This window comes from Scyliorhinus torazame, chromosome 19 (assembly GCF_047496885.1).
Source record: "Scyliorhinus torazame isolate Kashiwa2021f chromosome 19, sScyTor2.1, whole genome shotgun sequence".
Classification (NCBI taxonomy): Eukaryota; Metazoa; Chordata; class Chondrichthyes; order Carcharhiniformes; family Scyliorhinidae; genus Scyliorhinus; species Scyliorhinus torazame.
In genome coordinates, this window is record NC_092725.1 from 142,659,186 (window position 1) to 142,791,557 (window position 132,372).

Genomic DNA, 132,372 nt, shown 5'->3' on the forward strand with positions numbered 1-132,372 from the left:
CCCACACACACACACGCACCCACACCCCTCTCCCACACACACCCGCACACGCACACACCCATACACACACACCCCACACCCCTCACCCACACACACACACACCCACACACACACAGACCCAACACACACACCCACACCCCACACCCACACCCACACTCCCCACACTCACACACCCCACACCCACACACCCCCGCACACGCGCACACACCCCACATCCCACACCCCTCACCCACACACGCGCACACACCCCACACCCTACACCCGCCACACACACACACCCACCCACCCATACACACACCCCACACCCACCCACACACCCCCCCCACCCCCACCCATACACACACCCACACACCCGCCACACCCTACACCCACCCACACACACACACACCCCACACCCACACACTCCCACACCCACCCACCCACACACACCCACACCCACCCACACACCCACTCCCATACACCCACTCCCACACCCCACAACCACACCCCACAACCACACCCCACAACCACACCCCACACACCCACCCACACCCACACCCCACACCCTCCCCCACACACACACCCACACACCCACCCACCCACACACACCCCTACACCCACACCCCACAACCACACCCCACACACACCCACCCACACCCACACCCCACACCCCTCACCCACACACACACACCCCACACCCACTCACACACCCACACACCCACACCCACCTTCACACACACCCACATCCACACGCACCCTCACACACACACCCTCACACACACACCCTCACACACACCCTCGCCCATACACACACACTCACATCCACACGCACCCTCACACACACACCCTCACACACACACCCTCACACACACACCCTCACACACACCCTCGCCCATACACACACACTCACACACACACTCACCCTCACACACACACACCCAGACACACCCTCACACACACAGCCACACACTCACACACACACCCACGCACACACACCCACACACACACGCACCCACACACACACACCCTACACCCACACCCACACCCCACACACACACCCTACACCCACACCCACACCCCACACACACACCCCACACCCACTCACACACCCACACCCCACACCCACACACACCCGCACACGCACACACCCATACACACACACCCACACACCCACCCACACACACCCCACACCCACCCACACACACCCCACACCCACCCACACACTCCCACACCCTACACCCACCCACCCACACACACACAAAAACCCACCGACACACCCACGCCCCCCACACATACACACCCCACACACCCACCCACACACCCACCCACACAACCACCCACACCCCACACCCCCACACCCCCACCCACACACACCACACCCCACTACCCACACACCCACACCCCACACACACCCACACACACACCCACACACACACCCCACACCAACACCCACACACTCCCACACCCTACACCCACCCACCCACACACCCACCCCCCACACATACACACCCCACACACACACACACCCCCCACACACACACACCCACACCCCACCCACGCACACGCACCCCACACCAACACCCACACCCCCACACACACCCACACACGCACCACACATGCACCCACACGCACCCACCCACACACACCCTCACGCACACCCACACGCACCCTCACACGCACCCTCACACACACCCACACACACACCCACACACACCCTCACACACACCCACACACCCACCACACCCACACGCACCCACACACACACCCATACGCACCCTATCACACACACACACACACACACCCACACCCACCCACACATACTCGCACATACACCCACCCACACACCCACACACAAACACCCTCACACACACACACACACACCCACGCACACACCCACTCACACACCAAACACACACCCTCTCACACACCAAACACACACTCTCCCTCTCACACACACTCAGATACATCCTCACATTAAAATTTTTTTTTTTTTAAGAGTACCCCTTAATTGGAATTTTTTTTCCAATTAAGGGGCAATTTAGCGTGGCCAATCCACCTACCCTGCACATCTTTGGGTTGTGGGGGCGAAACCCACGTAAACACGGGGAGAATGTGTACACTCCACACGGACAGTGACCCAGAGCCGGGATCGAACCTGGGACCTCGGCGCCGTGAGGCAGCAGTGCTAACCACTGTGCCACCGTGCTGCCCCGGCCCCATCTTCTCAACCTTGCCCCTCGCCTGAGATGTGGTCAAATCAGATTAAATCACCACCCTGTCACCTTTGCCTGTCAAAGGGCGGCCTTGTGGTTAGCACTGCTGCCCCACAGCGCTGAGGACCCGGGTTCGAATCCCAGCCCTGGTAAATGTCCGTGTGGAGATTGCACATTCTCCCCATGTCTGCGTGGATTTCACACCTGTGGTGGTATGTATTAGGGGTATTACGGTACAATGTGATGCCGAGAACCTATTGGTAGATAGACCCTGGGTCCCGATTGAATCAGCCGCCTACTGGCTCCACCCAGTAAGGCGGAGCATAAGAGCCCGGGTTCTCCCAGCAGCCGCATTCTGTAACTGTGCTGCTGGGGAACAAGTCTGCGTAATAAAGCCATCGATTGACTCCATCTCTTCTCGTCCCGTGAGTGATTGATTGTGCTACAATTTATTACGCAGACTTAAAGAACATGGAGCTCCGAATCACTCTGGAGTGTCTGCGAATCAGCCCCCAAGCGGCAAACTCAGCGGCCACTTTTAAACACTGGCTAGCATGTTTCGAAGGATACCTCCGAACGGCCACCTGCGTGACTACAGAAGACCAGAAAATGCAGGTCCTGCATTCCAGGGTGAGCCCGGAAATCTACACTCTCATAGAGGACGCGGAGGATTTCCAGTCGGCTCTCGCCATGCTGATGGGAATCTATGTTCGGCCCGTCAACCAGGTCTACGCAAGCCACCAGCTCGCGATGGGACGGCAAATCCCCGGGGAATCGCTGGACGAATGGCGCTGTTAATACTGGGGAGAAACTGCAACTGCCCATCGGTTTCGGCTAATGAACATACGGAACTACTAGTTCGGGATGCCTTCGTAGCAGGTATGCTCCCGTCCCAAATTCGCCAGAGATTGCTGGAGAGAGACACACTAGGCCTCAAGGAGGCACGGGCCCTCGCTGCCTCGCTCGATGTGGCGTCATAGAACGTCCGCGCCTACGCCCCCGACCGCACGGCTGCCCCTTGGGCACCGTGGACCCCTGCCACGACCGACCCCCCGGCACCCCCCATCCCCCCGCAGGCCTGTGCTGCCAGAGCGCCAGCCCACCCGGGGGGGCCCCGCTCAGCACTCTGCAAAGGGTGCGGCAAAAAAGGGCACTTTGTAGCGGTGTGCCAGGCCCGGGGGGTCGCCGCAATCTACTGGGGAGAACCAGGACCCCAACCTCAACCCCCCCAACAATCTATGTGCGGCCAACGGGTGCCGCCATTTTGGGACCCGGACTGACGGCTAAGGACCCCGGAATGGACGACTTCACGGGGTCTGAAGAAAACGCCCCGATGCAGCAACAGCGACTGGCTTCGGTGACCCTGGACCAGTCGCGGCCCCGAACGCTCCAAACGGCAACAACGACGGTACTCGTCAACGGGTACGGACGCCCTGCCTGATCGACTCTGGGAGCACGGAGAATTTTATACACCCCGATACGGTAAGACGCTGTTCTCTTCCGATCCACCCGAGTAATCAAAAAAAATGTCCTGGCAGCAGGATCCCATTCGGTAGAGATCAAAGGGTTCTGCATCGCGAACCTCACGGTGCAGGGGAGGGAGTTCAAGAACTACCGGCTTTACGTCCTCCCCCACCTCTGCGCTGCCACACTCCTGGGGTTGGATTTTCAGTGTAACCTCCAGAGTTTAACGTTCCAATTCGGCGGCCCTATACCCCCACTCACTGTCTGCGGCCTCGCGACCCTCAAGGTCGACCCGCCTTCCCTGTTTGCGAACCTCACCCCGGATTGCAAACCCGTCGCCACTAGGAGCAGACGGTACAGCGCCCAGGACCGAAGCTTTACCCGGTCGGAAGTCCAGCGGCTGCTGAGGGAAGGCATAATCCAGGCCAGTAATAGTCCCTGGAGAGCTCAGGTGGTAGTTGTAAAGACCGGGGAGAAGCAGAGGATGGTCATTGACTATAGTCAAACCATCAATAGGTACACACAGCTAGATGCGTACCCTCTCCCCCGCATATCCGACATGGTCAATCGGATTGCACAGTACAAGGTCTTTTCCACGGTGGACCTTAAGTCCGCATATCACCGGCTCTCCATCCGCCCCGGTGACCGCAAATACACTGCTTTTGAAGCAGATGGGCGGCTCTACCACTTTTCAAGGGTTCCATTCGGCGTCACTAACGGAGTCTCGGTCTTCCAACGGGAGATGGACCGAATGGTTGACCAGTACGGTTTGCGGGCTACGCTCCCGTACCTCGATAACGCCACCATCTGCGGCCACGATCAGCAGGACCACGACGGCAACCTCCGAAAATTCCTCCAGACCGCAAACGCCCTGAATCACACCTACAACAGGGAAAAGTGCGTGTTTAGCACCGACTGTCTAGCCATCCTTGGCTACGTAGTACGTAATGGAGTGATAGGCCCCGACCCTGAACGCCTGCGCCCCCTCATGGAGTTCCCCCTCCCTCACTGTTCCAAAGCCCTGAAACGCTGTCTGGGCTTTTTCTCTTCTTACGCCCAGTGGATCCCCCACTACGCGGACAAGGCCCATCCGCTAATCCAGTCCACGGTCTTTCCCCTGTCGACAGAGGCCCACCAGGCCTTCAGCTGCATCAAAGCGGACATCGCAAAGGCCACGATGCACGCGATCGACGAATCCCTCCCGTTCCAAGTCGAGAGCGACGCATCCAACGTAGCTCTGGCAGCCACCCTCAACCAAGCGGGCAGACCCATGGCCTTTTTTTCATGCACCCTCCACGCTTCAGAAATCCGCCATTCCTCAGTGGAAAAGGAGGCCCAGGCCATAGTGGATGCTGTGCGGCATTGGAGGCATTACCTGGCTGGTAGGAGATTCACTCTCCTCACTGACCAACGGTCGGTAGCCTTCATGTTCGATAATTGTGGTAATACCAGGTATTGCGGTACCAGAGAGAGGAATAACCATTGGCTAGACCGCGGGGTCTACCATTGGGCAATGTACATAGCCCCGCCCTGAGAGGCGGGGTATAAGAACCAGTGCCGCCCCCAGCAGCCTTCACTTCTGTAACTTCGCCAGACTCCTAAACGACCCTCTTATAGACTGACCTCATTAACACTACACCCTGTATGCTTCATCCGATGCCGGTGTTATGTAGTTACATTGTATACCTTGTGTTGCCCTATTATGTATTTTCTTTTATTCCCTTTTCTTCTCATGTACTTAATGATCTGTTGAGCTGCTCGCAGAAAAATACTTTTCACTGTACCTCGGTACACGTGACAATAAACAAATCCAATCCAATAGACAAAGGGATTGGGTGAAGCATACACGAGTGTAGTACTACTCAGTAGAGAAGATGTGCAAAGAGATCAGTCCATAAGTCTATCAGTCCCCAAGTGGGTCGTTTAGGAGTCTGGCGACAGTGGGGAAGAAGCTGTTTTTGAGTCTGTTCATGCGTGTTCTCAGACTTCTGTATCTCCTGCCCGATGGAAGAAGTTGGAAGAGTGAGTAAGCCGGGTGGGAGGGGTCTTTGATTATGCTGCCCGCTTTCCCCAGGCAGCGGGAGGTGTAGACAGAGTCAATGGATGGGAGGCAGGTTCGTGTGATGGACTGGGTGGTGTTCATGACTCTCTGAAGTTTCTTGCGGTCTTGGGCCGAGCAGTTGCCGTACCAGGCTGTGATGCAGCCCGATAGGATGCTTTCTATGGTGCATCTGTAAAAGTTGGTAAGAGTTAATGTGGACATGCCGAATTGCCTTAGTTTCCTGAGAAAATCTCGGCGCTGTTGTGCTTTCCTGGTCGTAGTGTCGATGTGGGTGGACCAGGACAGATTTTTGGTGATGTGTTCCCCTAGGAATTTGAAGGTGCTAATGATCTCCACCTCGGCCCCGTTGATGCTGGGGTGTGTACAGTACTTTGCTTCCTGAAGCCAATGACCAGCTCTTTAGTTTTGCTGGCATTGAGGGAGAGATTGTTGTCGATACACCACTCCACTAGGTTCTCTATCTCCCTCCTGTATTCGGACTCATCGTTATTCGAGATCCGACCCACTGTGGTCATGTCATCAGCAAACTTGTAGATGGAGTTGGACATTATATTGTGCTCTGTCTGAACAACAATGACCTCTTCTAAGTTACCTTATCTATAATTGTTTTATTTTAATATTTCCACCTTTGCTTCAGTAATAAAATATAACCTTTGAATTGTGACATTGTTGAGATTAAAATATAAGGACACAATCATTCTTAAACTTTACAGTAGAAAAATTGTCCAAGTTCTTTATCAGTTTGTTCATTCACTAACATTTCTACATTTAATTTCATTAATTCATTCATGTTTGCTCCATTCAAAGACAGACCCAAGCCTCACTGACGGCTGAAGCATCAATCTGAGCTATTTTCTTCAGTGTGATTTCCTGTTGTCTTCCGCTCCCTCAGAGGCTGGGCAAGGAGGGTCCCAGGGTACTTCAGCCAGAGCGGGAGTCAAACGCTTGCTGATAACATTATTCTGAGGAAACAAGTCTTCTCGCCAACTGAGCAAAATGGTCCTCTATTTCTACAGAAAGTGCTGAGCATTTAGTAAGAACATTGATTACAAGTAGCGTCAATAAATTCTCAAAAAGGCATAATATACCTTATAAAGAAGGGGTGAGATGGGTTATAACCTAATTTCTCCCTTGACTAATTAATGTTAATACTGAGCAGCATCAATTTTTCAGTAAGGTGAAAGGATGATACAATTCCAAGCTCGGTTCCTCGCAATAGAAGCAGCTGCTATATGATTGGTCAATAAAAAGATCAGTGCCGTGTCTACTTGTTCAGTGTATTTTTTAGAAATGAACAATTCTGGGATTTCTCAATTAATTATGCTCCAATATTTTCTAATTTATAGAGTTTTGATTTCATCCAGACTCCGCTGAATTCCGAATAGAAGATTTTTTTTTCTTCTAAAATTTAGAGTGCCCAATTCATTTCTTTCCAATTAAGGGACAATTTAGCGTGGCCAATTCACCTACCCTGCACATCTTTTGGGTTGTGGGGGCGAGATCCACACAGACACGGGGAGAATGTGCAAACTCCACACGGACAGTGACCCAGAGCCGGGATCGAACCTGGGACCTTGGCGCCGTGAGGCAGCAGTGCTAACTACTGCGCCACCGTGCTGCCCCTAATAGAAGATCATGATTTCACAACACAGATGCAAGTCAACAAGAATAGAACTTCTGGTTGGAAGCAACAAAACAAAAATATGGGGCTGGATAAACAGGATGCCAGAGTTCTCCACCAGCAACCCTGCTCCAGAACCATTTAACCATTGACCTTTAACAGACTGGAGACCGGATGTCCACTCCTCAGGACAGCAAGTCCCACCTCAGAGTGCTGCTGGCCAACCAGAGGCTGCATGCTCTCCAGTACTGGTGGCAGCAACAAGGGTGGTGGCCTCTGCTGATATTACACTGGGGTCTTCACCAGGGATCATTGCTGGATCCCTGGTGATAAGAAAGTATGATGGGGTAGGAGAGAGGACTGTGCTGGCAAGTGGGTGAAGGGGGAGGAGTGGAGCCGAAAGACTACGGGACGGGGTTTAGATGTTGGAGATGGCCTCCAATGTGCCCAGGTGACTCATTGAGGAGGAAACCAGTTGCCTGCCACAGGCCTGTGCAGGGAAGCCTGGGGGGCTAGCCTCTTGCCACAGGCTTACCCTGCATCGGTTAAAGTAAGTGGGAATTATTTGTCACTGAAGGGCCTCAACTTACCCATTGATGGACAGGCTGTCCAGCACCCCTCCCCTCCCCTGGCGTAATTGAGGGTGGGGAGGGGGGCAGTTTAATGTGTGTAGGTTGCCTGCTGGATTAAACATCTCCCCCCCCCCCATTAAATCCAGTCCATGAACTATTTAAGTTGCTTCTTAAATGATGTGCATATGTAGTTTCTGCTTTATTCCCCACACCCAATGAAAAGAGGCAGGAAAGAGAACAAACCACATTTACATATCATTGTAGAAAGTGTTACAAACGCTTTGTTATATTGGGCCTTTCCTTAAAATCCAAGTTAGTTCAGAATGGAACAAGTCAATTTCTCTCGCAAACGTTACTTCATGCATCGACATACATTCCATTTATGAGGTAATCTATTTTGGTATAGTGCCTTCTATTATACGACTCTGTTATTCGTTTACTTATCACAAACACAACTATAATCAGAAATAATAACCCAAATAATAAAGCAGCGATTAATCCACTCTGAACCTCCACTTTAGAATCTTCTGTTTTTCCTGCTGAATCGACATGACTTCCCAGGGCTCCGTTTCTTCCTTTACTCGATACTACAGTTACAATCCCATTCAGTGGCGTTTTAGCAACTGGAATCTTTGATGGAGTAGATTGTTGCGTCATCTTTGGTGCCAACTTTGTTGTTGGGGCAGTAGTGGTTGTTAAATGGATGGTGGTGGTCAGGAGGGTGGTTGTTGTTGTCTGAGTGGTGGGCACGGGGACCGTGGTGGGGACTGTAATGGTGGTGGGCAAGGGGACGGTGGTGGTGATTGGCACTGTCTGAGTGGTGGGGACTGGGACGGTGGTGGGCACGGGGATGGTGGTGGTGATTGGCGCTGTCTGAGTGGTGGGGACTGTAATGGTGGTGGGCACGGGGACGGTGGTGATGATTGGCGCTGTCTGAGTGGTGGGGACTGGGACGGTGGTGGGCAAGGGGACGGTGGTGGTGATTGGCACTGTCTGAGTGGTGGGGGCTGGGACGGTGGTGGGCAAGGGGATGGTGGTGGTGATTGGCGCTGTCTGAGTGGTGGGGACTGGGACGGTGGTGGGCAAGGGGACGGTGGTGGTGATTGGCGCTGTCTGAGTGGTGGGGACTGGGACGGTGGTGGGTAAGGGGACGGTGGTGGTGATTGGCGCTGTCTGAGTGGTGGGGACCGGGACGGTGGTGGGCAAGGGGACGGTGGTGGTGATTGCCGCTGTCTGAGTGGTGGGGACTGGGACGGTGGTGGGCAAGGTGACGGTGGTGGTGATTGCCGCTGTCTGAGTGGTGGGGACAGGGATGGTGGTGGGGACTCGGAGTCTGACTGAGAAGGTGGTGGTTGTCGTTGGTTGCATGGTGGCATTTGAGAGAGCAGTCTGGTGATTGATTCTTGTTCGCTGGGTAGTAGTCATTGACAGATTGGTTAGGGAGGCAGAGGTTGCTGTTGACTGGGTAGTCGGGTGAATGGTCATTGTCTTTGGTTTGTCAGTAGTCAATGAGAGAGTGGTTAGGAGCGGGGTGGCTGCCATTAACCTCTTAATGGTCACTGGGAAAGAGTAAACTTTTGTATGGATGGAAGATGTTTTTGGCTGGACTGTGGTTGCTTGAAGAGTGGGGACTGTTGGTGACTGATGGCTCGTTATTTGGGTAGGATTAAATGTAAGCTTATTGAGCAGATCTGGAGCAATTCCATCATCTGATGATTCTTCCCCTCGGTGAAAATATGTTTCTTCTGTCGATTCATCCCTTATATTTTTTAGCTCTGTGTGCGAAAAGAATAGAAACATTTGTGTATTTCTGAAATAGAAGATACTGAAATATGGTAACTCTGCAAATTGGAGATTTTCAGATAGAAACACCCCCACATTGTATTTTACTGACGCCGATGTGCGGGTTAACATATTGCTCTGGGGTCTCTGTACAAATCCAGGGGGGGGGGGGGAATAACATTTTTTACATTTTTCTGCTGTGCTTAAGAGTGCCGTGCGTAATAGAGCTTCAAGATTTCTGTGTAATCATTAAGGAAAGCTGACAATGTTTTGCCCCATTATTTGCCCACTTAAGTACTGAATAGTGCAACCTCGCATCCCCCGTCTTTGGTGGGAACCCTGCGGAAAGTTTGAGATTGGCCAAAACGGCCAAGTTATTTAATCTCAGAAATATCTGAGTGAGTGACTGGTACAGATTTGGTAAGGAGGTAACCTGTGCTGTCGATCTAAGATCTCATTACTTACCCGTCAGGAACATCAAATTCCCAGTCTCTGCCCAGGTTTCTACACCACACATCGCAAGGGCTCAGGCAACATGTCTAATCCCAGAATGGTACCTGATCCAAAGTCAGAAGGACGCTGTCCAGTACACTATTGATATTTGTGGTCTAAAGGTACTGAGTTTAATTCATGGTCCATGTCACATTCGCTCACAACTTGCTGAACTACGGACAGCAGTGCAGTCAACTAAAGTTCCTGCTCTTGAATATGATCCAGACTTGGTTTGAATAACCCAGCAACATGTCCAGATTCGACCTATCTGTGCAAGGAATCGGAAGCTGGGCAGTGCACATAGAACTGGATCTCTACCAGAGTTAAGAGGGTTGGGAAATCTGAGACAGTGGCTGAGGAGAGGCTCTGCAATGAGCGACAACAGAATGGAGTTTGTAGTGGGGACTGAAGGCAACAACTTCTTAACGATTACTGGGAGGAAACTGCAGCTCACAGAGATGTCAAACAGGCTGACGGCGATGAGGAAATGCAGGGTTCAAGAGCAGCATACCAGTGCAATCGAGCATCATGACCGTGTTGATTTCGCCAAGGAGACAAGGGAGATGAGAGACACAAGGTAAAAGAACAGATCCATAAGTTCCCCAGAAGGAGATTCTCTGACTATGATTGGATAGATAAAAGTAGAACTGAAGGCAGTTTGAGTTGATGGCACAGTGGAGGAGAGTGGGGGACAACACAGTCAACAATTTCAAAGGACAGATTGAGAATCATAAAATGGTCACAGCACAGAAGTGAAGGATGCCACTCGGCCCATCGAGTGCATGCTGGGTTTCTGCAAGTGCAACTCAGCTGGTCCCACTCCCTAGCACCTGCCCTTGTCGCTCAGCAAAGGTTAAATTCCTTCAGATAATTACCCAATTCTCTTTTGGAAGCTAAGATTGAGTCTGCCTCCACTACACTCTCAGGCTGTGCATTCCAGACTCCTGCCTGTCTAAGCCCTCTTGGAGACTTTGTCATCTGTAAATTTGAAATTGTACCTTGGAAACCCAAGTCTAGGTCATTAATATATAACAAGAAAAACCGGGGCCCTCACACCAACCCCTGGGGAGTCTCAGTCCAAAAAACAACTGGCCGCCACTACGCCCTGGTTCCTGCCACTCAGGCAATTTCATACCAATGCTGCGATTGGCTCTTGCTGTAACTGCTGACACGCATGCTGTGTGGCACTTTATCAAATGCCACTTTGAAGTCCATGCACACTGCATTCCCCACATTCCTCCCCCCCAAGATTTAACGTACCCAATTATTTTTTTTTCCAATTAAAGGACAATTTAACGTGGCCAATTCACCTACCCTGCACACCTTTGGGTTGTGGGGGTGAGACCCATGCAGACACGGGGAGAACATGCAAACTCCACACAAACAGTGCGGGATTGAACCCGGGTCCTCGGAGCCGTGAGGCAGCAGTGATAACCACTGTGCCACCCCCACACTCCCCTCATTAACTCGCCCTGTTACTAGTTCAAAAAACCCAAGTAAGTTAGTTTAATAGGAGTTGCTCTTAACAAATTAGTACCGGCTCTCTTTACTTAATCTACTTTTTCCCAAGAGACTCTTAATTGCATACCGAGTTATCATTTAAAACTTCCCGACCACCGAGGTTAAACGGACAGGCCTGTTGTTGCTGGGCTTACCCTTACACACGACTTTGAACAACAGCATAACATTTGGATTGCTCCAGTCCTCTGGCACCACCCCTTTTTCCAAGGAGGATTGAAAAATGATGGCCAGTCCCCCCACCCGTATTTCCCTCTGAGCCTTGGATGCATCTCATCTGGTCCTGGTGACTTATCAACTTCTAAGTACAACCAGCCTATCCAATAACTCCTCTTCATCAATATTTAGCCCGTCCAGTTTCATAATTACCTCCCCTTTCGTTATAACTTTGACAGCATCTTCTCCCTAGGTAAAGACAGATGCAAAGTACTCATTTGGTACCTCAGTCCTCTCACTGCCTCCATGTGTCAATCACCTTTCCGTCCCTAATCAGCCCCAGAAAAATTTTGAACACCCTTTTAGGTTCGATGCCTGTCTCTTCGCACTCTCGCTCATCTTAAAAAAAGTTTAGAGTATCCAATTCATTTTTTCCAATTAAGGGGCAATTTAGCGTGGCCAATCCACCTGCCCTGCACATCTTTGGGTTGTGGGTGTGAGACCCACACAAACACGGGGAGAATGTGCAAACTCCACACGGACAGTGACCCAGAGCCGGGATCGAACCTGGGGCCTCGGCGGCGTCAGGCAGCAGTGCTAACCACTGCGCCACCGTGCTGCCCCTCTCGTTTTGTTTTAAACTTCCCCCTCCGCACCTTCTATATTAAGCCTAGTTCGCAATTGTGCTATCCACCTGACATCTGTCATATGCACCCGTCTTATACTTCATTGCACTCACTCTCTACCTCTTCTGTCAGTCTGGGAGCTCTGGTTTGTTAGTCCTATCTTCCCCCCTTCAATAGAACGTTCCTTGAGTAAAGCCAGTCCGTTGTTCCATTAATAATAATAATAATAATAAGAAGAAGAATAATCGCTTATTGTCACAAGTAGGCTTCAATGAATTTACTGTGAAAAGCCCCTAGTCGCCACATTCTGGCACCTGTTCGGGGAGGCCGGTACGGGAATTGAACCCACGCTGCTGGTCTTGTCCTGCATTACAAGCCAGCCGTTTAGCCCACTGTGCTAAACCAGCCCCACAGCTTTGTCTGCCAATCATTAATTCCAATTGATCTGGGCCGGATGTGCTCTCACCCTATTGCAGTTAGCTGAACCTAAATTAATTATTTTTACTCTGGCTTGCAGTCAGACATATAATATTCAGATATAATAAACAAATGTACTTGAAATGTAGTTTAAATGGTAAAGTTACCTCGATGTATAAAGTGGCTTATATATCCTTTAGATTCCATCAATGGACAAGCATCCTTGTCTGGACAGTAGAAAAGGTAGCAATTCTGATATGAAGACTTTTTTCTTGGGTTAAATGTTATAAAATTGCACAGGTGTTCTCCTACCAAACAAAAGGCAGAAAGAGGAACGGTTAGTTTACCAACCATCCACATTATTACGAAAATCTACAGCACTGCTTTATTAATGTAAGCATTAATGAATGAAGAAATGAAGCTTGTGGTCGAATATCAAACCAACCGAGTTTGTAGAGAAGTTAACATTTTCTGAAGTTAAATTTTCTAACAGATATTACACCAAAGCAATATCTACCATCGCCTTTTAGCGTAACTTCACCCACTCTTTTCCCCCTTTGGGAGCAAGTGGTGGGACGATTCCCGAGCTGATTATCAGCCCTTTGAACCACAGAATCAACGCTCTCTCCTTGGCCAAGAAGTCCTGTCGTTGGACATGAACCTGGAGGCAGGAGCACTACCCACTGGCCCACATGGCTTCCCGATACCTGCCGTGTGAAGCAGCAGAGACGACAATTGGGATGACAGTTCCCATTAGGGCGTTGGAATTATCAAGACAAAGAAACGTACGCATAAAATAGAAGCAGGAAGACACCCTTAGTGTTGGGTGGAGTTGACCTTGGGTGCTCTTTCCAAGAGCCGGTGCAGACTCGATGGGCAGAATGGCCTCCTTCTGCATTGCAAATTCAGTGATAATCTATGATTAATCTAGGACAAAGGTTCGGCACAACATCGTGGGCCGAAGGGCCTGTTCTGTGCTGTATTTTTCTATGTTCTATGTTCTATTCGGCCCTTCGAGCCTGCTCCGCCATTCATTATGATCATGGCTGATCAGCAAGTTCAATACCCTGATTCCACCTCCCCCCCATATCCCTTGATCCCTTTAGCCCCAAGGGCTATATCTTTTTAAAAATAAATTTAGAGTACCCAATTCATTTCTTTCCAATTAAGGGGCAATTTAGCGTGACCAATCCACCTAGCCTGCACATCTTTGTGTTGTGGGGGCGAAACCCACGCAAACACGGGGAGAATGTGCAAACTCCACACGGACAGTGACCCAGAGCCGGGATCGAACCTGGGACCTCTGCACTGTGAGGCGGCAGGGCTAACCCACTGCGCCAGCGTGCTGCCCTCCAAGAGCTATGTCTAATTCCTTCTTGAAATTACACAATATTTTGGCCTCAACTACTTTCCGTGTCGCTAATTGCACAGATTCATCGCTCTCTGGGTGAAGAAATGTCTCCTCACCTCAGTCCTAAAAGGTTTACCCCATATCCTCAAACTATGATCCCTAGTTCTGGACTCCCCCACCATTGGGAACATTCTTTCTGAATCTACGCTGACTAATCCTGTTAGAATTTTAGAAGTTTCTATGAGATCCGCTCTCACTCTTCTAAACTCCAGTGAATATAATCCTAACCGACTTAGTCTCTCCTCATATGACAGTCCCGCCATCCCAGGAATCAGTCTGGTAAACCTTCGCTGCTCTCCCTCCACAGCAAGAACATCCTTCCTCAGATAAGGACCCAAAACTGCCCACAATACTCCAGGTGTGGCCTCACTAATGCCCTGTGCAATTGCAGTAAAACATCCCTATTCCTGTACTCCAATCCTCTCGCTGTAAAGCCAACATACCATTTGCCTTCTTTCCTGCCTGCTGTACCTGCGCGCTTACTTTCAGCGACTGATGCACGAGGACACCAAGGTCTCGCTGAGTATCCGCCTCTCTCAATATACACCCATTCGAATAATAATCTGCCTTCCTATTTTTGCTACCAAAGCAGATAATCTCACATTTATCCACATTATGCTGCATGTGCCAAAGGCTCCCCCCACAACCCAAAGATGTGCAGGGTAGGTGGATTGGCCATGCTAAATTGCTCCTTAATTGGAAAAAAAGAATTAGGTACTCTAAATTTATAAAAATAAAATAAATACCGCATGTGCCATGCATGTGCCCACTCACTCAGCCTGTCCAAATTCTGCAGAAGCATCTCTGCATCCTCCTCACAACTTACCCTCCCACCCAACTAGATAATACATTTAGTTTCCTTGTCCAAACCATTAATATATAATGTGAACAGTTGGGGTCCGAGCACAGATCCCTGCGGTACCCCATGGGTCACTGCCTGCCAATCAGAAAAAGACCCATTATTCCAATTTTTGGGTCTTCGGCCAATGAGGTCACTGGAAGGGGTCACAATACCCAATGAAATTGGTGATGGCCGCTTTGTGGGACACCAGGTACCGGTCCCTCGATGTCCATCTCCGGTTGTGTTGTCCGCATGTAACCTTTATGCCATACAAGGTAATAGTGAGAACTCTGGGTGCCAAAAAGTCTGGCTCGATCTGGGCTACCCAAAGCAAATCGGTCCATATGAATGGGGGCAATTATCTCCTGATGTGTGATTGACAAGGCAAGTCCATAAAACGTCCTGGCGGTTTGTCTGTGCTTGTGTTTGGTCAAGTTCGAATTCCCATCAGCCTGCCTGGAGTTGAATGTCCAATTCTTAATTTAATGTGTCCAATTTTATCGGGCCTAAAATCCAGGCCGTTCCATATTTGCACAAGAACAGATACAGTGGGGTGGGGTTTCCACTTTGGTTGCAAATTGCGTCTGCTTTGAACAGTTATTTTGCACTGAGTTTGAGGAAACTCATTTGCTTATCAACCACAAAATCTGTTGTAAACCAGCTCGATCGGGCAACGTTTCAAAACTTTTTAATTAATAATTTACTTTGCTATTTTTTTCAGGATGGCATCTAGCTGCTGTTCAATTAATTGGGCTGAAAATGGGGGCAGCACGGTGGCGCAGTGGGTTAGCACTGCTGCCTCACGGTGCCAAGGACCCGGGTTCGATCCCGGCCCCGGGTCACTGTCCGTGTGGAGTTTGCACATTTTCCCCGTGCCTGCGTGGGTCTCAGCCCCACAACCCAAAGATGTGGAGGGTAGGTGGATTGGCTACGCTAAATTGCCCCTTTATTGGAAAAAAAGAATTGGGGACTCTAATTAATTTTTTTTTTAAATTGGGCTGAAAATGGGTTTAATCGTAAAAAATAAGCATTTTGAATCACAGTGATGTCAACCCAACACCTGTCAGTAATCTGATTCTAAATGTCTAAAAATGAAATTTGTAAAAGTACAGAATCATTGGAGTAGAGCAGTCAGTTCTGTCGCACATTAATTTGAGTTTGAGTGCCTTCTCAATGGCCCACAAATAAGTACAATGTGTAGCCCAATGGTGGTTAACCCATCCCAGTGGCGTGACCTGGCTTCGAGCACAGTGATTTTTAAACTAATCATAGAATTTATAGTGCAGAAGGAGGCCATTCAGCCCATCGATTCTACACCGGCCCTTGGAAAGAGCACCCCACTTAAGCCCATTCCCCCACCCTATCCCCGTAACCCAGTAACCCCACCTAACCTTTTGGACACTAAGGGGTAATTTATCATGGCCAATCCACCTAACCCGCACATCTTTGGACTGTGGGAGGAAACCGGAGCACCCGGAGGAAACCCACGCAGACACGGGAAGAACGTGCAAACTCCGCACAGACAGTGACCCAGGGCCGGAATCGAACCCGGTTCCCTGGAGCTGTGAGGCAGCAGTGCTAACCACTGTGCCACGAAAAATACTCTACTGACTACAATTGGTGCTTAAAATTCCACAATCCTTTGCAACAATTTTGACCAAATTACACCCCCCCCCCCCCCCCACTCCTAAAAGCAAGCAAGCACTAATTGCAGGAGGGCATGTTTACATTTTCAGAACTACTTTTCGCAGCTAAATGTATCAGTTTCCAAAATGGGACACTCCTGAGTAACTAGATTGGGCCCACGCCCAGGAATCGGTTTGCCCAGCCTTCCACGTCCCTCAGGATAGTTTGAATGTCTGAATGATTGAAATGTTGTGTTCGTCGCCTCTGGCCTGGTGCCATGTGCTGCTGCCTCCGGGTCCAGTTGGGGTTTGAGTGTGTATGATTTTTGTACAATAGGAATATTGTTGAGCCACTTGAGATTGCAGCAACAGAGCCAGGCCCGGTTTCTGGTCATTCTACTTGTCCTCCAGTCTGATGCTTAGTACAGGCCGATCTATCTTTTTAAGAGCTATTGCTAGAATCGTGGAACATAAGGAGGCCATTTGACCCATTGAGTTTGTGCTGACTCTCTACAGAGCAATTCTGTCAGTGCTGTTCTGCCGCTTTATCTTTGTACTCGGGATGGGAGTTACTTGTAGCTTGGTGCTTTACATCAGTGCCATTGACAATTGATGTGCAAATGATTACTAACTCCCTCTAAAGGCCACCAGTGCATAAAACACTAACTTTTAAAAAGTGAAACAACTGCAATCATGAAGGAAATTCCAGGCTGATGCTGATCCAGTCCGGCTCGCAGTCTGCCACATTTCCTGCACTGGAAGCTACATATATTCAGACATTAATACACAGGGCCCTGTTGCTTCAGACAAAAAGAACACGTACACACATTGTGCCTGCTTCAGCCTTTCGCTGACTCATTCCTCAGGGAAATACCTTTACCAATCAGGGTCAAGCTGCCTGGTTTAAATTGCAAACAATGTTTGGCAGTTAACTATTAGTTACCTGGTACATTCTCCATGGCAATACCTCTACCAAACAGAATCTACTGCCAACAAATCAGCACTTCCTTCTCGTACAGTATAAATTGCTGTTTTCCCTTTTATACCAGTATTCTTGTGAAGTGTCTCGATGAGACACAGCCATGGACATAGAATTCACAGTGCAGAAGGAGGCCATTTGGCCCATCGAGTCTGCACCGACCCTTGGAAAGAACACCCCACGCCTCCAACCTATCCCCGTAACCCAGTAACCCCACCTAACCTTTCTTTTTGACACTAAGGGCAATTTATCATGGCCAATCCACCTAACCTGCACATCTTTGGACTGTGGGAGGAAACTGGAGCACCCGGAGGAAACCCACGCACACACGGGGAGGACGTGCAGACTCCGCACAGACAGTGACCCAAGCTGGGAATCGAACTTGGCACCCTGGCGCTGTGAAGCAACTGTGCTACCTACTGTGCTACGATGCTGCCCACAAGTGACATGAGTGCAAGACAAAAAACTTCACCGTGTCTCTTTTTTATAGGGCGGCCCAGTAGCACAGTGGTTAGCACAGTGGTTAGCAGCGCCAGGGTCCCAGGTCCGATTCCCGGCTTGGGTCACTGTCTGTGCAGAGACATGTTCGCCCCGTGTCTGCGTGGGTTTCCTCCGGGTGCTCCGGTTTCCTCCCACAAGTCCCGAAAGACTTTTGTTAGGTAAATTGGACATTCTGAATTCTCCACTCATGTACCCGAACAGGCGCTGGAATGTGGCGACTAGGGGTTTTTCCACAGTAACTTCATTGCAGTGTTAATGTAAGCCTACTTGTCACAATAATAAAGATTATTATTATTCACCAATTCCAAAGTCCTTCGCAGCTAATTCATTATTTATAAAGTGTATTGTTGAGTAGGCAAACTCACACCCAGGAAGGTTACGCAAACAACAAATTATGACACAATTTATTCTTTGTGGTTTTTGGTGAGGGAGTAATGTTGAGCAAGAAGCTGTACTTCACAATATGTTACTCTGTTTAATGTCCCAGCAAATAGTGCAGTATTCCCTCAATCCTGCTAAACGGCAGGATATTGAAACGGAACCAAATAGATAGAAGTCATGCCCCAGTTTGAACCGCTGGTCTGTGCTAAGTTAATGGATATCTGACCTTTTTGGGCCATCTCATAACATCAGCAGTGTTGAATATTAAATATCAGAGCTGAATATAATTCAAAATGCATAATTATTTTAGTTTGTTTTTTAAAAACTCTTACATCTACAATTAACAACAGCTGAATGTGTTATTCCAGTTAAAGTGATAGTGCGACCTAGAATCCCAAGGGCAAAAGAAAAAGCAGAATTATTAAGAGGTTATTTCCACATCTGTATTTATGAAGAAGGAAAACCTCCAAAGTCAAATATCAAAGAAGCAAACTGGGAAACAAGGAAGGAGTGGAATCGTGCTTTTCCCAGGATAGAGATTCAGACGTTATGTGCTGGATAAATCTGAATCTATCAGAACACTTTTGTTTTCCAGTGACTTTGTGAAGAGCAATGTGCAAGCTCCTGAATTTTCAACCAAGCATCCTATCAGCAGTTTGCCATTACTGGGCCTTTATCACAGAAAGGTTCCTAGATCATTGTAAAAAGACCAGTAATGCCAAACTAAGCAGATAGAGTACTCTGAAACAAGGGTCCATGAGCTTTCAGGGGGTGCCCCAAAAAGTAAACAAAATGTGATAGCAGACCAATTGGAATTGGGACAAGGGTTAGGCCTGTGGTAGATCGTTGCAGACATTGCACAAAAGCCCAAACTTTTGGGAAAGTATTTATATGCCTTTGGGGTCAATGCATGTGCAATTTGGATGGAGAAAAACACCATCAAGAGATTTAAAGCTTGTTGCATTTAAATTAGATTAAACTAAATCATTAGTGCAGGTTATTATTAGTAAGATATATCAACATTTTGTAATTCCGAGAATAAATTTACAAGTGGGAAAGTTGCAATTGAGTTGCTACCTGGAGTATCATTAGGAATTACCACCTTTGCACAATATATGCGTTTTATTTTCAATATTAGACTTGCTTAAAATACAAGGAACCTGCAAATTGGAGGGATAGCTTTTTTGAGATGTTCCTGGTCAGTGAGGGTGTGAAAAAGAGAAAAGCTGGGCCCAAGAAGAGGCAAGACTGGAGACAAGCAGTCAAATTGTAATTAAAATAAAAACAATAGATGCATTTTTCATTGTGTAACTAATCTTTCTACAGATAATGTACATGTGGGTGCAGGAGGGAGGATTTTCCGTACCCCCCATTCGGTATTTTTCCGTGGCCTGCTGTTCGCCACGGAGCGATCTTCTGCTCTCCAATTTGCAGGTTCCTTGTATTTTAAGCAAGTGTAATATTGAAAATAAAACGCATATATTGTGTAAAGGTGGTAATTCCCAATGATACTCCAGGTAGCAACTCAATTGCAATTTTCCTACTTGTAAATTAACTCGTGGAATTACAAAATGTTGATATACCTTACTAATAATACCCTGCACTAATGATTCAGTTTAATTTAGTCAATGGGATTTCCCATTGAATCCACCCCCCACCCCCGTGCCCCCAATCACCGGGAGGCACACAGCGGGGCTTTGCTGTTGGTGGGACTGAAAGGGCTTGCTGGGAGGAATAGGTGGAAAATCCCCCCCCCCCACCTTGCGTTGTGGTACAGGCGGTCTGGGGAAGTTCTGAAACACGAGAGGGGCAAAGGCAAAAGAGTCCGAGAAACCCCACTCGAAAGAAAGCACCCACAAAAAATTCTCCCTCCGTGTACCCGAACCGGCGCCGGAGTGTGGGGACTAGGGGCTTTTCACAGTAACTTCATTGCAGCGTTAATGTAAGCCTAGTTGTGACAATAAAGATTATAGATTATTAACCACCGTGCTGCCCCACATGTAAAATTTGTATATGAAATGAATGAAAATCGCTTATTGTCACAAGTAGGCTTCAAATGAAGTTACTGTGAAAAGCCCCTAGTCGCCACATTCCGGCACCTGTTCGGGGAGGCTGTTACGGGAATCGAACCGTGCTGCTGGCCTGCCTCGGTCTGCTTTCAAAGCCAGCGATTTAGCCCTGTGCTAAACAGCCCCTGATATATTACACAATGATAGCAATTACAATCATTGCTTACCTGTTACAGGTAGGTCACTGCAGCACTCATCATGGCACTCCTCAACAGTGTCTGTGTGGAAAGGAGCCAAGCTCACCATTCCTTTAGTTAGGGCAACCTTTACATCAATTATGGCATCCATAATGCCAGTATCTGAGCCAGTGCAGTCGGACTCTTGCAATAGACTCTTGTGGTTTGTGAGTATTGTCAAGAGCAACAACAAAAAGGATTCACTGTGATGCCAAATCATAGTGACTCACAAATTCTTCGGCATGTAATTGACAAAGACGGTGCACACATCAGCTGTGGGAAAACAAAAATCTTCGATGGTTCAGAGAATCCGGTGACTTTAATGACCAGGCAGTGCGAACCGAGTCCTGTCAATTCACAAATAAAAAGAGATTGAAGATGGATTAATTTAACCTTTAAATTATACATGATACAAATAATCTAAAAGTTGCAGTATAATCTAGAAAGTTTTAAGTCAAACTCTTCACTGCACATTGCTGATTGAAATACTGAAATATTTTATAAAAAAGATAAACGACTGACACCCAAGGACAATTAAGGAAGCGCCCACGGAGCCCCCTTCATCGGCACACCCCCTTGTTATGGGCCAGGGTTTAGAGAAACCCAAAGTGTATCGTGGAGTTCACCTGACCACAACTTTAATAGATTGTGGTATGGGGAGCACACGGCCCACTCTACAGGTGTGGTACAGCAGAAATGGAAAAGTATTTTTTAAAAGCAAAACAATGTTTATTCTATGAACTCAAGTTAACCTTTTTAAAACAAACAGTGAACATCTCAGCAACCATCAATTCAAATACACCCCCCAAAGAATACAACACTAAGTAATCCTTAAGCTTTCCTTTTAACATCCATAAGACTTAAAGAAAAACTTTTAACAGAAGCACACTCCCTCTGAATTCACCAAATGATCAAGAGATAGGGCGGGATTCTCCGACTCCCTGCCGGGTCGGAGAATTGCCGGGGGTGGTGTGAATTCCGCCCCGCTGCTCCGACGCCGGCTGCCGAATTCTCTGGCGGCGTTTTTTTACCGGGGGCGGGGATTGCGCTGCGCCGGTCGGGGGCTGTTGGCAGTGGGCCCCCCCAGCGAATCTCCGGTCCCCGATGGGCCGAGCGGCCGCCTATTTTCGGCCGGTCCCGACGGCGTGAATTACACAAGTTCTGTACCGGCGGGACCTGGCTCTGCAGGCGGCCTGCGTAGTCCTCGGGGGGGGGGGGGGGCGGGGGGGGGGGGGGTCTGGCCCCGGGGGGGCGCACGATGGCCTGGCCCACAATCGGGGCCCACCGATCTGCGGGCGGGCCTATGCCGAGGGGGTACTCGTTCCCTCCGCGCAGGCCTGTCTAAAGCTCCGCCATGGCCGGCGCGGAGAAGAATCCCCCTGCGCATGCGCAGGAATCATGCCAGCGGTTCTGGGAACATGCTGGCGCTCCTGCGCATGCGCCAACTCACGCCGGCCGTCGGAGGCCCTTCGGCGCCGGTTGGCGCGGCGCCACTCACTCCAGCGCCAGCCTAGCCCCCGAAGGTGCGGAGGATTCTGCACCTCCTGGGCGGCCCGATGCCGGAGTGGTTCACGCCGCTCTTGGGCGCTGGAACGGCCCACCCGCCGGATACCGGAGAATCCCGGCCATAGTCTTTACATGGCAGAGAGAATGACATTGCACCTCCTGCGGCTGACTGCCGCTCCAACACTGAAACAAAACCAAAAAACACAGACGCGCACAAGCTTTTTCTCAAAGTGAAACTCAAAATCAGAGCCAGAGCTCAGCTCCCACCCACACTCTGCCATCACCGCACTCTGACATCACCGCACTCTGCCATCACCGCACTCTGCCACCACCGCACTCTGCCACCACCGCACTCTGCCACCACCGCACTCTGCCACCACCGCACTCTGCCACCACCGCACTCTGCCATCACCGCACTCTGCCATCACCGCACTCTGCCACCACCGCACTCTGCCACCACCGCACTCTGCCACCACCGCACTCTGCCACCACCGCACTCTGCCACCACCGCACTCTGCCACCACCGCACTCTGCCACCACCGCACTCTGCCATCACCGCACTCTGCCATCACCGCACTCTGCCACCACCGCACTCTGCCACCACCGCACTCTGCCATCACCGCACTCTGCCATCACCGCACTCTGCCATCACCGCACTCTGCCATCACCGCACTCTGCCATCACCGCACTCTGCCACCACCGCACTCTGCCACCACCGCACTCTGCCACCACCGCACTCTGCCACCACCGCACTCTGCCATCACCGCACTCTGCCATCACCGCACTCTGCCACCACCGCACTCTGCCACCACCGCACTCTGCCACCACCGCACTCTGCCATCACCGCACTCTGCCACCACCGCACTCTGCCACCACCGCACTCTGCCATCACCGCACTCTGCCATCACCGCACTCTGCCATCACCGCACTCTGCCACCACCGCACTCTGCCACCACCGCACTCTGCCATCACCGCACTCTGCCATCACCGCACTCTGCCATCACCGCACTCTGCCACCACCGCACTCTGCCACCACCGCACTCTGCCATCACCGCACTCTGCCATCACCGCACTCTGCCATCACCGCACTCTGCCATCACCGCACTCTGCCACCACCGCACTCTGCCACCACCGCACTCTGCCACCACCGCACTCTGCCACCACCGCACTCTGCCATCACCGCACTCTGCCATCACCGCACTCTGCCACCACCGCACTCTGCCACCACCGCACTCTGCCATCACCGCACTCTGCCATCACCGCACTCTGCCATCACCGCACTCTGCCATCACCGCACTCTGCCATCACCGCACTCTGCCACCACCGCACTCTGCCACCACCGCACTCTGACATCACCGCACTCTGCCATCACCGCACTCTGCCATCACCGCACTCTGCCATCACCGCACTCTGCCATCACCGCACTCTGCCATCACCGCACTCTGCCACCACTGCACTCTGCCATCACTGCACTCTGCCATCACTGCACTCTGACATCACCGCACTCTGACATCACCGCACTCTGACATCACTGCACTCTGACATCACTGCACTCTGACATCACTGCAGTAACATGAGCAGACAAACATTTCTTAAAGTGACATTCACATGACACCCTGCAGAGCCCAAAATAAAGATTAAATCCTAATTTTGACTAAGGTTTGCATTGAAGGATGCCCCGAACCAAATAGGCGCTGGGTATTCCCTCAGTAATTCCTTGTGATGTTTTGGGCAGTGGGAAATATACAGTCGAGCAACACTAGAAATGACGGCTGCAAAATGACCACACGTGACTGTCACTTGATCAGACATCTCCTGCAGACCATAATATTCCCTCCCGTCCCAGTGCTTCCTATTTGCCACATATTCTTGCAGACAAAGCAATGATAAAACAGCAAGGCACAAAACGTCACAGAGAATTAACACAACTGCTTCAGCACGTGCATTTTTAAAAGTAATGTAATGTTAGTAAACCACTTGGAAGGTGGTATTGTCAAAACATTTACGATGGAGACAGAAGATCTGGGAGAAGTGGAAGGAAGTTTAGTCAAGGTAGCTGTGGGACTCCGTGGGTATTGAATGAATATTAGTCAATACCATCCCCCCCCCCCACCCACCTTCAGCTGCTTCATCAATAACCTTTCTTCCAACTGATGAGTACACAGTTTTCAATATCATTCCTAAATCTCCAGATAATGAGGACGTCAGTGCACACATCCAACAAAACTTGAACAACATTCCAGCTTGGGCTGATGAATGTGAGACCGATTCCTCACCAGTGCCAGGCAATGACTTCCAACAAAAGAGAAATTAACCCTCTCCCTTTGACGCTCAAGGACTTAACCCTCTCCCTTTGACGCTCAAGGACTTAACCCTCTCCCTTTGATGCTCAAGGACTTAACCCTCTCCCTTTGACGCTCAAGGACTTAACCCTCTGCCTTTGACGCTCAAGGACTTTTATTTAAAATAAATTTAGTGTACCCAATTATTTTTTTCCAATTAAGGGGCAATTTAGCGTGGCCAATCCACCTAGCCTGCACATCTTTTGTGTTGTGGGGGCGAAACCCACGCAAACACGGGGAGAATGTGCAAACTCCACACGGACAGTGACCCAGAGCCGGGATTGAACCTGGGACCTCGACGCCGTGAGGCAGCAGGTCTAACTGTAGTGAACGTATTGCAGTAACCATTCACCATGTATATAACTGTATCACGCTGTTGCCCATGTGGGCTCCACCTATGGACCATTGTAAGGTATTACCTGTAATGTATAGTGTTGGTGCCTTGTGTGCTCTGCCCCTGGCTCCACCCCTTGAGGGGAGGTATAAAGAGCAGTAGCCCTGTAGGCGGCTCTCACTAGCAGACCAGTCGCAGGCAGGCACTGTTGTAGTTGATTAAAGCCACAGTTTACTTCTACTCTTGGTTTCGCATGAATTGATGGTCGCATCACTAACTCACTGCGCCACCGTGCTACCCCTACGCTCGAGGACTTAACTATCAATGAATACCCATCATTCATGTCATAAGGGTGACCATTGACCAGATACTCAATTGGACTAGCCACATAAATACACTGGCAGGTTGGAGACTGGGAATTCGGTGCGAATAACTCACCTCTTGACTCCCCAAAGCCTGTCCACCTTCTACAAGAAGTGCAATGAAGTACTCTTTATTTCAAAAAATATTTTTTATTCTCCTCCTTTTTCACATTTTCTCCCAAATTTACACCCAACAATAAACAGTAATCAGTAACCAATGTAACGTCAATCCCCCTATCAATAACAACGATCCCATCCTCCCCCCACACATTAGCCCGCATGTTACCATAAACAAATGACAAAGAGAAATCAGGAATCACCCACAGTCACCATTAACATACACCGCCCCCCCTCCCCACAACCCTCCCAGCCCCCAACCCCCCTAATGTTCGATGCGATCCAATTCTCAAAAGTGCATAATGAATAACGCCCATGAATTGTAGAACCCCTCCATCCTTCCCCTCAGTTCAAATTTGACCTTTCCAAGCGTCAAGAATTCCAGCAGGTCCCCCCGCCACGCCAGGGCACAGGGTGGAGAGGTTGATCTCCCCCCTAACAGGATCTGCCTTCGGGCGATCAACGAGGCGAAGGCTACAACATCTGCCTCCGCACCCGTTTCCAACCCCGGCTGGTCCGACACCCTGAATATGACCTCTCGAGGGCCCGGGTCCAGTTTCACGTGCAGCACTTTAGAGATTACCCTAAACACCTCCTTCCAGTAATCCTCCAGCTTTGGACAGGGCCAAAACATATGAACGTGGTTAGCGTTCCACCCCCCCCCCCCCCCCCCGCAATTTTCACATACATCTCAGTAATATCCCTCACTGAGCCGGCTCATCCTCACCCTTGTGCTCTATACACCACCTTCAGCTGTATCAGCCCCAACCTCGCACATGAGGTGGAACTTCGCACATGAGGTGGAACCTCGCACATGAGGTGGACGCAATGAAGTACTCTGCACCTTTTTTTTTCATTCACTCATGGGGTTGCGAGCGTCCCTGGCTGGGCCAGCGTTTATTGGCCATTCCTAATTGCCCCTTGAACTGAGTGGCTTGCGAGGCCATTTCAGAGGGCATTTAAGAGTCAACTACATTGCTGCGGGTCTGTAGTCACTGGGGAAGGACGGCAGATTTCCTTCCCTAAAAGGGCATTAGTGAACCAGGTGGGTTTTTCCAGCAATCGGCAATGGTTTCATGGTCATCATTAGACCTTTTAATTCCAGATTTGTACTGAACTCAAATTTCACCATCTGCCCTGGTGAGATTCGAACCCAGGTCCCCAGAGCAATACCCTGGGTCTCTGGATTACGAGTCCAGTGACAATAGCACTCTGTCACTGCCGCCTCATACTTGCTTGGCTAGGTGCAGCTCGAACAACATTCATGAAGCCTGACACCATCCAAGACCATTCGATCAGCACCCCATCCATCACCGTAAACATCCATTCCCTCCACCACCAACGTGCAGGGGCCACAGTGTGTACCATCTACAAGATTCATAGTAGAAACTAATCAAGGCCCCTTGGCAGCATCTTCCCAACCCACAACCTTTGTCATCTTGGCGACCTAGGGAATCAGACCACTGAATGTCTGCAAGTTCCTCTCCACATCCATTTCTGACTTGGAGCTAATATCCCTCACTGTTACTGGGTCCCCACTTGGGCTGCAACATCTCAAGAGGACAACTCATTGCAACCTGTTCAAGGGCAATTCAGGGTGGCCAGTAATTCCTGGCTTTGTCAGCAACGTCAAGCAAAATTCACAGCATTTCTCTTTTGTGTTGCTGAATGCTGGGGATGGTGGCCTTTTTCACAAAGGGGCTGTCATAAGAGTGGGGTGGGGGTGGGGTGGGGTGGAGTTATGATGTGGTTTAAAGCCTTGGTCAGTCCTCATTCCATTCATTGCCACATCGAATATACGTGCCCCAGTCAGCACTGTGCACCACATGGGATGGTGGGACTGTCCCTATGGAGAGAGATTGGGAAAACTGGGCCTGAATTCTCCAGCATTTCAACCAATGAAAGGTGATCCCCTTGAAACCTAGAGAAAAGTTCAGGGTAGATGCGGAGAAGATGTTTCCCATGGGTGAGAAGTCGAGAACCAGGGGGCACAATTTTAAAATGAGGGGGATGCCTCTTCGGACTGAGAGGAAGTGAATTTGTTTTAGTCAGAGGGTCGGGAATTTTTGGAATTCTCCATCCAGAGGGCTGTAGTTTGAAGCAGAGATGGATAGATCGCTAAATACCAATGACACAAAAGGATGTCGGGATAATGTGAGGAAAAGGCACTGACATGATCATAATGAATGGTGCAACAGACTCGATGGACTAAATAGCCTCCTTCTGCTCCTATGTTTCTACATCTTAGAATTAATTGGTTGCCAAGGGACAGTTGTCAGAGGGATAGATATTTTTACGGCAAGGAAATCAATGCAAAGGAAGTAAAGAGGCCGAGGTAAAGATGGCAGATGGAGTTTAACCTGGACAAATGTGAGGTAATGCATTTTGGAAGGGCTAATGCAGGTAGGGAATATACAGTGAATGGTAGAACCCTCAAGAGTATTGAAAGTCAAAGAGATCTAGGAGTACAGGTCCACAGATCACTGAAAGGGGCTACACAGGTGGAGAAGGTAGTCAAGAAGGCATACGGCATGCTTGCCTTCATTGGCCGGGGCATTGAGTATAAGAATTGGCAAGTCATGTTGCAGCTGTATAGAACCTTAGTTAGGCCACACTTGGAGTATAGTGTTCAATTCTGGTCGCCACACTACCAGAAGGATGTGGAGGCTTTAGAGAGGGTGCAGAAGAGATTTACCAGAATGTTGCCTGGTATGGAGGGCATAAGCTATGAGGAGCGATTGAATAAACTCGGTTTGTTCTCACTGGAACGAAGGAGGTTGAGGGGCGACCTGATAGAGGTATACAAAATTATGAGGGGCATAGACAGAGTGGATAGTCAGAGGCTTTTCCCCAGGGTAGAGGGGTCAATTACTAGGGGGCATAGGTTTAAGGTGAGAGGGGCAAAGTTTAGAGTAGATGTACGAGGCAAGTTTTTTACGCAGAGGGTAGTGGGTGCCTGGAACTCACTACCGGAGGAGGTAGTGGAGGCAGGGACGATAGGGACATTTAAGGGGCATCTTGACAAATATATGAATAGGATGGGAATAGAAGGATACGGACCCAGGAAGTGTAGAAGATTGTAGTTTAGTCGGGCAGTATGGTCGGCACGGGCTTGGAGGGCCGAAGGGCCTGTTCCTGTGCTGTACATTTCTTTGTTCTTTGTTCTTTGTAATGATCAGTCATGATCTAATCAAATAACAGCACAGTCTGGAAGGGCTGAATGGTCGGCTGCTGTTCCTATGAGGGGATGGTTGCACAGTGATTATGTTATTGGACTAGCAATCCCAAGGCCTATACTAATGGTCTGCAGACACCAACCCAGACCCCAATCATTGGGGGGGGAATTTAAATTCAACTAATCAATAAACATGGAATAAAAAGCTTCTGCACGGTAGCACAGTGGTTAGCACTGTGGCTTCACAGCGCCAGGGTCCCAGGTTCGATTCCCTGCTGGGTCACTGTCTGTGCGGAGTCTGCACGTTCTCCCAGTGTCTGCGTGGGTTTCCTCCGGGTGCTCCGGTTTCCTCCCACAAGTCCTGAAAGATGTGCGTGTTAGATGAATTGGACATTCTGAATTCTCCCTCTGTGTACCCGAACAGGCGCCGGAGTGTGGCGACTGGGGGATATTTCCACAGTAACCTCATTGCAGTGTTAATGTAAGCCTACAATAAAGATTATTATTATTAGTGATTGCTCAAAGAGCTACCAGATTGTTATTTAAAACATCCATCCAGTTCAATAACCTGACCCAGGCTTGTAGGTGACTCTAATCTAGGCAGAGTGCCATGTTGTTGACATGTCAAGCCGTGTTGTTGACATGTGAAGCCAGTTGTATCAAACACCGACAGGAAGGTCTCACCGTGACACTTTATTGGAAAACAGTTTGAAGGATCCTTTTGTAATTCCTACACAAATAAAATGAAATGAAATGAAATGAAATGAAAATCGCTTATTGTCAATAGTAGGCTTCAAATGAAGTTACTGTGAAAAGCCCCTAGTCGCCACATTCCGGCGCCTGTTTGGGGAGGCTGGTACGGGAATTGAACCGTGCTGCTGGCCTGCCTTGGTCTGTTTTCAAAGCCAGCTATTTAGCCCTGTGCTAAACCAGCCCAAGGGGGAAAGTTTGGGATAGGAATTCCTCAGGAAACTGTGTAGCCTGTTCGGAAAGGGGACGGGAATGATTTTGCTCAAGAGAAAAAATGGGGAAAACTCCCCATTGAGTGCATTATTCCACATGATACCTCGGCAAGTCTCCCACCTTTGATGTTACAAAGAAACTAAACTGTTAACTCTGTGTTAAAGCGACAGCAGATTGGCCAATTTGTTCTACATATCCTGGCTGAATCGGGATTAGAAGATTACCACAAAAGGTTAGGAGAATTCATTCTGTGATGTCCGGGCAATGCTGGACAACCGAGTGTGAGCTGTTAACATCATCCAGATAGCCTGAGACACTGCGCCCAGCCTCCCAATCCCACCCAGCCTCCCGCTCCCGTCCACGCTCCCGCCCAGCCTCCCAATCCCGCCCGGCCTCCCACTCCCGCCCGGCCTCCCACTCCCGCCCGGCCTCCCACTCCCGCCCGGCCTCCCACTCCCGCCCGGCCTCCCACTCCCGTCCGGCCTTCCACTCCCGTCCGGCCTCCCACTCCCGTCCGGCCTCCCACTCCCGTCCACACGCCCACTCCCGCCCAGTGGCCCAATCCCGCCCAGCCTCCCACTCCCGTCCGGCCTCCCAATCCCACCCGGCCTCCCACTCCCGCCCAGCGGCCCAATCCCGCCCGGCCTCCCACTCCCGCCCGGCCTCCCACTCCCGCCCGGCCTCCCACTCCCGCCCGGCCTCCCACTCCCGTCCACACGCCCACTCCCGCACAGTGGCCCAATCCCGCCCAGCCTCCCACTCCCGCCCGGCCTCCCACTCCCGCCCGGCCTCCCACTCCCGTCCGGCCTCCCACTCCCGTCCGGCCTCCCAATCCCGTCCGGCCTCCCACTCCCGTCCGGCCTCCCACTCCCGTCCACACGCCCACTCCCGCCCAGTGGCCCAATCCCGCCCAGCCTCCCACTCCCGTCCGGCCTCCCAATCCCGCCCGGCCTCCCACTCCCGCCCAGCGGCCCAATCCCGTCCGGCCTCCCACTCCCGCCCAGCCTCCCAATCCCGTCCAGCCTCCCAATCCCGTCCGGCCTCCCACTCCCGCCCGGCCTCCCACTCCCGCCCGGCCTCCCACTCCCGTCCACACGCCCACTCCCGCACAGTGGCCCAATCCCGCCCAGCCTCCCACTCCCGTCCGGCCTCCCACTCCCGTCCACACGCCCACTCCCGCCCGGCCTCCCACTCCCGTCCGGCCTCCCACTCCCGTCCACACGCCCACTCCCGCCCAGCCTCCCACTCCCGTCCGGCCTCCCACTCCCGTCCACAGGCCCACTCCCGCCCAGTGGCCCAATCCCGTCCGGCCTCCCACTCCCGCCCAGCCTCCCACTCCCGCCCAGCGGCCCAATCCCGTCCACACTCCCACTCCCGCCCAGCCTCCCACTCCCGTCCAGCCTCCCAATCCCGCCCAGCGGCCCACTCCCGCACGGCCTCCCACTCCCGTCCGGCCTCCCACTCCCGTCCACACGCCCACTCCCGTCCGGCCTCCCAATCCCGCCCAGCGGCCCACTCCCGCCCGGCCTTCCACTCCCGTCCGGCCTCCCACTCCCGCCCGGCCTCCCACTCCCGTCCACACGCCCACTCCCGCCCAGCGGCCCAATCCCGTCCATCCTCCCAATCCCGTCCGGCCTCCCAATCCCGTCCGGCCTCCCAATCCCGTCCGGCCTCCCACTCCCGCCCGGCCTCCCAATCCCGTCCGGCCTCCCAATCCCGTCCGGCCTCCCACTCCCGCCCGGCCTCCCAATCCCGTCCATCCTCCCAATCCCGCCCAGCAGCCCAATCCCGTCCGGCCTCCCACTCCCGCCCGGCCTCCCACTCCTGCCCGGCCTCCCAATCCCATCCAGCCTCCCAATCCCATCCAGCCTCCCACTCCCATCCACCCTCCCAATCCCCTCCAGACCCTCAATCCCCTCCAGACCTCCATCCCCTCAATCCCCCCTAGCCCCTCAATCCCCCCTAGCCCCTCAATCCCCCCTAGCCCCTCAATTCCTGGAGCTCCTCAATCCCGCAGTTTTCCCGACCGGGGGAAGGGGGGGTCACATCCTGAATATTTTCTCAATCCTCTCTCTGCACAAACTGAGTGACATCCTCAATCTGCAGGATCGCAATTTAAAATCCAAACTCAACAAACAACAAACTCCAGACAACAAACTCCGGACAGCAAACTCCAGACAACAAACTCCGGACAGCAAACTCCAGACAACAAACTCCGGACAGCAAACTTCAGACAGCAAATTCCGGACAGCAAACTCCGGACAGCAAACTCCAGACAACAAACTCCGGACAGCAAACTTCAGACAACAAACTCCAGACAACAAACTCCGGACAGCAAACTCCGGACAACAAACTTCGGACAGCAAACTCCAGACAACAAACTCCGGACAGCAAACTCCGGACAACAAACTTCGGACAGCAAACTCCAGACAACAAACTCCGGACAGCAAACTCCAGACAACAAACTCCGGACAGCAAACTCCAGACAACAAACTCCGGACAGCAAACTCCAGACAACAAACTTCGGACAGCAAACTCCGGACAAACCTGAGTCCGGATCCCGGAGACACAAAGTGAAAGTTTGCAGCCGGGAGAAAGTTGGTGCCGGCGGCCGGGAAGCTGCGGCAGTGAATCTGTTCCCGGGAATAACTGCGGAAGAATCAGCCACTCCCACATTCTGCCATCTTGTGGGAAATTCCTCCCTCCACAAAACATCAGAGTCAGACTGAGCTCAGAGACTGCCCAACACCCAGAGCCCGGGGAGGAGTCTCTGTGTGTGAGGGAGGGAGGTGTGTGAGGGGGAGGGAGGGAGTGAAACTGTTGCTGAGGGTTTGGGATGTCAGTTACAGGCAGTTTGACACCGACACTAAACTCCTTCTCATTACAGTGATGTGTCACTTGTCCTCCGCCCCCGGTTGGTAATACCGCAAAATCAATGTAACAGTTTAATGTTCTAAAATAAAAACACTTAGCAATTACAATGTAGTTTCTTTTGCTCAGTGCGATGTATGAATGAGCCCGTGGGAGGTCACAAATATCAATTCAATAGATGTGTCGAGCTGTCACAACATAACTTGACTGCATCCTGTCCAATTGTCCGAGGCAGCAGGAGCAGCATTGCTCAGATTAATATTTTCATTATTTCAGGGGTGCGGCTCTCGCGGGCGGGGCTGGCATTTACTGCCCATCCCGAATTGCCCTTCAACTGAAAGGCTTGTGTTATATCAGAGGGCATTTAATAGTCACCATATCGCTGTGGATCTGGAGTCACAGCTAGCATTTATTTCCAAATTCACATTACCAGATGGGTTTTTAACAACAGTTTATGGTCACCGTTAAACATTGAATTCCAGATTATGACTGAATTCAAATATTCCCGCGGGCGAATTTGTATCCGGGGCCCCAAAGCATTACCCTGGGTCTCTGAGATCCCCAGTGACCAGATCCCAGTCTGTGGATGACCAATCCAGTGACCAGATCCCAGTCTGTGGATGACCAATCCAGTGACCAGATCCCAGGCTGTGGATCACCAATCCAGTGACCAGATTCCAGTCTCTGGACCACCAATCCAGTGACCAGATCCCAGTCTCTAGATCACCAACATAGTAACCAGATCCCAGTCTGTGGATCACCAATCCAGTGACCAGATCCCAGTCTGTGGATCACCAATCCAGTGACCAGATCCCAGTCTGTTGATTACCATTCCAGTGACCAGACCCCAGGCTTTGGATCACCAATCCAGTGACCAGATCCCAGTCTGTGGATCACCAATCAAGTGACCAGATCCCAGGCTGTGGATCACCAATCCAGTGACCAGATCCCAGTCTATGGATCACCAATCCAGTGACCAGATCCCAGGCTGTGGATCACAAATCCAGTGACCAGATCCCAAGCTGTAGATCACCAATCCAGCAACCAGATCCCAGTCTGTGGATCACCAATCCAGTGACCAGATCCCAGTCTGTGAATCACCAATCCTGTGACCTGATCCCAGTTTGTGTATCACCAATCCGGTGACCAGATCCAAGTCTGTGGATGACCAATCCAGTGACCAGATACCAGTCTGTGGATCACCAATCCAGTGACCAGATCCCAGTCTGTGGATCACCAATCAAGTGACCAGATCCCAGGCTGTGGATCACCAATCCAGTGACCAGATCCCAGTCTATGGATCACCAATCCAGTGACCAGATCCCAGGCTGTGGATCACAAATCCAGTGACCAGATCCCAAGCTGTAGATCACCAATCCAGCAACCAGATCCCAGTCTGTGGATCACCAATCCAGTGACCAGATCCCAGTCTGTGAATCACCAATCCTGTGACCTGATCCCAGTTTGTGTATCACCAATCCAGTAACCAGATCCCAGTTTGTGGATCACCAATCCAGTGACCAGATCCCAGGCTGTGGATCACAAATCCAGTGACCAGATCCCAAGCTGTAGATCACCAATCCAGCAACCAGATCCCAGTCTGTGGATCACCAATCCAGCAACCAGATCCCAGTCTGTGGATCACCAATCCAGTGACCAGATCCCAGTCTGTGAATCACCAATCCTGTGACCTGATCCCAGTTTGTGTATCACCAATCCGGTGACCAGATCCCAGTCTGTGGATGACCAATCCTGTGACCAGATCCCAGTCTGTGGATCACCAATCCAGTGACCAGATCCCAGGCTGTGGATCACCAATCCAGTGACCAGATTCCAGTCTCTGGATCACCAATCCAGTGACCAGATCCCAGTCTCTAGTTCACCAACATTTTAACCAGATCCCAGTCTGTGGATCACCAATCCAGTGACCAGATCCCAGTCTGTGGATCACCAATCCAGTGACCAGATCCCAGTCTGTTGATTACCATTCCAGTGACCAGACCCCAGGCTTTGGATCACCAATCCAGTGACCAGATCCCAGTCTCTAGATCACCAACATTTTAACCAGATCCCAGTCTGTGGATCACCAATCCAGTGACCAGATCCCAGTCTGTGGATCACCAATCCAGTGACCAGATCCCAGTCTGTTGATTACCATTCCAGTGACCAGACCCCAGGCTTTGGATCACCAATCCAGTGACCAGATCCCAGTCTGTGGATCACCAATCAAGTGACCAGATCCCAGTCTGTGGATCACCAACCCAGTGACCAGATCCCAGGCTGTGGATCACCAATCCAGTGACCAGATCCCAGTCTATGGATCACCAATCCAGTGACCAGATCCCAGGCTGTGGATCACAAATCCAGTGACCAGATCCCAAGCTGTAGATCACCAATCCAGCAACCAGATCCCAGTCTGTGGATCACCAATCCAGTGACCAGATCCCAGTCTGTGAATCACCAATCCTGTGACCTGATCCCAGTTTGTGTATCACCAATCCAGTAACCAGATCCCAGTTTGTGGATCACCAATCCAGTGGCCAGATCCCAGTCTGTGGATCACCAATCCAGTGACCAGATCCTAGTCTGTGGATCACCAATCCAGTGACCAGATCCCAGTCTATGGATCACCAATCCAGTGACCAGGTCCCAGGCTGTGGATCACAAATCCAGTGACCAGATCCCAAGCTGTAGATCACCAATCCAGCAACCAGATCCCAGTCTGTGGATCACCAATCCAGTGACCAGATCCCAGTCTGTGAATCACCAATCCTGTGACCTGATCCCAGTTTGTGTATCACCAATCCAGTGACCAGATCCCAGTTTGTGGATCACCAATCCAGTGGCCAGATCCCAGTCTGTGGATCACCAATCCAGTGACCAGATCCTAGTCTGTGGATCACCAATCCAGTGACCAGATCCCAGTTTGTGGATCACCAATCCAGTGACCAGATCGCAGATTGTGAGTCACCAATCCAGTGACATGATCCCAGTCTATGGATCACCAATCCAGTGACCAGATCCCAGTTTGTGGATCACCAATCCAGTGACCAGATCCCAGTTTGTGGATCACCAATCCAGTGACCAGGTCACAGTTTGTGGATCACCAATCCAGTGGCCAGATCACAGTCTGTGGATCACCAATCCAGTGACCAGATCTCAAGTATGTGGATCACCAATCCAGTGACCAGATGCCAGTTTGTGGATCACCAATTCAGTGACCAGATCCCAAGATCTGTGGATCACCAATCCAGTGACCAGATGCCAGTTTGTGGATCACCAATTCAGTGACCAGATCCCGAGATCTGTGGATCACCAATCCAGTGGCCAGGTCCCGAGATATGTGGATCACCAATCCAGTGACCAGGTGCCAGTTTGTGGATCACCAATCCAGTGGCCAGATCCCGAGATCTGTGGATCACCAATCCAGTGACCAGATCGCAGTTTGTGGATCACCAATCCAGTGACCAGATCCCAGTTTGTGTATCACCAATCCAGTAACCAGATCACAGTCTGTGGATCACCAGTCCAGTGACCAGATCCCAGTCTGTGGATCACCAATCCAGTGTCCAGATCCCAGTTTGTGTATCACCAATCCAGTAACCAGATCACAGTCTGTGGATCACCAGTCCAGTGACCAGATCCCAGTCTGTGGATCACCATTCCAGTGACCAGATCCCAGTTTGTGTATCACCAATCCAGTAACCAGATCACAGTCTGTGGATCACCAGTCCAGTGACCAGATCCCAGTTTGTGTATCACCAATCCAGTGACCAGATCCCAGTTTGTGTATCACCAATCCAGTAACCAGATCACAGTCTGTGGATCACCAGTCCAGTGACCAGATCCCAGTCTGTGGATCACCAATCCAGTGACCAGGTCCCAGTTTGTGTATCACCAATCCAGTAACCAGATCACAGTCTGTGGATCACCAGTCCAGTGACCAGATCCCAGTTTGTGTATCACCAATCCAATGACCAGATCCCAGTCTGTGGATCACCAATCCAGTGACCAGATCCCAGTTTGTGTATCACCAATCCAGTCACAATACTTGCTCAGCCATCGCTTCCCCGATGAGGTTGGCAGAGTTTTTGGCCTCCTGGGTTGCACATTCTTTTTGTTTACATTTTAGAGTACCCAATTATTATTTTTTCCCAATTAAGGGGCAATTTAGCGTGGCCAATCCACCTAACCTGCACATCTTTGGGATGTTGGTGTGTAACCCACGCAGACACAGGGAGAATGTGCAAACTCCACACGGACAGTGACCCAGGGCCGAGATTCGAACCCGGTCCTCAGCGCCGCAGTCCCAGTGCTAACCACTGCGCTACCTGCTGCCCCTTTGGGCTGCACATTCAACACCTCTGGTTTCGAGAAAACAGTTTCTATTTTAGTAATGCTAGGATGGTGGATAAGTGTTCACATATGAGGCTTTCAACAATGGGGAATTGTTACGCTCAGGAAATGAACCAGCGAACCATGTCCACATGTTCTGGGCATGTTCGAAGCTTAGGGGATTTTGGCAGGGGTTTGCAGATGTCTTGTCCACGGTGTTAAAAACAAGGGTGGTGCTGAGTCCAGAGGTGACGATTTTCGGGGTGTCGGAAGACCCGGGAATCCAGTAGGAGAAAGAGGCAGACGTTCCGGCCTTTGCTTCCCTGGTAGCCCGGATACGGATACTATTGGCATGGAGGGACTCTCAGCCCCCGAAGTCAGAGACCTGACTATCGGACATGGCTAGCTTTCTCTGTTTGGAGAAAATCAAGTTCGCTTTGAGAGGGTCACTGTTAGGGTTTACCCGGAGGTGGCAACTGTTCATCGACTTCTTTGCGGAAAATTAATCGTCAGCAGAAGGGGGGGGGGGGGGTTAGTTTAGCTTAGAGTAGGGGGTTAATAAAGGTGAGATCTGTAAGGGAGGAAGACGGCTTTTGCACTATGTTTATAGTTTCATGTACATTGTTTATTGTGTTGTTACAATACCAAAAATTACCTCAATAAAATGTTTATTTAAAAAAAAGAAAATGCTTCAATGGGTACGGTGGCGCAGTGGGTTAGCCCTGTTGCCTCACGGCGCCGAGGTCCCAGATTTGGTCCCGGCTCTGGGTCACCGTCCGTGTGGAGTTTGCACATCCTCCCCGTGTTTGCGTGGGTTTCACATAATGTGTCACTTACCATTGCTGAGAGCAGACGTGAGTTTGAGATGTGTTGTTGAAGTCTGTGGATCTTTCTCAGTCTTTCTCCTGAGATTGTTTCAAAAAGAATTCTAAACGTTACACCCATTAAGAACCATAGTTATTATAAGTGGGTGTTACTGCCATTGATATTAATGTCTGCTACAAGTATGCAATTCTACAATCTAAAAAAAACAAACAAATTCCAATCTGTCATGGTTACAATCCAGTCACATTGTAGACATTGTATTGTCTCCAATAGCGTCTCCTCCCTTACCCACATGATCACCTCTCATATCCCACAGATCAGTTATCCCCCTTCTCTTCATCATATATATATATCCTTTGGAAATATGTGATCAACTTTCACTAGGGGCTTTTCACAGTAACTTCATTCGAAGCCTACTTGTGACAATAAGCGATTTTCATTTCATTTAATTTCATTGTACATATACGCTGATGACATTCAATTCTACCTTGCTTCCTCCTTAATTCATTCAGAGGTTGTCATCACTCCTCTCTCCAACAGCTTGTCAAACAGATCAATCTGCGTGAGCTGAAAATTCACCCACCAACCGCAGGCTCATCCATAATTACCACAGCTCATGCCCTCATCTCAACGCTGTACCTCAGTTACTCCATCCTCACCCAGCTTCATGGGTTCACTGTGTCATGTGAAAGTACCTTTAAGAAATGGGTGTTTTTTATCGAATAACTAGTGGGTGTACCTTTAAGAAATGGGTGTTTATTACTGCAGTGATGTCAGAGAGTGGGTGGAGCTGGGCTGTCTGTTTGCTTTACTTTCGTTTTTGAGCAGGCTGCTATAGAGTGTTTTTAGCCTCTGTCCGTAAGGTACTGTGTGTGACCGTCTCCACCCCCAAAAACTTCAGAGCCTCTGAAAGAGCCATCGTCCACAACACACTCCCCACTTAAACTGAAATACCACACCTGAAAAGCAACCACAATATGCTCACCCCTCACTGTCTTTAGGTTCACTAAGCCAATCCAATAGATAGACTTTTATCCCGGACAAGCCCCCAATTTGTTATGGGCCAGGGTTTAGAGAAACCCAAAGTGTATCATGGAGTTCACCTGACCCACAACTTTTACTAGATTGTGGTATGGGGAGCACACGGCCCACTCTACAGGTGTGGTACAGCAGAAATGAAAAAGTATTTTTTTTAGTAAAACAATGTTTATTCATAGAATGTTTATTCTATGAACTCAAGTTAACCTTTTTAAAACATACAGTGAACATCTTAGCAACCATTAATTTAAATACAACCCCCAAAGAATACAACGCTAAGTAATCCTTACTAAATTCCCAAACAAAATCCAGAAGACAAAAGACTCTTTTAACACAGAAATCAGGTTTAAATTCTCTAATGAGAGCAGTTATTACTTTGAAATCACCCGAATGAACATTCTTTAGCTTGTAGAGAGATCCATGCACATCTGCTGACTTTCCCTGCAGCTCTTTTCTCTGAAAACAAAACTAAAACCTCACTCTGTAGCAGTCTGCTCAAAAACAAAAGTAAAGCAGACAGACAGCCCAGCTCCACCCACACTCTGACATCACTGCAGTAATAAACACCCATTTCTTAAAGGTACTCTCACATGACAACTGTGCCCAATTAATTGACTTTAAGATTTTTGGCGGCTGTGAATTTCAGATATATGTAAGATTAGTTCAGTAAGGGTTAAAAGCCTGGGTCAGTGCGTAACTGCTGCAGTCGCGTTTTTAAAAGTCCGGATTTGAAAGGGAGCTAGACTTTTTGGAGACAGAGGTGCAATTAAAGTACAGTAAAAGAGGGCAGCACGGTCGCGCAGTGGTTAGCATGGCTGCCTCACAACGCCAAGGTCCCAGGTTCGATCCTGGCTCTGGGTCACTGTCCTTGTGGAAAAAAAAAACATAGAAAATACAGCACAGAACAGGCCCTTCGGCCCACGATGTTGTGCCGAACCTTTGTCCTAGATTAATCATAGATTATCATTGAATTTACAGTGCAGAAGGAGGCCATTCATGTGGAGTTTGCACATTCTCCCCATGTTTGCATGGATTTTGCCCCCACAACCCAAAGATGTGCAAGGTAGGTGGATTGGCCACGCTAAATTGCCCCTTAATTGGAAAAAATGAATTGGGTATTCTAAATTTATTTTTTAAAAGTATCATAAAAGTACGATCATAATTCATTGCAGCCAGGGATATTGTCTGTTGAAGTTGGGCTAATGGAATTTTGTTTTCGAAAGAGGGTTCCCTGGGGAGTAGATAGAGACATTGTGTTTAGTTTTAGTGAGATAATGTAATTAATGGGAGGGGCCAGGGGTTGAAAGTCAGGTGTTGGGTTTTTGAGTGCAGTTTAGATTTGACTTTGGACAGACCAGTAGCTTTTTCTCAAAGTAGTTCAGTTGAAGATTTGACTGTGTACAGAACTGCAGTTTCTGAGAAGGCAGACAGTTTAAACCACAGTTTGAACAGGCAAGAACCTGCAGCTGCTTCCTCAAGGATCTCTCTTTCACTGGGTGGTTTATTCAAGACATTTCTTTACATCAAGTATTTCTTAACTGTATTTAAAAGTGGATTTTGACCTGTGATGGGCTTTGCTTGAGTAGAGATAAAAGATAGCAGTTTGGAGTTAGTGTTTCACTGTATTGTTAAGCTATTGTCTTTATATTAAAGTTAGTAATCCTGTGTTAGCAATAAAGTTTGTTTTAATGTAGCATTTCCCTATTTTTGCATGGAAACACTCCTCACAGTCTTACAAATTCAATTAAATATTGGGGTTTCTGTCCGGTATCGTAGCAACAGTTGGAGTCTGGTCTGAGATTGTAATCTAGCAGCTTCAAATCTCTTTAGGAGCTCCATCCAGTCAACCTTACATGACTGCCTCCAACCATATGTCTTGCATGCACACTTCACGTCTGCAGCACCAGCTTATTCCTTGTTCTCAGTTTCTACTACTCCACTGTCACTAGCCACTTCTTCAGCCATTACGCCTTCACTCTCTGACACTCTCCGTGTCAACTTTGGGCAGCACGGTAGCACAGTGGTTAGCACAGTTGCTTCAAAGGGCAGCACGGTAGCGCAGAGGTAGCACTGCAGTCTCAGGGCGCTGAGGTCCCAGGTTCGATCCCGGCTCTGGGTCGCTGTCCGTGTGGAGTTTGAACATTCTCCCCGTGTTTGCGTGGGTTTCACCCCCACAACCCAAAGATGTGCAAGGTAAGTGGATTGAACACGCTAAGTTGCCCCTTAATTGGAAAAAATGAATTAAACTTATATTTTTAAAAAAGCACAGTTGCTTCACAGCTCCAGGGTCCCAGGTTCGATTCCCGGTTTGGGTCACTGTCTGTGCGGAGTCTGCACGTTCTCCCCGTGTGTGCGTGGGTTTCCTCCGGGTGCTCCGGTTTCCTCCCATAGTCCAAAGATGTGCAGGTTAGGTGGATTGGTCATGATAAATTGCCTTTAGTGTCCAAAAAGGTTAGGTGGGGTTACTGGGTTACGGGGTTGGGGTGGAGGCGTCGGCTTAAGCAGGGTGCTCTTTATAAAAGCTGGTGCAGACTCGATGGGCCGAATGGCCTTCTTCACTGTAAATTCTATGAAAACTCCTTCACGGTCTTCAAAATTTCCCCTCACATTTCTCTCTTCAACATCCTCTGGGACCAACAAATGCAGTGAACCTTGGATATTGAGGGATATACAGCATTGGATGAAGAGTGAAAGGAAGGCTTATGGCAGATATTGAAGGCTCAAAACAGCAGAACCTCAGAAGAGTACAGAATGTGCAAGAAGGAACTTTAAAAGGAAATTAGGAGAGAGAAAATGGGACATAAAAGGATACATGGCAGGTAAAATAAAGGAAAATCCTAAGTTGTTTTCGAAGAACATTAAGGGAAAAGGATAACTAGGGAAAGAGTCGGGCTCATTAAGGACCACAGTGGCCATTAGTGTGTGGAGCCATAGGACATAGAATACTTTGTGTCGTTCACTCGTGAGAGGGACAGAGTGGGTATAGAAATCAGGGAGAAGGACTGTGATGAAATTAAAGAGATTAAGATAGACAGTGAGGAGGTCCTGAGTGGTCTTAAAAGTAGTGGCAGGCTTAAAAGTAGACAAATCTCCAGGGCCAGATGAAATGTATCCCAGGTCATTGAGGGAAGTGGTTGAATCCAGGAACAGACTCCACCTTGAGGCTGCTGGCCGTTTGCCTCTGGGCTGCTGACATCCTGCATGGTCTGACAAAGACAGATGGACTAGAAAGGGTGATATGAATGTGCTCACTGGAGTTTAAACATGGTGCTTGTGTCATGGGAGTGCCCCTTTAAGAAAGGTTTTTGTCTTATCACATGGCTTCAGTGATGTCATTGTGTGGGTGGAGCTGGGCTGTGGCTGTGAGGTTTTTTTGAGTTTCGCTTTCAGTTTTGACTGCTGTGGACTCAGACAGAGAAAATAAGTGTCTTGGCCTGTCTCTCTCTATTTTCATTTCAAAGAGTTGTTGCAGAAAAAACACCATTGATTATAGCTACCCGCTTTGGTAACTTAAAATATATAGTTTGCTTTCCGGAAGGGTTCAAACCTGCTGGTGATACGGGGTCAGAATCTCAGGAGAAGCCAGTCTTATTTAAGTGAGAATACAGAGTGCTGGGTCACATCCTTGAAAAGGGGTATTGGTTTATGGGATTCTGTTTTTGAATTGGAACAGTTAAGGAGGAATTCATTAAGTGTTATACATAGATTAATGTAGCTGTGGGGTGTCTTTATTGTTGTAATTGATAAAAACTATTGCTGCGTGTTTATATATATATGTTAACTAAGTGCTTATAATAAAGCTTATTTTGATTAAAGTGTCTGGGAAGACTGTTGAATCATACCTGAAGGGAATGCCCTTGTGTTCACCCTAGCCAAATTCAACATAAAGGTTGTAGTCAGGTCAACTCCATAATACACTTTGGAGTTTCTAAGACCTGGCCCACAACACTTGGACCTTCAAACCCAGCAGTCTGCAATAAAGAAATTCTCACTCAAATACCTCTGTTTGGGCAAATAGACCCATTTGATATAATGCAGACCCCGAGGAGCGGACACCGGGGCGTGCCTGGATTGGCTAGTGCAGCCAGAGGTTTATAAACATTAAACAAGGGAAAATATCCCTCAGAAGCTAGAGATGTGACTTTGAGTTTGAGGAAAAATGGAACTTAAGTTAAGAGAAAACAAAGAGTTGCTGCAAATTCATTTTTTTAAAAGAGAAAAGTAAGCACAGAGAGCTGTGTTTTGGGTGGAAAGGGGGCAATGCCCCAGGAATCTGGAGATTGGTTTCCAGAGGAAATGAAGAGGCTGAGATTGTAACTCCTGGTCTGAGTGGAGCCTACAGCATGATCCCTGCACTGAGGGACTGCAGGCAACGGACTGCCTGCCTTTCAAAAGGAAGTCCTCAAACTGTTTAGGAGAGAAGTTAAAGAGTTTTCAAAACAGGTCCGTGGAACTCGAGAGGGCGGATCTGGCAGTGAAATAAACAAAAGAAACTGACCCATTGGCCAGGAGGGAAGAAAAGCTGCAGAGATCACCAGAGGGGCTTTCTACCTGTAGAAGTCAAGTTTTAAAAGTTTAAACAAGGGCGAGCTGTCAGGTTTCATCCAAGTCAACAGAAATAAGAGAGATCCAGCACCAGCTGACAGCTGAAAAAACTGACAGTGTTAAAGCAGTCATGTATTTGAAGTGCAGTAAGAAGTCTTCCAACACCAGGTTAAAGTCCAACAGGTTTGTTTCAAACACTAGCTTTCGGAGCGCTGCTCCTTCCTCAGGTGAACCCACAGCAACCTTTCTGCCATTCACCTGAGGAAGGAGCAGCGCTCCGGAAGCTAGTGTTTGAAACAAACCTGTTGGACTTTAACCTGGTGTTGTAAGACTTCTTACTGTGCTCACCCCAGTCCAACGCCAGCGTCTCCACATCGTATTTTAAGTGGGAACACATTTAAAGTGGTAATGCGCTTAAAGCGACATCCACAAGAATTTACAAACAGCAATGGACAGGAAAATTGGACAAGGTCCCAGTCAGAGGGCAACTGGCAAAAAAAGAGTTCCATAAGCAACAAAGACCTCAAAGAAGAGGCAATAGAAGAACCCAGAATGGGGGCACAGAAAGACCCCAAAAGGACAGTTGACCCCAGAAGGAGGGCAACAAAAGACACTAAATGACCAAATGGAGGACAAGGAGAGAATCGCAGAAATGAAACAAGTCAACACTTTGTTAGAGATAAACCCAAACATCAGTGACTCCAAAAAGGGTTTAACTTTAAGACAAGTTGAAATGGAGGTTCCAGTTGTGAAAAGTATACACCCATCAGGTACACAATGGATTTCCCTCGGAATAAACACAGAACTTCAAGACTTCAAATGAAACTCGGAACTAGTAAAAGTGAAGAGGAACCAGCAAAAAGAATGAAAGCTGCAGAGATAACATTAAAACAACAAAATGACTGACATCAAACTTGGGGGAAAAAAAGTTGCAAACGTTTACAAAATGAAGTTAAAGAGGAGGAGAGCTGAATGAGGTAATGTAGAATCGGCTGAACTCCATGAAAAAGCAACCATAATATATGAACCAATCCAGTGAAGAATTGAATCTGGAGAATTAGGGCTTAAAAAAGGGAAGCTTAACATTGAGAAATGAACTGAAGAGGTAAAAACATTGAAATTGATGCAGATTCAGACTGAAAAAGAAACTGACGATTACCTGCCAGAACAAGATTGCTGAAATGGTCACACAAATGGAAAAGCACAAGAACCAATAGCATAAAATAGTTGATGAAAAAGATGCTGAATTGAAATGTTGGAAAGAGAGGAAACAGCGAAGAAACGGGCGGTATATTTCCATGTCAGGATGGTGAATGACTTGGAGGAGAACCTCCAGGTGGCAGTGTACCCAGGTATCTGCTGCCCTTGTCCTTCTAGCTGGCAGTGGACGTGGGTTTGGAAGGTGCTGACTAAGGAGCCTTGGCGAGTTCCTGCAGTGCATCTTGTAGATTGTACATACTGTGCGTCGGTGGTGGAGTAATTGAATGTTTGTAGAAGGAGAAGCAATCAAACGGCTGCTTTGGCAAGCTTCTTGAGTGTTGTTGGAGCTGCACTCATCCAGGCAAGTGGAGAGTATTCCATTACACTCCTGACTTGTGCCTTGTAGATGGTGGACAGGCTTTGGGGGTCAGGGGGTGAGTTACTCGCCGTAGAATTCTTAGTCTTTTTTTTTGATAAACATTTTATTGAGGTGTTTTTTGGTATAACAACAACACAATAAACTATGTACATGGAACTATAAACATAGTGCAAAAGCCGTCTTCCTCCCTTACAGATCTCACCTTTATTAACCCCCCTACTCTAAGCTAAACTAACCCCCCCCCCCCCCTTCTGCTGACGATTAATTTTCCGCGAAGAAGTCGACGAACGGTTGCCACCTCCGGGTGAACCCGAACAGTGACCCTCTCAAGGCGAACTTGATTTTCTCCAAACAGAGAAAGCTAGCCATGTCCGATAGTCAGGTCTCTGACTTCGGGGGCTTTGAGTCCCTCCAAGCTAATAGTATCCGTCTCCGGGCTACCAGGGAAGCAAAGGCCAGAACGTCTGCCTCGTTCTCCTCCTGGATTCCCGGGTCTTCCGACACCCTGAAAATCGTCACCGCTGGACTCAGCGCCACCTTGTGGACATGACATCTGCAAACCCCTGCCAAAATCCCCTGCGATGATGGAGAGTAGACTGATAGCCCGGTATTTGGCTGGGTTGGATTTGTCCTGTTTCTTGTGTACAGGACACACCTGGGTAATTTTCCACATTGCCGGGTAGATGCCAATGTTGTAGCTGTACTGGAACAGCTTGGTTAGGGGTGCGGCAAGTTCTGGAGCACAAGTCTTTCATAGCCTTTGCAATATCCAGTGCCTGTATCTGTTTCTTGGATGTCACGTGGAGTGAATCATATTGACTGAAGACTAACATCTGCTGGGAACCTTCGGAGGAGACCGAGACGGATCATCCACTCAGCACATCTGGCTGAAGATTGTTGCGAATGTCTCAGCCTTGTCTGATGTGCTGGGCTCCTCCATCATTGAGGATGGGGATATTTGTGGAGCCTCCCCCTCCTCCAGTGAGTTGTTCAATTGTCCACCACCATTCACAGCTGGAAGTGGCAGGACTGCAGAGCTTAGATCTGATGCAACGGCTGCCTTCCAGCCGTTATTGCATTTCCTGTTAATGTCGATCCTGTGGAAGCATCTCAGACAAGAGAATTACACTGCTCTACAAGAAACAGAAAAACCCCTCAAAGACTCTATTTCTAATTGTCCAACTCATGTGCATAATATTTATTCAGAATTCAGGACTGAGTAACTTCGTTATTGAAGATTGTGCAAAGGAGTTAAAGGAGGAAGGATGTGGTGATTGTGGTGATGGTCCCTCTAAGTGAAAGAAAGTGCTGGCTACAGTTTTTCTATTTTTAAAATAAATTTACAGTACCCAATTATTTTTCTTCCAATGAAGGGGTAATTTAGCGTGGCCAATCCACCTACTCTGCTCATCTTTATGTTGTAGGGGTAAAACCCACGCAAACACAGGACAATTTTTCTTATTAATAATTAACTTTCGTGTTTCTAAAGAAGTCTGTGACTGTGCATCATTGCATACCCTAAAGAAATATTCCTGCATTCTACTTTTACTTTGTTCTGTACCTTCAGTCGATGATATTGTATAAAGGTTTGTGCTCTCATTTTAAAAAAAAATTAGACCACCCAATCATTTTTGTCCAATTAAGGGGCAATTTAGCGTGGCCAATCCACCTACCCTACATGTCTTTGGGTTGTGGGGTGAGACCCATACAGACACGGGGAGAACTCCACGCGGACAGTGACCCGGGGCCGGGATCAAACCCGGGTCATCAGCACCGTGAGGCAGCAGTGCTAACCACTGCACCACCCGTGAGGCAGCAATGCTAACCACTACGCCACTGTGCAATCTGTGAGGCAGCAGTGCTAACCACTGCACCACCCGTGAGGCAGCAGTGCTAACCACTACGCCACTGTGCTATCTGTGAGGCAGCAGTGCTAGCCACTGTGCCACCCGTGAGGCAGCAGTGCTAACCACTACACCACTGTGCTATCTGTGAGGCAGCAGTGCTAACCACTGCTCCACCCGTGAGGCAGCAGTGCTAACCACTACGCCACTGTGCTATCTGTGAGGCAGCAAAGCTAACCACTGCACCACCCATGAGGCAGCAGTGCTAACCACTACGCCACTGTGCAATCTGTGAGGCAGCAGTGCTAACCACTGCACCACCCGTGAGGCAGCAGTGCTAACCACTACGCCACTGTGCAATTTGTGAGGCAGCAGTGCTAACCACTGCACCACCCGTGAGGCAGCAGTGCTAACCACTACGCCACTGTGCTATCTGTGAGGCAGCAGTGCTAACCACTGCGCCACCCGTGAGGCAGCAGTGCTAACCACTACGCCACTGTGCTATCTGTGAGGCAGCAGTGCTAACCACTGCGCCACCCGTGAGGCAGCAGTGCTAACCACTACGCCACTGTGCTATCTGTGAGGCAGCAAAGCTAACCACTGCACCACCCGTGAGGCAGCAGTGCTAACCACTACGCCACTGTGCTATCTGTGAGGCAGCAGTGCTAACCACTGCGCCACCCGTGAGGCAGCAGTGCTAACCACTACGCCACTGTGCTATCTGTGAGGCAGCAGTGCTAACCACTGCGCCACCGTGCCGCCCCTTGTACTGTCAATTTTTGATTCTTTTGCCTTTATTTCTACACTAATAGGGGAAAGAAAATTAGACACATGCAATGTTTCAGTGGAGCATAGGTCTGCAAATATAGCTTTAGAATGTCAGTAAAATGTATTTTTATACTCTGTGAATATATGACACATCAAGCATTGTTATTACAATCATTGGATCATACAGACCAGGAGGAGCCCATCCAGTCCACCTGCCCATTGGTGCATTTTGAACAAACCTGAAACCCATTTGTTGACAACGACCTATCTATTTCATTCTTGAAATCACGAAGGTTTCTTGTTTCATTATCCATGCCGGTAATCTGCGCCATATATATGGCATGTTTTCTCAGACAATGGGCGAAATTCTCCCCAAACGGCGCGATGTCCGCCGACTGGCGCCCAAAACGGCGCCAATCAGACGGGCATCGCGCCGCCCCAAAGGTGCGGAATGCTTCGCATCTTTGGGGGCCGAGCCCCAACATTGAGGGGCTAGGCCGACGCCGGAGGGATTTCCGCCCCGCCAGCTGGTGGAAACGGCCTTTGTTGCCCCGCCAGCTGGCGCGGAAATGACATCTCCGGGCGGCGCATGCGCGGGAGCATCAGCGGCCGCTGACGGCATTCCCGCGCATGCGCATTGGAGGGAGTCTCTTCCGCCTCCGCCATGGTGGAGACCGTGGCGGAGACGGAAGGGAAAGAGTGCCCCCACGGCACAGGCCCGCCCGCGGATCGGTGGGCCCCGATCGCGGGCCAGGCCACCGTGGGGGCACCCCCCGGGGCCAGATCGCCCCGCGCCCCCCCCCCAGGACCCCGGAGACCGCCCGCGCCACCTTGTCCCGCCGGTAAGGTAGGTGGTTTAATTTACGCCGGCGGGACAGGCAATTTATCGGCGGGACTTTGGCCCATCTGGGCCGGAGAATCCAGCGGGGGGGGGCCCGCCAACCGGCGCGGCCCGATTCCTGCCCCCGCCGAATATCCGTTACCGGAGACTTCGGCAACCGGCGGGGCCGGGATTCACGGCAGCCCCCGGCGATTCGCCAACCCGGCGGGGGGGTCGGAGAATGACGCACAATATTCCTCCTGCACTTTTTTATGTTCTATTGCTGTATATGACAGAAAAACATAAGTCACTCTTTCATCCTTTTAAGCACTTCTATCAAATTGCCTCTCCGTCTTTACTTTTCAAAAGTGGGCAGACCAGGCGAGTCAATCCCTTCTGACATCACTCCCGTATCCCAGAGAAACCCACAGAATCCTTACACTGCTGAGGGAGGCCATTTGGCCACCTGGCCGGCACCAACTTATGTTCCAGGATCAAACACGTGGCCTTTGTCTGTAATCCCTCTAATAAATTTTTTTTTTAATGTTTCCAATTAAGGGGCAATTTAGTGTGGCCAATCCACCTACCCTGCACATCTTTAGGTTGTGGGCGTGAAACCCACACAGACATGGGGAGAATGGGCAAACTCCACACGGACAGTGACCCGGGGCCGGGATCGAACCCGGATCCTCGGCACTGTGAATGCTCTTTTTGAAATAGCAAGGCCAAAATGACCGGTGGCCCTGACATCTATCATTATGAAGTGCTTTGAGACATTAGCCATGGGACACATCAACTCTATCCTTCCAGAACGCCTTAATCTCCTGCAATTCGCATATCGCCACAACTGCTCCACATCAGACGCCATCTCCCTGGCCCTACACTCATCCCTAGAGCATTTCGACAACAAGGACTCCAACATCTTTTTTAGAAAATAAATTTAGAGTACCCAATTCATCTTTTTCCAATTAAGGGGCAATTTAGTGTGGCCAATCTACCTAGCCTGCACATCTTTGGGTTGTGGGGGGGGAAATCACACAAACACGGGGAGAATGTGCAAACTCCACACGGACAGTGACCCAGAGCCGGGATCGAACCTGGGACCTTGCCGCCGTGAGGCAGCTGGGCTAACCCACTGCGCCACCGTGCTGCCCCGAGGACTCCTACATCAGACTCCTATTTATTGACTACAGCTCCGTCTTCAATACAATTATCCCAGACAAGCTCATATCAAAGCTCCAAGATCTAGGACTTGGCTCCTCCCTCTGCAACCGGATCCTTGCCTCCCTATTCCACAGACCACAATCAGTAAGGATAAACAATGACACCTCCTGCAAATAGTCTTTAATACCGGGGTCCTGCAAGGCTGCGCGCCTAGCCCCCTAATCTACTCCCTATACACACATGACTGCGTGGCAAAATTCCGCTCGAACTCCATCTACAAGTTTGCTGATGACACGACCGTAGTGGGTCAGAATACAGGAGGGAGATGGAGAACTTAGTGGCGTGTTACAATGGCAGCAATCTCTCCCTCAATGTCAGCAAAACTAAGGGGCTGGCCATCGACTTCAGGAAGCAAAGTGGTGTCCATGCCCCTGTCTGTATCAATGGGGCCGAGGTGGAGATGGTTGACAGCTTCAAATTCCAAAGTGAAAACATCTCCAACAATCTGTCCTGGTCCACCCACGTCACTGGTACGAGAACGAAAGCACAATAGAGCCTATACTCAAAATCAGCTTCTTCCCCGCTGTTACCAGACCCCTGAATGACTCTCTTATGAACTGATCTGATCTCTTCACACATCTTCACTACTGAGTAGTACTACACTTTGTATGCTCACCCGATGTCTATGTATTTACGTTGTGTATTTATGTATGCCCTATATTTTACATGTATGGCGCGATCTGCCTGACTGTACGCAGAGCAATACTTTTGGAGGGTGGCACGGTGGCACAGCGGTTAGCACTGCTGCCTACAGCGCTGAGGACTCGGGTTCGATCCTGGTCCCGGGTCACTGTCCGTGTGGAGTTTGTACATTATCCCCTTGTCTGCGTGGGTTTCGCCCCCACAACCCAAAGATGGTAGGTGGATTGGCCACGCTAAAGTGCCCCTTAATTGGAAAAGAATAATTGGGTACTCTAAATTTATTTTAAAGGCGAACAATACAGTTCAGTGTATCTCAGTACACATGACAATAAATCTAAATCCAAAATCTAAATCTAAATTGCATTCCAACTGTGGCTAAATACAGTTTTAAAATGGCATCATCAGATTTATATGCTAAACCCTTCACTATGCATTCCAACCTTCTGTATGCCTTTTTAATCATACTGGAAATACTGTTCTGCTAGATTTAGTGACCTGCTCAAGTATCTCAAGGTGTGTCTTCTGCTTCAATATTTGGTACATAACCAACAGTAGCCTTTCTATCAGATTTTATGACTTTATGGTTCCCTGTATTAAATTGCATCTGCCTTTTCTCCGCCCAGTAATCCAGTTTGTCAAGATTATTTGGAATTAATCTACTAGACCTGTCGATCAAACAACCCAGTCAAGCATGGCATCTCACTCTTAAAACCACATTGTCCAGTGTGAATAACACTCATACAGTATCTGTCAACACTTTAAATACTTTCCCAACAGTAGAAGTAAGTCTTTTGCAGGTGTATAATGTAATGGTTCAAACCTTGACCTTTATTTCAAGTTGGAAGTCCCATTTGCTATTTTTCAACACTTTGGAATTTCACCTGAGCCAAATCAATAAAAACAAGGACATGCAATCATTCAAACCAATTCCTTTGCAACTCTGGGGCGAAGTCATCAGAAACAGGAAGAACCTCCTTAAAATGACTTTGGGTGGGGGGGCAGTAGTATTGTCACTGGACCAATAATCCAGCAACCCAGGGTAATGCGATGGGGACCCAGATTTGAATCCCACCATGGATTGGAATACAATTTTTAAAATCTGGAATTAGAGGTCTAATGATGGCCACAAAGCCACTGTCGATTGTTGATATAAAAACCCTCATCTGCTTCACGATTGACGTACATCTGATAGCCCAGATGGAAACATAATTCCTGTGCTAAGCCTCATAACTACTACAATTCTAACTGTTAATATGTGATGGTCTAGGAAAAGTGTGCAGAATGTGCCAGAAATTCCATTGGAGTCACTTCAGGGTCTGAATGAAATTGGGTCTAATTTGTGGTGGTCAGTCATCTAATGGCGTCTGCTGTTTGTTAAACCTTGTATGCTTCAGCATTTTCTGTGCAGCAAGTTGTTGAAAGTGTGAGCTGATAAGAAATCAACAAGAGAATCTAGGCATCTGGATGAACAGGACGAGCATGTCCTTCGACATTCAGATTGAAAAGATTGTGTAATTATCAACACAAAGTCTGAGAAGGAAGTGTAAATTGGAGTGGGTGAATTCTGTACCAGGTTCCACAAGGAACGGCAGCAAGGTAGCGCAGTGATTAGCGCAGAGGGTGGTGGGTGCCTGGAACTCGCTGCCAGAGGAGGTGGTGGAAGCAGGGACGATAGTGACGTTTAAGGGGCGTCTTGACAAATACATGAATAGGATGGGAATGGAGGGATACGGACCCAGGAAGTGTAGAAGATTTTAGTTTGGACGGGCAGCATGGTCGGCATGGGCTTGGAGGGCTGAAGGGCCTGTTCCTGTGCTGTACTTGTCTTTGTTCTTTGTTTGTAAAGTGTCCCTCAGTGTCCAAAAGGTTCGGTGGTGTTACAGGGATAGGGCAGGGGTGTGGGCTGAAGTGGATGCTCCTTTGGAAGCACTGTGCAGATTCGATGGGCCAAATTACCTCCTCCTGCACTGCAGGGATTCTATAATTCTATTCTATGACTCCATTGTGCCATTATTGATCCCACACACAAGTCGGTTACGTCGCATCTCGGCCAGGGATAGGCCAAACTCGCAACATTTGACCATCTTCTTTAACCTAGCCAGGAATTCTGTCAGAGATTTCCCCGGGGTCCTCCCAATCGTGCTGAATCAGTAACGCTGGAGGATTACAGATGGCTTTGCATTGTGACAGTTCTTTCCTAGATCCACAAGCTCGTTGACTGTTTCAGTGTCAGGGGCTGCAGGGTAAATTAAACTCTTAATAATGCTGAACATTGGGGCCCCACTTGCTGTCAAAGGGTTACTTTAAATCACCCTACCGAGGCTCAATTTGAAATGCCCTATCCCCGTAACCCCACCTAACCTTTGGGCACTAAGGGGCAATTTATCATGGCCAATCCACCTAACCTGCACATCTTTGGACTGTGGGGGGAAACTGGAGAACCTGGAGGAAACCCACGCAGACACGGGGAGAACATGCAAACTCCACACAGACTGACACCCGAGGTTGGAATTGACCCGGGTCCCTGGCCGTGCCGCCCCATGTCGTCCACGTCCGCATCGTAAGGCTTGAGCTTCCCAAACAAGGAGATATCCAGGTTTTCTTTTTGCGTTGTTCTTATCGGACGAGTCGTCGGGGAGTTTCGGAAAAGGCTGCTCAGAATCCTGTGCTTGATCCTCGTCGCCAATGTAATAATTCCAGGAGGTGCGGAATTAAAGGACAAACTGATTTATTGTAAAATGAAAGTGAAGCCACTATCGCGACTCACAAAACAACCATCCCAGCCCAGGACTATCGGGAATAGCCGGTCCGGGCCCGGGAGCTACAATTAAAGGTCCCAATAATGACCCCCAGCTGGGTAGGCCTCTGCCTGCTCACAACGAGAAGCCGCATTCTACAAAGCCCAAATATCCATCAGCGATCCCCCATGGTCCTCATGGGAGTTATCGCATTAATCAAGTGGAGCGCTTTGTCCCAGAAGGGATCAAGCTTGGCTGTTGCTGCGCTTCACTCATTCAGGCAAGTAGAAGGTGTTCGTCACACTCCTGGCTTGTGCATGGTGAAGTCAGCTGGTGAATTATTTGTCCCAGAATTCACAGCCTCTGCTCTTGTAGCCACAGTATTCATCTGGCTAATTTAGGTAAGTTGCAGGTCAATGATAAGGATGTTGTTGGTGGAGGTAAGGCCATTGAAAATCAATGGGAGGTGATTAAATTCTCTCTTGTTGGAGATGGTCATTCCCTGGCACTTGTGTGGTGCAAATGTTACCCGCCATTTACCAGCATTTACTAAAGCGTTTTGTTGCCCCTGGACACCGACTGCTTCTATCTGAGGAGTTACGAGTGGTACTGAACTTTGTTCAATCACCAGCGAAAATTCTCACTTTAAAAAAAAAAAAAAATTCATTTTTCCCAATTAAGGGGCAATTTAGCGTGGCCAATCCACCTGCCCTGCACATCTTTGGGTTGTGGGGGCGAAACCCACGCAGACACGGGGAGAATGTGCAAACTCCACACGGACAGAACATCCTCACTTCTGATCTTATGAGGCAGCTGACAATCTTTGAGCCTCCAAGACTGCCCTGAGGAACTCCAGCAGTGATGTTCTGGAACTGAGATGATTGACCTCCAACAACAACCTTCAGGGTGGTTGGACAAATGATCTATTTGAGTCAATTATTGCTTCAATAATTGTGGCATGGTGGCGCAGTGGTTAGCACTGCTGCCTCACGGCACCGAGGACCCAGGTTCGATCCCGGCTCTGGGTCACTGTCCGTGTGGAGTTTGCACATTCTCCCCGTGTTTGCGTGGGTTTCGCCCCCACAACCTAAAGATGTGCAGGGTAGGTGGATTGGCCACGCTAAATTGCCTCTTAATTAGGGCGGGGGTGGGGGTGGGAAGAGACTAAATCCAGCAGCATTAAATATCAGAAAATCATTAATAAATCAAATTGGAAATTAACGAGAAACTTGTATACCTAGGGTGTGGTTACAGGGAAGTTAAAGGGGAACCCTGAATTAAAGAAAAATCTTAAGGAAAAGCAAAATAAACATTTAAGAGAGAAAGGAATAGAAAGTGATAGTGTTGGAGTTCGATGAAGACGGGTGCAGGATGAATGGTCGGTTTCTGCTCTGTGCTGTTCTGGGTCATTCAATGGAATTATTGAACTTGCTTTCTTTCACAAAGGCACAGATGCCATCCAGTGTCCACTGTGTGCAAAGCAGTTTCCAATCAACTATTGGGTGAGGTCCCAGAATAAAATTCAGCTCGACGGATACAGTAGGTTAAATCAGGTGCTCAACATTCCTGTTTTTAATGATGTCATTCATTTTTAGTTTCCAAAACTTTTATCCTTGAATATACAAAAGGTTAAAATTTGTATTTTTAATGATCAGGGGCGAGATTCTCCGACCCCCGCCGGGTCGGAGAATCGCCGGGGGCTGGCGTGAATCCCGCCCCCGCCGGTTGCCGAAGTCTCCGGCACTGGAGATTCCGCGGGGGCGGGTATCGCACCTCGCCGGTTGGCGGGCCCCCCCGCTCGATTCTCCGGCCCAGCTGGGCCGAAGTCCCGCCGCTAAAATGCCTGTCCCGCCGGCGTAAATTAAACCACCTACCTTACCGGCGGGACAAGGTGGCGCGGGCAGGCTCTGGGGTCCTGGGGGGGGCGCGGGGTGATCTGGCCCCGGGGGGTGCCCCCACGGTGGCCTGGCCCGCGATCGGGGCCCACCGATCCGCGGGCGGGCCTGTGCCGTGGGGGCACTCTTTCCCTTCCGCCTCCACCACGGTCTCCACCATGGCGGAGGCGGAAGAGACTCCCTCCACTGCGCATGCGCGGGAATGCCGTCAGCGGCCGCTGACGCTACTGCGCATGCGCCACCCGGAGATGTCATTTCCGTGCCAGCTGGCGGGGCACCAAAGGCCTTTTCCGCCAGCTGGCGGGGCGGAAATTCGTCCGGCGCCGACCTAGCCCCTCAAATGTTGGGGCTCGGCCCCCAAAGATGCCCGCCCCCGCGGAATCTCCAGTGCTGGAGACTTCGGCAACCGGTGGGGGCGGGATTCACGTCAGTCCGCAATGCCCATCTGATTTGCGCCGTTTTGGGCGGCAGTCGGCGGACATCGCGCCGTTTCCGGAGAATTTTGCCCCTGATTTTAATTGTATTTATAAAGCCTCCCAATTCAAATGTGATCAGCTAAATATCCACACAGTTCAACACGGTGTAAAGGTCAAAGTGCAAATGCGTCAGGCAGCTCTCGTCAATGGGTGTAGCTGCAAAGATGTTGTCTGCATTTTACAACTAGTCACAGCTGGAAAGGGGAATGATGAAGGTCACACTTACTGTCATCGGGCAACACATTAGATGTCTGCGCAGGACACTGGGGCGACCACATCTGGAATGCAGAAGGGTATACTTACATTGGAGGCAGTTTTGGTTCCTAGGATGAGGGTCGCCCCACAATGAAAAACTGAGTAAATTGGACCGATATTCTCTGGAATTAAAACCAAAAATGCTGGAAAACCCCAATAAGTCCGGCAGCATCTCTGGATAGAGCAACCGAGTTAGCGTACCATGTTTGTATGACTCCTCTTCAGAGCTTGTTCCTTGTTCGAGTCATAGGGACTCTAAACATTGTGCGCGATCGACTGGGACCCAGGACATGGTGCAGCCTGCATTCCCCTAGAGGGCGCTGAGAGCAGAGTGCCGAGAGAGAGCGGGGTCGTTCACGCCGCTCGACCAATCCCGCCCAGAACGCACTCTATTTTTGCTAAGTTAGATTGTGCCGTTAACGCCTTCGCTCTTCACAGGCGCTGCGTTTTTCCTGCAGCTTCTGGGGGTTTTTTTTTCCAGCATCCACAGTATTTTGCTCTATATCCTCAGGGGTTTAGATGAGAGGCCAGCTCGCGGAAACAAGATTGTAAAGGGGTTTGGCAGGGTGAACGCAGATTGTTTCTGCTGTTGGGGAATCTAAAACACAGGGGGAGCTGAGGGGGGGGGAGGGGGGGGGGGAGCTGGGCAGGGACGCAGTCTCTGGGTTAGGGGCCGATTATTCAGGATTGAGACGGGGAGAAATGGCTTTACTCAGAGGGTTGTGAAACTTCTCTATCCCAGACGCCTGCGAATGCTACATCATTGAAGGATAGTATAGATGGAGTTTTGCTCCATCAGGGAATCAAAAGATATGGAAGCAGGCAAAAGTGGGGCTGAACCCCAAGATCAGATTGAATATTACAACAGGCCCGTCGGGCAGAGTGGCCGACTTCTGTTCTTATTTATTGAAACGGTTGAGCTCGTCCCTCAGTGTTGGAAATAAAATGTGGGGTTAATAAACATGCATTGACAACATTTTAGGTTTGCTGTGGCCACGTGATACACCACCTAGAGGGGTGTTTAGGTTCCCCAGAATAATTATCCAATTGGGGCTTCAGAGAAAATGAAATGAAATGAAAAATGAAATGAAAATCGCTTATTGTCACAAGTAGGCTTCAATGAAGTTACTGTGAAAAGCCCCTAGTCGCCACATTCCGGCACCTGTTCGGGGAGGCTGGTATGGGAATTGAACCGTGCTGCTGGCCGGCCTTGGTCTGCTTTCAAAGCCAGCGATTTAGCCCTGTGCTAAACCAGCCCCTTCTTCAGGTAAGGATGGTTTAAACCCACAACATTCACTGCACAGCCCACTTCTGACCCCGACTGGTCTTTCCTGCAGCCTGGTCAGTGCCTCTCTCCTAATCAACATCTCTCCACTCATTGCCTTCCTCCCTGAATCGTCCGCTCTTCGTTTCCTTCCTCTGTCAGCCTGTTTCAGCCCTTTTCACAGGAAGGATTTAAGGACGGGCGAGTGAGAGTGGGGCAAGCGACAAGTGCAGAGTTATTAAACAATTTCTTTCTTTTTTAAATTTAAGAGTACCCAATTCTCTTTTCTTTCCAATTAAGGGGCAATTTAGCGTGGCCAATCCACCTACCCTGCACATCTTTGGGTTGTGGGGCTGAGCCCCACGCAGTCACGGGGAGAATGTGCAAACTCCACACGGCCAGTGACCCAGGGCCGGGATCGAACCTGGGACCTCGGTGCCGTGAGGCAGCAGTGCTAACCACTGTGCCGCTCATTATTAATCATTAAAAACTGTCTGTTCACATTGTATACACTTAATGTGCTGATCCTTTATTATGTTTTACACACCTTTTCAAATAAATCATAATGAATAACAATTAAATTCTACGTGCAGCCTAATTAAAATGTTCTAATATCTAAATTGACCAGAGAATCTGGACAATGCAGAACGAGGCCATTCGGCCCATCTAGTCTGCACGACCCTCCGAAAGAGCACTACTACCAGGACCACTCCCCCCGCCTAAACCCGTGACCCCACCTCACCTGTACATCTTTTGGACTGAGAGGGGAAACCAGAACATCAGGAGGAAACCCACACAGACACGGGGAGAACTCGCAAACTCCACACAGTCTCACCCAAGGTCAGAATCAAACTCTCACTCGTTTTCTAATCGTCTTTGTAACTCTCACTTTCACTGCCGCAAAACTCCCAAGGTGCTTCACAGGAGCCCAATTTTTATTAAAATGTTGGCACCGATCCAAATGCAGATATTAGTAGGTGAATAAAAGTAGGTGGGGTGGCACGGTGGCACAGTGGTTGGCACTGTTGTTTCACGGCGCCAGGGTTCCAAGTTCGATTCCCAGCTTGGGTCATTGTCTGAGTGGAGTCTGCACGTTCTCCCAGTGACTGCGTGGGTTTCCTCCGGTTTCCTCCCACAAGTCCCGAAAGACGTGCTGTTAGGTAAATTGGACATTCTGAATTCTCCCTCAGTGTACCCAAACAGGTGCTGGAATGTGGCGACTAGGGGATTTTCACAGCAACTTCAGTGCAGTGTTAATGTAAGCCTAGAACATAGTGCAGAAGGAGGCCATTCGGCCCATCGAGTCTGCACCGACCCACTTAAGCCCTCACTTCCTCCCTATCCCCGTAACCCAATAACCCCTCCTAACCTTTTTGGACACTAAGGGCAATTTATCACGGCCAATCCACCTAACCTGCACATCTTTGGACTGTGGGAGGAAACCGGAGCGCCCGGAGGAAACCCACGCACACACGGGGAGAACGTGCAGACTGCGCACAGACAGTGACCCAGCAGGGAATCGAACCTGCGACCCTGGCGCTGAGGAATTAAACAAACAAATGTGATATAAAATAGTTAGTTCAAATATTAATTACAGTAATGTGGATGCAATCAGTCTAATAGTAGTGAGTTCACAGACAAAGGATTTCAGAAAGCATGGCAAGGAAGGGGGGAGGGGTGACTGGTGGAGGATGGGACAAGGATGCTGGGTATCAAGAGGCCCAGGGTTAAGGAATGAGAAGTGAGCCAATCAGGATGTATGGCCAGGTCAGGAGGGGTATAGGATGGCCTATGGGAATCTTGTATGTGAAACTTGATGCCATTTGAATGTATTTGTAGAGATTCCTTTGTCTCCGATAGCACTCGGTTCCTAGGGTTGCAGAAGGCAGCTTGTGTGTTCGGAGGCTCATTATGAAGCGAGTCAGACTTGCAAGTTGGTTAAAAATAAATAATACTAGTGCAGGAGGCAAAAGAGGCCGACGTTGTGGCCTTTGCGTCCCTAGTAGCCCGGCGCAGGATCCTACTCATGTGGAAGGAGGCGAAACCCCCCGGACTGGAGGCCTGGGTAAATGATATGGCGGGGTTCATTAAACTGGAGCAGATAAAGTTTGCCCTGAGAGGATCGGCTCAAGGGTTCACCAGGCGGTGGCAGCCATTTCTCGACTACCTAGGGGAACGTTAGAGGGAAGACAGATGACCAGCAGCAGCAACCCAGGGGGAAGGGGGGGGGGGGGGGAGGGGGGGGGTTTAGTTTAGGTCAAAGATAAAGGGGTTTTGTTACTTGTGCATTGATAAAAATTTCTGTATTGTTATTGTTGCGTTTGCTTTGTAAGAGGGGAAAAATTGTTGTTTGGGAAAAAAATTTCAATAAAACATATTTTTTAAAAAAATAAAAAAATAATACTATGCCTACAAATCCATCTCGAGTTTTACTGACGGGTAAAGAATTCAATATTGTCAGCGCTGTGAAGCCACAGTGCTAACCACTTGTGCTACCGTGCTGCCAACTTGTGACAATAATAAAGATTAATATTAGTAAAGGAGGTAGATTTTTCAAAATAAATTTAGTGTACGCAATTCATTTTTTCCAATTAAGGGGCCTGCACATCTTTTGGGTTGTGGGGGCGAAACCCACGCAAACACGGGGAGAAGGTGCAAACTCCACATGGACAGCGACCCAGAGTCGAGATCGAACCTGGGACCTCGGCGCCGTGAAGCAGCAGTGCTAACCACTGCGCTGCCCTAAAGGAGGTAGATTTTAATTGGAAAAGGGAAGCAGAGGGTTTTAGGGAGAGATTTCTAGAGTTTTGTTTCTAGAAAGCAGAAGTCATAGAGGGAAGTTGGAGATGCAAAAGAGAATTAGAGGAACAAAAAATGGATTCTTAGCGGATTGTCGGGTTGGAGGGAGTTGGTGATAGATATTTATATTTTAAATCAGATTAAATTACATCTATTCTAAATGGATTTTTTACTGCTTCTAAAATTACTTCCTACTGGTGTAGTCCTTAATTAGATAATCACAGGATTCAATTTTATTCTCGATATTCTGCTGTTCTGGATTGTTTATTTATTTTGTCTGCATTTACATTTCACAATTCTCCCCAGACAATTAAACTAAATAATCTCCCATTAATTGTCACAACTAACACCCCTCCCGCCCACAGCATCACCCACAACCCCAGACGCCCACCGGCTGCCAGATCCCACCTCAACACTGTCCACAATCCCCATAGTGGATAATTAGACATACACAGAAAACAAATGCTCCCAAATGTTGGCCTTACAAGCACGGTAAAATAATAGCTTCTGCAGGGGAATGAAGACATGGACAATACAAGTAACAAAATGATAACGAGCTTTATTTAACAAAATTCAAGTGCAGATTAAATACAAATATAACATTTTACAAGCTTTGACCATCAAAGCTTCTGGCAAATAAATCAAGATGATTGGAATGTGAAATTAAGAGGTTCTATTGAACATCCTTCGGACATTTTCCAATGGTTGCCCTAAATTTAGAGTACCCAATTATTTTTTACCGATTATGGGGAAATTTAGCATGGCCAATCCACCGACTCTGCACATCTTTGGGTTGTGGGGGTGAGACCCACGCAAACACGGGGAGAATGTGCAAACTCCACATAGAGTGTGACCCGGGGCTGGGATCGAACCTGGGACCTCGGCGCTGTGTGGCAGCAGTGCTAACCACTGCACCACCGTGCCGCCCAGGATTGTCCTTCATTCCCAGAGGTGTGGAGAATTTTAAGCAGCAGAGATTGTGGCGAAGCTAAAGGTAATGAGAGGTCCAGATGATTTTAATAGTTGGATCTCAATATCTGCCCGATTTCCACAACAGTAAAGACTGGGAAATCAGCAGAAAGAGTCGGGGAACTCAATGTCCAACAAAAGAGAGAAATAAACATACTGGAGAGACCTTTTTTCCCAGGTGGTCAGTCGCACAATGAGCCTGCGTCAGCCTGGTCAGGTGGTGTCATGGCTTCTTCACTCATGCCCATGTGGTTTGGGTACCCGGATATTCTGAAAAACTTTAAATTCTGCCCATGGACTGGGATAATCTCAATGGTGCAGGACTTGGTGCCAGTCCTGGAAGTGGTCAATGTTGCCAGTCATACACAACTGGCACAAGGCCAAGCCAATCAAGTGTTAGCAGTGGGCAGGCTACAGGTGGGTGGTGCCATGTTTGAAAGGCCTCACTGCAGAGTGAATGAAACTGCTGGATCACGGAGCTGCTGAGGGAGTCAGCCTTCACACTTCCTTGGTAGTGTGGCATTAGTGCCGTTGGCACGTGGTCCTTCCTTTATCTGCTCCGCTCACCTCCACTCAGGGGTCCAGGAGGATTGGGGAAACAAGTTCCACGTCTGTTTCAATCCCCTTTACTGGTTGCTGCCCTTGCACTAGATGTCCTTTGGTGGGTTCCCACATCTTGCTGATTCACCTGACCGCCTCTGCTTGCCCCACTGAGAGGCAACTACATCTGAAGGCTGACCTTCAGCTTTGTGACCGTAATGTCCGCCTCGTCCCTTTCGGCAAAATCTCCACTCCAACGGGAGTCAATTTTCCTTTGGAACATGGAGGTCTTGCTTGGATTCCCACACATTTGATCTGATGGTGGTCCCCGAGCACCTCATTTAATTTACAAGGTACCGTTAAATTCCATTTAATTACATACAAATGAGACAAATACCTCGAGTTAGTATAATTGGCTTGCCTCTGCCAGAATCTGCATCACTGCCTCCCTGTCACTGACCTAACGCAGCCCAGAGTTCACGGCAGGGGGCTTCAGAAACTACATCTCTCACACTATTCTTTTTTTAAAAAGAATTTTAGAGTACCCAATTAATTTTTCCAATTAAGGGGCAATTAGATGTGGCTAATTCACCTAAACCTGCGCATCTCTGGGTTGTGGGGGTGAAACCCCGCAAACACGGAGAGAATGTGCAAACTCCACACGGACAGTGACCCAGAGCCGGGATCGAACCTGGGACCTTGGCGCTGTGAGGCAGCAGGGCTAACCCACTGCGCCACCGTGCTGCCCACATCTCACACTATTGTAATGCACCTTCCCCCGTCCCAAATATAAATGATATATAGAATCTTTACAGAACATTGCCTTTGGAACTCTTTTGTTTGCAGAATTAGTCTGTCTCCGTGAGATTCCGGTTAGTTTTCCCGCTGTCTCAGATCCTAAAGGCGATTTGATTCATCTGAACTGTGTGGTCATTCTTCATCACGATGTGAGCGAGTTTGAGAAACACAACTGGTGAAGTACAAGGGCCACGCCATCTCCTTGGAAAATATTTGTATAACATGACAGCCAGGCATCTTACAGTCAGTCAATATGTTCTTCCTCCATTAACTTTGCCTGGCAGGAAGGAAATTGGATGGTCATTTATTGACAGTACAGAAACGTACAAAAACAGCTGCAAAATAATAAACTAATATACAACATAGGACATACAGTGCAGAAGGAGGCCATTCGGCCCATCGAGTCTGCACCGACCCACATTAAGCCCTCACTTCCACCCTATCCCCGTAACCCAATAATCCCTCCTAATCTTTTTGGTCACGAAGGACAATTTATCATGCCCAATCCACCTAACCTGCACGTCTTTGGACTGTGGGAGGAAACCGGAGCACCCGGAGGAAACCCACGCAGACACGGGGAGAACGTGCAGACTCCACACAGACAGTGACCCAGCGGGGAATCGAACCCGGGACCCTTCCGCTGTGAAGCCACAGTGCTAACCACCTGTGCTACCATGCTGCCCTAATTACAATGGAATAACAAAGGGGAAATTAAACTGATGGATTGGTTATGCTATATGCTACATTCCACATGATGCCTCTGCCTGGGAAGCTAGTCTGTTGGTACCATTGAGGAAAAATCTACGGCAATGATCTCTCTCATTAATTAAACTGTACCTTCCATATCCACACATCAGGAATATCTTTAGCAAATCACTATAAGGGCAGCATGGTAGCACAGTGCAGTGGTTAGCACTGTTGCTTCACGGCGCCAGGGTCCCAGGTTCGATTCCCGGCTTGTGTCACTGTCTGTGCAGAGTCTGCACGTTCTCCCCGTGTCTGCGTGGGTTTCCTCCGGGTGCTCCGGTTTCCTCCCACAAGTCCCAAAAGACGTGCTGTTTGGTGAATTGAACATTCTGATTTCTCTCTCAGTGTCCCTGAACAGGCGCCTGAATGTGGCAACTAGGGGCTTTTCACAGCAACTTCATTGCAGTGTTAATGTAGGCCTATTTGTGACACTAATAAAGATTATAATTATTGTTATAATAGCAGGGTGTTTTTAATCTAATTTTCATTACTGGGATTTTTCCGTGCAAGTGTAAAATGAAGGAATTATTGAAAGAACCATTCAAAAGGTGTGTCCATTAACTCTGTAGATTTATGTAATTCCAAGCCATTGTTCCCTCTCCATTAATCACTGCTGTATAAGACCATACCCTTCATGTCTGTTCCGCCATTCAATCATGGCTGATATGTTTCTTCTGTCTTCTCCCCATAACCCCTGATTCCCCTTGTCGTGTTGTTCACCCTGAGGTAACAGGGACTGCAACTGGATGCAGTTGTACTTGAAAGTAGACTCCAAACTTTGATGTAAGTTCAGTATGCTTTATTGAACTTGTTAAGCAGTGCACACAGTTCGCTGTGGGTTGACACTCTACTAATCTAAGCGTGCTAACTATAACTAACTAGACCAGACTAGCTCTGAGCCATGTGTAGAAGGTGCTAACCACCCTGACTGTCACTACAGTTGTCACCAGTGGAAAGAGGCAGAGTGCTGATGCCTCGTGTGTTTTATAGTGGGAAACCCCTCTCTAGTGTTCTGCCTGGTGATTGGTTGTGTTCTGTCCTGTGTGTTGATTGGCTGTACTGGGTGTCTGTCAATTCCTGTCAGTATCTCATTATGTGCATGAGTGCATATCATGACACCCCTTATTAATCAAAAACCTATCTTATATTAGCAAAGGAGGTGAATTCTGTGGTTACATACAAATTATAGCTTTACACAATGCCAAGGAAAATGAAGTAACTATTGACAGTATCTTTTTTTAATGTTGCACTGTGATAGGGAAGTGACTGAGCAAGATATGCAGATTCAAGAGGGTGGGGAATGGAAATAACACTGGTTTCTGGAAATTACCTTGACTGAAAGGAAACGCTACAAAATAATTCACAAGATATTCATTTAAAATAGATGTAGAATGTGACTATTGGCTGAAATATAAAGTAGGGGCCAGTGACAGAGCCAGGTGTGACAATAAGCGATTTTCATTTAATTTCAAAAGGTGCAATAAGATGGGGAAATCGCAGAGTGCAGTTATTAGTGATGTCTGAGGAAGTGGAAAGGAAGTTAGGCACGACAGCAAGTTACATTACTCAGACCAATTAGATTGGATACAGGGTTTGGAAAAGGGGCGAAATAAGGTAATGGAAACATTTGTACAGTATTTGTTTTTAATTTAAAGTGCCCGCTTCTCTTTTTTCTTTCAATTAAGGAGCAATTTAGTGTGGCCAATCCACCTACCCTGCACATGTTTGGCTTGTGGGGGTGAGACCCACGCAGACACGGGGAGAATGAGCAAATTCCACACGGACAGTGTCCCGGGGCCGGGAGCGAACCCGGGCCCTCAGCGCCGTGAGGCAGCAGTGCTAACCACTGCGCTGCCCTTTGAGGACATTTGTGCAGCAGAATTAAAAAACCTCAAGAAAAGGTTTTCAAAATGACCAAAATATGATCACAGGTAATGTGAGCTATTTAATGGTGATTCACTGCCAAAACCAAGGGGTTATGAATAACTAGCCAATATCAGCTAGTTAACTACACTGTAAACATGATTTTGGTGTTTATTCATTAAAGAAAAACAGGATTAGATTTTAATGGATTTGTGGTATTGACTTACCCAGCCGCCTTTCTGTGATACCCAACTGGTGCAGTTTTCCTGCAAATACTTTGTTCCAAAACCCATAATTTGAGCCATTGGGTGATTGCCATCAGCCGCAAACCTGGTGGTTGCGTGGACGACGAAAGCGATCATCTTCAACTTCCGTTCTGTTTCACTCTCCAGCTCAGAATTCACTTTTGTCGGCAAGGCTACTTCAAGAACAGAATCCATAACTTGCTTAAAAATGGAAAGTGTCGGCTTTTCGCCAAGTAGTCTGCTAAAGTTGGGGTCTTGTTTAATCTAGTTCAACAGATGCAAGAAAGGAAATCAAGCAGGCAAAAAAAAAATGTCAAATTACGGACAGACATTCAAAACCCGAGAATAATTATTCGAATTACCTCTTTTTCTATAGTGTCTCCTTCACTGCTCAAGAGTGAAATAATGTGGTCTATGGTTTTCTGCTGATCTCCTACAAAACAAATTAATTTCTTTCTCAGTCAAAAATAACAATATGGAAGGGACGTTTCCGCTCCAGTTTTCGGGGGGTTTAATTGGCAGTAGGAGGGGGAAATACCGCAGGGGTCCCAAACAGTTTACGCCAGTGGGATTTCCCGCACCGATTGCCCCAACCCCAGGGACAATCCTAATGTTTAAACCCCAGACCACTTGAATATATTTAAATCTAATTATCGAGCCTTAATGAAAGTCTCCCCCCGTTAAGATTATTCATTCACATCAGCGTGCCAGGAATCAGGACAGATCGCCAATGGCGAGCACCTGCCAATCGGAACCCTCTGGAGGCGCACAGGTGAGTACAACCCCAGGGAGCGGGGCTTCTGAAAAGAGGGGCATGGCCGCTGACACTTCCATGGAGGAGGGATCTGTTTTTAATATTTTAAGCACCAAATTGCTGGTGGGGTTCTCAAATCGGAGCCCGCCTCACTGGTGTGACATTGACGGGGCCGCTCCTTAATTCCCTCACAATGCAGTGGAGGGAAGTACCCTTGGGTTCGGCAGCTTCCGAACAGTTCTTCCTGCCCGCAAACCGCACCACCCAATACTTTTGAAAGATCTTTATTCTTGCCAACTACTTACCAACATCAACTTCCAAACTACAAGAACGAATCACCCTGAAGTTCTTTGGCTTCAGAATTTTCTGCAGCATATCAACAACTTCATCAACTGAAGGCTCTGATTCTGAAATAGGAGTTACAAGTTGTAAGTGCGAAAATCAAATGGTTTTTACGAAGAATAGAAATAATCTTTTTTTTTTTTTTTTTAAATGGTGTTGCGTCATTTCTTTCAGAAATGGCCCAACACTTCACACAGAATGGGGTCCAAAGATGCGCAAGTTAGATGGATTGGTCCTAGATTGCCCCTTCGTGTCCAATGATGTGCAGGTTGGGTGGGGTTCCAGGGCTGGGGCGAGGGAGTACAACGGGGTTGGGTGCTCTTTCAGAGGGTCGATGGAGACTCAGTGGGCAGAATGGCCTCCTCCTGCTTCCATTTTCTGTGTTTACTAAAATTTATCCTTCTCTATTTCACTTTCTGCTAGTCTACCAGGCCATATAAAACCAGTCTAATTACTTGCCAAAGGTCCTGCATCATGGCACAGATTTTAAAATGTTGTTTGTGTCACCAATAGTTGCCAGTTGGCTGCATCAGCAGCTATTGCGGCCGTGAGGAATGCAGGAAATAAATTTGACACAGTTATTGGCAAAACACAGGAAAGAAAAATTCCTAGCTGTGTATGGTAGGCTATATTAGGGGTATCGCGGTACCTAGGTGGGATGTACCTTATACTGTAGTATGAGTGGTGGAACCTGCCTGCTGGTTCCGCCCAGCAGGCGGAGCATGAGAGTCTGTGTTTCACCCACAGCAGTCATTCTGTACTGGAGCTGCTGGGGTAACTACTTGTTCATTAAAGCCTTCAATTGGACTACAATCGCGCTTCAGATTGATCGTGCATCACTGTGGAACTTCAGGTCAGAACCCCCATCGCTGGTGAAGAATCACACATTCCTTTTTCTTGCCAAGATGTGCTTTAGGAGTTGCAACACAACACAGTTCAAAACATTCTTTGATGTGTCCAGACAGGTCTGTTTGTACCTGCGTGCTGTACAGCTGGCCAGGTTTAATGAACTAAAACTATTAAATCTGAAAAGACTGTTTAATGTGCTATTTTTTAATTTTTGTAATGTCCTCAAAAAAGAAAATCAAGGCATTGCTGAAAAAAGGGACTTGCTGTTGAAGGAATTAGATATAGTACGAAGTCTTACAACACCAGGTTAAAGTCCAACAGGTTTGTTTCGATGTCACTAGCTTTCGGAGCGCTGCTCCTTCCTCAGGTGAATGAAGAGGTCTGTTCCAGAAACACATATATAGACAAATTCAAAGATGCCAAACAATGCTAGGAATGCGAGCATTAGCAGGTGATTAAATCCTTACAGATCCAGAGATGGGGTAACCCCAGGTTAAAGAGGTGTGAATTGTGTCAAGCCAGGACAGTTGGTAGGATTTCGCAGGCCAGGTGGTGGGGGGTGAATGTAATGTGACATGAATCCCAGGTCCCGGTTGAGGCCGCACTCATGTGTGCGGAACTTGGCTATAAGTTTCTGCTCGGCGATTCTGCGTTGTCGCGGGTCCTGAAGGCCGCCTTGGAGAACGCTTACCCGGAGATCAGAGGCTGAATGCCCTTGACTGCTGAAGTGTTCCCCGACTGGAAGGGAACATTCCTACCTGGTGATTGTGAATCACCTGCTAATGCTCGCATTCCTAGCATTGTTTGGCATCTTTGAATTTCTCTATATATGTGTTTCTGGAACAGACCTCTTCATTCACCTGAGGAAGGAGCAGCGCTCCGAAAGCTAGTGACATTGAAACAAACCTGTTGGACTTTAACCTGGTGTTGTAAGACTTCGTACTGTGCTCACCCCAGTCCAACGCCGGCATCTCCACATCATGAATTAGATATAGCTCTTGGGGTTAAAGGGATCAAGGTATTGAACTGATGATCATAATGAATGGCGGAGCAGGCTCGAAGGGCCGAATGGCCTCCTCCTGCTTCTAGTTTCTGTCACGCTCTCATCATGACAGTTCACAGGAACACCGGTGATAGAGAGAGAACAACAGTTCATGCTGCACGAGAAAGGCGGAAATAGGTGAAACTACTTGCTTTTAATTTAGTTGTTTGGTAGTACAGACGTAGGAGCCTCGAGATTGGTTCTGAAAAAGCTGGGCAGCACGGTGGCGCAGTGGTTAGCATTGCTGCCTACGGCGCTGAGGACCTGGGTTCGAATCCCGGCTCTGGATCACTGTCCGTGTGGAGTTTTTACATTCTGCGTGGGTCTCACCCCCACAACCCAAAGATATGCAGCGTAGGTGGATTGGCCAAGCTAAATTGCCCCTTAATAGGGGGAAAAAATAATTGGATACTCTAAATTTATATTAAAAAAATATTCTAATTGTAAAATGCATTGCATATGCTAATCTCAGCAGGAAGAGGAGGTGTGTTTTCCTTGACCAAGGGGTGGGGAAAATAACAACTAATTACTAAAATAATAACGATAATGCTGTGTGGGCTTGGAGGTATTGATGTTCCACTGCTCAACTTGGGTTCAAAGGTTACCTGCCTCTCTCCTCCTGAAAAAAAAGGAATGATTTGTTATCATGAATCAAAATGCTTACCACATTCTGTTTCTGGAACAGTAATTTTATTTGAAGATTTGCAAATATTATCCTGTTCATTCATTTCTCCAAAAGGACTATTGGATTTTTCGGATTCTCCTCGGAAACATGGAATCCTGGACCATATAGATTTTCTTTTGCCTTTGGATTTGCGAGCATGGCTTTTCGCTTTTCCATCAGATTGGGTTTTGTCCGTTTGCCTTAGTTTAACTTTTACTTGTTGGTTGGGGCCAGCGTGGTATTCTGCACCCACACCAGTCCCTTGTGGCGTAGCCTTGCCTGCTTTCCCGGTGTCAGCTTTGCCTGCTTTCCCGGTGTCAGCTTTGCCTGCTTTCCCGGTGTCGGCTTTGCCTGCTTTCCCGGTGTCGGCTTTGCCTGCTTTCCCGGTGTCAGCTTCGGCTGCTTTCCCGGTGTCAGCTTCGGCTGCTTTCCCGGTGTCAGCTTCGGCTGCTTTCCCGGTGTCGGCTTTGCCTGCTTTCCCGGTGTCGGCTTTGCCTGCTTTCCCGGTGTCGGCTTTGCCCGCTTTCCCGGTGTCAGCTTTGCCTGCTTTCCCGGTGTCGGCTTTGCCTGCTTTCCCGGTGTCGGCTTTGCCTGCTTTCCCGGTGTCAGCTTTGCCTGCTTTCCCGGTGTCGGCTTTGCCTGCTTTCCCGGTGTCGGCTTTGCCTGCTTTCCCGGTGTCAGCTTCGGCTGCTTTCCCGGTGTCAGCTTCGGCTGCTTTCCCGGTGTCGGCTTTGCCTGCTTTCCCGGTGTCGGCTTTGCCTGCTTTCCCGGTGTCAGCTTCGGCTGCTTTCCCGGTGTCAGCTTCGGCTGCTTTCCCGGTGTCAGCTTCGGCTGCTTTCCCGGTGTCGGCTTTGGCTGCTTTCCCGGTGTCGGCTTTGCCTGCTTTCCCGGTGTCGGCTTTGCCTGCTTTCCCGGTGTCGGCTTTGCCTGCTTTCCCGGTGTCAGCTTCGGCTGCTTTATCTTTGGGCCAAGTCCTTTTCGCATAGGCCATTAGTATTCTATATTCAAAGCTGTCGTCATCGGTGGAGCTGGGGTCCAACAGGAAATTCACCTCTCCTGCATCAGATGGACCCATATTTTACCTAAAAAAAAATTCAAGTTGATTAAATATAAATACAAGCATGTACAGATAGAAAGTAATTGGGAGCTGTAATTATTTAACCTGTCACAACAGAACACCATCAATTAATCCCGATAACCTCCTCAAGTCCATCCGGCTCGAGTGATTCTGGTTTATCACTATAAATGCAACATTAGTTGACGGAAATGAATAGAACTACAAAAGTATCAGAAAGACTTCAAATGTGCATTATTTTAATGGCCTTGATGACCAGTATACACACACCGTGTGTGTATGTACGAGTGCATGTGTGTGTACAGGTCAAGTGTCCTTTATTCATAAATTCCAAAACCTAACAAAAACCACCCTGTTTTTAAACCCCATTGACCTTTAGCACAGGAAGTCTGGTTTATTCGTCTGCACTGTTTGCCTTGAGATCTTTGTGGTGAAATGTCAAAAAGAAACTTTATTATTCAGCGATACATCTTTATTCTTCCAGCCATTTTGTTTACTTTAGTCAATAACAGACCGAGGCTGGTCAGTCAAAATGCTGCAGGAGGCTGTGGAGGCAAAATCACTGAGTGTCTTTAAGACAGAGATAGCTAGGTTCTTGTTTAACAAGGGAGCAGGGGTTATGAGGAAAAGGCAGGAAAATGGGGATGAGAAAAATCGAATAATTTGTTTTTTTAGAATATATTTTATTGAGGCATTTATAATTTTAACATTTTAACACTCTAAACAACAGAGTGGTCCGAATAGGACAACTTCAGACTATTTATGACTGCACCGGGGGATGAGACAGGGATGCCCCCTCTCCCCAATGTTGTTTGCGCTGGCTATAGAGCCGTTGGCAATTGCTCTGAGAGCCTCAAGGGGCTGGAGGAGACTGGCCCGGGGGGGGGGGGGGGGGGGGGGGGGCCACAGGGTTTTGCTCTATGCGGATGATCAGCTTCTGTACGTTTCGGACCCAGTAGAGGGGACGGATGAAATCATGAAGATTCTCGGGGAATTCGGCCGGTTTTCAGGGTGTAAGCTAAATATGGAAAAGAGTGAGATGTTTGTAGTCCAGGTGAGGGGACAAGAGGGGCGACTTGGGTGAGCTGTCGTTTAGGTCAGTAGGGGGTAGTTTTAGGTACCTGGGCATCCAAGTGGCGCGGGAATGGGACCGGCTGCATAAATTGAATCTGGCCCGGCTAGTGGACCAAATGAAGGAGGATTTTCGGAGATGGGACACGCTTCCGTTGTCTCTGGCCAGGAGGGTGCAAACGGTGAAAATGACGGTCCTTCCGAGATTCCGATTTGTATTTCACTGTCTTCCCATCTTTATTCCGCGGTCCTTTTTTCAGCGGGTCAATAGAGTGATCACGGGCTTCGTCTGGACGGGAAAGACCCTGCGAGTAAGGAAGATAATGATTGAGCGAAGTCGGGGAGAGGGCGGGCTGGCGCTGCCAAAGTTTAGCAATTATTACTGGGCGGCGAATATAGCCATGATCAGGAAGTGGGTGGTTGTGGTGGTAGTGGTGGTTGGGGGGGGGTCGGCATGGGAGTGTATGGAGGCGGCTTCTTGTAAGGGCACCAGTCTGGGGGCATTTGGTAACTGCTCCTCTGCCATTCCCGCCAGCGTGGCATTCCACCTGCCCCGTGGTGGTGGCGGCCCTGAGAGTTTGGGGCCAATGGAGGCGGCATGTGGGAGCATCGGTCTGGGCCCCAATTTGTGATAATCAGCGGTTTGCCCCGGGGAGTATGGGCGGGGGGTTCCGGTTATGGCGGAGAGCAGGGATTGAGAGGATGGGAGATGTGTTTATAGAGGGGAGCTTTCCGAGTATGAGGGCGCTGGAGGAGAAGTTTGGGTTGGCGAGGGGAAATGAATTCAGGTATCTGCAGGTGCGGGACTTCCTACGTAAACAGGTGTCAACCTTCCCGCTCCTACCTCTGAGGGGGATTCAGGACAAGGTAATTTCCAGAGGGTGGGAAGGGGAGGGGAGCGTCTCGGACATCTATAAGGAGCTTATGGGGTTGGAGGAGATGCAGTCCGAGGAGCTGAAGCGCAAGTGGGAGGAGGAGCTGGGAGGTGAGATAGAGGATGGTCTATGGGCAGACGCATTGAGTAGAGTCAACGCGTCCGCAACATGTGCCAGGCTCAGCCTTAAACAATTTAAGGTTGTTCACCGGGCTCACATGACTGTGGCCCGGATGAGCAGATTCTTTGGGGTGGAAGACAGGTGCACATAATGTGCGGGAGGACCAGCGAACCATGTCCACATGTTCTGGGCATGTCCGAGGCTTAGGGGATTTTGGCAGGGGTTTGCAGATGTCTTGTCCACGGTGTTAAAAACAAGGGTGGTGCTGAGTCCAGAGGTGACGATTTTCGGGGTGTCGGAAGATCCGGGAATCCAAGAGGAGAAAGAGGCAGACGTTCCGGCCTTTGCTTCCCTGGTAGCCCGGAGACGGATACTATTAGCACGGAGGGACTCAAGGCCCCCGAAGTCGGAGACCTGGCTATCGGACATGGCTAGCTTTCTCAGTATGGAGAAAATTAAGTTCGCCTCGAGAGGGTCACTGTTAGGGTTCGCCCGGAGGTGGCAACCGTTCGTCGACTCCTTTGTGGAGAATTAATTGTCAGCAGACAGGGTGGGGGGGGGGGTAGTTTGGGTTCGAGTAGGGGGGGTAATAAGGGTGGGACCTGTACGGAAGGTAAATGGCTTTTGCACTATGTTTATGGTTTCATGTATATTGTCTATTTTGTTGTTGTTACTATACCAAAAATACCTCAATAAAATGTTTATTTTAAAAAAACAGAGCAGTCCAGCACACGCAAAAACCCCCAATAACATACCCAACTTTCCCCCCCCCCTAACTCCTAGCTATTCATATATTAGATTCCCTGCCCTTATTCTTCACTTCCATGCCTCTCCCCCCCCCCCTCGCCCCCCCCTCCTGCTGACGGTCAGTTTTCCTTAAAGAAGTCGATGAACGGCTGCCAGCTCCAAGCGAACCCCTATAGTGAACCCCTTAAGGCGAACTCAATCTTCTCCAGCCTGAGAAACCCTCCCATGTCACTGACCCACACCCCTGACTTCGGAGGCTCCGAGTCCCTCCATCCCAGTAAAATCCGTCTCCAGGTCACCAGGGAGGCAAAGGCCAAAACGTCAGCCTCTCTTCCCCCCTGGGCTCCCGGATCTTCCAACACTCCAAATATTGCCACCTCTGGGAGTCACCCTCCCTTCCAGGACCTCTGGACTCGGAGTCACCCTCCCTTCCAGGACCTCTGGACTCGGAGTCACCCTCCCTTCCAGGACCTCTGGACTCGGAGTCACCCTCCCTTCCAGGACCTCTGGACTCGGAGTCACCCTCCCTTCCAGGACCTCTGGACTCGGAGTCACTCTCCCTTCCAGGACCTCTGGCATGACTTCTGAGAATTCCTGCCAAAATCCCCTCAGCTTCAGACAAGCCCAAAACATATGTACATGATTCGCCAGATTTCCCCGCCCACACCTGTCCTCCACCTCCTCAAAAAACCTACTCATCCGGGCCACAGTCATATGAGCCCTGTGGACCAGCACGGTAGCATGGTGGTTAGCACAATGGCTTCACAGCTCCAGGGTCCCAGGTTCGATTCCCGACTTGGGTCACTGTCTGTGCGGAGTCTGCACATCCTCCCCGTGTGTGCGTGGGTTTCCCCCGGGTGCTCCGGTTTCCTCCCACAGTCCAAAGATGTGTAGGTTAGGTGGATTGGCCGTGATAAATTGTCCTTAGTGTCCAAAATTGCCCTTAGTGTTGGGTGGGGTTACTGGGTTATGGGGATAGGGTGGAGGTGTGGACTTTGGGTGGGGTGCACTTTCCAAGAGCCGGTGCAGACACGATGGGCCGAATGGCCTCCTTCTGCACTGTAAATTCTATGATGACCACCTTGAACTGCATTGGGCTGAGCCTGGCACACGATGATGATGCATTGATTCTCCTCCGGGCCTTCTCCCATAGCCCAACTTCCAACTCCCCTCACAACTCTTCCTCCCACTTCCCCTTCCCCTTCCCACTCCATCAGTTCCTTATATATTTCTGAGACCCCCCCCTCCCCAATACGATAATAATTACAATCTTTATTGCCACAAGTGGGCTTACATTAACACTGCAATGAAGTTACTATGAAAATCCCCTAGTCGCCACATTCCAGCACCTGTTCGGGTACACAGAGGGAGAAGTCAGAATGTCCAATTCACTTAACAGCATGTCTTTTGGGACTTGTGGGAGGAAACCGGAGCACCCGGAGGAAACCCACGCAGACACGGGGAGAACGTGCCGACTCCACACAGATAGTGACCCAAGCCGGGAATCGAACCCGGGACCCTATATGTTGGCCTGGCCAATATCAGCCATGAGTGAATGGTGAAGCAGACTCGATGGGCCAAGTGGCCTAATTTGGCTCCTATATCTTATGTGGTATCCTCAGTCACTGAGGCTTTGGGATAAAGGATTCTCGACCTGTATACGGATGTCGGATTTACAATTGTGTGCTGGGTGTGTAACTGCCTTCCAACAATTCTTGGTCATCTCAAATCCCTGACAGTATCAGGTTTTCCCTTGGTCACGCTCCGACCAGCCACTCCTCATCCTCGGTTTCACTTTCACTTTGTTTTCTTACACTTTCTTTCCTTGTTTTTCCTCCATTTTGTTGACATTCCCACTCCACCAAGCAGGGGCTCCCAGGAATGGGCATTGACTTATTTGACCAGCCACTCGACTGAACCTATCTTCCAGACAACCAAACATTCACAATTCACATTGATTTTCAGACAGGGGGCTGGTTTAGCACAGGGCTAAATCGCTGGCTTTTAAAGCAGACCCAGGCAGGCCAGCAGCACGGTTCAATTCCCATACCAGCCTCCCCGAACAGGCGCCGGAATGTGGCGACTAGGGGCTTTTCACAGGAACTTCATTTGAAGCCTACTTGTGACAATAAGTCATTTTCATTCTCACAAGCTAACACTGCAGCAAAAACACATTATGCAGGATTGCACAATAACGGATAAAAAATAAATTACACATTGAAATAAGTTACACATTAAAGTGGATTCTGGATTTATTAAGCCCCTTTGTGAAACACCTGGTCATTTTGTCTCATTACATTGTTGTGTTCTCCCTCTGTTTGCGTGGGTTTCACCCCCACAACCCAAAGATGTACAGGGTAGGTGGATTGGCCACGCCAAATTGCCTCTTAGTTGGGGAAAAAGAATTGGGTACCCGAGGAGAGGGACCAACGCCCGCTGTGGCGGCTGGATGTGGGACTGCTGGCGGACGAGGTGGTGTGTGGGAAGGTGAGGGGGTGTATCGAAAGGTACTTGGAGGCCAACGACAATGGGGAGGTGCGAGTGGGGGTGGTATGGGAGGCGATGAAGGCGGTGATCAGGGGAGAGCTGATCTCCATCAGGGCTCATAGGGAGAAGATAGAGGGAATGGAAAGGGAGAGGTTAGTGGGGGAGATCTTGCGAGTGGACAGGAGATACGCAGAGGCCCCGGAGGAAAGATTACTTGGGGAAAGGCGACGGCTCCAGACGGAGTTTGACCTGCTGACCACGGGCAAGGCAGAGGCACATTGGAGGAAGGCGCAAGGGGCGACTTAAGAGTACGGGGAAAAGGCTAGTCGGATGCTGGCGCACCAGCTCCGTAAGAGGGCGGCAGCGAGGGAAATAGGGGGAATCAAAGATGGAAGGGGAGCCACGGTTCGAAGTGCAACGAAAATAAATAAGGTATTCAAGGACTTCTATGAAGAGCTGTACAGATCCCAGCCCCCAGGGGGGGGGGGGGGGAAGGGGGGATGAGGCGATTTCTGGACCAGCTGGGGTTCCCGAGGGTGGAGGAGCAGGAGGCGGTTGGTTTGGGGGCACCAATTGGGTTGGAGGAGTTGAGTAAGGGTTTGGGGAGCATGCAGGCGGGGAAGGCCCCGGGGCCGGATGGGTTCCCGGTGGAGTTCTATAGAAAATATGTGGACCTGCTGGCCCCGCTACTAGTGAGGACCTTCAACGAAGCAAGAGAGGAGGGAACCCTGCCCCAGACAATGTCGGAGGCGACAATCTCCCTGATCCTAAAGCGAGACAAGGATCCACTGCAATGTGGATCGTACAGGCCGATTTCGCTCCTCAATGTGGATGCTAAGCTATTGGCGAAGGTACTGGTCACTAGGAATGAGGACTGTGTCCCGGGGGTGATTCACGAGGACCAAACGGGATTCGTAAAGGGCAGGCAGTTAAATACCAATGTGCGGCAGCTCTTAAACGTGATAATGATGACATCGGAGGAGGGAGAGGCGGAGATAGTGGCAGCTATGGACGCGGAAAAAGCCTTTGACCGAGTAGAGTGGGAGTACCTCTGGGAGGTATTGCGTAGGTTTGGGTTCGGGGGAGGGTTTATTAGATGGGTTAAGCTCCTTTACAGCGCCCCGGTGGCGAGTGTAGTGACGAACCGGCAGAGGTCGGAGTACTTTCGGCTGTACCGAGGGACGAGACAGGGGTGCCCCCTGTCCCCCCCTGTTGTTTGCATTGGCGATCGAACCCTTGGCCATATCACTTAGGGAGTCTCAGAAATAGAGGGGGATAGTCCGCGGGGGAGAGGAGCATCGGGTATCACTATATGCGGATGACCTGCTGCTATACGTGGCGGACCCAATGGAGGGGATGGTGGAGGTCATGCAGACTCTGAAGGAGTTTGGAGAGTTCTCGGGCTACAAGCTTAATGTAGAGAAGAGTGAGCTTTTTGTACTACAGGCAGGGGACCAAGAAAGAGGGATAGGGGACCTGCCGCTGAGGAGGGCGGAGGGGAGCTTTCGGTATCTGGGGATCCAGATAGCCAGGAGTTGGGGGGCCCTACATAAACTGAATTTGACAAGGGTGGTGGAGCAAATGGAGGAGGATTTTAAAAGATGGGACATGCTCCCGCTCTCGTTGGCGGGTAGGGTGCAGTTGGTCAAAATGGTGGTCCTTCCGAGGTTTTTGTTCGTGTTTCAGTGCCTCCCCATCGTGATCACCAAGGGCTTTTTCAAGAGAGTAGGTAGGAGTATTATGGGGTATGTGTGGGCAAATAAGACCCCGAGGGTTAGGAGAGGGTTCTTGGAACGCAACTGGGACCGAGGAGGGTTGGCTTTGCCAAACCTAGGGAGTTACTACTGGGCAGCAAATGTGGCGATGATCCGCAAGTGGATCATGGAGGGAGAGGGGGCGGCATGGAAGAGGATGGAGATGGTGTCCTGTAAAGGAACGAGCCTGGGGGCGTTGGTAACGGCACCGCTGCCGCTCTCGCCGACAAAATACACCACAAGCCCGGTGGTGGCGGCAACACTAAGGATCTGGGGCCAGTGGAGAAGGCACAGGGGTGCAATGGGAGCATCGGTGTGGTCCCCGATCAGGGGTAACCACCGGTTTGTCCCGGGGAAGATGGACGGGGGGTTCCAAGGCTGGCATCGGGCGGGGATTAGAAGAATGGGGGACCTGTTCATTGACGGGACATTTGCGAGCCGAGGGGCACTGGAGGAGAAATTTGAGTTACCCCGGGAAATGCATTTAGATATATGCAGGTGAGGGCTTTTGTGAGGCGACAGGTGAGGGAATTTCCGTTGCTCCCGGCACAAGAAGTTCAAGATAGGGTGATCTCGGGGGTATGGGTCGGGGAGGGCAAGGTTTCGGAAATATACCAAGAGATGAAAGAAGAGGGGGAAGCGCTAGTAGAAGAATTGAAAGGTAAATGGGAGGAGGAGCTGGGGGAGGAGATTGAGGAAGGGCTATGGGCTGATGCCCTGGGTAAGGTTAATACCTCCTCCTCGTGTGCCAGGCTCAGTCTGATACAATTTAAGGTGGTTCACAGAGCGCATTTGGCGAGGGCGAGGCTGAGTAGGTTCTTTGGGATGGAGGATAGATGTGAAAGATGTTCAGGGAGCCCGGCGAACCATGTCCATATGTTTTGGTCATGCCCGGCACTGGAGGGGTTCTGGAGAGGAGTGGCGGGAGTAATATCCCAGGTGATGAAAGTCCGGGTCAAGCCAGGCTGGGGACTAGCAATATTTAGAGTAGTGGACGAGCCGGGAGTGCAGGAGGCGAAAGAGGCCGGCATTCTGGCCTTTGCGTCCCTAGTAGCCCGGCGAAGGGTCTTGCTAATGTGGAAGGAGGCGAAGCCCCCCAGCGTGGAGGCCTGGATAAATGATATGGCTGGGTTCATAAAATTGGAGAGAATTAAGTTTGCTATGAGAGGGTCTGCACAGGGGTTTTACAGGTGGTGGCAACCATTCCTAGAATATCTCGCGGAGCGTTAGAAGAAGGTCGGTCAGCAGCAGCAGCAACCCGGGGGGGGGACACGAGAGATTGTTTGAGGGGATGGACGAGCGGGAGATGGCATGGAGGGTGGGGGAGAAACGGTACGTGCGGCCAAGAGCCAGTGTATAAAGCTCTGTAAATATACCATCTTGCCTTGTATATATCTTGCTCAGGGAGATTTTGCGTTATTTTGTTACGGGAGTGGGGTGGGGGGGGTTACTGTTTGTAAGGGGTAAAATTGTGTTGTTAAAAAACCTTAATAAGAGACTTCCGGGTGCGGCGATGACCAGCTAAGTCGCACATTTCGGCACCTCCCGTTGGAACGGACTTTTGGGCTCTTATTAGGAGCCCCAACGGCAATTTTTAACGGCCAAAATCATTGTGCGGTGAAATAGGAGGGAATCCCCCCGGATAAATATGGATAAAGGAGAGGATAGCGGCCGGATTGCAGAGGATCCACTGGAGCAGCGGCAAGGAAGGGAAGCTCGAAGCAAGATGGCGTTGGGAGGTGGCAGTTTGGTATGGGGCCCGGAGCAACAAGAGTTCCTGCGGTGCTGTGTGGAAGAGCTGAAGAAGGAGGTGTTGGCCCCGATGCTACAGGCGATTGAAGCGCTAAAGGAGGCGCAGAGGACCCAGGAGTTGGAGCTTCGGGTCGTGAAGGCAAAGGCTGCGGAGAATGAGGATGAAATACAGGGCCTGGTGGTAAGGACAGAGATGCACGAGGCACAGCACAAAAGGTGTGTGGAGAGGTTGGAAGCCCTGGAGAATAACTCGAGGAGGAAGAATTTAACAGTCTTGGGTCTTCCCGAAGGCACAGAGGGGGCAGACGTCGGGGCATATGTGAGCACGATGCTTCACTCGCTAATGGGATCGGAGGCCCCGACGGGCCCTTTGGAGGTGGAGGGATCTTATCGAATTCTGGCGCGAAGACCAAAGGCAGGAGAAATACCTCGAGCCATAGTGGTGAGGTTTCACCGCTACAATGACAGAGAGATGGTTTTAAGATGGGCGAAGAAAACTCGGAGCTGCAGGTGGGAGAACGCGGTGATCCGCGTGTACCAGGATTGGAGTGCGGAGGTGGCGAGAAGGAGGGCAAGTTTCAATCGGGCCAAGGCGGTGCTCCACAAAAAGTTTAAATTTGGAATGTTGCAGCCGGCGAGACTGTGGGTCACACACCAAGGGAAGGACCACTACTTTGAGACGGCAGAAGAGGCGTGGACATTCATTGTGGACGAGAAGCTGGAATAGTCTGGCGAGAGAAAAAGCTTCTGTAATAAAGTGGTGGGGTGATTATGTGGGACGAGGAAGGGGAAGGGGGGGGGGGAATTTTTTCAATTTTGTAACTTTTCTCTTTTCCCCTCGTGGGGGGGGGGGATGTGGAACTGTGGGCGCCGGTGGGAAGGAAAGGGGAAGGAGAAGGGAACTGCGCCATCAGGGGCGGGGACGAGTGGGAAACGCGGGCTTTGCTCCCGCGCTAAGGTAATTGTGGCGGGAACGGGGATGCAGGAAGGAGGGGGCCTCGCACAATGGGGGGCCGAGGACAAACAGGGGAAGCTGAGGTCAGCCAGAGTTTGCTGACTTCTGGGAGCAACATGGGGGGTGCAACTACTCTAGAAAGGGATCTAGCGGAGGGGGGTAGGGGGGGGTGGGGGAGTTAACTGGGTTGCTGCTGCTAAGGGGAAGGGGGAGCTGTTATGGGGCGGGGTGGTCGGGATGGGAGAGCACCGTCGGTGGGATATACGGGTACGTGGGAACCGGGTGAGGAGCTGGATTAGAAAAGGGGATGGCTAGTCGACATGGGGGGGGGGTAAAGAGCCCCCCAACCCGGTTGATCACGTGGAACGTGAGAGGGCTGAATGGGCCGATTAAAAGGGCACGGGTACTCGCACACCTAAAGAACTTAAAGGCAGATGTGGTCATGTTGCAGGAGACGCACCTGAAAATGGCAGATCAGGTCAGTCTACATAAAGGATGGGTGGGGCAGGTGTTCCATTCGGTCTTAGATGCGAAGAATAGGGGGGTGGCTATTCTAGTGGGGAAACGGGTACTGTTTGAGGCAAAGACCATAGTGGCGGACAGTGGGGGTAGATACGTGATGGTGAGTGGCAGATTACAAGGGGAGGTGGTGGTTCTGGTGAACGTATACGCCCCGAACTGGGATGATGTAAACTTCATGAAGCGTATGCTGGGGCGTATCCCGGACCTGGAGGCGGGAAAGCTGGTAATGGGGGGAGACTTCAATACGGTGCTCGATCCAGGGCTGGACCAGTCTAGGTCTAAGACAGGGAGGAGGCCGGCAGCGGCCAAGGTGCTTAAGGACTTCATGGAGCAGATGGGAGGAGTAGACCCCCTGGAGATTTATTAGGCCTAGGAGTAAGGAGTTTTCATTTTTCTCCCATGTTCACAAGGTGTATTCACGGATAGACTTTTTTGTCCTGGGAAGGGCACTGATTCCGAAGGTGACAGGGACGGAGTACATGGCCATAGCCATTTCGGACCACGCTCCACATTGGGTAGATCTGGTGGTAGGAGAGGAAAAGGAGCAGCACCCACTCTGGAGATTGGATATGGGGTTGTTGGCGGATGAGGGGGTATGTCTAAGGGTGAGGGGGTGTATCAAAAGGTACCTGGAGCTTAATGATAACGGAGAGGTCCAGGTGGGAGTGGTCTGGGAGGCGCTGAAGGCGGTGGTCAGAGGAGAACTGATATCCATAAGGGCCCATAAAGGGAAGCAAGAGAGCAAAGAAAGGGAGCGACTGTTGAGAGAACTTCTGAGGGTAGACAGGCAATATGCAGAGGCTCCGGAGGAGGGACTGTACAGGGAAAGACAAAGGCTACATATGGAATTTGACCTGCTGACCACGGGCAAAGCAGAAGCACAGTGGAGAAGGGCACAGGGAGTACAGTATGAGTATGGAGAGAAGGCGAGCCGGTTACTGGCCCAACAACTGAGGAAGAGGGGAGCGGCGAGGGAGATAGGTGGGGTGAGGGATGAGGAAGGTGAGATGTAACGGGGAGCGGAGAGGGTGAACGGGGTGTTTAAGGCATTCTACGAGAGGCTGTATAAGGCTCAGCCCTCGGAAGGGAAGGAGGGAATGATGCATTTCCTAGATCGGCTGGAATTCCCGAAGGTGGAGGAGCAGGAGAGGGCGGGACTGGGAGCACGGGTTGAGGTGGAGGAGGTGGTAAAGGGGATTGGGAGCATGCAGGTGGGGAAGGCCCCGGGACCGGATGGGTTCCCGGTGGAATTGTATAGGAAATACATGGACCTACTGGTCCCGCTTTTGACGAGAACCTTTGATGAGGCCAGGGAAAGGGGGAAGTTGCCCCCGACTATGTCGGAGGCGACGATATCGTTACTCTTAAAGAAGGAAAAAGACCCGCTGCAGTGCGGGTCTTACAGGCCTATTTCCCTCCTGAACGTGGATGCTAAGCTCTTGGCCAAGGTGATGGTGACAAGGATAGAGGATTGTGTCCTGGGGGTGGTCCACGAGGATCAAACTGGGTTCGTTAAGGGGAGACAGCTGAAAACGAATATACGGAGGCTGCTAGGGGTGATGATGATGCCCCCGCCGGAGGGGGAGGCGGAGATAGTGGTGGCGATGGACGCTGAGAAAGCATTTGACAGAGTGGAGTGGGACTACCTATGGGAAGTGTTGAAGAGATTTGGTTTTGGAGAGGGGTTTATTAGATGGGTACAGCTGCTATATAGGGCCCCGGTGGCACGTGTGATCACGAACAGGCAGAGGTCCGACTACTTCCGTCTTTATAGAGGGACAAGACAGGGGTGTCCCCTGTCTCCGTTACTGTTTGCATTGGCAATTGAGCCGCTGGCCATAGCACTGAGGGGCTCTAGGAAGTGGAGGGGAGTACTCAGGGGAGGTGAAGAACACCGGGTATCATTGTATGCAGATGATCTATTGCTGTATGTTGCGGACCCAGTGGAGGGGATACCTGAGATAATGTGGACACTCAGGGAGTTTGGGGAATTTTCGGGGTACAAATTGAATATGGGGAAGAGTGACTTGTTTGTGGTGCATCAGGGGGAGCAGAGCAGGGGAATAGATGATTTACCGCTGAGGAGGGTAACAAGAGATTTCCGGTACTTAGGGATCCAGATAGCCAGGAACTGGGGAACCCTACATAGGCTTAATTTAACACGATTGGTGGAACAGATGGAACTGGGGAACCCTACATAGGCTTAATTTAACACGATTGGTGGAACAGATGGAGAAGGATTTTAGGAGATGGGACATGGTGTCCCTGTCACTGGTGGGCAGGGTGCAGGCGGTCAAAATGGTAGTCCTCCCGAGATTTCTTTTTGTGTTCCAGTGCCTCCCGGTGATGGTTACGAGGGCTTTTTTCAAAAAAATTGAGAAGAGTGTTATGAGCTTTGTGTGGGCTGGGAAGACCCCGAGAGTGAGGAGGGGTTTTTGCAGCGTGGCAGGGATAGGGGGGGACTGGCACTGCCGAGCTTATATTGGGCCACCAATATCTAAATGGTGGGTAAGTGGATGGGAGAAGGGGAGGGAGCGGCGTGGAAGAGATTGGAAATGGCGTCCTGTAAAGGAACCAGCCTACAAGCATTGGCGACGGCGCCGTTCTCCCCGAAGAAATACACCACAAGTCCAGTGGTGGTGGAACGCTGAAAATTTGGGGGCAGTGGAGACGGCATAAGGGAATGACGGGTGCCTCGGTGCGGTCCCCGATAAGAAATAATCATAGGTTTGTCCCGGGGAGAATAGATGGGGGATTTAGAACATGCAGAGAGCAGGGATTGGGCTCGGGTGGGTCCTCAGGGGTGTTTTTGTCTGGATATTTTTACTTGGATATGTATATCGGCTCGTTTGACTTTATTAATTGGGAGAGTTAATATTTTGTTATGGCAGTTGCCATTTAGTTTATATATTATTTATTTATTAAAAACGGTCACTATTATTTAAATTGTTTTATTGTTGTAAAAGGGAAAAAAATTTGTACTGTTTTGTTTAGCCGAAAAAAATTTGAATAAAATATATATATTTTAAAAAACCTTAATAAAAAAAATATTTTTTTTAAAAAAAGAACTGGGTACCCTAAATTTATTTTTTGATTGCTGTGCACAGAATATCGATGTAAAGTTGCAATTTTGAGCAAATATAGGAGAGGAAGGATTAGATATCAGATGCCTGAATAACAGCTCATTTTACCGAACCCACTCAGAATTTAAATAAAGTTAAATCGACTCCTTAAAAAAAGTTTCAACACAAGAGTATATTCAACTTTCAAAACAAGAGTTTTAGATAAAGAGGTGGTCGACCGTTTGACGAAAAGTCTAACAGGAGACACGATGAGTTTGTGACTGTAACTCAGGACAAACAGAAAGTATCAGAGGATTCATAGCCTATGCTCCCACCGCAGTCTCGGTGAGCAGGGAGCCGATTCTCTGAAGAGCACAAATGTGGACATTAATCCTGCAAATTGAATGCCGCAGCCCGTTTGATGCTACATTTGGACAATTCAGCAATTTCTCTCGGGGGTGAGAAACTTGCATCTTTATCGGATTTCTTTGGCCAACAAGCTCACTACAAAGTGGCCGGATTCACAACTTGCACAGGGCTGGACTTTATTCAACAAATCACTTCGGCTTAAATAAATAAATACCTGCGTCCAATGCGGCTCTCTGCAACTTGCCCGGACAAATCACCAGGTATGTGCGGAATTGGATTCTTGTTGATCTGCGAGAGAACCTGTTGGGAGGTTAACGTCCCCCGATAGACTCGTGTCAATGTCAGGGTCAGGTCAGTGTCAGGGCCGGGGGAGGTCGCTGGCCACCTTCAGACCTCAGGGTTCCGAGTGACAAACTGGGCACTTCTGAGCAGCTCCAATCCCCAAACACGCCTCTTCCGCCTGCTGGAAACTTGCCTGCTTTTGTCCACGTGTTGTGAATATTCCCAAGCCCCGAAAGGTTGGCAATGACTCAGCTGAATTCGGGCAAACAGCCGGTGGGGCCGGGACAGCAGAGTGCTGACTGTGGGGAGGGGAAATCCCTCAGCTTCTGTAACCCGGAGCGAGTCTCCTCCAACTGCCCTATCAGTGCGGCTGCTTCAAACCCAGGCTCAGAACAACAGAAATAGACCTTCTTGGGAGTGGCCGGAAGATTTAAGGCTGTTAAATATCTGGGGAAATGATACTGAAATTGTCCTGCTCCAATTGGGTTTGTCCTGTACCCCTCTGCCAAAATCGTTCACTTTTTTTTATAAAAACCATCCTAAAATACGAAGCTTCTCTTCACTAAAAAAAATACCTCAACCACCCCCCCCCCCCCCCCCCACCACCACCCCCAGTCTTCCTCACATACAACAAGAAATTTGGGGGTATCTCTGGATTCCTTTGGTATGTGGATGGAGGCCATCTGGTTAATTACCACCTCTCTCCATTTCTTTTGCCCACTCGGTCAAATTACCCCGAAGTTTTGTGCCTCCCCTTAGCCCTGAACTCTGACTCCTGGGCAGCTTCATTCCCCAAATGGGCCTCTTCAGGATGCTTTTTTAGTTTTGCTTCTATCTCCCCTCACGCCCTTTCTGAGCTCAACTTGTCCATGGCACCCACCTTCATGTTCCTTCAAACATGGAAGCCATAGAAGCATAGGATTCCTACAGTGCAAAAGGAGTCCATTCAACCCATCAATCTGCACCAACCCTCTGAAAGAGCACCCAACCTCGGCCCACTCCCCCACGTCATCCCCGTAACCACCTAACCCGCACATCTTTGGACTGTAGGAGGAAACCAGAGCACCCGGAGGAAACCCACACAGACACGGGGAGAACGTGCAGACATCACACAGACAGTGACCCAAGGCCGAAATTGATCCCGGGTCCCTGTCACTGTGAGGCAGCAGTGCTAACCACTGTGCCACCCCACATCAAGGACAGCACGGTAGCATTGTGGATAGCACAATTGCTTCACAGCTCCAGGGTCCCAGGTTCGATTCCGGCTTGGGTCACTGTCTGTGCGGAGTCTGCACATCCTCCCCGTGTGTGCGTGGGTTTCCTCCGGGTGCTCCGGTTTCCTCCCACAGTCCAAAGATGTGCAGGTTAGGTGGATTGGCCATGCTAAATTGCCCATAGTGTCCAAAATTGCCTTTAGTGTTGGGTGGGGTTACTGGGTTATGGGGATAGGGTGGAGGTGTAGACCTTGGGTGGGGTGCTCTTTCCAAGAGCCGTTGCAGACTCGATGGGCCGAATGGCCTCCTTCTGCACTGTAAATTCTATGAAATTCTGCGATTTCCACTAAACTGCTGGCTATCTAGTTTCCCTTGCTGGCTCCCATATTAATTGATAAAAATCTATTTTTAAAAAACATTATCAAAGGTTTTCCATTTTACAATATAGTTTACAACAAAACCCATATTAGCAACATAACAAAAACCCAACCAACCGTACACACCTCATCCACGAGGTGGGGGGAGGGGCTGGGGCTGGCTGTGCCTGTGTGGACAGGTTTCAATGGGCCTGGGAGGGGTGAATGGAGGAGGGATGGAGAGAGGAGCAGTTTTGACACGGGGAGAATGTGCAAACTCCACACGAACAGTGACCCGGGACCGTGATCGAACCCGGGTCCTCGGTGCTGTGAGGCAGCAGTGCTAAGCACTGCACCACCATGCCGCCCAACTGGGAGCGTTTATGAAGGGGATGGAGGAATGGTTCCGTGTTCCTGCATCCAGGGGGCTGCGAGTATTCCTTTTTTCTGTAAGTGCATAATATATACTCAAGAATTGATTTCTTTATTATGGGGAGGTTGTTATTGTCGGGGGCGGGGAAAGCGGAATTCTCGGCGATTGTCATTTCGGATCATGCTCCACATTTGGTGGATGTGGTCCTGGAGAGGGGGCTGGCACAGAGGCCGGCGTGGAGGTTTGATGTGGGGCTGCTCGTGGATCCGAGTTTTGTGTGAAGGTGTCGAAGGTGTGGGGTTTAATAAGTAACAGGAGGTCTCGTTGTCGGTACTTTGTGAGGTGCTGAAGGCAGCAGTAAGGGGCAAGATCATCTGGTATAAGGCGCAGGTGGATGGGGAGGCAAGAGGGGAGCAGCAGCGACTGGTAGATTAAATCTTGGAGGTTGATGGGAAGTATGTGGAGGATCCCATTCCGCAGGTTTTGGTCAGAAGAAAGGAACTGCAGACGCAGTTTGACCTTTGTCTACAGGGAAAGTGGTGCGCCAGTTGAGGCGTCGAGGGGTCTGGTGTACGAGGACGGGAGAAGGTCAGTCGCTTGCTGGAGGGACAGCTCCACTGGCAGATTGTTCAGGCCCGGGATGGGGCGAGGGGGCTGGTGGTGGTGCTGGAGGGCATTTGAGGAGTTTTATGGGCGGTTGATAGGTCGGAGCCTCCAGGGGATGAGTCGGATATGAGGGGATGGGTACCCGGTGGAATTCTATCAGATGGTTTTGGATAGGCTGGCACCGCTGTTGGTTAAGATGTCTCAGGATGTGGTGGCTAAAGGGGCTCCCGGAGGCGTGGGACAGGCACCTATTTCGCTGTTGTTACAGGATAAGGACCCTGTGGAGTGTGGGTCATATCGGCCAATATCTCTGCAAAATGCAGATGCCAAGGTTCTTGCCACGGTGTTGGCGCTTATGTTGGAGGAGTGCCTTGCGCAGGTGGTTGGGGAGGATCGGACAGGGTTTGTAAGGGGTAGGCAGTTGTCCCCGAATGTGCGGCGCTTGTTAACCGTGATGCTCTCCCCATCAGAAGGGAGGGAGCTGGAGGTGGCGCTTGATCGAGTAGATTGGAGTTATTTGTTTGTGGTGTTGGTGCGGTTTGGGATTGGGCCTAAGTTTGTAGCATGGGTCAAATTATTAATAAGGAACCGGAGTGTACGTATAAATGAGGTGAATGTGGATATTTTCAGTTGCATAAGAGAACGAGGCAGACGTGTCACATGTCCCCTTTTTGTTTGCACTCGTGACGGAGCCGTGCCCATTACACTTGAGGAGCTTGGATCAGTGCAAGGGGACAGTGAGCGGGTGGAGCATAAGGTGCCCCTGTATGCTGACGACTGTTTGTTGTACATTTCTAACCCACGGTTGGGAATAAGTGGGGCTGCTCAGGCGATTTGGAGCATTTTCGGGATATAAATTGAATTTGGAGGAGAGTGCTTTTTGGTTTCCACTCCGGGGATGGGAGGTGGCTGTGGGGGGGAGGTGGGTGAGTGCCGTTGGCAATTCGCTTCAGGTATCTGGGGGTTCAGGACTGGGCCTGGCTCCGCTGCTGGAATGCCTGTCCCGCCGGCGTGGATTAAACCACCTCTCTTACCGGCGGGACATGGCGGCGCAGGCGGGCTCCGGGGTCCTGGGGGGGGGGGCGCGGGGCGATCTGGCCCCGGGGGGTGACCCCACGGTGGCCTGGCCCGCGATCGGGGCCCACCGATCCGCGGGCGGGCCTGTGCCGTGGGGACACTCTTTTCCTTCTGCCTTCGCCACGGTCTCCACCATGGCGGAGGCGGAAGAGACCCCCTCCACTGCGCATGCGCGGGGATGCCGTGAGCGGCCGCTAACGCTCCCGCGCATGCGCCGCCCGGCAATGTCATTTCCGCGCCAGCTGGCGGGGCACCAAAGGCCTTTCCCGCCAGCTGGCGGGGCGGAAATCAGTCCGGCACCTTTGGGGCGGCATGATGCCGGACTGATTTGCGCCGTTTTTGGACATTGCGCCGATTACGGAGAATTTTGCCCCTGATGTATGACTATTGGGTGGTGAACACCAAGAAGATGCAGGGCTGGGGTAGGGGCCCAGAGGCGATGTGGGTGAGGATGGAGGTAGGCTCTTGTAAGGAGTCCGGGTTGCAGGGGTTGGCAACGGTGCCGCTCCTGTTTGCTCCAGGGAAATACTCGGGAGGTCCGGTGATGGTAGACATGCTGAAACTATGGAGCCAATTTCAGCAGCTCTTTAAGTTAGGGGCGAGGTCAAAGCTAATGCCGCTTTGTGAGAACCATGCTTGAACCGGCGGGACTGGATGCTAGGTTTCGGGAATGGGAAGAGTGGGGGTTGGTGTAAATGAAGGACTTAAATGTGGAAGGGCGGTTTGCGAGTTTGGAGGAGTTGATGGAGCAGTTTGGGATTCCGTGGGGGGAGGACTTCAGCTGTAGGCAGGCTCGGGACTTTGCAAGGAAGGTTTTCCCAATGTTTCCGGTGACACCTCCCTCCTCATTGTTGGAGGGGGTGTTGTTGCTGGTGGGGTTGGAGGGGGGGCCGCTACCACCCTCACAGGCAGTAAAAAGATTTTCCTCAAATCCTCCCTAATATGGTAGCACGGTGGTGCAGGGGTTAGCACTGCTGCCTCACGGCGCCGAGGTCCCAGGTTCGATCCCGGCCCTGGATCACCGTCCGTGGGGAGTTTGCACATTCGCCCCGTGTTTGCGTGGGTTTCGCCCCCACAACCCAAAGATGTGCAGGCTAGGTGGATTGGCCACGCTAAATTGCCCCTTAATTGGAAAAAATGAATTGGGTATTCTAAATTTATAAACAAAAACTAAGGGGAATAGCTGCTCCCTATCCATCATGTCCACGCCCCTCATAATCTTGTGCACCTCAATCAGGTCGCCCCTCAGTCTTCTCTGCTCCAGCAAAAACAACCTCTCTTTACGACTTAAATGTTCCATCCCAGGCAACATCCTGGTGAATCTCCTCTGCACCCCCTCCAGTGCAATCACATCCTTCCTATAATGTGGTGATCAGAATTGCACACAGTGCTCCCGCTGTGACCTCACCAAAGTTCTATACAACTCCAACAGGACTCGTTCCTTCTCCTGAAAGCTGTGGAACCTCGCGCTGATTGACCGCGGTGGCTCACTGGAACAGATCTTCTGACGGAGTAGCCGGTGGGGCTCGATCCAGCTCTGGGAGGCGGGGCGAGGGGGGGGGGGTGGAGGGGAGAGACATTGATCCACCCTCCCTCCACCATCTTCCCAAACATCTTTGATATTTAATCAGTTGGTTTCGGGCCCTCCACCCCCTCGGGCAGCTGCATGATGTTAATGTTCAGCCTCCTGGAGCGATTCTCCATGTCGCCCGCCTTGGCACGCAGTGTTTTATTATTATCAGCCAACATTGCCATCTGAGCCTCCGAGGAGACGATCCGATTGCTCTGCGTTGAGAGAGCCGCCACTACACCCTGTAACGGCCCATGCCGCCTACGCCTTTACCGTCTCATGCATCTTGGGCAGTGCCGATCGAATGAGAGCTCAGCCTACCTCTATTGGTGGGCCTCGGAGAGAGCCAGCTGCTGTTTCTGGTGCTGCCAGCTGGCAGCAGCACTGCTATGGTGCCAGGTTGGCATTTTTTGTGCATGCGGGATTGGGCCGGGGTTGCCCACTGTGGGTGTGAGGGCGGGGCCGCGGGACCCTCCCATGGTGTGTTCTGGCTGGGGGGAGGTCGGGGTTTTTTTCTGTGGGCCTCGGAGATCAGGAGGCCATTTTTAAATGGTGTCCCGATCCCTCGCTACAACGGGCAGTTCCAGAGCGGGCGGAGCTCCCCGTTGTAAAAAACAGGGCTATGTGCGGCCTTGCCTGCGTGTTTTATTCAACAGGAGTAGCCCTTTATTCAACAGGAGTAGCGTTGAGTAGCCACATGTTTCTCAGCACTGTGAGAGCCGGGAAACCCACGGCTAAACGCTCATGTTAGGGAATTTTGTTCCCTTTTGGGAAGAGCGTGTCATTGAAAGTTCTGACTCACTGCAACCTGGGAACAGTTCCAAGTAATCCAGTAAAGACTGTGTACAGAAAGATTGCACAACAGAAACATTGAGATGCAAAGCACGGAAAGTCCAAACTGTAATAAATAAAGCAAGATGTTGCTGCTGGATTCGGGACTTTGCTCTGGGCTATGTTAGCAGAGTTTTGTTTTTATTGTCCGGGTCCTAAAAATGATGATTTGAGGGAAACCGCCTCCATTAAAATAATGATCAAAAAATAATTAAAACTTATTATCTGGTCTAGAAGTTTTAAAAATGAAACAAAAACGAAGAACAGAGTGTAAAATGATTCTTGTGTGATGATACACAACAACATGTTGGCAAATGTTCACCGTGTTCTAGAATTTTACCAGGGGTTGGCACTATTGAGAAATGCTCCACTTGGCGAAATGCTACCAGCATGGTACTTGAGGAAGATCTGTTTGTTTGATTTGAATTGCTTTAAAAAAAAATTTAGAGTACCCAATTCATTTTTTCCAATTAAAGGGCAATTTAGCGTGGCCAATCCACCCACCCTGCACATCTTTGGGTTGTGGGGGCGAAACCCACGCAGACACCGGGAGAATGTGCAAACTCCACACGGACAGTGACCCAGAGCCGGGATCGAACCCGGGACCTCAGTGCACCTAGACAGCAGTGCTAACCACTGGGCCACCCTGCCGCCTGATTGTTTTGAATTGGAATCACTTTAATGGATAAAAAAGTACTGAAGAAAGGCAAATGCTGATAACTTGATGTGAATCACATGGCAGAGGAAAAACAACATACGTTTTAAACCTGCTGGTTTTGAAGTCAGTCTTGTTGGGGAATAAGCTGAGAAAGGAAGTATACCCAACTTGGCTCCCTCTTGCCTTGCCTGAAATTGTAGGTGGAGGTGTGAGATTGTAACAACACTCTTGACTGACTCTCTAGGTGTTCATCAGTGGAAAGAGGCGGAGTGTGAGAGCCTCGTGTCTTTTATAGTCAGATCCCACCCCTGAGTGTCCTGCCTGCTTATTGGTCATGTCCTGTTCTCTGTGTCCATTAGCTGCTTGTCTGTATATCATTATGTGTTGGTCTGCATATCATGACAAGTGTAACCTGTTTGGAGCTGCAAAGCTGAGACCATAGAATTGATCCAGGTGTATATTCTCCTCTATGCCAAAGTCCTGTTGGTAAGAACTGCCAGACATCTACCAGGCCCAGCAGCCCATCTTCACCTAAGGGAACTCCAGATTGACAGCGTTGAGACCCTGTGAACTTTATCCTTTATTATATTTATTTATTTTAAAATAAATTTCGCATGCCCAATTCATTTTTTCCGATTAAGGGGCAATTTAGCGTGGCCAATCCATGTAACCTGCACATCTTTGGGTTGTGGGGGCGAAACCCACGCAGACACGGGGAGAACGTGCAAACTCCACACGGACAGTGACCCAGAGCCCGGATCCTGGGACCTCGGCGCCGTGAGGCAGCAGTGCACAGTGACAACTGGATTTAAGAATTGGAGGTCTCACAGTGCCTCCCTGGTGTAACGGCAAGTTCAGTCCGAAGTATCGCAAGTCTGAAGCAGTGTCCTGGCTTTGCATGGCGCCTTGTCCCATGATCCCTTTAGAAAAGCACCCACAAAATAGGTTCTATTATAGCATCATTGTGGCAACCCTCCATTTGCACGAGGTTCACAGGCACGGCAGCGTAGATGGTTACTTCCTGAAATGTAATGTGTGCCGACTCACAGCTTGCGAAACTAGATTTCAGGTTGTCAGAAATCTAGTTGTTCGAGCAATTTGAAAACAGAAAACTAAACTAGAGCAATCTGCCGGCCAGGCAGCAACTGTGGGAAAGCAGACGTCAGTCCGTGAATGTTTCTGGTCCATCTGGAGGCTGCTTTGTTTAATTTGCACAAAATATTTAAGCATAAAGGGATAACGAGAAATAGTACAATTATGAGGTTTATGAGATGGTTATGTTTTGGGACATTCTCCCCGTGTCTGCGTGGGTCTCATCCCCACAACCCAAAGATGTGCAGGGTAGGTGGATTGGCCGCGCTAAATTGCCCCTTAAGTGGGAAAAAAAAGAATTGGGAACTCTAAATTTATTTAAAAACAGGCCCTGAAGGAACAGCTGTCCTTAATTTATATTAAAACAGAACTGCGGCCTATTTTATAGAATTTACAGTGCAGAGGGAGGCCATTCGGCCCATCGAGTCTGCACCGGCCCTTGGAAAGAGCACCCTACTTAAGCTTTGAAGTTTGTCTGACATCTCGGGCGAAATTCTCCGTTATCGGCGGAACGTCCGCCGATCGGCGCAAAAAACGGCGCAAATCCGACTTGCGTTACGTCGGAAAAATGGTTCGAAAGTCTCCGGCCCGAAATGGGCAAGCAGCGACGTAACGGGATCCGCGCTTGCGCACGTGCCCGACCGGAACACCCGACTGGATGGCTGGCCGCCGCTCAGCTCCAAGGTTCGAGTCATGGGATGTGGAGGCGCTCCTGGACGCAGTGGAGCAGAGGAGGGATGCCCTGTATCCCGGGCACGGCCGCAGAGTTGCCCCACGCCACAGCCGGCGTCTGTGGAGGGAGGTGGCAGAGGCCGTCACCGCTGCGGCCCTGACACCACGGACAGGCACCCAGTGCCACAAGAAGGTGAACAACCTCGTCAGAGCAGGCAGGGTGAGCCTCCCCATATCCCCCCTCCCCATATCCCCCCTCCCCCATATCCCCCCCTCCCCCATATCCCCCCTCCCCCATATCCCCCCTCCCCCATATCCCCCCTCCCCATATCCCCCATATCCCCCTCCCCCATATCCCCCCTCCCCCATATCCCCCTCCCCCATATCCCCCTCCCCCATATCCCCCCTCCCCCATATCCCCCCTCCCCCTTCCCATATCCCCCCTCCCCATATCCCCCTCCCCATATCCCCCCTCCCCCATATCCCCCCTCCCCCATATCCCCCCTCCCCCATATCCCCCCTCCCCCATCTCCCCCTCCCCCATATCCCCCCTCCCCCATATCCCCCCTCCCCCATATCCCCCTCCCCCATATCCCCCCTCCCCATATCCCCCCTCCCCCATATCCCCCCTCCCCCATATCCCCCCTCCCCCATATCCCCCTCCCCCATATCCCCAAGTGAATCCAGCCCTAACCTTAACCTCTGCAATGCACGCGCAACCGATGGCGTGCATTCATATACCTGCCTAACAGTGTTGCCTTTTACCCCTGCCACCCCCCCCCCCACAGGAGAAGCGCACACACAACAATAGGGAGCATGTGAGGACTGGAGGAGGCCCCGCTGATGAGAGGCCACTGACCGAACACGAGGAAAGGGCCCTGGAACTGGCTGGCGGACCTGACGACCGGGAGGTTGCTGATGCAGAGGTCGGGGGCGTACTAGCAAGTGAGCCACCGACAGCTCGTCCCCATATCCCCCCCACCCCCATATCCCCCTTCCCCCATATCCCCCCTCCCCATATCCCCCATATCCCCCCTCCCCCATATCCCCCCTCCCCCATTTTCCCCATATCCCCCATATCCCCCCTCCCCCATATCCCCCTCCCCCATATCCCCCCTCCCCCATATCCGCCTTCCCCCATTTCCCCAAGTGAATCCAGCCCTAACCTTAACCTCTGCAATACACGCGCAACTGATGGCGTGCATTCATATACCTGCCTAACAGTGTTGCCTTTTACCCCTGCCACCACCCCCCACAGGAGAAGCGCGCACACAACACCAGGGAGCATGTGAGGACTGGAGGAGGCCCAGCTGATGAGAGGCCACTGACCGTACACGAGGAAAGGGCCCTGGAACTGGCTGGCGGACCTGAGGACCGGGAGGTTGCTGATGCAGAGGTCGGGGGCGTACTAGCAAGTGAGCCACCGAAAGCCCGTCCCCATATCCCCCCTCCCCTATAGCCCCCTCCCCCATATCACCTGATCACTGCCTGATGTCTAACCATGCATGCTTCATTGTGTATCGCAGGACCAAACGTCCAGGCACCCATCCCCGCAGATGCAGACCGCCCGCAGGATGCCCCTCGGAGGCCATGGGAGACAGAGAGACCCGGACCCTCCAGCATGCGACGCCCGCAGGATGCCCCTCGGAGGCCACGGGAGACAGAGAGACCCGGACCCTCCAGCATGCGACGCCCGCAGGATGCCCCTCGCACACCACGGGAGACAGAGACCCGGACCCTCCAGCATGCGACGCCCGCAGGATGCCCCTCGGAGGCCACGGGAGACAGAGAGACCCGGACCCTCCAGCATGCGACGCCCGCAGGATGCCCCTCGCACACCACGGGAGACAGAGAGACCTGGAGCAACAGGGAGACCACACCCCCATCACGTGCGGGAGCAACCACCCAGCGACGAGGGGGGCAGCCACAGGCCCCCGTCACATCCGAGCCAGGACACCACTACCCAGGACACCACTACCCAGGACACCACTACCCGGGACAGCACTACCCAGGACACCCCTACCCGGGACAGCACTACCCAGGAAGACGAAATACCGGACAGTGACTCAGAGTGGATGGGTGGAGACGAACCCCCACCCCAAAGTGCCATGGACTCAGAGTGGGACGAAGAGCACGACACAACGCCACTGCTGTCACCAGCACCCTCCAGCATCGCAGAAACACTCACCTCGGTTGGGCACTTTAGTGATGAGGCGTCTGCGACACTCACTGGTGCGCACAACACAGCCGTCCCGGTACAGCAGGTGGAGGTAGGAGCAGCAGAGGGGCCGGGCGGTCAGAGGGCAGCCCAGCCCAAGCGAACATCTGCCGCCCAGATGGATCCCGGGTTCCTGGAGTTACCACACCCACACATAGATCCGATGCAACCACCGACACGGAGACGAGCGAATAGGGTGACGGGTGGCTTGCGGCGGCTGCAGTCGCAGGTGGAGGAGTCCACCCACGTCCAGGAGCTGGGAGTGGTCCCGGTCATGCATGCCACCCAGGCTGACACCGCACGGGTGGCGTCCGCGGTGGAGGCAATGGGTGCGACGGTGTCAGACATGGGGAACGGTTTGCGAGGCCTGGGGCTTTCCGTGCAGGCGGCGTCTGTGGCCCAGGACATGGCTGCCCTCTCACAGGAGGCCATGAGCCAGCGCCAGCGCCAGATGGCAGAGGCGCTCAACGCCATAGCCCAGTCTCTGCAGGCCATGGCCCAGTCTCAGCAGGCCATGGCCCAGTCTCTGCAGGCCATGGCCCAGTCTCAGCAGGCCATCGCTGAGGGCATCGGCGCCAGTGGCCATGTGCGAGCCGGCGTCGCACTGTCACAGACATGGTTTGCCAACCCCCTGGGCTCCATGGCTGCAAACCTGCAGACCCCTGTCGATACCAGCACGGGCCTCCAGCGCCAGATGCCGGGGGGGCGTCGGATGGCCAGTCCGTTCGCATCCCCCACCCATGTAGAGGCCTGGGGGCCATCGGGCACCCCGAGGGAGGAGGAGGTGGTGTGGTCCGTCCCAGCTCCCCCTGTAGGGGAGGTCCGGGAACACCGCGACACCTCGGACCCCCCCCCTTCCGTCCCAGGTGCATCGGGTGGGCAACGGGCAGGACAGGCTGGCAGCTCGCCATCCCAGTCGCCCGGGCCGCAGCCTGGCCCATCTAGGCCAGGACGCCCCACGAAACGGCCGCCAAAGGGATCCAGTGTCAGAGGGCGGGAATCACAGGAGTCCACCTCCAGTTCTGCTGTACCGTCTGGGGAACCACGTAGACGTAGTCAAAGGGCCCGTAAGGCCAAACAATTAAACACTGAGTAAGTTGGCACGGGTGCAGGGCACAGATGAGTTTTAGGGGCTAGGGCACGTGCATTAACTCGTTTGGTTATTAAAGTCAATGTTACACCTACAGAAGCTGCCTTTGTGCTCTGTCCAAAGCGTGCGGGGGTGTCATGTACGTTGAGCGCAAGTGTGTGTGTGAGGGGTGGTCTTACCTCAGCCCCAGGTGAGTCTGCCCCCTTCCCCCTGGGCCGCCATCAACATCCCCCCGGGCAGAGGACGGGACCGTGCGCTGCAGTGTCACAGCCGCATGCAGGGATGGTCCGGGTGGATGGTGGTACTGTGGCCATGGGTCAGACATAGTCCAACGATGTGGTGCCAGGAGCTCACCGCAGGGCGGGTTGTCATCATCCTCCCTGGCCTGCAATAGACACGCGTCCACCCGCAACTGTGTGAGCCCGGCCCGTTGTGCCGCAGGTGGATCGGCAATGGGGGTGGGGTGGTGTGCATGCGGGTGGGGTGGGTGGGGTTGGGGAGGGGGGTGAGGGTGCTGGGTGGGTGGATGGGTGGGGGGTGTGGGTGGTCGACTGTTGCCATGGTGTGCGGTCTGTGGCCATACTACCCGATTCCCACACCCATCTAGTCAGTGAAGCGGGCGGCTATCAGTCTGTCCCGTGCCCGCTGGGCCAGCCGGTAACGGTGGACAGCCACCCGCCTGTGTCTACCCTGTCTGCCCTGACCATTACCCCCATCCCCCTCATATGGGGAGGACTGCGCCTCTTCCTGCTGCTCCTCCACTCCGCCCTCCTCTGCCTGCGGCACATCGCCCCTCTGCTGGGCTATGTTGTGCAGGACGCAGCACACCACAATGATGCAGCCGACCCTATCTGACCGATACTGGAGGGCGCCCCCAGAGAGGTCCAGGCACCTGAAACGCATCTTCAGCACGCCAAAGCACCTCTCTATCACTCCCCTTGTCGCTACATGGGCATCATTGTAGCGGTTCTCCGCCTCATTGCGTGGCCTCCGTATAGGCGTCATCAGCCACGATCGCAATGGGTAGCCCCTGTCGCCCAGCAACCAGCCCCTCAGCCGGGGATGGCGTCCCTCGTACATGCCGGGGATGGATGACCGCGACAACACGTATGAGTCCTGTACACTGCCTGGGTAACGGGCGCAGACGTGCAGGATCATCATGCGGTGGTCGCAGACCACCTGTATGTTCATCGAATAGGTCCCCTTCCTATTGGTGAACACGGCCCTGTTATCTGCAGGTGGCCGCACGGCGACGTGCATCCCATCAATCGCGCCCTGGACCATGGGGAACCCGGCCACGGCAGAGAAGCCCACGGCCCGGGCATCTTGGCTGGCCCGGTCCACAGGGAAGCGGATGTAGTGGTGCGCCATGGCATATAGGGCATCTGTCACTGCCCGGATGCACCGATGCACCGATGTCTGCAATATGCCGGACAGGTCCCCACTCGGTGCCTGGAATGACCCCGTTGCATAAAAGTTCAGGGCCACCGTAACCTTGACGGACACGGGGAGAGGGTGTCCCCCGCCAGTGCCACGCGGTGACAGGTGTGCCAGCAGGTGGCAGATGTGTGCCACGGTTTCCCGCCTCATCCAGAGTCTCCTCCTGCATTCCCGGTCCGTGAGGTCCTGGTATGACTGCCGGGGCCGGTACACACGGGGCGCCCTCGAGTGCCTCCGTTGCCGTGGGGCCGCGACATCCTCCTCCCCCTCCTCGTCCTGTTGGTCAGGTGTCCCTCCAGCCTGGGCGGCTGCCGCCTGTCCCTCTGCGGCAGCCTGCGCTGCCTCTCTGGCACGCTCCTCCTCCTCCTCCTCCTCATCCAGGGCAACATGGACATTAGCGGCTGCCGCCACGGCGGCCAACATCGCTGGATGATCGGAAAACATGATGGCCTGGTGGGGGGGGTGGGGGAACGACGACATGTCATCATTGCCCATATCCCCTCCTCCCCCCAGCCAGGTGGCATGGACTGCATGGGTCCAACTGTTGGAGGCTGGCACCTGGCCAGGTGGACCAACTCACTTGCCCTCGCACCTCCCCTCCCCGGCACGGACCCCCCCCAACCTCCACCCCGGCACGGACCCCCCCCAACCTCCTCCCCGGCACGGACCCCCCCCAACCTCCACCCCGGCACGGACCCCCCCAACCTCCTCCCCGGCACGGACCCCCCCCAACCTCCTCCCCGGCACGGACCACAACCTCCTCCCCGGCACGGACCCCCCACCACCCTCCCCGGCACGGACCCCCCCCCAACCTCCTCCCCGGCACGGACCCCCCCCAACCTCCTCCCCGGCACGGACCCCCCATCCCCCTCCACGGCACGGACCCCCCCAACCTCCTCCCCGGCACGGACCCCCCATCCCCCTCCCCGACACGGACCCCCCCAAACCTCCTCCCCGGCACGGACCCCAACCTCCTCCCCGGCACAGACCCCTCATCCCCCTCCCCGGCATGGACCCCCCCCAACCTCCTCCCCGGCACGGACCCCCCATCCCCCTCCCTGGCACGGACCCCCCCCAACCTCCTCCCCAGCACAAACCCCCCATCCCCCTCCCCGGCACGGACCCCCCCCCCCCAACCTCCTCCCCGGCACGGACCCCAACCTCCTCCCCGGCACGGACCCTCCATCCCCCTCCCCGGCACGGACCCCCCCCCCCAACCTCCTCCCCGGCACGGACCCCCCCCAACCCCCTCCCCAGCACGGACCCCTCCAACCTCCTCCCCGGCACGGACCTCTCCAACCTCCTCCCCAGCACGGACCCCCCCAACCTCCTCCCCGGCACGGACCCCCCCCCAACCTCCTCCCCGGCACGGACCCCCCCAACCTCCTCCCCGGCACGGACCCCCCCAACCTCCTCCCCGGCACGGACCCCCCCAACCTCCTCCCCGGCACGGACCCCCCAACCACCTCCCCGGCACGGACCCCCCCCCAACCTCCTCCCCGGCACGGACCCCCCACACCCTCCCCGGCACGGACCCCCCTCCCGGCACTCCCCCGGAGCCCAGCCCACTCTAACCACCCCCCCCCCGGCCGCACACACACAACCCGAGACACACCTCTCCCCACACATTCAGACTGCGGCCACGCCATCGCCTGCCCAGAGCCAACCCCCCAGGCCGTCACTCACCTCCACGCTGGTCGGCGTGAGCCTGGAGCACAGGTTCACGCCGATGAAAAGGAGGTTTAATTTACGTCGACGTGAACGGTCATCACGTCGACGGGACTTCGGACCATCCGGAAGGGAGAATATCGGCAGGCCGAAAATCGGCTGCCTTGCGCAGACCCGTGACATTCTCCGACGGCAGCGGCGACATTAACGCCCCGCTGACTTTTCTCCCTACGGAGACTTCGGCAACCGGCGGGGGCGGGATTCACGGCGGCCAACGGCCATTCTCCGACCGCTGGGGGGTCGGAGAATGACGCCCCTCGTCTGGGTTGTTGATAGTTAGTGATTAAGGGTGGGGATTAAGGGTGGGGGTGAGGTGAAGTTGGGGGGGGGGCTGGGGGCGGGCAGGTTGTTTTACTGGGAAGAAGGTGTATGGTGTTTAAACCTGGAGACAATTGTGGCACCCTCTGTGCTGACAGTGGACAGACTGTGAGTCTCCATAAAACTGTCAGATTGTAAGCAGTTGTGCTTTAATATACTCATTTACTTCCAAGATAAAGAGTGAGGAAATCGATCTAGGAATGGACCGGTGAAACTGACGTGTCCTGGCTACTCCCAAGGGTGGTGGGGTGCCGCTGCGGAGAGCTTCTGGTGCTTTTGACAGATGGAGCGCTGTTGGGCCAATGTCTCAATATCCGTGTCCAAACTCGGCCACCAGAGATAGCTCCTTGTCAGCATCTTCACTTTGGTCAATCCGGAGTGCCCGTTGTGAAGGTCCTTCAACACGATTGCCTGGCCCTGGAGCTCCACAGGAGGATACCATCTTCCACAGTCAGCTCCCCTTGTAGCTGTCGATGCTGCCCACCATACAGCACCAGATCTGTGTCCAGTCACGAAGACACGATGTAGTGATGGGCAAGGAGTCCATAAAATTCAGGACCATGACGCTTCATCCACCTCAGGGGATTTGTAGATTCCATCTGCAGGGAAGACGGCTCAGCGCATCAGCCTGCGCAATATGGGTCCCTGGGCAGTGCTCGAAAGAGTATTCGTGTGATGAACGGTTACTGTACTACTGTACACTTGTCAGCATGTAAGGTGATGTCCCCTTTAAGACCGGGCTTGGAACCTGATGTGTTGGGTGCTCTGGATCCGTGGAACACATACAGGCCACCAACACTTTAGTGCAACACTATTTTATTAAGTTAGAAACTGTTGAACGTACTTTCACGGTGGTTAACACGATGTTAGATTAAACTAAAGGCCTGTCCGAACAAGTCTATGCACTCAGCACATGGTGTAGATCTCTGCTGTAAGCTGTAAGCTGTGTCCTTCTAGGAGGCTGCATCCCGAATGAGCGGGAACTCTGATGCCCCCTGTCTTTATAGTGCGTGTGCTCTAACTGGTGATTGGCTGCGGTGTTGTGTGTGTTGATTGGTCCCACTGTGTGTCCATCAGTGTGTGTGGCTGCACCATGATATACTGGTGTATATTATGACAGAACCCTGGGGGACTCCGCCTCCGGCTCTGCCCACCTGGGAACCGTATATAAGGGGCCGCCTTGCAGGCGGCACCCAGTAAGCACCCGTCTCGGCACCAGGCTAGTTCTTAGCTTATTAAAGCCTTCTTTACCGTTTTACTCTCTAGCATCGTTATTGAGGGTACAACAATTTAATAAGCTAAACTACATCAGGATGGACGCAGGCCTAAAACCAGAGAAGCTCAATCTGGAAGCATGGACACCGAAGGCAAAGGAAATGTTTAAATACTGGCTCCGATGCTTCGAGGCCTATCTGGACTCCTCAGAGACCCCCATCCTGGGGCCACGCAAGCTGCACCGACTCCACGCCCGGGTGAGTCACCCTGGTCAGCTGAGTTCTGTATAAAAGACAGACAGAAAGTGTACTCAGTAAGCTTTGCGCAAGTGAAGGAGACACAGCCTGAGTGAGTGAGACACACCCAGAGTGGGAATTTGGAACTTGGTAATTTGGTGCAGTGAGGTAACCAGGAAAGGTAAGTGGTAAGTCTAATTCTGCTGTTTTTCAGTCAAAAGTGCAGTGTGTAGATTAGTGTCTGATTGGCTGAAGCTGCCCCCACCCTAATTGCTGAGAGGCAGTTATCTGTCAGTCACCTGAGGCCTGTTTAGGGCACAAAGGTGCACATTGTATTCTTCTCTTTGAAATTTAAGTAGTGTGAGTCACCCTGATCAGCTGATGTCTGTATAAAAGACAGACAGAAAGTGCACTCAGTACGTTTTGCGCAGGTCAAAGAGACACAGCCTGAGTGAGACACATCCAGAGTGGGAATTTGGAACTTGGTAATTTGGTGCAGTGAGGTAACTCAGTGCAGAGTGGGAGAAGATGCTTTTCCCCTACTGTTTTGTTCTCTCTCTTTCTTCTGGCCTGTAACTTTTAATCAGCAGGGAGAGAACCAGAGAGCATCTGAGACCCTCGGAAGGTAAGTAAGTGATTTTTACTCATTTTTACTTTTATTACCTTTTCAAATTGCGTGTGTGGGGGGGGGGGGGGGGGGGGGGGGATGGGGGGAAACTGAAGTGACATCACATAAAAGCTGTGACCTGATTGGCTGGTTGGGAATCTACACTAAATTTTAAAAAATTAAGCATTGGTAAACTAATTAAACATAATTACTTAATTATAATTTAGAGGGTATCTAAGCCAGAGATCGGAGAGTACTGTATTTAGCTTTCACATTTATAGGCAAAATCTAGTGCTGGGAAACATATAGTTCACAGCAACTTTTTTTAAAAACTTTTAAATTTAATTTACTAATTAATTGACGCAATGTCAGTTAGAGGGGTGCAGTGCTCTGACTGTGAGGTGTGGCAGGTCCGGGAGGCTTCCAGCGTCCCGGGTGGCTTCATCTGCAGACAGTGCACCCAACTGGAGCTCCTCACAGACCGCATGGTTCGGTTGGAGCAGCAGTTGGTTGCACTTAGGAGCATGCAGGTGGCGGAAACGTCATAGATAGCAGTTATATAAATGTGGTCACACCCAAGGTGCAGGCAGAGAAATGGGTGACCACCAGAAAGGGCAGGCAGTCAGTGCAGGAATCCCCTGTGGTTGTCCCCCTCTCGAACAGGTATACCCCTTTGGATACTGTCGGGGGGGGTAGCCTATCAGGGGAAAACAGCAGCAGCCAGAGCAGTGGCACCACGGCTGGCTCTGATGTTCAGAAGGGAGAGTCAAAGCGCAGAAGAGCAATAGTAATAGGGGACTCTATAGTCAGGGGCACAGAGAGGCACTTCTGTGGACATGAAAGAGACTCCAGGATGGTATGTTGCCTCCCTGGTGCCAGGGTCCAGGATGTCTCCGAATGGGTAGAGGGCATCCTGAAGGGGGAGGGCAAACAGGCAGAGGTCGTTGTACATATTGGTACTACCGGCATAGGCAGGAAGGGGCATGATGTCCTGCAGCAGGAGTTCAGGGAGCTAGGCAGAAAGTTAAAAGACAGGACCTCGAGGGTTGTAATCTCGGGATTACTCCCTGTGCCACGTGCCAGTGAGGCTAGAAATAGGAAGATAGAGCAGCGAAACACGTGGCTAAACAGCTGGTATAGGAGGGAGGGTTTCCGTTATCTGGACCACTGGGAGCACTTCCGGGGCAGGTGTGACCTGTATAAGAAGGACGGGTTGCATCTAAACCGGAGAGGCATAAATATCCTGGCCGCGAGGTTTGCTAGTGTCATACGGGAGGGTTTAAACTAGTATGGCAGGGGGGTGGGCACGGGAGCAATAGGTCAGAAGGTGAGAGCATTGAGGGAGAACTAGGGAATAGGGACAGTGTGGCTCTGAGGCAGAGCAGACAGGGAGAAGTTGCTGAACACAGCGGGTCTGGTGGCCTGAAGTGCATATCCTGAAGTGCATATGTTTTAATGCAAGAAGTATTACGGGTAAGGCAGATGAACTTAGAGCTTGGATTAGTACTTGGAACTATGATGTTGTTGCCATTACAGAGACCTGGTTGAGGGAAGGGCAGGATTGGCAGCTAAACGTTCCAGGATTTAGATGTTTCAGGCGGGATAGAGGGGGAAGTAAAAGGGGAGGCGGAGTTGCGCTAATGGTTCGGGAGAATATCACAGCTGTACTGCGGGAGGACACCTCAGAGGGCAGTGAGGCTATATGGGTAGAGATCAGGAATAAGAAGGGTGCAGTCACAATGTTGGGGGTTTACTACAGGCCTCCCAACAGCCAGCGGGAGATAGAGGAGCAGATAGGTAGACAGATTTTGGAAAAGAGTAAAAACAACAGGGTTGTGGTGATGGGAGACGCCAACTTCCCCAATATTGACTGGGACTCACTTAGTGCCAGGGGCTTAGACGGGGCAGAGTTTGTAAGGAGCATCCAGGAGGGCTTCTTAAAACAATATGTAGACAGTCCAACTAGGGAAGGGGCGGTACTGGACCTGGTATTGGGGAATGAGCCCGGCCAGGTGGTAGATGTTTCAGTAGGATTTCGGTAACAGTGACCACAATTCAGTAAGTTTTAAAGTACTGGTGGACAAGGATAAGAGTGGCCCTAGGATGAATGTGCTAAATTGGGGGAAGGCTAATTATAACAATATTAGGCGGGAACTGAAGAACATAGATTGGGGGCGGATGTTTGAGGGCAAATCAACATCTGACATGTGGGAGGCTTTCAAGTGGCAGTTGAAAGGAATTCAGGACCGGCATGTTCCTGTGAGGAAGAAGGATAAATACGGCAATTTTCGGGAACCTTGGATAACGAGAGATATTGTAGGCCTCGTCAAAAAGAAGAAGGAGGCATTTGTCAGGGCTAAAAGGCTGGGAACAGACGAAGCCTGCGTGGAATATAAGGAAAGTAGGAAGGAACTTAAGCAAGGAGTCAGGAGGGCTAGAAGGGGTCACGAAAAGTCATTGGCAAATAGGGTTAAGGAAAATCCCAAGGCTTTTTACACGTACATAAAAAGCAAGAGGGTAGCCAGGGAAAGGGTTGGCCCACTGAAGGATAGGCAAGGGAATCTATGTGTGGAGCCAGAGGAAATGGGTGAGGTACTAAATGAATACTTTGCATCAGTATTCACCAAAGAGAAGAAATTGGTGGATGTTGAGTCTGGAGAAGGGTGCGTAGATAGCCTGGGTCACATTGAGATCCAAAAAGACGAGGTGTTGGGTGTCTTAAAAAATATTAAGGTAGATAAGTCCCCAGGGCCTGATGGGATCTACCCCAGAATACTGAAGGAGGCTGGAGAGGAAATTGCTGAGGCCTTGACAGAAATCTTTGGATCCTCACTGTCTTCAGGTGATGTCCTGGAAGACTGGAGAATAGCCAATGTTGTTCCTCTGTTTAAGAAGGGTAGCAAGGATAATCCCGGGAACTACAGGCCGGTGAGCCTTACTTCAGTGGTAGGGAAATTACTGGAGAGAATTCTTCGAGACAGGATCTACTCCCATTTGGAAGCAAATGGACGTATTAGTGAGAGGCAGCACGGTTTTGTGAAGGGGAGGTCGTGTCTCACTAACTTGATAGAGTTTTTCGAGGAGGTCACTAAGATGATTGATGCCGGTAGGGCAGTGGATGTTGTCTATATGGACTTCAGTAAGGCCTTTGACAAGGTCCCTCATGGTAGACTAGTACAAAAGGTGAAGTCACACGGGATCAGGAGTGAGCTGGCAAGGTGGATACAGAACTGGCTAGGTCATAGAAGGCAGAGAGTAGCAATGGAAGGATGCTTTTCTAATTGGAGGGCTGTGACCAGTGGTGTTCCACAGGGATCAGTGCTGGGACCTTTGCTCTTTGTAGTATATATAAATGATTTGGAGGAAAATGTAACTGGTCTGATTAGTAAGTTTGCAGATGACACAAAGGTTGGTGGAATTGCGGATAGCGATGAGGACTGTCAGAGGATACAGCAGGATTTAGATTGTTTGGAGACTTGGGCGGAGAGATGGCAGATGGAGTTTAATCCGGACAAATGTGAGGTAATCCATTTTGGAAGGTCTAATGCAGGTAGGGAATATACAGTGAATGGTAGAACCCTCAAGAGTATTGAAAGTCAAAGAGATCTAGGAGTACAGGTCCACAGGTCATTGAAAGGGGCAACACAGGTGGAGAAGGTAGTCAAGAAGGCATACGGCATGCTTGCCTTCATTGGCCGGGGTATTGAGTATAAGAATTGGCAAGTCATGTTGCAGCTGTATAGAATCTTAGTTAGGCCACACTTGGAGTATAGTGTTCAATTCTGGTCGCCACACTACCAGAAGGATGTGGAGGCTTTAGAGAGGGTGCAGAAGAGATTTACCAGAATGTTACCTGGTATGGAGGGCATTAGCTACGAGGAGCGGTTGAATAAACTCGGTTTGTTCTCACTGGAACTAAGGAGGTTGAGGGGAGACCTGATCGAGGTATACAAAATTATGAGGGGCATAGACAGAGTGGATAGTCAGAGGCTTTTCCCCAGGGTAGAGGGGTCAATTACTAGGGGGCATAGGTTTAAGGTGAGAGGGGCAAGGTTTAGAGTAGATGTACGAGGCAAGTTTTTTACGCAGAGGGTAGTGAGTGCCTGGAACTCGCTACCGGAGGAGGTGGTGGAAGCAGGGATGATAGTGACATTTAAGGGGCATCTTGACAAATACATGAATAGGATGGGAACAGAGGGATACGGACCCAGGAAGTGTAGAAGATTGTAGTTTAGTCGGGCAGCATGGTCGGCACGGGCTTGGAGGGCCGAAGGGCCTGTTCCTGTGCTGTACATTTTTTTGTTCTTTGTTTGACACGTGCGACCGATGGCGGCGGCCATTTTACGAGTCCGACTCGGCTGAGGACTCGGACTACCAGCGAGTGGGAGCGATCACCCTCGACTCTGTGGAACTCGATGATGAAGGTCCAAGTCAATGGGCGCGACACTTCATGCCTCTTCGACTCCGGGAGCACGGAGAGCTTTACTCATCCAGAAACGGTAAGGCGCTGCTCCTTGCGCACCCATCCCGTGTCCCAAACCATAGCCCTCGCATCCGGGTCTCACTCGGTACAAATCACGGGGTACTGTATTGCGGATCTCTCGATCCAGGACGCCAAATACACCCGTTTCAAACTTTATATCCTTCCCCACCTCAGCGCCCCCCTGCTGCTCGGACTGGATTTCCAGTGCAGCCACCGAAGCCTGACACTGAAGTTCGGCGGACCCTTGCCCCCTCCCCCTCACGGTATGCAGCCTTGCTACACTGAAAGTCACCCCCCCCTTCGCTATTCGCGAACCTCACTCCCGACTGTAAGCCAGTCGCCACCAGGAGCCGGCGCTACAGTGCCCAAGACATGACTTTTATCAAGTCAGAGGTCCAGCGTTTACTGGGAGAGGGGGTCATTGAGGCTAGCAACAGCCCTTGGAGAGCACAAGTGGTGGTAGTCCGGGGATAAGAAACGGATGGTCGTGGATTATAGCCAGACCATAAACCACTTCACGCAGCTTGATGCGTACCCCCTTCCTCGCATAGCAGAAATGATAAATCGGATCGCCCAATACCGAATATTTTCCACGGTCGACTTCAAATCCGCCTACCACCAGCTCCCCATCCGACCAAAAGACCGCCCCTATACTGCCTTCGAAGCAGCCGGCCGGCTCTTCCACTTCCTCAGGGTCCCCTTCGGCGTCACAAATGGGGTCTTTCAAAGGGCGATGGACCAAATGGTGGACCAGTGCGGTTTATGGGCTACATACCCGTACTTGGACAATGTCACCATCTGCGGCCATGATCAGCAGGACCACGACGCAAACTTCAAAAAGTTCCTCCAGAACGCCCGAGCCCTTAACCTGACCTATAACGAGGAAAAATGTATTTTCCACACAACCCGGCTAGCCATCCTTGGCTAGGTCGTGGAAAACGGGGTCCCGACCCCAACCGCATGCGCCCCCTAAAGGAACTCCCCCTTCCCCGCAGCCTCAAGGCCCTCAAACAGTGCTTGGGGCGCTTCTCCTATTACGCCCAATGGGTCCCCAAATATGCGGACAAAACCCGCCCACTCATAAAGACCACGATATTTACCCCCTCGGCTGAGGCTCGATTGGCCTTCAACCGCATCAAGGCCAATGTCACCAACGCTGCTATGAGCGCGGTGGACGAAACTATCCCCTTCCAGTTAGAGAGCGATGCGTCAGACATCACCCTGGCTGCTACCCTCAACCAGGCAGACAGACCAGTAGCGTTCTTCTCCCGGACCCTTACCGCCTCCGAGATTCGACACTCTGCAGTCGAGAAGGAGGCTAAAGTCATTGTGGAGGCTGTATGGCACTGGAGGCACTACCTAGCCGGTAGGAGGTTCACCCTCGTCACCGACCAACGGTCAGTCGCCTTTATGTTCGATAATACGCTACGGGGCAAAATAAAAAACGTTAACATTTTGAGGTGGAGGATCGAACTCTCCACCTACACGTACGATATCAAGTATCGTCCAGGGGAGCTCAATGAGGCCCCAGATGCCTTGACCTGCGGCACGTGCGCCAACGCGCAGGAGGAACGCCTGCAAGCCATCCACAATGACCTCTGCCACCCGGGGGTTACCCGGCTCGTCCACTTTATCGAGTCCCGCAACTTACCTTACTCAACCGAGAGCTCAAGGCCATGACCAGGGCCTGCCAGATCTGTGCGGAGTGCAAACCGCACTTCTACCGGCCAGACAAGGCTCGGCTCGTGAAGGCCTCGGGGCCCTTCGAGCGACTAAGCGTGGACTTCAAGGGGCCCCTCCCGTCCACCAACTGCAATGTCTATTTCCTCACCGTTATAGATGAGTTCTCCCGCTTCCCATTCGCCATTCCCTGCCCCGACATGACCTCGGCCACCGTGATAAAGGCACTGCACAGCATCTTCACCCTGTTTGGTTTCCCTGCCTAGGTCCACAGCGACCGGGGTACATCGTTCATGAGCGATGAACTGCGTCAGTATCTGCTCAGCAAAGGCATCGCCTCGAGCAGAACGACCAGTTATAACCCGCGGGGAAATGGGCAGGTGGAGAGGGAGAACGCGACAGTGTGGAAGGCTGTCCTTCTGGCCCTGCGGTCGAGAAGTCTCCCAACTACCCGCTGGCAGGAGGTCCTGCCCGATGCCCTACACTCCATTAGGTCGCTCCTCTGCACGGCCAGGAATGAGACCCCTCACGACCGATTGTTTGTCTTCCCCAGGAAGTCTACCTCCGGGGTCTCACTTCCACCTTGGGTGACAGCTCCGGGACCTGTTCTTCTCCGGAGGCACACGAGGAGCCATAAAACCCTGATCGAGAAGGTCCGATTACTACACGCAAACCCCAGTTACACCTACGTCGAGTACCCCGACGGCAGGCAAGATACGGTTTCCCTCCGGGACCTGGCACCCGCTGTTCCTCCACTACAGATGCCCCTTCCCGCGCAGCTCCCTTGCAGGACCCGGCACCCACTACAACACACCTCCTCCCGGCCCCACTCCCCGTTGGTGGGAACCTACCGCGCGCGTCCCCTAGCGCCCCCCCCCCCCTCTACACACCCCGCCGGCACCGGCACTGCTACCCCCAGCCCCACCTAGTCCCCCTGTGCCCCGAACCCATACCCCGACCTGGACCAAGGCTCCGACCACCGTGCTCGTGGACGTACCCTCAATTAAGACGTCCGTGTCCGCCGCACCACCGCCCAAGGTGAGGAGGTCGATAAGGACGATCAGGCCACCGAGATGAATGGACTTTTGATGGCACTTCACCCCCGCCGGATTTTTTTTAAAAACAGGGGGTGAATGTGATGAACGGTTACTGTAACACTGTACCCTTGTCATCAAGTAAGGTGATGTCCCCTTTAAGACCGGGCTTGGAACCCTGGGGGACTCCGCCTCCGGCTCCACCCACCTGGGAGCCGTATATAAGGGGCCTCCTTTTGGGCGGCACCCAGTTAGCACCCGTCTCAGCATCAGACTAGTTCTTAGCTTATTAAAGCCTTCTTTACCGTCTTACTCTCTCAGCGTCGTTATTGAGGGTACAACAATTCGTAAGCAGCCAATAACAAGGCTCAGCCCTAGGGGCAGCATGGTGGCGCATTGGGTTAGCACTGCTGCCTCACAGCACCAAGGTCCCAATTCAATCCCGGCCCCAGGTCACTGTCCGTGTGGAGTTGGCACATTCTCCCCGTGTCTGCGTGGGTTTCACCCCCACAACCCAAAGATGTGCAGGGTGGGTGGATTGGCCATGCTAAATTGCCCCTTAATTGGAAAAATGTATTGGGTACTTGAAATTTATTACAAAAAAGAAAGAAACAAGGCCCAGCGCTGATTCCTCGCAGATGCAATTGCCGGGATCGCTTTGTTTTCGCGGGAGAGGCTCCGCAACGGCTTGTGATCCATGGCGATAAAGAAATGGTTCCCCAGTCATACTGGTGAAACCGTTTTATACCAAATACAACCGCCAGGCCTTCCTTCTCTATTTGGGCATACTTTCTCTCGGCCACAGCCAGCGTCCTGGAGGCAACGGCTTTGCACGTTCACGGCCATCATTTATCCATTATGACGGAACTACCCCAATCCTGTGCAGCAAAGCATTGCACATGGCGTAGAGTGGTGTTGAAGTGTCGAAATGCATCAACACCCCGGAGGGGACAATTGCCATTTCACCTTCTCAGAGGCCTCATCCTGAGCCTTACTCCATTCCCATGGCCAGTGCGTCTTCAGGAGCAAGAGAAGGAGGGACGTGGATGGTTGCCAGATTTGGAATAAACCCCCCGGAGTAATTTCCTAAATCCAAGAAATGAGTGAGGCTCGGAGCGTCTCGTAGAGTGGGGGCCGTTTTGATGTCTCTCACTTTCCCGACGACCAGGTACAGACCTTCCCGGTCCACCCGATACCCCAAATATACCACTGCCCCGTGTGAAACACACACTTCTCCCGGCGCAGGCAGACCCCGTACTCCAAAAAACATTTCAACACCACCTTAAGGTTCTGCAGATGTTCCTGGTCTGTGGTCCCTGTGACCAGCACGTTGTACAAGTAAACCGCAATGCGCAGCAACCCACACAGGATGTTCTCCATGATGCGCTGGAACTCTGCACAATCCGAGGATATTCCAAACGGGAGCCCGGTGTACTCTTCCTGTCCCTTGTGCGTATTGATCGTGCTGTTCTGCGGTGATGATTTATCGAGCTCTAGCTGTAGAAAAGCACTACTCAGAACAGCATGTGGCGCAGTGGATAGCACTAGGACTGCGGCGCTGAGGACACGGGTTCGAATCCCGGCCCTGGGTCACTGTCCGTGTGGAGTTTGCACATTCTCCCGTGTCTGTGTGGGTCTCGCCCTCACAACGCAAAAGATGTGCAGGTTAGGTGGATTGGCCCCGCTAAATTGCCCCTTAATTGGCAAAACAATATATAATTGGGGACTCTAAATTTAAAAAAAAGAAAAGCGCTGCTCATGTCCAATTTTGTTAATGTACAGCCACTGGCCAATGTTGCATACAGATCCTCGATGTGTGCTAAAGGATAACGGCCTAATCTTAAAGCTGTGTTCATTGTCAATTTATAGTCTCCGCAGAGATGGAGGGCTGGATTCTCCGCACCCCGATGCCAAAATCGCGTTCGGCGATGGGGAGGAGAATCCAGTTTCACGCATGAAATCGGGACTGGCACTGGTTCTGCGATTCTCCGCCCCTGAAAAGCAGCGTACTCGGGGAGTAAACCGCGGCGAGTATCCACCACCTGAGGCCATTGCTTTAGGCCCGCCCCACTATTCTCCGTCGCCGACCGGCCGAATTCACGACGTATTTCTGATGTGGTCCTGCCGTTTGGGATACTCATTGGTCCACGACCGCCACAGCCGGGGGCGGGCTGATCGGACGGCAGTGGGGGAGGGGGGGCCTCATTCGAGACTGGGCTTTTATTGTGCGGGCTGTCCGGTATGGACGAGTGGCCGATCAGGGGCACTATTTCCGCGGTCCAGGTCCGTGGTCTGAGTCTACCATGGAGCACGGTGCGGCCGCTGGAGGCCGCCGCCATGCGCATGCGCGGCCTCTGACCCGGAAGTGCAGGGACCGTCTCAGCAGCTGGAGCTGCGTGCTCCACGACAGCTGTCTGCTAGCCCCCTGCGAGACCGTGAATCTGTGGCCTTTTGACGCCAGTTTTCCTGATGTAAAAGACCACAGTTTTCATGTCGGTGTGGGGGTCTTAGTTCCGTTAACGGAGAATCCAGCCCCCATGTGTCGAATCAGGCTTCAATACGGGGACCACCAGGTCTAATGATGCCCAAACTCTCCAAGTGACAAACTTCAGTCTCGACTTTCGCCGCTAAAGCGTAGGGAACCGGGCGGGTGGCCGAGGCTTCCAGGTCCACCAGGATCTTGGTCACGGCCCCTTTAATGGTACCCAAGCCCGGCTGGAAAATCTTGGGGAACTTGCTCAGTACGGCACACAGACCCCCAGATCCCACCTGGTCCAGGGAATCAGGAAGGTGGGTCAGCTGAGCAGACCGTAGCATCGACAGCAAACCAGTTAACTCCTCGTTGCCAGTTTAATAAGGACACGGGGCGTCCACACCAAGAGAAATAAAGAAGCAAAGTTTTATTTATGCACAATACACCCACAGCCCGGTAAATCCCCATTGAGTTCCTATTCTGCTCGATGCCTTCCTAGCCGACATTAATACACTGGTTAATAGAGATCCCCTGCCCCTAGCGGGGGGAGCTCCTACTCTGAGAGGAGCATGGGAAAGACAAGCATTCCTACCCCCGTAGGTCCTGTGCAGGATATTACAAAGAGGTGAATTTGCAAAGATAATGAGGATTGAACAATGCATGCAGATGATCATTCTGTAAAACCAAGAGCAAAGTGTAAAGAAAATAATGATGAAATCACCCAGTACAATCCTTGAAGCTTTTAATTTATTTCCTTGTTTCAATTATTGCTGAATTTGTTTTTATGCGTTAATTAATAAATAATCATAATGATAATAATCTTTATTGTCACAAATAGGCTTACATTAACACAGCAATGAAGTTACTGTGAAAATCGCCTAGTCGCCACACTCCGGCGCCTGTCCGGGTACACTGAGGGACAATTCAGAGTGTCCAATTCACCTAACAGCATGTCTTTCGGGGCTTGTGGGAGGAAACCGGAGCACCCGGAGGAAACCCACGCACACACACACTGGGAGAACATGCAGACTCCACACAGACAGTAACCCAGGCAGGGAATTGAACCTGGGACCCTGGCGCTGTGAAGAAACAGTGCTAACCACTGTGCTACCGTGCCACCCCATAGATTATTTCTTTGTGATTAAAATCTAATTTTTTAAAATGAAAATATCCCAAAAGACGATTCTTCATTCTGTTTAGGATTCCAGATGGGACATTCTCTGATGCTGCTTACAATATTTTATGGGATCGGTCTTTGGGCTCATAACATCCACATTTCATCTTGGACATGATTTGAAGTCCAGAGGAATCTTTGAACTCTACTGCAACTGATCAGGCAGTCTCAGTTAGTCTCAGGTAGTCTCAGGCAGTCTCAGGTAGTCTCAGGCAGTCTCAGTTAGTCTCAGGTAGTCTCAGTTAGTCTCAGGCAGTCTCAGTTAGTCTCAGTTAGTCTCAGGCAGTCTCAGTTAGTCTCAGGTAGTCTCAGTTAGTCTCAGGTAGTCTCAGTTAGTCTCAGGTAGTCTCAGTTAGTCTCAGGCAGTCTCAGGTAGTCTCAGTTAGTCTCAGGCAGTCTCAGTTAGTCTCAGCTAGTCTCAGTTAGTCTCAGGTTGTCTCAGTTAGTCTCAGGTAGTCCCAAATTCAGGAAGGACACTTTTCACTTTAAAAAAAATTAATTTTCGGGGGTGGGCGTCGCTGGTTAGGCCGGCATTTATTGCCGAACATTCATCCAAATAGCTGCAAGGGTCAGGTTTAGATTCTCATCCTGAACATTTCCTGCTTTTCAAATGGACCCAGAGGAATGTTTGTAGGAAAATGGAAAGAGAAGACCTATCAATATACACAAGCAGGAAAAGTTCCCACCCCTTCCCTCCTTGCAATCACACCAACCACACATGTAGCTTGATCTGATGCAGGTAAATAACCTCAAGAGCCAGACCGTTTGGCTCTAGTAACTTTCCTGTCTTGCTGTCACTGGATTAAAAAACACTGTCTTCCTAAAATGCTCTCCCCCATCTCTCCCACCTATACCTCTAACAATATCCAACTCACGGACATTCTGTCACGAAGATTAGAACAGAATCCCAACAGCACAGCAGGAGGCCGTTGGGCCCATTGAGTCAGCACTGGCCCTCCAAATGAGCACCCCATCATGGCCCACTACCCCCTCCACTCCCCCCCCCCTCCTCCAACCCCCCCTCCCCTCCTCCAACCCCCCCATCCCTCCCATCCCAGCAACCTCACCCAACCTACACATCCCTGGACATTAAGGGGCAGTTTAGCATGGTCAATCCACCTAACCTGCGCAACCTTGGACTGTGGGAGGAAACCGCAGCACCCGGAGGAAACCCACGCACACACGGGGAGGATGTGCAGACTCCGCACAGACAGCGACCCAAGCCGGAATCCAACCTGGGACCCTGGCGCTGTGAGGCAGCAGTGCTAACCACTGTGCTACCGTGGTTAGACCATCAAAGTTATGTCATCCTATGTAACAGTGACAAAGGTAAACCTTCCCTCCTCAATTTTCTCAATCTGTCTGCAGCCTTGGACACAGTTGACCACACCCATCCTCCTCTAAAGCCTCTCCGCTGTTGTCCAGATGGATGGGATGGCTTTCACTTGGTTCCATCCTTGACTATACGGTCATAGCCAGAGAACCACCTGCAATGGTTTCTCTTCCTGCTCCTCTACTGGAACGCAAGGATCTCCCCTTGGCCTCCTCCTATTCCTCATCTACATGCTGTCCCAAAGTGACAATATCTGAAGGCACAGCATCAGTTTCTGCATTTACATAGAAACCGCAGAAGGAAGCCATTTGGCCTGTCAAGGGGCTTGTCAAGGGCAGACGGTTGTTGGCCAATACTGGGAGACTTTTAAATGTGTTTCTGTTGCCCTCCTTGGGGGCTGTTCCAGAGGTAATTTTCACCATGGACGCGGAGAAGGCATTTTATCGGGTGCAGTTCGAGATTTTGGAGCGATTTAGGTTTGGGCTAATATTTATCTCCTGGGTGGGACTGCTGTATATTATTTCGACAGCTAGTGTCCGAACCAGCGTGATGGGTTCAGAGTACGTCCGGTTGCACGGGGCACAATGTAATGATGCCCACTGCCCCGTTACATTTTGTGCTGACAATTAAGCCATTGGCCATCGCACTTAGGTCATCAACAGGTGGAGGGGTACGGAGAGTGGGGCATGGAGGACAGGGGGCCCCTTTATGTGGACAACGTGTTGCTGCATGTTTCAGATCCTCTCTCTAGTGCAGGGGGGGGGGGGTTGCTGCATGTTTCAGACCCTCTCTCTAGTGCAGGGGGGGGGGGGTTGCTGCATGTTTCAGACCCTCTCTCTAGTGCAGGGGGGGGGGGGGGGGGGTTGCTGCATGTTTCAGACCCTCTCTCTAGTGCAGGGGGGGGGGGGGGGGGTTGCTGCATGTTTCAGACCCTCTCTCTAGTGCAGGGGGGGGGGGGGGTTGCTGCATGTTTCAGACCCTCTCTCTAGTGCAGGGGGGGGTTGCTGCATGTTTCAGACCCTCTCTCTAGTGCGGGGGGGGGGGGGGGTTGCTGCATGTTTCAGACCCTCTCTCTAGTGCAGGGGGGGGGGTTGCTGCATGTTTCAGACCCTCTCTCTAGTGCAGGGGGGGGGGGGGTTGCTGCATGTTTCAGACCCTCTCTCTAGTGCGGGGGGGGGGGGTTGCTGCATGTTTCAGACCCTCTCTCTAGTGCAGGGGGGGGGGTTGCTGCATGTTTCAGACCCTCTCTCTAGTGCAGGGGGGGGGGGGTTGCTGCATGTTTCAGACCCTCTCTCTAGTGCAGAGGGGGGGGGATAATGGAGCAGCTGAGGAAGTTTGATTCCTTCTCAGGATACAAATTGAGAGCGACCTTCCCAATGAACCCCCTGGGGAAGGGAGTAGATTTTGGGAGATTGCCATTTAGCCTGCCCAGGACAAAGGTCAGGTATTTAGGGATACAGGTGGCTCATGACTGGTGGAGGGGGTGAAGGGGGACTTGAAGAGCTGTGATCCCACCCCCCCCCCCCGCACACCGTGTCCCTGAGTTTAATGACTCCACCAATAGCAGCCATTGTAAAATGTCTCAAGACACTATGTTGAAAAGGAGTGAATTATCCTTGGTGTCCTGACCAATATTTATCCCTAAAGCAACACCACACGAAGGCGGCATGGTGGCGCAGTGAGTTAGCACGCTGCCTCACGGCGCTGCGGACCCAGGTTCGATCCCGACTCTGGGTCACTGTCCGTGTGGGGTTTGCACATTCTCCCCGTGTCTGTGTGGGTCTCACCCCCACAACCCAAAGATGTGCTGGGTAGGTGGTTAGGCCACGCTAAATTGCCCCTTAATTGGAAAAAATGAATTGGTTACTCTCAAATTTATTTTAAAAAAATGATAAGTTAAGAGTCCAATTAAAAGTTAAAAAGAGTTTACAAATTATGTTGCAGGAGACACATTTGAAAGTGTCTGACCAGACTAGGCTAAGGAAGGGCTGGATCAGCCAGGTCTTCCACTCGGGCTTGGATTCTAAGTCCAGGGGGGTAGCAATTATGGTCAATAAGTGGGTTCAATTTGAGGCGGAGGGCATAATCAGAGACGGCGGGGGCAGATTCCTTCTGGTAAGGGGCAAGCTGGAGGGGGTGAGAGTGGTGCTGGTGAACATATATGCTCCGAACTGGGACGACGCTGACTTTATTAAAAGAGCGCTGGGGAAGATTTCAGACCTAGAACAAAGAACAAAGAACAAAGAAAAGTACAGCACTGGAACAGGCCCTTCGGCCCTCCAAGTCCGTGCCGACCATGCCGCCCGACTAAACTACAATCTTCTACACTTCCTGGGTCCGTATCCTTCCATTCCCATCCTATTCATATATTTGTCAAGATGCCCCTTAAATGTCCCTATCGTCCCTGCTTCCACTACCTCCTCCGGTAGTGAGTTCCAGGCACCCACGACCCTCTGCGTAAAAAACTTGCCTCGTACATCTACTCTAAACCTTGCCCCTCTCACCTTAAACCTATGCCCCCTAGTAATTGACCCCTCTACCCTGGGGAAAAGCCTCTGACTATCCACTCTGTCTATGCCCCTCATAATTTTGTATACCTCTATCAGGTCTCCCCTCAACCTCCTTCGTTCCAGTGAGAACAAACCGAGTTTATTCAATCGCTCCTCATAGCTAATGCCCTCCATACCAGGCAACATTCTGGTAAATCTCTTCTGCACCCTCTCTAAAGCCTCCACATCCTTCTGGTAGTGTGGCGACCAGAATTGAACACTATACTCCAAGTGTGGCCTAACTAAGGTTCTATACAGCTGCAACATGACTTGCCAATTCTTATACTCAATGCCCCGGCCAATGAAGGCAAGCATGCTGTATGCCTTCTTGACTACCTTCTCCACCTGTGTTGCCCCTTTCAATGACCTGTGGACCTGTACTCCTAGATCTCTTTGACTTTCAATACTCTTGAGGGTTCTACCATTCACTGTATATTCCCTACCTGCATTAGACCTTCCAAAATGCATTACCTCACGTTTGTCCGGATTAAACTCCATCTGCCATCTCTCCGCCCAAGTCTCCAGACAATCTAAATCCTGCTGTATCCTCCGACAGTCCTCATCGCTATCCGCAATTCCACCAACCTTTGTGTCGTCTGCAAACTTACTAATCAGACCAGTTACATTTTCCTCCAAATCATTTATATATACTACAAAGAGCAAAGGTCCCAGCACTGATCCCTGTGGAACACCACTGGTCACAGCCCTCCAATTAGAAAAGCATCCCTCTATTGCTACTCTCTGCCTTCTATGGCCTAGCCAGTTCTGTATCCACCTTGCCAGCTCACCCCTGATCCCATGTGACTTCACCTTTTGTACTAGTCTACCATGAGGGACCTTGTCAAAGGCCTTACTGAAGTCCATATAGACAACATCTACTGCCCTACCTGCATCAATCATCTTAGTGACCTCCTCGAAAAACTCTATCAAGTTAGTGAGACACGACCTCCCCTTCACAAAACCGTGCTGCCTCTCACTAATACGTCCATTTGCTTCCAAATGGGAGTAGATCCTGTCTCGAAGAATTCTCTCCAGTAATTTCCCTACCACTGAAGTAAGGCTCACCGGCCTGTAGTTCCCGGGATTATCCTTGCTACCCTTCTTAAACAGAGGAACAACATTGGCTATTCTCCAGTCCTCCGGAACATCCCCTGAAGACAGCGAGGATCCAAAGATTTCTGTCAAGGCCTCAGCAATTTCCTCTCCAGCCTCCTTCAGTATTCTGGGGTAGATCCCATCAGGCCCTGGGGACTTATCTACCTTAATATTTTTTAAGACACCCAACACCTCGTCTTTTTGGATCACAATGTGACCCAGGCTTTCTACACCCCCTTCTCCAGACTCAACATCTACCAATTCCTTCTCTTTGGTGAATACTGATGCAAAGTATTCATTTAGTACCTCGCCCATTTCCTCTGGCTCCACACATAGATTCCCTTGCCTATCCTTCAGTGGGCCAACCCTTTCCCTGGCTACCCTCTTGCTTTTTATGTACGTGTAAAAAGCCTTGGGATTTTCCTTAACCCTATTTGCCAATTACTTTTTGTGACCCCTTCTAGCCCTCCTGACTCCTTGCTTAAGTTCCTTCCTACTTCCCTTATATTCCACGCAGGCTTCGTCTGTTCCCAGCCTTTTAGCCCTGACAAATGCCTCCTTTTTCTTTTTGACGAGGCCTACAATATCACTCGTCATCCAAGGTTCCCGAAAATTGCCGTATTTATCTTTCTTCCTCACAGGAACATGCCGGTCCTGTATTCCTTTCAACTGACACTTGAAAGCCTCCCACATGTCAGATGTTGATTTGCCCTCAAACATCCGCCCCCAGTCTATGTTCTTCAGTTCCCGCCTAATATTGTTATAATTAGCCTTCCCCCAATTTAGCACATTCATCCTCGGACCACTCTTATCCTTGTCCACCAGTACTTTAAAACTTACTGAATTGTGGTCACTGTTACCGAAATGCTCCCCTACTGAAACATCTACCACCTGGCCGGGCTCATTCCCCAATACCAGGTCCAGTACCGCCCCTTCCCTAGTTGGACTGTCTACATATTGTTTTAAGAAGCCCTCCTGGATGCTCCTCACAAACTCCGCCCCGTCTAAGCCCCTGGCACTAAGTGAGTCCCAGTCAACATTGGGGAAGTTGAAGTCTCCCATCACCACAACCCTGTTGTTTTTACTCTTTTCCAAAACCTGTCTACCTATCTGCTCCTCTATCTCCCGCTGGTTGTTGGGAGGCCTGTAGTATACCCCCAACATTGTGACTGCACCCTTCTTATTCCTGATCTCTACCCATATAGCCTCACTGCCCTCTGAGGTGTCCTCTCGCAGTACAGCTGTGATATTCTCCCGAACAAGTAGCGCAACTCCGCCTCCCCTTTTACATCCCCCTCTATCCCGCCTGAAACATCTAAATCCTGGAACGTTTAGCTGCCAATCCTGCCCTTCTCCAGGTCTCTGTAATGGCAACAACATCATAGTTCCAAGTACTAATCCAAGCTCTAAGTTCATCTGCCTTACCCGTAATGCTCCTTGCATTAAAACATATGCACTTCAGGCCACCAGACCCGCTGTGTTCAGCAACTTCTCCCCGTCTGCTCTGCCTCAGAGCCACACTGTCCCTATTCCCTAGTTCTCCCTCAATGCTCTCACCTTCTGACCTATTGCTCCCGTGCCCACCCCCCTGCCATACTAGTTTAAACCCTCCCGTGTGACACTAGCAAACCTCGCGGCCAGGATATTTATGCCTCTCCGGTTTAGATGCAACCCGTCCTTCTTATACAGGTCACACCTGCCCCGGAAGAGCTCCCAGTGGTCCAGATAATGGAAACCCTCCCTCCTACACCAGCTGTTTAGCCATGTGTTTATCCGCTCTATCTTCCTATTTCTAGCCTCACTGGCACGTGGCACAGGGAGTAATCCCGAGATTACAACCCTCGAGGTCCTGTCTTTTAACTTTCTGCCTAGCTCCCTGAACTCCTGCTGCAGGACCTCATGCCCCTTCCTGCCTATGTCGTTAGTACCAATATGTACAACGACCTCTGCCTGTTTGCCCTCCCCCTTCAGGATTCCATCTACCCGTTCGGAGACATCCTGGACCCTGGCACCAGGGAGGTAACATACCATCCTGGAGTCTCTTTCACGTCCACAGAAGCGCCTATCTGTGCCCCTGACTATAGAGTCCCCTATTACTATTACCTAGACTCACGCAAGTTGATGATGGGGGGGACGGGACTTTAATATGGTCCTCGACCTGGGGCTAGACCGGTTATGTCCCAGAACGGGTAGGTTCCCAGCAATGGCAAGGGAGCTGAAAGGGTTCATGGAGCAAATGGGGGCAGTGGACCCATGGAGAGCCAGACAGCCGACGGGAAGGGGCTACTCGTTCTACTCGCATGTTCATAAAGTATACTCTAGGATTGATTTCTTTATCTTGAGCAGGGACTGTGTAGGGGAGGTAAAGAATACAGAATACTCGGCAATCACTATTTCGGACCATGCCCCACATTGGGTGGACCTGCAGGTCGGGGGGGGCGAATTACCAACACCCGCAATGGAGGTTAGACGTAGGACTGTTGTCGGAGGAGGGGATATGTGAGAGACTGCGGAAGAATATGCAACATTACTAGCAAGTGAACAATACGGGGGAGGTTTCAGCAGCGATCCTGTGGGAGGCGCTGAAGGCAGTAGTGAGGGGGGAGCTGATCGCAATTCGGGCTCACAGGGATAGGGTGGACAGAGCAGAAATGGATAGATTGGTTAAGGAGATTCACCGGAGAGACGAGGAGCATGCAGGGTCCCCGGGGGAGGACCTACTCAGGGAAAGACGGAGACTGCAGGCGGAACCGGGGGTGCTATCCACGAGTAGGGCCGTGGAACAACTTAGGAAGGCGAGGGGAGTGGTGTATGAGCATGGGGAGAAGGCCAGTAGATTGCTAGCGCAGCAACTCAGGAAGAAGGAGGTGGCCAGGGAAATAAGTAGAGTGGTTGATGGGGAGGGGAGCAGAGTGGAGGACCCGGCAGTGCTGAATAAGGTATTTCGGGACTTCTATAGTAAGCTTTACACTTCAGAACCCCCGGAGGAGCCGGAGGAGATGAAACAGTTCCTGGACGGACTAACCTTCCCAAAAGTAGACGGGGGACTAGTGGACGGGCTGGGGGCCCCGATTAGAGCGGAGGAGGTACTGGGGGGCCGAAAGGCCATGCAGTCGGGGAAAGCCCCGGGACCGGATGGATACCCAGTAGAGTTTTACAAAAAGTTCTTGGAGATAGTGGGACCGGTCCTGACAAGGGTTTTTAATGAGGCGAGGAACAGAGGGACCCTGCCTCCGACGATGTCGCAAGCCACCATCTCGCTGATATTAAAGCGGGACAAGGACCCGGAATCCTGTGGGTCATACAGGCCAATCTACCCGAAGACCGAACTATGGCTTTCGGACATGTCAAGTTGTCTGGGTATGGAATAAAATCAAGTTCGCCTTGAGGGGATCTGTATTGGGATTTGCCTGAAGGTGGCAACCATTCATCGACTTCTTCGCGGGAGAGTGAACGTCAGCAGGGGGGGGGGGGGGGGGAATTAGAGTAGAGTAGGAGGGATAAATAGGCGGGTAGTCTATGGGAGAGGAAACTTTGGGTATTATCAGGCCCTTCTGGTTCGCTGACTGGGCAGCACCAATTGTACCTGTAATGAAGCCAGATGCCACAGTTCGCTTGTGTGGCGACTATAAACGTACGGCTTCCCGACTCGACCGATATCCAATGCCTCGCATAGAGGATCTCTACGCAAAGCTTTCAGGTGGACTCTCGTTCACAAAATTAGATATGAGTCACGCCTACCTACTGTTGGAGCTGGACCCTGCCTCCCGACCATATGTAACGATTAATACACACCGGGGCCTGTATGAATATACACGTTTGCCCTTTGGAGTATCCTCTGCCTGTGCTATTTTTTAACGCGTTATGGAGGGCATTTTGAGAGGTTTACCGCGTGTCGCTGTCTACTTAGATGACGTTTTGATCACGGGGACGTCGGAGCAGGAACATTTGGAAAATCTGGAGGCTGTCCTTCGACGCTTTTCGGAGGTTGGAGTCCGTTTACGTCGCACAAAGTGCGTCTTTCAGGCGAAGGAAGTATTCTACCTGGGTTATCGGGTGGACAGCGAGGGTCTGCACCCCGTCGCAGAGAAGGTGCGCGCGATTCAACAGGCCCCGTCCCGACTGACACTTCGCATCTTCGTTCTTTTCTCGGCCTCGTAAACTATTACGGGAAGTTCCTCCCCAATCTGGCAACTACGCTGGCCCCGTTGCATCTTCTGCTAAAGAAAAATCACACCTGGGTTTGGGGTCAGCCGCAAGAAACCGCTTTCCGGCGGGTAAAACAACAATTGTCATCGTCTGGGTTACTAACCCACTATGATCCTGGAAAGCCTTTGCTCGTCACATGTAATGCATCCCCGTATGGTATTGGGGCCGTCCTGTCCCACAAGATGGAGAACGGGGCCGAGCAACCGATAGCTTTCGCCTCCCGCACATTGACTGCAGCGGAATAAAAGTACGCGCAGATCGAGAAGGAGGGCCTGGCGGTGGTCTTTGCGGTGAAATGTTTCCACCAGTACGTGTATGGCCGCCACTTCACTATCGTGACTGATCATAAGCCTCTGCTGGGACTTTTCAGAGAGGATAAGCCAATACCGCCATTGCTTCCGCACGGATCCAGCGCTGGGCTTTGTTGCTCGCTGCATACGAGTATTCTCTGGAGCACAAACCAGGAACGCAGATAGTGAATGCCGACGCACTGAGCCGATTGCCTTTATCGACCGGCCCCATGTCGACCCCCACGACCGGTGAGGTGGTTGCAACCCTAAATTTTATGGACACCTTGCCTATCACGGCATCACAGATCTGTGAGTGGACCCAAACGGAGCCAGTCCTGTCAAAGGTTCGGCACATAGTCCTGTATAGTGGGCAGCATAGACAGCTCCCAGGCGAGTTGCGGGCATTTTCCTCCAAGCTGTCAGAATTCAGCGTGTAAGATGGCATCCTCTTGTGGGGGACGCATGTGATTGTCCCGGAAAAAGGACAGGAGCTGATACTAAGAGACTTGCACAATGGGCATCCAGGTGTGACCAAAATGAAAATGTTGGCCCGGAGTTATGTTTGGTGGCCAGGCCTCGACGCCGACATTGAGAAGGTGGCCCAAAACTGCTCCATTTGTCAGGAGCATCAGAAGCTTCCGCCGGCCGCGCCCCTACATCACTGGGAATGGCCAGGGCGGCCTTGGGCGCGCTTGCATGCGGATTTCGCTGGCCCTTTTCAAGGATCCATGTTCCATTTATTAATCGATGCAAAGTCTAAATGGCTAGAGGTGCATAAGATGCTAGGCACAACGTCCTGCGCAACAATTGAGAAGATGCGTTTGTCTTTTAGTACACATGGCCTCCCTGGGGTGCTGGTCACGGATAACGGCACTCCATTCACCATAGAACATAGAACATTACAGCGCAGTACAGTCCCTTCAGCCCTCAATGTTGCACCGACCTGTGAAACCACTCTAAAGCCCATCTACACTATTCCCTTATCGTCCAGATGTCTATCCAATGACCATTTGAATGCCCTTCGTGTTGGCAAGTCCACTACTGTTGCAGGCAGGGCATTCCACGCCCTTACTACTCTGAGTAAAGAACCTACCTCTGACATCTGTCCTATATCTATCTCCCCTCAATTTAAAGCTATGTCCCCTCGTGCTAGACATCACCATCCGAGGAAAAAGGCTCTCACTGTCCACCCTATCCAATCCTCTGATCATCTTGTATGCCTCAATTAAGTCACCTCATAACCTTCTTCTCTCTAACGAAAATAGCCTCAAGGCCCTCAGCCTTCCCTCATAAGATCTTCCCTCCATACCAGGCAACATTCTGGTAAATCTCCTCTGCACCCTTTCCAATGCTTCCACATCCTTCCTATAATGCGGCGACCAGAATTGCACGCAATACTCCAAATGCGGCTGCACCAGAGTTTTTTGTACAGCTGCAACATGACCTCATGGCTCCGAAACTCAATCCCTCTACCAATAAAAGCTAACACACCGTACGCCTTCTTAACAACCCTCTCAACCTGAGTGGCAACTTTCAGGGATCTATGTACATGGACACCGAGATCTCTCTGCTCATCCACACTGCCAAGAATCTTACCATTAGCCCAGTACTCTGTCTTCCTGTTATTCCTTCCAAAATGAATCACCTCACACTTTTCTGCATTAAACTCCATTTGCCACCTCTCAGCCCAGCTCTGCAGCTTATCTATGTCCCTCTGTAACTTGTAACATCCTTCCGCACTGTCCACAACTCCACCGACTTTAGTGTCATCTGCAAATTTACTCACCCATCCTTCTACGCCCTCCTCCAGGTCATTTATAAAAATGACAAACAGCAGTGGCCCCAAAACAGATCCTTGTGGTACACCACTAGTAACTGGACTCCAGTCTGAACACCACCCATCAACCACCACCCTTTGTCTTCTTCCAGTTAGGCAATTTCTGATCCAAACTGCTCAATCTCCCTGAATCCCATGCTTCCATATTTTCTGCAGTAGCCTACCGTGGGGAACCTTATCAAACGCTTTATTGAAATCCATATACACCACATCAACTGCTTTACCCTCATCCACCTGTTTGGTCACCTTCTCAAAGAACTCTAAGGTTTGTGAGGCACGACCTACCCTTCACAAAACCGTGTTGACTATGTCGAATCAAATTATTCCTTTCCAGATGATTATACACCCTATCTCTTATAAACCTTTCCATGATTTTGCCCACAACAGAAGTAAGGCTCACTGGTCTATAGTTACCGGGGTTGTCTCTACTCCCCTTCTTGAACAAGGGGACAACATTTGCTATCCTCCAGTCTTCTGGCACTATTCCTGCAGACAAAGATGACTTAAAGATCAAAGCCAAAGGCTCTGAGGCAGTGAGGAGTTTGCGAGGTTCATGAAGATGAACGGCATACGCCATATCCGCACTGCCCCTTACCACCCGGCTTCAAATGGGTTGGCGGAGCGCGCAGTGCAGACATTCAAACGAGACCTAAAGAAGCAGTCTTCCGGGTCAATGGACACGAGACTGGCTCGCTTTTTGTTTTCGTTTGGGACCACCCCCCGTGCGGTGACTGGGGTAGCTCCTGCAGAACTCCTAATGGGCCGGAGACTTTGCACCCGCCTGCATATGGTTTTCCCAGACATTGGCACAAACGTACACTGCACACAAGAACGGCAGGGACAGGGTTATTCTCGGCATCGGCCGATTCGGCAGTTTGCGCCCAGAGACCCAGTGTTTGTTCGCAATTTTGCTGGTGGTGCCCAGTGGGTCCCTGGCGTAATCGTTCGCCAAACGGGCCCTATATCTTACCAGGTGCAAGCCCAGGGTCGTCTCCAGCGCAAACATGTAGACCACATTCGGTCCAGAAGACTATCCCTTCCAAAGATTTCCCTGCCCCCGGAGCTCATTTCTACAGCCGCAGAGACCAGAGACCATGGAAAGTAGTCCTCACAATCTTCCTCTGGTGCCTCACTCAAAGCCTGCGCAGGTTGTTACAGAACCGCGCGGAGATAGGGACACCGAGATGACAGAGGCAGCAGACTCTGACTCCGAGATGGAGACACAGGATGCATCAGAGGGGGAATCCTTGGGCCCACAAGCCGTGGATGTATAAGCGTTACGCCGTTCATCACGGAAGCGCCGGTCTCCGTCTCGTTACACGCCGCCCGATCCAGCGCCTCGTGCAAATGGTGTCCGGCCTGTGGCAAAACGAGTCCGACGCCCTCCTTCGCCAGGGTCTTCGGTGGATTCCTTGGACTTTGGGGGGGAGGGATGTTATAACCTGCCTGCTTCCCATTGGCTGGGAACTAATGACAATCCCACAATCCTGTGGGAGTATGAGCTTCCCCAATGAGGGGGGGCGGAGAAATCATTAGCAGACTCCCTGTATAAATAAAGCTGGCCAGTTTGGAACCAGCAGGAAGGAGTAAGCAACAAGCGATGTTGCTGCTGTTGTGTATATATATGTTATTGTAAATAAATGTTATTTCTTTGTATCCTTGAAACTCGTGCTGGATTCTTTGTGGCCCTCACAAAAGTTACATTCCTTAAAATCGCTGCATGAATTGAAACAACTTTAAATGAATTATAGGTGTGGTGAATGTATTGCTGTAACAATCCACCATGTACATATCTGTATTACGCTATTGCCCATGTGGGCTCCACCTATGGACCATTGTAAGGTATTACCTATGATGTAGCACGTTGGGGCCTGTGTGGGCTCTGCCCCTGGCTCCTCCCTTTGACGGGTGGTATAAGAGCAGTCGCCCTGCAGGCGGCTCCCACTAACAGATCAGTCGCAGGCAGGCACTGTTCTAGTTGATTAAAGCCACAGTTTACTTCTACTCCTGGTTTCGTGTGAATTGATGGTCGCATCAAGAGGTTCCCATAGGAATCAACGTATAAACTAGAATTAGGTTCTTTTGGACACCTTGTGCTTGGAAAACAAATTACAAATTGAAATATTGTGAGTACGTGTGCAGAACTGTATGTCATAAGTGTATTTTTTTAATGTATTCTTTCACGGGATGTGGCCGTCGCTGGTTAGGCCAGCATTTATTGTCCCTCCCTAGTTGTCCTGGAGAAGGTGGTTCTGAGCTATCTTCCTGAACCGCTGAAGTCCCTGTTGTGTAGGTACATCCATTATGCTGGCAAGGAAAGGAGTTAGGAAAGGAGTTGCAAGATTTTGACCCAACGACAGAAATACATACTTCACGGTGTATGTTCAAAACATAATACAAACTACAAAAGTCCCCAAAAAGTTCACAAATCATTTTGAAGATTTATTACAAGCAGTTGTCATAAGAACCCTTGGGATCAGTCAAAGCAAGACCTTTCACACTTCCCTTCTTGAGAATGATATTTTTGTATTATATACAAATTTAATTGTACAGGAAATACACAACCACTGCAGACTGTGTCATATGTGAGAGCATGAAAATGGCTTTTTCCAAAGAATCAGATAAAGTTAGTCTCCATCAGTTACAGAGAATGGTCAACAAATCACTTCTTTGAAGCCTGTGCTGTATTTCCTGACATTCCCTGTCCCCATGTCCTCCCCCCAACCGTTTGATAAATTGGTGGAAATCTGTTGAAATGCTCAGCAGGCCAGGAACCATCTCTGTCTGACTTGTGGACTTTCCCCAGCATTTACTCTTTCTCACTCAGGTTTCCAGCACCCATGGTATTTTGCCGTTTTTCAGGTACACTTTTAAGTGGTCTCTACCAAAATGTCGTCGTTAACAATTTGGAGACAGGTGGTGACGTGATGTGAGCATGACCTGCGGCTCTGCTGATCCTTTAGCCCAGCGTTTTATTCCGGTGTATACTTCACGTTGGTCTAACATGCCGCGTGCTATATTCCAGGCCGTTACTGACTGATGTTTCCGTGAAGAAGAGCCAAGATCAAAAAATGATTGTATCGACCCCATTCTGATGTTGTTCTCCGGTTCCATCCTGTCAATTCAGCCGTTGTTTCTTCCATAGGAATAGGATGAGGCCATTCAGCCCCTCGAGCCTGTCCCGCCATTTAATGAGATCATGGCTGATCTGTGGGCTAACTCCATAAACCTGCCTTTGGTCCACATCAATTAATATCTTTGCTTAACAAAAATCTATCTAGCTCAGATTTAAAATGAACAACTTCCGGCTTCACCCTTTGCGTGAAGAAATCCTTCCTAACATCTCTCCTGAACGGTCTGGCCCTAATTTTTAGACTATGTCCCCTAGTTTTAGAATCTCCAACCAGTGGAAATAGTTTATCTTTATCTACCCTGTTAATATCTTGACTACTAGGCGGCACGGTGGCACAGTGCTGCATCACGGTGCCGAGGACCCGGGTTCGAACCCCGCCCTGCGGAGTCTGCAGGTTCTCCCCGTGTCTGCGTGGGTTTCCTCCGGGAGCTCCGGTTTCCTCCCACAAGTCCCGAAAGATGTGCTGTTAGGTAAAATTGGACATTCTCAATTCTCCCTCAGGCACCGGAATGTGGCGACTAGGGGCTTTTCACAGTAACTTCATTGCAGTGATAATGTAAGCATACTTGTGACAATAAAAGTTATTATAATAATGGAGAACCCATTTCTGGGGATGTATTATTTTGTAACTTTGCTGCGTTTTCCTCCTAAAAGAAAGACCTCAATAAATATACTTTTTTAAAAAATGCAGAGCTAAACGTCTCCTTCAACCACCGTCCTCTATGACTCGTCTCCACCAGTAACTTTGGGAGTCCGCACATGCACATAATGAAGAAATCAGGAATTTCCAGAGAATGTGCTGCTGATGTTTCCTGATGAATAATGGACAATACGTGAATTACCAGAAACCTCCAGGGTTTGCACTTTCACCTCAACTGAAAAAATACCCATGAAAAAGTCCCACCTTGTGGAATGAACTGGCAATGGATTTTTACCAGTGTTTGAACTTTAGAATTACTTCTAAATGCCTGCACTGGCCCAGAGAGGTTAATTTTATATTTGTAGACCATCCAATTACTCAATAAGATAGCCCAAATCCACATGGCTCTGAAACATAAAGTGCTGACGCCGGCGTGGGAAAGGTGCCGTTTTGTGTCCGAAGAAACGGTGCATAACCTGCAGCGGTCCTCCACCTGGTGGGGTGTTAGCAGGCACACAGCGTAAAGCCTCCGACTCTAGCTGCCGATACGGCCGGAGAATTGACGGGTCCGTGGCCGCGCATGCGCACGGCGTCCGCCTGCAGCGGCCACGTCGTGCAACATGGTGTCAGCCGCGGGGACCCTGCCTGCCAAATTGTGCCCCATTGTGGACAGGCTGGCCACCCCCGGAAACGCCCCCACCAGTGCCCCCAGCCTCCGCCAAAGCCCCCCCCCCCCCCGCCCGCGGATCGGCTCCCTCCCCCCAACTGTGGCGGCGCTGGACTCAGTCCGCAGACGCCATGCCGGGTCCCCAAAGGAAAATAGCGTGAGTGACTCACACCGTTGGGAACTCGGCCCATCGGGGGCGGAGCATCGAGGGAGGGCCTCATGTGACGTCCTGAGGCGGTCCAGACGATGAGCAAGTTCACCGTTTTGGAGGGGGCTGAGCATCGCAGAGGTGGCACTGCCCCCGATTTCGCTGTCCACGGGGATTCTCCGGACCATTGCCAAATGAGATTTCGGTGTCGGAGACCGGAAAATCTCGCCCACTATATTTTAACATCTATCTTAATCCAAACATATGTAATTTGTTTTGTAATCTGAAATGTTAAGTCAAAAATGTGAATACAATCAGAGCTTTTAGCTTCTTGACTTGTTGTCTATGAAAATACTTGAATGTGATTGGCCACTTACTCAGATTGTTGACATCACTGTTGACGTGACCCCAGACTTAAGTTGTCACCGGAAATGGGAAACCCATGCTGCGGAAATCACACGGTTTTGGGGTAGCTGGCAGCACGGTGGCGCAGTGCTTAGCACTGCTGCCTCTCGGCGCTGAGGTCCCGGGTTCAATCTGGCCCCGGGTCACTCTCCGTGTGGAGTTTGCACATTCTCCCGGTGTTTGCGTGGGTTTCACCCCCAAAGCAGGGGCTGTTTAGCACAGGGCTAAATCGCTGGCTTTGAAAGCAGACCAAGACAGGCCAGCAGCACGGTTCAATTCCCGTAACAGCCTCCCTGAACAGGCGCCGGAATGTGGCGACTAAGGGCTTTTCACAGTAACTTCATTTGAAGCCTACTTGTGACAATAAGCGATTTTCATTCATTCATGTGCAGGGTAGGTGGATTGGCCACGCTAAATTGCCCCTTAATTGGAAAAAATAAAAAAGAGAAATCGCTAGATTTTGTTTTGCCGCTGGCCATAAAATGATTTTTTTACACAAGTTTTTTACCCAGAGGGTGGTGGGTGCCTGGAACCCGCTGCCGGAGGAGGTGGTGGAAGCAGGGACGATAGTGACATTTAAGGGGCATCTTGACAAATACATGAATAGGTTGGGAATAGAGGGATACGGACCCTGGAAGTGCAGAAGATTTTAGTTTAGACGGGCAGCATGGTCGGCACGGGCTTATCATAGAATTTACAGTGCAGAAGGAGGCCATTCGGCCCATTGAGTCTGCACCGGCTCTTGGAAAGAGCACCCTACCCAAGGTCAACACGTCCACCCTATCTCCATAACCCAGTAACCCCACCCAACACTAAGGGCAATTTTGGACACTAAGGGCAATTTATCATGGCCAATCCACCTAACCTGCACATCTTTGGACTGTGGAGGAAACCGGAGCACCCGGAGGAAACCCACGCACACACGGGGAGGATGTGCAGACTCCGCACAGACAGTGACCCAAGCCGGAATGGAGGGCCGAAGGGCCTGTTCCTGTGCTGTACTGTTCTTTGTTCTTTGAGGCTAAATTGCTCAGCCTCGTGAAGTGAACAATTTTATGTAGAGCCCATTGATTTCAGAAGAATTCCAGTGAGCTGGTAGGTGGCCAGGACTGCTCACCTGGCATGGCCACAAACTAAATGCTCCTCCCTTATTCTTATCCTGGAATTTATATGGTCAGAACCCAAGGAAGACACAGGAGTAAAATCGAGTGACTTGTGACCCTGGGCAGTAGATAACGAAGTTTAGAATTAAAATGTCTGCATTTATATAGCACCTTTCATGATCACAGGCTGTTTGTATATTTTGCTTATTTGGCACAATACTCCTGTATACTGTTATAACCTCAGGGAGGTCACGGTAACAGGACAATTACATGCCAGGTGACCTCCTCTGAATATGAACTCCCCCCAGTAACAAGGGGATGGGATTTCCCCCTTAACTGGGGTAGTCAGACCGGGGAGTGAGACCCTACGGGGGGGTGGAGAGTGTAATATCGTAAATAAAAGTAATCTTTGTTTTCTTTGTCAATGCATGCTGCTCTAATGGATTCTTCACTGGCGACGAGAATAAAGTGGTCGCCACTGACGCCAAATACTACGTACTGGAGCCACTTTGTCTAGGCCTAGAGCGACCTCTCATCCATCCGCTGACATGCCGCATATTGGTATGCTGGTCTGCAGCTACGTACGGTGGCCAGGAATTGATGCGGATATTGAGAAGGTGGTCCAGCATTGCACTCTGTACCAGGAGCACCAGAAAAGCTGCCGGCGGCGGCACTGCTCCAGCCATTGGAATGGCCAGGCCATCCTTGGTCCCGTCTCCACATCGATTTTGCATGACCATTCCAGGGGGCGATGTTCCTCATCGTCGTAGATGTCCACTCCAAGTGGATGGAGGTCTACTAAACGCAGAGCATGATGGCTGGAGCCACCATCGCCAGACTGCGACAAGCGCTCAGCATGTATGGGATACCGGATTATGCGACATCATTTACAATTGCGGAGAACGGGGCATTCATGGCCACCCACGGGATGTGACATGTACACACACCATCTTGTACCACCCAGCGTCAAATGGATTGGCGGAATGCGCCATCCAGACTTTTAAAAACGGGATGAAGAAGCAGACCTTGGGGTCTTGGGAGACGCGTCTGGCATGGGTCCTTTTTGTTGTAGGACGATGCCAAACGCCACGACGGGAGTCACTCTGACTGAATTTTTGATGGCGTCGCCTGTGAACACGTTTGGGTTTAGTTCTCCCGACATTGTCGGGAAAAGCTGCCGGGTCCAGGATCGAGCCGAGGCTGACGCTGGGCGACGTTCGCCCTTACGCACCTTCGCGGTAGGAGACCTGGTGTACGTCTTCAACTTTGGAGAAGGAACCACATGGACACCGTGTTGTGTTCGCCCAGACGGGACCGGTCACAAGGACGCAAATCGACTTGGCACGTGAATCACCACGTGAATCATCCAAGAGATGCCGGATCTGATTCCAGAGGTTTCGGAGCAAAACCACCCCCAGCTCGAACTGACGCCGCCGCCCCAGTCACCGCTCTTGGTCCTGGGCGTACATGTCGTGGAGCAGCCGATTTCAGAAGTAGTGGACGCCAAAATGCCAGACTAAGACTGAACTCTGGTTCCGTGGTTGACATGGACCTCTAGCCACAGCTGTAGCCAACGGTGTCAATGACCCCGACCACCGCACCGCCTGCGACCCCGCCGAGACGCTCCACGTGCAAGTGCCACTCCCCAGTTCTTACACGCCACTGGACGTCACACGTTGGGCCCTCGATGGCCATTCCTGGGCTAAGATGCCTAAGGCACCATTAGACCCAGCCGCAGACATGGATATGGACGTATCTCCGGACCTGGAGGGGGGCGATGGAGGAATGCTGTTATCCTCAAAGAGGTCACGTTATCAGGACAATTAGAAAGTGCTGGAAGTAATCTTTGTTTTCTATCTGCTGGGTTAATGCATGCTTCTATAGCGGATTCTACATAAACAACAGTTTTCTACAGTGACAACACTTTTTCTTTATGTAGATGTTTACTGTCTTTCAAACTTAGGGAAGAATACGTTAAAAAATAGCTCCATTATATTTGAGTTTAATGTGGCCTAGTTTAGTTTAAGTTTAATAGCACTTGAGAAAGCGTTTTGGAGAAAATCTTTTTTAACGAATCACCTGGGCAAGGATCTGGAATGCAGAACCTGAGAGTGTGGTGAAGCCAGATTCAATCAGGAACTGGATAAACAGATGAGGAGAAAGAAAATGTCCAGGATTATGGTGAGGGGGCTGGCAGGCCGGTCGGGGAGGAGCTGAATTGCTCTTGCAGAATCCAAGTATGGAATCCAGGTCTGAATGGCCTGCTTCTGGAACCATTCTAAGATTAGCTTTGTCTCTTGGGGATTAAGGATGTGAATCACGATTTTCCTCATCAAGCTCAGTCTTTTAAAAATTCATGGGGCGTCGATATGGACGTCGTTGGTTAGGCCAGCATTTATTGCCCATCCCTAGTTGCCCTTCAGAAGGTGATGGTGAGCTGCCTTCTTGAACCGCTGCAGCCCTTGGGGTGTAGGTACACCCACTGTGCTGTTAGGGAAGGAATTCCAGCATTTTGCCCCAGCGACAGTGAAGGAACGACAATATATTTCCACGTCAGGGTGGTGAGTGACTTGGAGGGGTACCTCCAGGTGGTGGGGTTCCCAGGTATCTGCTGCCCTTGTCCTTCTAGAAGGAAGTGGTCATGGGTTTGGAAGGTTGAAAATGACAAGTGGACAAGAGGTGCTGTCTAAGGAACCTTGGTGAGTTACTGCAGTACACCATGTAGATGGTACACATGGCTGCTAAAGTTCGTCGGTGGTGGTTTAAATGTGTGTGGAAGGAGGAGCGATCAAGCAGGCTGCTTTGTCCTGGATGGCGTCAAGTTTCTTGAGTGTTGTTGGAGCTGCACTCATCCAGGCAAGTGGAGAGTATTCCATTACACTCCTGACTTGTGCCTTGTAGATGGTGGCTAGGCTTTGGGAGATCAGGAGGTGAGTTGCTCACTGAACGATTTCCTTGCCTTTGACCTGCCCTGGTCAAAGTCCAGTTCAGCTTCTGATGAATGGTAAACCCCAGGATGTTGATAGTTGGGGATTCAGCAATGGTAATGTCATTGAATGTCACAGGGCGGTGGTTAGATCCTCTCTTGTTGGAGAAGGTCACTGCCTGACACTTGTGTGGCAACTGAATGTAACTTGTCACTTGTCAGCCCAAGCCTGGATATTGTCCAGGTTTTGCTGCATTTGGACATGGACGGCTTCATTATCTGAGGAGTTGTGAATGGTGCTGAACATTGTGCAGTCACCCGCAAACATCCCCACTTCTGACCTTCTGATGGGAGGTCATTGATGAAGCAGCTGAAGATGTTTGGGCCGAGGACACCACCCTGAGGA

At 50.8% G+C, this 132,372-nt stretch overlaps 3 protein-coding genes across 3 annotated transcripts in view; 1 reads left to right on the plus strand and 2 right to left on the minus strand.

Moving 5' to 3' along the window:
* Positions 1–6,437: 6,437 nt before the first annotated feature.
* LOC140396574 (uncharacterized) lies at positions 6,438–32,435 on the minus strand. The gene is made up of 4 exons (XM_072485351.1): positions 32,232–32,435; positions 20,877–21,232; positions 13,070–13,210; positions 6,438–9,686 (listed from the first exon to the last, which is right to left on the minus strand). Exons 2-4 carry the CDS (start codon positions 21,103–21,105, stop codon positions 8,269–8,271), a joined length of 1,788 nt encoding a protein of 595 aa, XP_072341452.1. The 5' UTR covers positions 21,106–21,232; positions 32,232–32,435; the 3' UTR covers positions 6,438–8,268.
* Positions 32,436–60,141: 27,706 nt separating this feature from the next.
* LOC140396575 (uncharacterized) lies at positions 60,142–83,812 on the minus strand. The gene is made up of 6 exons (XM_072485352.1): positions 83,419–83,812; positions 68,416–69,497; positions 65,824–65,925; positions 65,127–65,197; positions 64,747–65,028; positions 60,142–62,186 (listed from the first exon to the last, which is right to left on the minus strand). The coding sequence occupies exons 2-6, from the start codon at positions 69,488–69,490 to the stop codon at positions 62,154–62,156; spliced, it is 1,563 nt and encodes a 520-aa protein (XP_072341453.1). The 5' UTR covers positions 69,491–69,497; positions 83,419–83,812; the 3' UTR covers positions 60,142–62,153.
* Positions 83,813–130,116: 46,304 nt separating this feature from the next.
* The window catches only part of bida (BH3 interacting domain death agonist), a 28,321-nt gene continuing 26,065 nt past the window's right edge, over positions 130,117–132,372 (plus strand). The window contains exon 1 of the mRNA XM_072484004.1: positions 130,117–130,278. Within this exon, the coding sequence (XP_072340105.1) occupies positions 130,117–130,278 (162 nt within the window). The remainder of the gene's footprint in view (positions 130,279–132,372) is intronic.

Excerpts from the sequence above, each read along its gene's own strand:
- LOC140396574 (XM_072485351.1), bottom strand. The coding sequence starts at position 21,105 with ATGATTTGGCATCACAGTGAATCCTTTTTGTTGTTGCTCTTGACAATA. Across the intron at positions 13,211-20,876 it reads CAGTGACCTACCTGTAACAG|GAGAACACCTGTGCAATTTT; the intron begins GTAAGCAATGAT and ends TTTGTTTGGTAG. Across the intron at positions 9,687-13,069 it reads AAGCCACTTTATACATCGAG|AGCTAAAAAATATAAGGGAT; the intron begins GTAACTTTACCA and ends TTTCGCACACAG.
- LOC140396575 (XM_072485352.1), bottom strand. The coding sequence starts at position 69,490 with ATGGGTCCATCTGATGCAGGAGAGGTGAATTTCCTGTTGGACCCCAGC. Across the intron at positions 65,198-65,823 it reads TAGTTTGGAAGTTGATGTTG|GAGATCAGCAGAAAACCATA; the intron begins GTAAGTAGTTGG and ends TTTGTTTTGTAG. Across the intron at positions 62,187-64,746 it reads TATCACAGAAAGGCGGCTGG|GCAAAGTTAATGGAGGAAGA; the intron begins GTAAGTCAATAC and ends CCTTCCTGCCAG.